This window comes from Polyodon spathula, chromosome 9, assembly GCF_017654505.1.
Source record: "Polyodon spathula isolate WHYD16114869_AA chromosome 9, ASM1765450v1, whole genome shotgun sequence".
Taxonomy (NCBI): Eukaryota; Metazoa; Chordata; class Actinopteri; order Acipenseriformes; family Polyodontidae; genus Polyodon; species Polyodon spathula.
In genome coordinates this window covers 48730707-48867134 of record NC_054542.1, presented here as the reverse complement: position 1 = coordinate 48867134, position 136428 = coordinate 48730707, and the positions used below count along the sequence as shown (strand labels likewise).

The following is a 136428-nucleotide window of genomic DNA, read 5'->3' as shown; positions in this document are numbered from 1 at the left end:
TTCTCTGGGCAGTGACTCGTTTACTATACCTAATTCTAAACCTACTCCTGTTTCTCTGGGCAGTGACTCGTTTACTATACCTAATTCTAAACCTCCTCCTGTTTCTCTGGGCAGTGACTCGTTTACTATACCTAATTCTAAACCTCCTCCTGTTTCTCTGGGCATGGATTCGTTTACTATACCTAATTCTAAACCTCGTCCTGTTTCTCTGGGCAGTGACTCGTTTACTATACCTAATTCTAAACCTCCTCCTGTTTCTCTGGACAGTGACTCGTTTACTATACCTAATTCTAAACCTCCCCCTGTTTCTCTGGAGAGTGACTCGTTTACTATACCTAATTCTAAACCTACTCCTGTTTCTCTGGGCAGTGACTCGTTTACTATACCTAATTCTAAACCTCCTCCTGTTTCTCTGGGCAGTGACTCGTTTACTATACCTAATTCTAAACCTCCTCCTGTTTCTCTGGGCAGTGACTCGTTTACTATACCTAATTCTAAACCTCCTCCTGTTTCTCTGGGCAGTGACTCGTTTACTATACCTAATTCTAAACCTCCTCCTGTTTCTCTGGCAGTAACTTGTTTACTATACCTAATTCTAAACCTCCTCCTGTTTCTCTGGGCAGTGACTCGTTTACTATACCTAATTCTAAACCTCCTCCTGTTTCTCTGGGCAGTGACTCGTTTACTATACCTAATTCTAAACCTCCTCCTGTTTCTCTGGACAGTGACTCGTTTACTATACCTAATTCTAAACCTCCTCCTGTTTCTCTGGGCAGTGACTCGTTTACTATACCTAATTCTAAACCTCCTCCTGTTTCTCTGGACAGTGACTCGTTTGCTATACCTAATTCTAAACCTCCTCCTGTTTCTCTGGACAGTGACTCGTTTACTATACCTAATTCTAAACCTCCTCCTGTTTCTCTGGGCAGTGACTCGTTTACTATACCTAATTCTAAACCTCCTCCTGTTTCTCTGGACAGTGACTCGTTTGCTATACCTAATTCTAAACCTCTTCCAGTTTCTCTGGGCAGGGACTCGTTTACTATACCTAATTCTAAACCTCCTCCTGTTTCTCTGGGCAGTGACTCGTTTACTATACCTAATTCTAAACCTCTCCTGTTTCTCTGGACTCGTTTACTATACCTAATTCTAAACCTCCTCCTGTTTCTCTGGGCAGTGACTCGTTTACTATACCTAATTCTAAACCTCGTCCTGTTTCTCTGGACAGTGACTCGTTTAATATACCTAATTCTAAACCTCCTCCTGTTTCTCTGGGCAGTGACTCGTTTACTATACCTAATTCTAAACCTCCTCCTGTTACTCTGGGCAGTGACTCGTTTACTATACATAATTCTAAACCTACTCCTGTTTCTCTGGAGAGTGACTCGTTTACTATACCTAATTCTAAACCTACTCCTGTTTCTCTGGAGAGTGACTCGTTTACTATACCTAATTCTAAACCTCCTCCTGTTTCTCTGGGCAGTGACTCGTTTACTATACATAATTCTAAACCTACTCCTGTTTCTCTGGAGAGTGACTCGTTTACTATACCTAATTCTAAACCTCCTTCTGTTTCTCTGGGCAGTGACTCGTTTACTATACATAATTCTAAACCTACTCCTGTTTCTCTGGAGAGTGACTCGTTTACTATACCTAATTCTAAACCTCCTCCTGTTTCTCTGGGCAGTGACTCGTTTACTATACCTAATTCTAAACCTACTCCTGTTTCTCTGGGCAGTGACTCGTTTACTATACCTAATTCTAAACCTCCTCCTGTTTCTCTGGGCAGTGACTCGTTTACTATACATAATTCTAAACCTCCTCCTGTTTCTCTGGGCAGTGACTTGTTTACTATACCTAATTCTAAAGCTCTTCCTGTTTCTCTGGACAGTGACTCGTTTACTATACCTAATTCTAACCCTCCTCCTGTTTCTCTGGACAGTGTCTTGTTTACTATACCTAATTCTAAACCTCCTCCAGTTTCTCTGGGCAGGGACTCGTTTACTATACCTAATTCTAAACCTCGTCCTGTTTCTCTGGACAGTGACTCGTTTACTATACCTAATTCTAAACCTCCTCCTGTTTCTCTGGCAGTGACTCGTTTACTATACCTAATTCTAAACCTCCTCCTGTTTCTCTGGGCAGTGACTCGTTTACTATATCTAATTCTAAACTTCCTCCTTTTTTTTTCATGAAAGTCACATTACCTTGTTGATAAATGATAGGATACGAACACTCAATCATTAGTTATTCAATAGTACTGTCCTTAATTTAATCAAGGTTTATGGGACCACCATAGAAATCCAAATGGTATTTATATACAGTACTGTAGTATATTGTTGTTCTATTTTCACCAAGGCAATCTAATATATACACACATTTTTTAGTTTTCTAATAACAAATATCCTAAAAATACAGAAAAAACCCTTTCACTTACCTTCAAATTAACTGCTATTTTTTTTAGCCAGCTGTTAATATTGTGCAAAGTACAGCTGTTGCTTTGGTTACAAAACATGTCAGATAATTACAATGGCTGTTGCCTGGAGTCACTGCAAGTAATCTTATTCAAATCTGTTTCCCAGAGATACCAGGCAACTTAATTATGAACCTTTTGCACAGTAGTGCGTATAGATCTATACACACTGCTGTGCAAAAGTCTTAGACATGTTGCATTTTTCTACTCTGATGCATTATGAGCATCAACAGTTTACTCAAAGCCTCCACTAGTGTTTTCAACTATTATAACAACCTTGAATTGCATAAAGAAGCAAAAACATTGAGTGAAATAGCTTGCATCACTCAATTTTCAAGTTGTGGTATCTGAAGCATAATCTGCAAGTACAGAGAAACATCATACCAAAACGTAAAGTTTTTTTTTTTTCTACCCCTGCTCAAAAAATAAATAAAGAAGCACGCAACTCTGGCTATGTACATGTGACACCCCGAAGAGACTGCTGCCTCAATCCAGCATGTACTACAAACTAAGGTACATACACTTTAGTAAGCATATTGTACTTTACGGTACAGTCCTGACAGACAACCCAAGATTAACTCTTACAGCACAGCAGTCCTGAAATTTACTTCATTTTTATCCCACAGAGTTCAGTTCCAAAACAGCAGAGGATAAAACAAGAGCTGTCTGTTTGTCCGCAGCTTGGATGGTGGAAACTTAAGCGCTATCCGAAAACTGGCCGAAGATATCTTCTTGTAGGGGGATTAGTTGTTTTGTTTTTTATTCAGTTGAAATTTCTCTGTCCTGTACAATTATATAACTTGCTTACTTACTATGAGAAGTTTTAGTTTTGGTTTTTCTTACAGAGAAATTACAGTGAGAAAAAAATATAGGATATGTTTTAGTTTTAACAGAATTCAAACCAATAATCATAGGTTATATTTTTGTTAAGAAAAAGAACTGCATCACACTCAACTACCGTTCTCTCTCCTCTTCTTGTCCCGCCCCATAGCAACCAATACACGCTCCTGATACGCTAGTACTACTCCTCTGTCCTCCCAACTCCCACCTAATAGGCTCTCGTTAACTGTCAGTAAATGTACTGTATACAAGCCCCAAAACAGACAGGAGTATAGAGTGCTGCAGATCGGAAACTTTCACAGCATTGCTTCTAAAATTCCTTTAAATTCCATGTAAAGAAATCCAATGTTTTCAGTTAGGCCATTGCAATACAGCTATATTAAGCTATACATTCTTAAGATTTATTAAGTGAGATTGAGAGAACATGTGGTTTTAAAGGTTTGTGTGGACTGCATCATACAGAGTCCTCTAGAAAAATATAAGGAACTAGGATCTTAGCAACAAAGCAGCTGAGGGAGGCAGCAGGCACACAACTGCACTTCAGTAATGGTGTTGCAGAGAGAGACCCTGAGACTGCATTATCTTTTACACTAGATTGTCTCTATGATTTAAAGGTGGCATTTATTTACAAAGTAAAGCTCCCCTCCTTGCCTGTGCCAACACAGAGTGCAAAAAAAAAAACCACTCCATAAAATATCCAAACATAAATGTATATATTTCTTTTCTGACAGTTAATACATGAGGTCCCTAATATTTGATATTAGCTGTAAAGTGACAGAGGCTTCAGTTTAGTACAATGTAATCTATTACTTCTACAAAACCTTATTTTTAAGTGCAGACATTTCTCTATAGAACTGCCATGCTTTGGAGAGATGCGGCCTCCTAGCAATTCAAAATTGCACTTGGATTAATGAGACACATTTTCACATGTCTCCACTACCTGATTAACCTTTCCTCAGCCATCATGTCCACACTGGTTGTTGTGGCTGTGAACAAAGTCAGCCACTGTCAAAACATATTACATGAGAGGTTTTCAAAATGTTTACAGTGTAAGGCAAAGTCAGAATGGACAGGGCCACATATATAATACTACTACTACTACTACTACTACTACTAATAATAATAATAATAATAATAATAATAATAATAATAATAATAATAATAATAATAATAATAATAATAATAAACTTTATTTTATATTGCGCCCCTCAAAGCAATTGTATCAGAGCGCTTCACCGAACATAGATAAATTCAACAAGAACAATAACATGTAGAAACAAAAACAGAAACAATCAAAAGGAATCATAAATATGCCTTTATTAAAAAGTACATTTTTAAGCTAGATTTAAAAACAATCAAAGTTACTGAATCCCTAATCTTTAACGGGATAGAGTTCCACAGTTTTGGGGCATAGCAACAGAAGGCCCTATCGCCCAGAGAGCGCAGGCGAGCAGAAGGGACACACAACAGTCTAAGATTGGTGGAGCGGAGGTTGTGAGTGGGTGTGTAAAAGATTAGAAGATCTGACAAATAAAGCAGAACCAGCCCATGGAGAGCCTTGTAGGTCAGGAGAAGGTTTTTAAAATCTACTCGAAACCTAACAGGCAGCTAAGGCAAGGCCTCCAACACAGGTGTAATGTGAACCCTAGACTGTGACCTAGATAAAATTCTAGCAGCAGAATTTTGAAATTTGTTGAGAATGCTATTAGAGACACCAACGAGCAGCGCGTTACAATAATCAATCCTAGAGAAAACAAATGCATGAATCAATTTTTCAGCCCCAGGTACAGAGAGCCTATCTATATTTCTGAGGTGAAAAAAATGAAAGCTTGACAGTATTCAACACATGCAGTTCAATGGTTAACCCAGGATCAAAAATCACACACAGGTTTTTCTCAGATTTCTCAACTCAAGCATGGTTCCCATCAACTGACTAATTTACGGCATTGGTTTTATGTAGCTGACAGGAAGTACCTAACAGCATAACTTCAGTCTTATTACAGTTTAGTTGGAAAACATTTTGCGACATCCTTTTATTATCCCCACATTGAAGTGTCCGGGTCAGACTTTAAAGGGTGTCAGTGAGGATGAGCTCCTGTGAATATTACTTTGGTTATTGTCACACTGTGATTCATTTCTCGCACAACTGGGACAACTGTAAAACAGTAAATTAATATGAATGTTGCAGTATCATAAATTAATGTCACAACATTTTATGGGCTGTGTGTATAGTATATTACGGGCTGTGTGTATAGTATACTATGGGATGTGTGTATAGTATACTATGGGATGTGTGTATAGTATATTAGTGGACTGTGTGTATAGTACACTATGGGCTGTGTGTATAGTATACTATGGACTGTGTGTGTAGTATACTATGGACTGTGTGTGTAGCATTTTCTCTTCCAAATGTAATATACAATACATACCATATGTTCCAAATGTATTTCTAATTTAAATTGTCAGCTGTCTCACTTATACTGATTAAAAAGCTTGCAAGGGTTTCTTCCCCACCTCCAACTAAGGCACATAAGTCTCTAAGAGTTTAGTGTAAAGGCATCTTGTCAAATGTTTCACCAGGAGCATAAACCAAAGATGTTTCCCATCCGCTGAGGACATAACTCATCTGTCTAATAAGCAGTACTGGCAGGTTGGGGCACAGCCAAGAGATCTCCCTCATGGTTGCTGAAGAAACTGGACATGGTAAAAGATGCAAAGAGTGTGGGGTGGATATATCTGGACCAAGATCCAACGGGAATGTATTTTTTATCGCTATGTGTGTGGATATAAAATATTCTACATTTAGGGTCAGTATAACGTCAATGCCAGTATGATAGCAATACATTTGGGCCTACAGTTCATTTTGTAGATATCTGCTCAATGACTTTATGAGGAAAGACTAAGATAAACTGCAACCTCCAGTAAGAAAAATTAGAAAAACACACCTGTTACTAACATGACATACTGTAAGCACACCAGTGTATTTAAAATAGCATAATATAGAAGCACACAAGGTTTTGAAAATGTCCTCTTTCTTTTTTGGATATTTGAATATGCAGGCAGGATGGAATTAGAACTGATATTTTCCCCCCTGTGTAGCTCAGTTAAAGGCCAGACTGTTTTAAATGTGGATAACAATAACAGATTAAATCTAAACACTCGTTCATATTTAATTATCATCCAGCATTTCCATAAGTGAAAGTGACCTAGAAAGAGAAGTTTAGTGGCAGGGCTCTTCTGCAGACGAAAGGCGCTTGCTTATTCAATCCCGATCCTACTCAACCCCCTAACAAACCAATGTTACATTTGCTAAAGATTACCCAAATGTGCAATTATACAAACCTTGAACTGTGAAAAAAGATGAGTTTTTAAATGCTTTAATTACAAACCGGTTATGTGGTGGAGTGATATAAGTTGCTTCTCTTGCCTTTTAGTTCTGGAGGCCAAAGTATGAATCCAGCTGAACAGAAATGGAGATCTTTATTTCTTAATTTTATTTAATTTTCTTAAGTCAATTAAAAACAATATCTGGCTACAATATTATGTGATACAGTTAGGGGTTACAATGCTTTCCTAATCACAGACAGCGTTTCTTGTAAAACTTAAAGCATCATAAATGAATGCAAGCACTTTTAAAGTAATGTCAAATCCGTCAAATGCTGTACCTGTTCTACCAAATAACCAAAGAATATTTCCGATGGGTTATATTACTGCTGTTTTATTCATACTGCTTTTAAAACTGTCCATACTGTCATCTCAGAGGCTGAAGAAGGGACCTTCTTTATTATGTTTTCATTTCAATGAATGATTTGTTCTGTAGTCTCGTAGTTCTATAATCATGATTTATTACTAGATTTTAAACTGCGTATGGAAATGTTGTTGTAACCTGATAATAATGCACAGGTTATTTTTTTGTGTGTATAATCACATTATTATTGAGGGGGGTGACACTGTGTTATGCTTGAAATATAGAAGCAAGCCCTTTTGCAGACATTAAATCCATGTACAAAACAACCAATGGAAATGAATGCTGTCCAATACATTTCTTGAAAGACTACACTGCCCTGGCTGTGTCATTCTACACAGTGAACATAAAGTAGAACAAATTAGGTTCTACTAAGAGAAGCAGGTGATTTAAAATGCTTCATAGTCTTTAAGGTCACATTCTCTTAAAATGCCATTGCTCACTTGGTGACCACAAGCACTGAAGCAGATGGATCATAGTGAACAAGTAGAGAATAGTTTTTTTAATCAGTGTTGACAAGGATGTTTCAGGTCAGTAATGCCAAGGGTTAGGATTAATGTTGGGGTTGGGGGAGGGGTGTGGGGGTGGTGGAGTGTGTGAATAAAAACAAAACATCCCCGGGTGCATAATGTAAGGGAATGGAAACTCAGCTGGAATAATTTGTAAATTGGAATTGTGATTTGTGTTATTGATATGACCAGAGGTTAAAACAATATGGCAGTGAGCATATGCGGGTTACAGTCATTTCACATAATACCATTTTCTGTTATCAGATAAAAGCACTCTCGTCCTAGACTTCTAAAAGGAGAGCTTGGTGCATTAAAGTAACACAATGCAATTAATCAATGATGCCATTGTTGTAAGTGGTATTACTAACAATAACATCCCTGTTGGAAGTCACAACCAGATATAAATGGAAACAATCTTCAGTTTGAACCGAGCACAAACAACCCCTATACAGTTTGGGTGATTCTTCCGCAGAGGAGGACATATGAAACAATACTCACAGGTTCACACAGGTCTAGTCATAAGAGTTCTGGGTAACACTGTAAGTTAAGTGTCTTTAATTACTGTGTATTTACATAGTATTTACTTAGTAAATACATGTGTACTTGCGCATAATTACAATGTCATTATTAATATGTACATATTTTTGCACAACATGTGTAGGTACGTAATAGCGTCAGAAAAGGGTTAGTGTTAGTGTCAGCATTAGAGTTAGGGTAATTATGTGTAAGTACATATGCATTTACTAAGTAACTACTATGTAAATACATAGTAATTAGAGACACTTAAAAAGATTGTATGTCAGTTGCTTCTGCACTTTGTTGTCACCCAGAACACCTTTCTAAAGGAGCTGGCATCATCTCAAAGGGTTCGACCAGGGAACAAATTCATGACATAAATAAATACATACATGAATAATAATCATGTGTACCAAAACATACCTCTTCTTTAACCAGGACTGGAGAAATACAACATTGACAACAGCTGACTCTGGAGGGAGCAGCAGTTTATTAGGTTTGGGTTTAATTTAGAGTGGAACACCTGAATGTCACACTGCATAAGCCCAGCCTGACTGGTGTGGACAGCAATCTGTGTACCTAGTGATGTGCAAAATGCAGAGGCAGAACATCCCTATCACTGGCACACAGTACAGTACAGACGGCCAGATAAACAGTGCTTTCTTTCTTTCTTTCTTTCTTTCTTTCTTTCTTTCTTTCTTTCTTTCTTTCTTTCTTTCTTTTTTTTCTTTCTTTCTTTCTTTTTCTTTCTTTCTTTCTTTTTTAATACATACTAAAGTAGTATTTGCTACTGGTTTGCATAGCTTTTATGTTTTTCTCCTTAAATATAATCAGTAGGGAAGGTTAGTGTAATAATTAAAATTATGAAAAAAAACAAACAAAGATTTCTCTATGAGTTGCCATGTTTTCCAGACATGGCAATGCATACTGGAGTCTTCTTGCAAATATATGAATGTTCCATTACAGATAACACTATGTAACACAATTTTTGTTCCTGGGTAGTAAGTGTTATTTCCTAATTGCTTATGCTTATTTACGATTATACTGTAAATACAGTATAATCTTAAATCTCGAAAAACTACTCGCTTCTAAATCTTTTGTAGTCATTTTTGTATTACTTTAGTATAAATACATGTTAATTTGGATTCATATGTTGTTTTTTTCTGACTTTATGTGAAAGAAAAGACACACATTTGCCCGTTTTCCCATTTGAAATAGTGATATTTTAAAATATCACTGTCCTGGTCACAAAAGCAAAGTTTGTAGGGAATAATAGCCATTTTCTATACTTTTGAGGCATAAGCAATTAGAAAATAACACTTACTACCCAGAACAAAAAAAAAAAAAAATAATAATAATTTGTTACACGGTGATCACTGGTTAGGAAACTCTATGTGTGTGTGTGTCTGTTCTCTTAAACACATCTTATTCCATATGATTCCTAAAACATGGGCTAACCAAAGAACCCCTATATAAAGGCTGGACTATCAGCTGTTATGCAATTTCTGGTTGAGTCAACTGCATAAAGTAATAAAAACCAATACATTTACTTGAGAATGTCTCCCAGTGTATATTACAGTGTAAATGTGAACATGCATTATATCAATTAGCACTATTGTAATTACTATATTAGAATGAAATAAGTATTGATGCTAGTCAATAATGACTTTTAATTAATTATTTTTATTTTATTAAAACTTCTTTTCTTCTGAAATGTCAGGCAGTTTGGTCTGAAGGCAAAAAAGTAGCTTTCTGATGCCTTTTCCAATCAACACCATAGTAATTTCCCCAAGCTGGTAATTAACTTCCTGCCTAATTTGTCACACTTAATTTGAAATTGGACTCGGGTTGCCGATGAGAGGGGTAGTGGTGGCAGCTGTGGCAGAGTGTGCTAGTGGCTGCTGGCAGGACCAATTCATCACTTTTGATTTAAATTCCCTTGTCAGCCATTCAACCCTTTATGAGCTGTGACTGCCATTTATCGATTTCAAAATAAGTGTGAAAATAAGGCAGAGTTTTGAATTTTTCAACCACAATCAATAACAATTTGTTATATAATTGAGTAGTCCAGATCTGACAGCTCCCTTGCAAGTCGAAATATACAGGTTACACCTAAAGCAAATCCTGCATTATTACAATTACAGTAAGAAAATACTGTGTTATAATTTAAAAGGGGTTCCACTAAAAAGTACTATTAGTGTAATCATTTTACTACACTGGAGATTTGCATTTAGAGTTTCTTAAAGATTGTTCAAACGTTAACTGCAATGTGCAATGCCTTGATAACACAAAAGACACTTCTTTCTATCAAAATATATCTAACTACATATTAGTTAGAAGTTTATGTTTAAGAACTACTGTACAAATAGTCAGGACTTGGAAAGAACACAGCTTATACATCCATTGGCAGGACAAGTGTGGAAACATTTCCATACACAGATTCACAGATGTTATATGTGGTTCTGTCCCACATATAACATGAAGACCCCGAATGAAGATTCATGGCTCGGATTCAGGTGTACATTTATAAACCTGATTTTATGAAAACCTTGTTCCTCTATATTTCTGTTTTGTGTAGCCAGCACTAGCAGAATCAGTATAGAGTTACAGAGACCCCATAGCTTCTTGTGAGGTCCTTCACAAACAGTTAAAATGTAACAATACACAGTATGCCATAGATAGGAGGCACAAGGTGCTTATCAATGCTTTCAAACAAATGCTGCAAACTCTGCATTGGAAAGTAACAGTCTGTGCCTGTGATTCTAAAAGAGCTCTAGAATCTATCTCTTCAAAGGAAACACATAAAATAGAACCTGCAATAACAGAATAAGGAACACAGACAAAGGGAGACTAATCAAAAGAAATAGATACGATTGAGAATATTTACATAACACAAGGTGAACCTTTCAGGTCATCCAACTGTGTCTCAAATTTAGAAATAAGGACAATATTTGTTTTGATGACTTCAAACTCATAAAATCTTACTAGAACTGCAGGAGATTTGCCCAGCAGACAAAAACTTTTTTTTTTTTTTTTTTTTTTCCCAGCAATTTTTTTTTAATTCAAACTGCCATCATTTATTCCATTTAAATGGCAACCTTCCTGGTTCCTATAATTTTTTTTAGAGATTTAAACACACTGTAGAGACTCACATTCCCTGTTAGCACTTTAACCCTGTTTATAAAAACACAAGATCATACTAATCCTCTTCCTGTACCTTCCTCCAGCCCTTACAGCCACACTCCCAATGTAAAACAGGAGTCTGCTATTCATGCCCTTGGTACACAAAGGACCCTTTCGACTGTCTTAGCAGGGGCAGTATTTATATCCACCTCTGCTTAGATCAACTGAACAGACTCAAGGATCTGTGCTGTCGAAGATGCGTTACAAATACTTTGCCATCAAATATATTAATACAAGTGTCCAAGAACATTATTAATTTACTCCTAAAAACACTGTTTTAATACTATGTGGTCTGTGTGTTTTGTATCTAATACTATGTGGTGTGTGTGTGTGTGTGTGTGTGTGTGTGTTTGTGTATCTAACACTATGTGGTGTGTGTGTTTTAGTATCTAATACTATGTGGTGTGTGTGTGTGTGTGTGTGTGTGTGTGTTTGTGTATCTAATACTATGTGGTGTGTGTGTTGTGTATCTAATACTATTGTGGTGTGTGTGTGTGTGTGTGTGTGTGTGTGTGTGTGTGTGTGTGTGTGTGTATGTGTGTGTGTGTGTGTGTGTGTGTGTGTGTGTGTGTTTATTTATCTAATACTATGTGGTGTGCGTGTACTTTTGTATCTAATACTATGTGGTGTGTTTTTTTTTTTTATCACTCTCCCTTTGCCTTGAAGGGTTTCATTAGCATGGCTCTCTTCAGGAGTTTTTCTTCATGTATTCAATTAAAAAACGCCTCAGGCATGTCAATCAAACTGATCAGGAGAAACGACAGCCAGCATTTCTGCTGTTCACATGCACAAGCCTTCTGAGTGCTGTCAACCACAAACATGTTACCTGGAGCATGTTCACAACACCTAACCGAGCAACAAGTGACACGTTAGACTTCCATTTACTCAGCCTGTTTGTGTCCGTAATGATAACAAACAATAATAATAAACCCTTGTTAGTAGAGACAGGGTCCCGTTCAGTATCAGTACCCAAGCATAATAATAACACACACACACACACACACACACACACACACACCACACACACACACACACACACACACACACACACATATATATATATATATATATATATATATATATATATATATATATATATATATATATATATATATATATATATATATATATATATATATATATATATATATATATATATATGCTATTGTAATCTTATATAGTACTGAAATCAGGATCTATCAGCTATTGCTGGAACATACTTTGTAGTCTGTTCCAGCACCACAAATGCTAGATATCTTAATCTGCCTCTGAAATGAGATGTGATGCGGCCCATCTTTCTTTAAAGAATTGAAACAGCAGTGGAACGCAATGCTAATAAATAGGCATGTAACTCCATTTGACACATGTGTTCCTGTACCTTCCCCAAAGCTTCTAAAGCAATTCCTAGAGTAAATAAAAAAAAATAATAATAAAATAAAAAAAAAAAAAAAAAAAAAAAAAAAAAAAAAAAAAAAAAAAAAAAAAAAAAAAAAAAAAAAAATTAAACCCAAACATTCCTGTCACCTGCCTGAACACGCTGGTATAACCCACCCTCCCCCGAGCCTCTCTTGAATATGGAGAAAGACATTTCTATTACGGAGGAACGTGATCAACTGTCTTGTTTATTTATTTATTTATTTTCCATTTGCATGCCTTGCTAGCCAGATAATTATTTTGAAAAGCCCATGTTTCTCAAACAGAAGTTATCATAATGCATATATATCCTTCCACCTGCTGCCAACTGAAACTCTATCTATCTATGTATCCATGTGTCTAACTATGTATTTACAATATCTATCTTATTGGACATACGTAAACACTGAAACTGTCAGGTTATTTTTACAGAACAGTAGAGAGTGGGGGTAGAGGTTAAGTCCTAGATTTATCCATTTTAAGTTTTTAAATGCACATTTGAAAGTCGCTCAGCATAGAATGACTATAAAGGTCCTAAAAAATATTATTAAACAAATACAGAATAGCGTTTTAATGATTCAGACCATTTATTTATATACTCTACCTTCTCTGAAGGAAACTGGATGAATTAAATTAAGGGCATTACTGGAAATCAATGGAAGTCACTACAGACACATGGGCACTGTAGCACTGAGACGCCATGAAGTCCTTACCTAGCAGCTATTTTTGTTGGCACAATTGCAACCTTATAATCCCCATAGTGATCAGCTGAAAAAACACCCTAGTTAAACAGGATATCGCTTGTACATTACTTATTTTATAATAAAAATATGTGCTGTAATCTACCATTACCTATTGAGTGCTCTTTTGAGATCTGTGTGCGATGAGTTTATTTGGGAAAAAGAAAAGACAACTGATTGCCACCCATCAATCTCTGCTCTGATTTATTTTAGTGACACACTCACACATATTAAGTGTAGTTACCACTGTAACATACTCCTGTTTCTCAGTGAAATGGAAATGTAACAAAATGTACATGGCAAGTATATTGACATGAATTTTTCTTACAGTGCGTTACCTGTGTGTTTTCCTGAAAAAGTATTGATAAATGGTCACATTCATTATAAAGAAACACCTGTATGATGCTCCTTGATAGTTTCTAAGGCAGCAAACAATTGTATGGGACTTGCTTTGAGACAGCAATACAACAGCTCTAGTCATTTTCTCCCAGGTGTTTCTCACATTCTACAAGGTGGTAGGGTTTACAGGCCAGTGTATTCAGCTGTTAATCATAAGAACAGAAGAACAGAAGAAAGTTTACAAACGAGAGGAAGCCATTCGGTCTATCTTGCTCGTTTGGTTGTTAGTAGCTTATGGATTCCAAAATCTCATCAAGCAGCTTCTTGAAGGATCCCAGGGTGTCAGCTTCAACAACATTACTAGGGAGTTGATTCCAGACCCTCACAATTCTCTGTGTAAAAATGTGCCTCCTATTTGCTGTTCTGAATGCCCCTTTGTCTAATCTCCATGTGTGACCCCTGGTCCTTGTTTCTTTTTTCAGGCTGAAAAAACCCCTTGGGTCGACACTGTCAATACCTTTTAGAATTTTGAATGCTTGAATTAGGTCGCCGCGTAGTCTTCTTTGTTCAAGACTGAACAGATTCAATTATTTTAGCCTGTCTGCATATGACATGCCTTTTAAGCCCGGAATAATTCTGGTCGCTCTTCTTTGCACTCTTTCTAGAGCAGCAATATCTTTTTTATAGCGAGGTGACCAGAACTGCACACAATATTCAAGATGAGGTTTTACTAGTGCATTGTACAGTTTTAATATTACTTCCCTTGATTTAAATTCAATGTAGCTGAGCGCCTTGTTAGCATTTTTTATAGCTTCCCCACACATTGTCTAGATGAAGACATTTGCAACCTTATAATCCCCATGGTGATCAGTTGTATCTGCTGACACAGCTGATTCTTTTCTCTTATTCTTTGATAGTTATAGCACTAATCTGCCTTGGCATCATAGCATAGCTTTGCAGTGTTTATAGGCTGTGTATCAGTTACCAAACTGATGCAACGTCTCTAATTCCAGCGGATCTCATTCCAGCAGATACAAAAAATGTGTTCCAACATTTTTGCGACTAAACAGATTTTACAGTTACATATAAAAGTTCATTCAACTAGGACAAAAATCCTAGTCTTGTAAATCTCCAGTTAGTAAATCTTAATACATATAATATTACAGTTTGTTGTGTTACAACCTGAAATCTTGATGAATTTAAATTGGATTTTTTTTTTTTTATTTACACAACCTACTCAATACTTTGACGAGGCAAGAGAATTTTTATTGTGAAAAAACAGTTAAGGAAAAAAAAAAAACAAAAAAAAAAAAAAAATGAAATGTCTTGGTTAGATAAGTATTCACCTCCCTGAGTCAATACTTGGTAGAACCACCTTTGTCAGCAATTACAGCTGTGAGTCTTTTGGGGTAAGTCTACCAGGTTTGCACATCTGGATTAGGCAATATTCACACATTCTTCTTGGCAAAATTGTTCTAGCTCTGTCAAGTTGGATGGGGATCGGTGGTAGACAGCAATCTTCAAGTCTTGCCACAGATTCTCAATTGGATTCAAGTCCGGAATTTGACTGGGCCACTCTTGGACATTCACTTTCTTGTTTTTAAGCCACTCCAGTGTCGCTTTGGCTGTGTGCTTGGGGTCATTGTCCTGCTGAAAGGTGAATCTCTGCCCCAGTCTTAGGTCTTTTGCAGACAAGATTTGCCTGTATTTAGCTCCATCCATTTTGCCTTCTACCCCGACGAGCTTCCCAGTCCCTGCCGATGAAAAGCATCCCTATAGCGTGATGCTGCTAACACCATGCTTCACAGTAGGGATGGTGTTACCTAGGTGATGTGCTATGTTTGGTTTGCACCAGACAATGCTTTGCATTTAGGCCAAATAGTTCAATTTTTGTTTCATCGAACCACAGTATCTTTTGCCACATCTTTTCAGAGTCTTCCACATACCTTTTTGCAAATTCCAAGCAAGATTTTACATGGGCTATTTTCAGAAATGGTTTCCTTCTTTCACACTTTTCCATACAGGCCAGATTTGTGGAGTACCTCAGCTATTGTTGACACATGGACAGTTTATCCCATATCAGCCATGAAAGCTGTAGGTCTTTCATAAGAACATAAGAACATAAGAAAGTTTACAAACGAGAGGAGGCCATTCGGCCCATCTTGCTCGTTTGGTTGTTAGTAGCTTATTGATCCCAAAATCTCATCAAGCAGCTTCTTGAAGGATCCCAGGGTGTCAGCTTCAACAACATTACTGGGGAGTTGATTCCAGACCCTCACAATTCTCTGTGTAAAAAAGTGTCTCCTATTTTCTGTTCTGAATGCCCCTTTTTCTAAACTCCATTTGTGACCCCTGGTCCTTGTTTCTTTTTTCAGGCTGAAAAAGTCCCTTGGGTCGACACTGTCAATACCTTTTAGAGTTGTCATTGGCTTATTGATGGCTTCTCTGACCAATGCCCTTCTTACCTGGATGCTCAGTTTGGGAAGACAGCCTGCTCTAAGAAGATTCTATGTGTTGCCATATACCTTCCACTTCTTAATGATCAACTTAGCTGTGCTCCAAGGGATATTCAGTGCCTTTGAAATCTTTTTATATCCCTCCCCTGATCTCTGGCTTTCCACAACTTTATCCCGGAGTTGTTTTGAAAGCTCCTTGTTCTTCATGGTTGTATCTTTGCTTTAAATGCACTACCCAACTGTGGGACGTTACAGAGACAGGTGTATTTAACCTGAAATCATGTGAACCACTTGTATTGCACACAGGTGGACTCCATTTAACTTATTGTATAAATTCTGAAGGCAACTGGTTGCACCTGAGCTTTTTTAGGAGTGTCACAGCACATTTAAGGTTTTCATTTTGAATTGGTTTGTTTTTTCACACCGCCCCACCCCCACCCCTTTTTCACACACTAAAAGTGTTGAGTAGGTTGTATAAATCAAAAGGAAAAAAACACCCCTCCTACCTTGCCCCTGTTTAACATTTTTTACTCCAATTTGCACCATTCCTGTGAACCAAACTCAGCAAGTAAATGTAAGAAGGTTTCTTGATCATTCCTAACATGCTGCTGTGTGTTCATTTGACCACAAATGATGCAACTTGCTCTCATAAAAGAATATTGCCTTTAGTATCTCATAAGAAGATGGTTAATGATGATGATTAAAGCTGACAGAGATACAACCTGAGAAGTCCATGAACAGCCCCACTTACTCACCAGCTTGGTCAGTAGTAATGGTGATGGCTGTCACAGGCCTAGGGAATGAGCTGAACTCGGAGACAGCGTTCAACGACTCAATCTCGAAGGTGTAGTTGGCATGAGCTACGAAGTCCAGTACAGTCACCGAGGAGTTGGTCAGGCCCACATGTCGGGGGATGAAGCGCATGCCTTCTCCACACAGCTCACAGTCCCTGGGCTCAGCCCCACACTTCTTACAAATCACATTGTAGGTAAGATCCTTCCTGCCTCCCATGTCACTGGGAGGGCTCCACTCTAGAAACAGTGAGCTCTCGTTGATGTTGAAAATGACATTCTGGGGAGGAGAAGGTGGCCCTGGCAACAATAAAAAAAAAAAAAAAAGTACAGTGAAATAATTAGATTTTTAAGACAAGCCAAGGTATACCTTTATCCTTGATTAAGCAAATGTAGGATTTACAAACAGATTTGGAAATGGGCAAATCGAAAGGGAAAATGTTAAGAAAAATACATTTAATGACATCTGATGCCACTCTTTTATGACATCATTTTTATGTCAGTTAAACAAGCATTGTATTAAAGGCTAATGTCTTTGATGTAATAATGCACATACATTACTAACTTACAAACATAATACAAGTTGTTTTGGTCTGGATGAAACAAAAACTTGTTCCGGTACCAGCTGGTTTCAAAAGGCTTTCTATTTCAATAGAACTAAATATGGTGATACACCACATGGTAGCAAGAGTGGACTGCAATTGTATCCTTTGCCCTAAGTGAGCAAAGCCTTTGGGGTGGTGGGGGGGTAGGGGGTACAGTGACTCTCTGCAAGCCCCAAGGTTGCAGGTTTACACCTAGGTTATTTGATACCATTTCTAAGGCTAAGTTTCATATCCACTATTATGCACATTCTCTTTTGATAAACATGTATAACATTTCTGCCAGAGCATTTAGTTTGAAGCAAATAACATGGCATTGTCAGCAATTTTACAGACAATTACGGTACTAAAGCTGACTTCCCAGCTTAGCTCAAGCAATCTCTTGCACTGTTTTTATGATAAATCTTGGGTTCTTTAAAGTAGAGTTTGTCTAAGTAACAGTAGTGGGTGGATAATGATATCCACCAGTTTGCAGATAGTGTGGATAATTTGTTGTGCACTGACTGTTTGGCTGTATGACACATTGTTGTATTTTGATAAAGACGGTTGCTGACTGGCTAATTAACCCGGATGCTGCCTGGAGTCAGAGTTTATTTCCTTTCTAGTCTCATATTTTATGTGCTAACCATTAAAAAAGCATAATATTTGAGTTCCATTCAAGGCCCCAGTCTTTTCATTTATTGACTGGCACGGTAACTCCTGTACAGCAGTAGCACTAGAATATTTATAAAGGTGCTGAGGCTCTAGCAAAAAGTCAACATTTTTTTTACTCTTCCTATTCTAACACCAGTACTGGAAGCTGTAACCATTCTACAGCAAATGAGTACATTTGCAGGTTTTTTTAGGACCATGACGTCCTTTTTCTTATGATAACGACCAGCAAAGAGTTAAGTTCTGGAAAATATGGAGGCCAGACTTGAATGATGGCTAAGGGCAATGCAGGGGAAAAAAAGCAATTTATATTCATTAAGGGCACTTGGTGTCGTAAGGGTTAAAATTGCTGCAAGCTGCCAGTCACACTTGAGAACCGCGTTAAACCCCCTCCATCACCTTTCTGCATTGAACAACGCAGCTGCCAATCATGGGATCCATGGTGGTGGAAAGACTTTTTAAACAATGGTCCTTGCATTCGTTTTGCCTTGAAGCATCCAAATCACAGTCTCTCTAACTGGAAGTGGCATTTCATCTATAAATAAACTTTTCTTTTTTTTTTCTTTAGATCACAGACAAGAAATCAATGAGCTATCCTACATGGCTGCCCACATCTGTTTGTCTTTCTCTCTCTCACCATACTAATGCCTTTTAAGGTTTAGCATATGTTTTGTACTAGCAGCCTGTCTTTAAAAATGGAAGAGACTCACACATTGGAATCTGTCATTTCCTTTGCAGTGGGTTCCCATTAACAGTAACCAACCATTAATAATAAAGAACCTGATTTTGATAGGATAGCGATATACAACATCACTTGTGTCTTTTATTGCTTTCCTTATTCTTGAACCATGACATTACATTCCCATGCACACTAATGGCATTATAGCAGGTGGAGGCTAGGGGCGAGCACGGGACCTTGCACTGTTCTGCAGAACTTACCCCTATACGAAAGAGCCAGCCTCCCCTGTGAAAGCTGTTAATTTAGGGTCTGAGCCATTTTGATCTGTTTTTTATTGTTGTTAGATTTATGCCTATAACCCTTTAACTATAAAGGTTACATGTACTTGTCATACATGAAATGAATGTGCACACACTAGGCTTTCATTAAAAAAAGTTAAATAGTCTGAGATTCACCCTGTTTAGTATAGACAACAAAAACCACAGAAAAAAGATATGGTTTTTAGAAAAAAAAAAAGAAACTTGACTTATCTTTTGTAAAAATATTTTAGCATGGCCAGCTCAAATCTGAAAGTGTACAATAAAACTTCAAGGGAATTAGGGCCATATATACAAAAGGGACCAAAAGCAACCAAAAGAAAAAAAAGAAACAAAAAACCATTCAAATTATTCATCCCAGGCACCCTGGTCATAGGTAGGTCTATTATCAGAGCACAGCAACGTTCCAAAACAGTTGCATTCAAGCCTATCTCCTAATATGGTCATCTACCGGAAATACACAAGTAGGATCGCATTTGAAAGCTTAGCTCCTCTCTTTCCAAGCAGGGCTGTCTCTCACAGTGCCTGAGTAAAAAGAGTTACAGATCTTTGTGTTGCATGCCCACTGTGATGTCTTTGTCATTAAAACTCACACCACGACTCTTTACTTTCTCTTTCAGGACTTGTATAACAGTAAATCCAAAGCCGCCTGAATGGAAGCTCAATCAATTACGGTAGTATAGTCTGAAGAACGCCACTGTCTGCCTCAAGATATCGAGAAGCAGACAATTTCTTACTCAAGGGCCTTCGTGGTAATTTGCATGACGATTAAAATAGCTTTTTAATTGCCGATAAATGATTCTAGCTAAACTGTGATTTCATGCAAATATTAAGCTGTAATGACATGCAGTGAATCATTTATGAAGATTTAAAACTGAGAACAATGAGAGACAATTCATTCTAATCCTAAAACTCCACTAAAGTATATGTCACCCGGCTTTTGTGAATATGGGCTGATTGCTTTGTTATCTTTTGTTATCTTTTCTAAATTATACAGAGATTGTGTGGAACACTGGGGGACTTGGCAGCTGCTCCTGCAGATCAATGCATTTAACCCGTTCTTGTTTCACTGGCAACTACACTGCTTCTTTCTCTCAATCCAGCCCTTCCACAGGAAAACATAATTTTCCCTGGCTCTGCTAACTCTGCAGATAATTCAAACGTACATATGTACCAGCTGTGGCTTTCTAACACCCCAATTCATAAAGCATGTATTTAAGATTGCTGTCAGTTATGTATTAAAATACCTCAGCTTACTTAAAGCAAATAAAAAAAGAATGTGCTTTGAATAGGCCTCAAGCTAAATAATCTCTTTAATTCCACATTTAGTCAAGACTGAGTTAACTGACTTAATTTATATAATTGGATTATAAATCATTTTTTACTTAAATTAAATTCAAACACAATATTTACCACTAGATTACATGCATTGTTTTTAAATTCTGAACAGTTTTACCTTACTGTTGGGTTTATATTAACTGAAAATACAATTTAAAAACAGCACTACTAAGAGCGTAGCCCTAGGAGTGTGCCAGCAGACACTACTCACCTCATGAGAAATGTCTCCACTTTATCTGTGGAGGAGGACAACACTAAGATGAGCTATTTCCTAAATCAACAGTGACAACTTCATGTCCTCATATCTCATTTTAATTACATAGTTAGCATTATGATTCTTTTTTACATTATTATCTGAGGCTGTTTTCATGGTTGTGCAAACCTTCTTCTGCCCGAAACTTGATCCAGGAAAAGTTCTCGGAAATGCAAACTAGTTCGACCCTACTACTATTAATTCAATGTAATGTTTTGTATTGCGAATAGGACAGAAACCCTGTATTTGTCATATAAGTGATTCATATCAAATTTGATGGTAACCCTTTCAATTATGACATAGCTCAAGATGCATCAAGATGTAACCTTTTGTTGTCCCGATGGAAAAGCATAAAATCATTAAACACAGTATTGTACGAATGTTTGACACTGCAAGTAATTTATCAGGAAATAAAGTAAAGTATCACCACAGCCATTTAATTTCTTCAAATAAACCTTTTGAAATAATTTGCATTGTTATTGGATTAAAAACAATTTTTTAACAATCAAGAACATACAAACACAAATGTTTGTAAGAATTGCATGAACGTCTACATCAATTTCACTCTCAGTATCTGACCCAAAATCAATAAGGAGTGGCATCATTTAGCTCAGGGGAACTTTTGCATGAGAACTGACATTTACCAGGGTGCGCCATGTTGCTGCCTGCCCAGAAAGAGGGAAGCCGCTAATTCTGGGATGGAAACAGGACTGTAAACACTGCTGCCATGCTTCAGGTGCTGTTCATAATACTGAAAAAGTACTGAATGTTATTTCAAATGTTATTTCAAATCTTTAACCCTTTAATCAGTCTCCCTATTTAAACCCTGCTACCTCAGTGGGGTGGGGTCCCATCCTTCCAGCTCTCACCAGGATGGCTCCATTGGGACCGGGCAAGACCAGCAGGCCTAAAACCTCAACCTCATTCACCTCGGAACCACCTAGTGAAACTATACGTGTCAATAAAGGTTGCTACTACTTGTCATGCTGGTATGCTGGATTGAGGCTATATTGGTCTGGACTCTGCATGCACAGAGATGAATTACTTTGAGATGATCCCTTACTTGTGCATGACATGGTAGGCGGGTCCTTCTCTGCCCTGAAGTACCCATTTTCACAGTTGCAGATCGGAGAGCCTGCATCGTAGGTGAAGCTGTGAGGAGGGCATTTGGAACACCTGATGTTTCCTGCAAATGCTTTGAAGAATCCATGTCGACAAGCTGTTAAAAAAAAAAAAAAAAGAAAACAAGATAGTCAGAGATACAGTGCATACTGGCAGCTCTTCTTAAGACTACAATAAGTAATCAGCTGAGATCCAAGCCCTATCAAAACTCAATTAATATAGCATAATTCCCTTCAACCCTAAGCATTGGGTGTTGAGTACTGTTAACCTCAATCACCTGGCTTTTCTTTTACGTTTAAAGGAAAAATTGTAAGTGGGGCAAGGTGGCACAGCAGGCTAATTCACAAGCCTTTTGTGCCCTTTACCTCTGGAAACCACTATCACAAAGGGCACTTTTTATTTTGTATTTGTTTTTTACTGTAACATTTTACACCATGTCTCTAGTTACCGTGCATTTACATAGTAGTTACTTAGTAAATGCATGTGTACTTACACATAGTTACAGTGTTATAATGTAGTTACAGTGCACGTAATGTGTACATTATTTAAAAATAAACCTGCAGGACTTTGCACTTAATTTTGGTACAGTATCTGCATTTATTTATGATTGCTTCTTTGTAATTCTTGTGAACAACAAGATTAATGTCATTTAATTTTGGTAATGTATTTTTTATTAATTCCTTCAAAAAGAGAAAAAAGGTTAAACAACAGCTCTATTTTCAGTCATTTACTCCACTCATTTAAGGGATTTTCTAATAAAGGATGAATGCTTGTTTTGGTATCCTTTAATGGCAACTGCCTTGAGGTCTGACAGGGAAGGGGGTGGAAATTGACCTTGTCTTTCCCGTTTTGAATGAAACTGACTTGCAACTGGTAGGTTCAAGTTTTATATAATTTAAACATACAGTCAGGGATTACATTCATAAAATAAATCACTTAATCATGTGAGCAGCACTTACACAACATGGTGTGCTATGTATCTAAGGTGCTTGTGTTTGTTTTGTTTTGTTTAACCCCTGCATATGCTTGTGTTTCTACATGTTGATAATCTGGGAATATACAAGTGGGTCAATATAAATGAATATTGCTATTCTGAATGTGTATGCCTGAAACCATGTGTAAGTAAAAAACAATTATTCCGTTACTTTGTTCTGAAGCTCAGATATCTCTCGTTGACATAAATCATCAACCCCTAGACCCTTTGGGCCGTGCTCCTGCTGAGCTGGTTTGTAGCCAATTCCGAAATACATGCATCATTTACCATTGTGTGAACAAAGACCATGCTCACTCCAGCAACCTGACACATCCACTTAAACAAATCTGCACACTTGTGCTTGCTTTATTTATTGTGTTTGGGCCATTACCTGTTTCATTTGGATGTTAAAATTGAAATAAATGCAGTATTATCTAAAGTAGAAAGGTTCTCCAATCTCTGTGTTCTCTTTTGTGAATGTCACTGAAATAAATGTAATCGTGAAGCCTTGCCTTGCCTGGCTGAGCATTTCAAATGGTTCCTAGACAAAGGCACTGGCGCTTGTGAACATTTAGCAAACTGCACTTCTTACAGCTGTCAAAATACACATTGATTTAACACAGTAAAACAGGCAGAACACTTTGAGGGCTTCATCTTGAAACACTGAAGGGTTTTGTGTCTTGCATTTTTTCTCTCCTAATAAACAAACCCTTGATTGCTTATAGAGACTGCAGACACAGCTATAATTAGGAAAGCCTATATCCTGAAATATTATTTATATTGTGCACAACAGGTTCCCTGAATGAAGGTTAGAACAAGTTACACATTATTAACTCCCTGCTGTTCTTTGAAATCCATCACATGTTTTAAAGGCTCAACACTAACATCTCAGGGAGGAGCTACGTCTGCAGCATTTCATGTTATACAACAAGTGTTGAGAGTCCTAGCATTAAAGATTTTCATATTGGCTTTACTGCACTCTGTTTTGGAATCTACCTAGCATTCTTTCAAATTCAGGGCAAAGACTGAGCAGGAGAATCACACTGTTTCAAATGATACTGCATTGCAAAACAGATGTAGAGCATAATCTCATGAAAGTTATTCTCTAAATTCATCTCTTTAATTTAGGGTTAAATATACTTTCTTTTCCAAGCATTGTACTTGTTATATAAAAAGAATACTGTGTTTATTTCAATCGTGAGGATTCCTTACGACAACCAACTCATAATTAGGCCATCCTGATTCATACAATACTCCTCTATGTAAAGCACAAGCATACAGCTGTCTCCTATCTGTGTCTAGAAATTCTGTTTACATGTCAGTGGACCAAATGTACTACAAAACTTCAGGAAAGGCTAGTCTTTGACAGCAGAATACAGGGTGTCTCCTGTTCCAAGAGAGTCAGGTTTCGCTCTTTATAAACTGCAAGGACCATGTTTAGGAGTTTAGAAATTCATTATATTTAAAAATAAGTAAATAAATAAACTAGAAAGATCACTCTGACCCACAATGGCTTTTAATGGAAGCCTGTGTACTTTTCCCAATCCTTGCTTTCTCGGTTTGGAGTATTTGATGATGACTGATTTGAAGAGAAGCACAATTCTGCAGCATTTATTAACTGAACCACATGAACAAATGCTGCAGAATAGAGCCACTCTTTAAATCAAATAATTCCTGTTGAGAGGATTGGGAATAGTTGGTTTTTGTACAAAACATAAAAACATACATTTATTGAAAAGCAATAAACTGGAAACTATTTATTTATTGAATTTCTAACAACCACATCGATGAGCAGGCCAATGAAGATTAAAACAAAGATGAACACGTTAAATCAGAAAGTCATATTTTCTGTTTCTATATTGTCATCTTGTCCAGGAAGCAGAAATAATACATATTTTTTTATACAGAATATTTGAGAGTTCCATAAGGAACCAACTTGCTTCCAGTCATAGGGTTCCTGTATAATGTTGTGCTCCTCTTCAACACATGAAGGTCAGATACTTGTTTCTAATTGTTTGCAATAGTGACCATAATGAAGCAATGAGCTCTCCCTGCTCATGCTGTTTTTGATATTGTGTTTAAAGAGGAAGGAGCGGAAATCGTAGTTGTGCTATCATTTCTTCCAGCTCTCTTACTCTTCAATGATGCTGGCAATCATTTTGATCCTGGATGTTGTTGCTGTAGAATTGAACTGTTACCGTTGTTCTCTCTCTCTGTCTCTACGAGGCGTGACTCTGAACAGACTTCCTCATTCTGTTAAAATCATGTGACAATGTGACCTTTGAACATCAGAGCTTCTTTAAATAAGAAATGGAAACAATTAAATTGCTATGTACTCTTTAAACAGTTACAGAGCGTTTGTACCATTTCATTATTCAACCCCAATAACACAAAAGACTGGATTGCTAAATCACAGCCTGAGTTCAGACTTATCCAACAGTTATACAACATGCAATTGAAGTACAAATTATTGATCCCCTCAATAAATATATCATGGATATGATTGTTTATGTCCCCTTTGGTCAGTTTTTTTTTTTTAATTACGTTTTTGGAAATATTAAAACAGTTTGTGTGGACTTATGGAGTTCGAGAAACTGTTCTGCCAAAACAAGAAAAAAAAAAAAAAAAAACATTATGTATTATAAATTAGATACATAGATAGAAACTTAACATGGTACAGTTATACACACAGTGACTGAAGATATATATATATATATATATATATATATATATATATATATATATATATATATATATATATATATATATATTCAATTATGTGTGTGTGTGTGTGTGTGTGTGTGTGTGTATACACACACACACACACACACATAATTGAATAAATAACACCTGTTATTAGGATTCCTCCAAAGCCTACTAACTGGTAATGATACAAGCATGCAGTTTTTGTCTTTGGAAATCCTACTTCTGCAAGGTCTACTCTGAATGTGAAGATACTGTGTGTGCAAACTGGCCACACTTTGTAGTCTTGACTGCAGGCTGCGGGGTGCTGTACAGATTAATCCATAAGGTCCAGTAGAGAATCTCACTGCCACTATTCACAAACCATTTTACCAATGACTTGTTCCAGAATATGTCCCCCCAACGAGGGGAGATATTTCTTGATGTGCAGGAACACTATAACCGATGTCTGGCCACCCACCAATATTATAATAATAATAATAATAATAATAATAATAATATAATAATAATAATAATAATAATAATAACAATTGTGCTCAAAATGTTACTTGCTTCCATTTGTCATGGGGGGACAGGGGATGGGGGACTGGGACAGAGGACAGGGGGACAATACTAATCTATATGAGTGATCTATTGTACTCACACCCCTTTTGTTCCAGCCCAGACTTTGAGTTCAGCAAACAATGGTCTCAAGAACCCAATTTATAAGCAATGGTTCCAGAGTTTTATTCTCTTATAAAGCAGTATGGTATCTGCTTAAATTGATCCTGAATATATTACAGTAAAGGACTATTCTTCTGAAGAACAGATCCGGGGCATTTCCTGTCAAGCCACTTTTCAATTCTACAATTCTCTCAAGGGTTGCAAGGTAACATTGTTATGATAGGTGGAAGGGGCTGGCACCGAGGGTAATCATTTCTGCTTTGCTGGTTTACTTGCTTTAGAAACCCAGACAATTTTATGGCATGGTTCATTTCTCTTTCTTTTCAGCCTATACTCTATGCTCTCTGAAATACTGTATAATACTTTATAATATCTGTTTATATGTTTACTCACTGGTGATGCTTTAGATTTAATGCAGGTTTACTGTGGTAAAAGTACATTTTGCAGTGTTTTTCCTGTCCCGATTCTATACATTAACATTGCTTTGCAGAATGCATAGTGCAAAGGTGTATTATATTGATGTTGTAGGATGCTGCTACAGTTAACAAAGAGTGTGTATGTAGGCTATTTTACAAGCAGTTCTATATCTCCCCTGTCTCTAAACAGTGGACAGTGTCAGCAAGCAATCTCACTTGATATATAAAGGGCAACTTTCACCTGATGATGGCAGCCTGCAGTGCAGAATTATTTATCTGGACTATACAATGTGGCATGTTTACTGTCAGAGAAGGACAAAAGCACTTCACTACAAGGGCTTTATCAAGGCCCCAGAGGCCTGCTATCAGAAGACAACTCTGCATTGCTGTAAAGCTTGCCAGCTCAACTCTGTAGATCCACTCAGTCTAACTCTCCCAGAGATAAGTAAAGCACTGTGCAATCCATTCATTAATCATAGCTGATTGTCAGCATATCCCTTGTTTGCTCAGCTTGGCAATGTGCTGGTGAATATTCATACCCTGATTATGCACAATTGCTGCATTTAAACAGAAAGGCAGCAACCTGATTTAAAGCTCCATGCTAGTAACTAAATACCCAACACATTTCAATATGTGGTCAACCAGTGAAAGATACAGTATGCTTCCTATTAAAGTGATTGCAGCTCATGAAATAATTTCACACAACTTACCAGTTATGCACTTACATGCATAATAAAGATCACAAATGTGCTGCTGGAAAGCAACACATGTTATAGTAAAGATTAATTTTTATTTGAGAACATTATGGTCCTACACACTGTTAAAGAAATGTCTGTTTGCAAGCCATGCTTTCATTTAGTGGTGCACCTTCTTGGTCAATTCACCTAGGGAGTGAAGTTCTCCCCACCCACATGTATTTCTGTTATAAAGAAACCATCTGCTTCCCCTATTGACTGCCATGCTTTCAGCCAGTAAAATGCTTTGACCCAAAAGACATTCCTTAAGATGAAATGTGCAACAAGTGCAAGTGTAACAGGTGATCTGAAAGTCATTGAAACTGTAATATCAGATATCAAGTCTAAACAAATTATACATGGGTACTATGTACTTTAAAAACTGCACCGTTCACATTAATGTAGCCAATGGAAGTAGGTCCAATTTATAGGCATATGTTGTTGGCTACAATCGTTTTAAACATGCCATTCGAGTTTAATATAACGGGGGAGATGCGCTGCCATGCAGGGATCTTTCTTCTAAATACACAGTACATGTACCGGCAGCAGTTAACTAGACAGCTAGTGAGATGTTTACCCAGAGTGCTCCAAAGAGTCCAGGGATTGACATTACTCTTAGTTACCAGAAATGCATAGTAGAGACAGAATAACTGTCCTCCTTAAACACACTGGATACAAAGCAGCATCCTTGGCAATCTGTGTCTCCTGCTCCTGTCATTGTGTAAGTGCTAGAGGTATCACCCTGTAACCAGGGAAACAGAGACCTCGATTCCACAGCCAAGGGTGTAGCTATGTGTGCTGTGTGTCATGTAAGCTTGCAAAATAAGGTTTCAAAAGATTGTACTTTTAGTGGTGTCAGCCGTATAGCACTGGCATAGCCTTTATGTGGTGCTAATTACAACTCTTAGTTGTAACTACCTGACATCCCACAATCCAAGGTTGCGATGATCATCACTTTCTATAAAATTAGTTTTCAGTTTTAATTAAAAAAAACTTTACTATTACTGCTTGGTACAACTTTACGTTGCCTTTCTAATTACCATGTATTTACATGCTAGTTACTTGGTAAATTCATGTGTACTTATACATAATTACAATATTATTATGCATAGTTACCCTGTACTTAATGTGTATTATTTCTTTGCATGCTATAACCCTAACCCTAACTCTATTGATAACCCTAACTCTTTTCTGATACAATTGTGTACTTACATATATTGTGCAAAACTATTTGCCCATTAAGTACACTGTACCTATGCATAACACCATTGTAAGTATGTGCAAGTACACATAATGTACATAGTAATTGGAGACATTTAGTGTAAAGTGTTACCAATACTTGTCTGTATTGAATGAAGACTAGTACTGACAATTTACTTGAGCTTACAAAATGATATACTGTGCTCTCTATTCTATTAGTTAAATACCCTATTATATCTGTAACTCATAAGTGCTCCCCTTTGTAATGTAATTGAAATGCTGAATGGTCTCATCTGTGTGTCATATTTGCAGCCAGTATTTGTAGTTGACAGGTTGACCATGGCACTCAAACCCAGGAGATCCATAGTTAAAAAACAAGCTCAGACACTGAGAGCCTGTGTGACCCTGGACAAGCATGTAAGCATTACACCATTCCCTGCAGCTGTACAGTCTGCACCCACAATACAAGCAGTACCCAAAATAACAATGCAATGCTGCATCTACAGCAAACTGGAGTATCCTGTTTGTAAGTATTTAGTCTAAAATGCATAATGAGTCTCTTTATCTGGAACCATTCTGCTATTTGGAATCATTTATCTCTACAGACATTTATTTGTATTTTGTGATACATTTGTCTGACTACTTGGGTGTTTTTTTTGTTTGTTTTTTTTTTAATTTGTAAGTCTGCAACAGATTCTGTAACTGTGAACTCTGATATTAGGTAATGTTCCAGTCACATTTCAAAAAGGACCACAAACATATCTGGCATAGTTAAAGACTGCCAAAGCAACCTGCTGTGCACACAATTCTGCACAGGAGTGTACTATATAAAGCTTGCCATGCACTAACAGACACAGCTGCCTATGAACTACATTAGTGCATGCCCGTATGCTTCTGCCATTACATTTTCATTTCCTTCCAAGCAGATCGTAACAAGAAATAGCTTTTTTTTTTTTTTTTTTGACAGTACAGAAGCCATCCTGTTTTTCTATTCATGGTTTGAACCAATTCAACATCTGAATGTATCGCACACCTGAGATGCAGTACAGTAAACAAAACAGCAAGACAAAAAGCAAAGGGACCAAATGAAACTATGAACCATCACTTAGAAACCTAACAATAACAGTCCATGCTAAATACATGCAACCAAAGGCTGTGAATAGCACATTGAATGTGTAATACAAACAGACAAAGCCCCACTTCTCCACTATGCTTCTTCACGGCACAAGTGTTCTGTTGCAATATGCCGGTGATCAGACAACAGCAGGGAATCAAGATAGATTCAATTATTATAACATTTTGAGACTGTTAAACATATAGAGGCTGGAAAATAAAATAAACAGTTCTGCCTGTATTATAATATAAATGATTCTTTTTTTTTTTTTTTTTTAACCTTGCGGCACATGTTAACTTTAAAGATTAGTGTTCTGTTTTGTTTTACCTAGGATTACAGAATACACAATACACTTTATAACATGTACAGTATCAACTGTAGAGCTGTTTTGCAATTATCTGTATAAACTGGTGTTTATTATCAATTAGCAAAAATGTAATCAGTACAACACATTGTAGTTCAGTAGTTTTTTCTCCTTGCTTAGTAAGCACTAAAGACAGTTCCCTTTCAAGTCGAAAATAACCATCAAGGTATGGGATATTGTCGTCAGGCAGTAGGATTGGCTGAGCTTATATATATATATATATATATATATATGTGTGTATATATATAATTCTTTTCACTTTTACTTTCATGCTTTGCTTCGGCATAGCGTTTTTTCCGTGTTGGCGCTCCGTCTTCCTTCATATTAATAATTTTCATATTATAATATATATATATAGAGAGTTCATATGAGTTACTCTTGTGATATCCTTACTTAACCAGCGTTATACTGCATAATACTCCAGGACTAGAGAGTTCATATGAGTTACTCTTGTGATATCCTTACTTAACCAGCGTTATACTGCATAATACTCCAGGACTAGAGAGTTCATGGCAGACTAGCTGGCATAATAAATGCAAGCACTTTCATTTAAACGAATTAATTCAAGTAAAACTTTATTGACCACCAAGCCACTGACCAAGTAAGATTTCCTCAGAAAGACAGCTACAGTAATTATAATAAAATATTCTGAGTTAGATTGTCAAAGCCATTTACTCCAAGGCATCATTAGCATGCAATGCCTAATCAGACATCCCTGTTGGTTGCATTCACATGAATTGGTTGCAAATTGACCACTGATGGGGATGTATGCTGGTTACAAGTCACCCCTCATCTAGAGTACTGATTCCTGCAAAATTTTTCACTGTCATATTCCAGGTGCTTTCAGTTTTTCACACTGTGTTACAGTGGGGCCTGTACTGGTTAGGTTTTAAACATCTTGTTATACAACTTTACCCAGAGCTAATTTGTCACCAGAGTAGACCAGTGACCCTCAAGATCCATATTTAGAGTCACACATTTCAATTTCCCACAGCATACTCTGAGCTGCCCTTCGCAAACCTATGAGGGGTGCCTTAAATCAATCATAAATAAAGAGACGGAAATTATGAGAATAGTAATCTGAAGAGCTGATGTGCCGGCACTTCATTCTGGGAACAGATTAACCCCGCTCGCTCAGAGATGACCTACCGAGCTTCTCCCATTTCCAGTCTGGGCTTATCTGCTATTCCATACTGCTGATGGAGGTCTGACTGGCGCCTTAATTACACAGAAGAACTTTCCGGTAACATCGTGGATATTATTCATCTGTTAAATCTCTATTATTAGAGTTAGCTGCTTACCCAGATACCAACAAAGCACCATATCCAATATTCATTTTTTTTTAACCTATATGGCAATAAAAATAAACTGCCTGCATAGGCACTTTGCTATTGTTCTGCTCATATTGTTTTTATAACACTGTATTCCAGACCCAATTCTTTTAATCTCTCTCTTTTTAAATCGTTATTAGGTCATTGTGGCAAAGCGTAAGCCTTGCACAATGAAATATGTAGTTTATTGTATGTTTTTGTGTTAATTGTTACAATTGATTTAATTGTTTAGCTGCTGTGGCTCTCCGCTGAGGACGATTACCCGTCTGCGTGGAGCAGCAGCTGAAAGCAATCAGCTGTTCCAGCAGGCAGGTGGGCGTGTCTCAACAGAGCGTCAATATAAAAGCATGGCGATCACTGTGATCGGGGTTGCTGCAAGGCCTGTCGTTTTCACGGCACCTTTTGAGTTATAGTTTGGGGCATTGTGTTTTATTTTGCACTTTTTGTACAGTTTGCTGTATTTGTCCTCTGTGCGTTACCATCGCTGGTAACGTCACATGACTGCCTTTATTTTGCTTTCGTTTTCTGTTTTTGTTAATAAATCCTGCGCGCCTGTGCCGGCATTTCAACACCACCTCAGTCTCTCTGTATGCTTGAACAGCAGCGACCCACACGCGTGACCCGAGGAAGACCCTGTCACAGTCATATATAGTTAATCGAATGTGACTGACACTCTTGTGGCTAAGGAGCACTGCTATACAGCTAATACAATGAATAGCACCACGAAAGACACAGTATGTGAGAATGAATGCATGGCTGGTTCTTTCCTAACAAGACATGTTTCAGATGATACCTGCATATTACAGTCATTGTGGTTAATTATTATTATTATTACCATTATTATTATTATTTTCAGTTTAAAACAATTATTTAAACTCTGTTTCAGTTATGGCCCCTTGTTTTGGATTCACTTCTGTGGCGATGCCATTGTCCCTTTCATGTTCACACTCCTTCCACTCTTTTCATTAGCAATTCTATAAAGAAAACATGTATCATTATAAACGTTCTGACCTGAAACTTTATTGTATGTTTGGTTCAATGACCTTAAAAGCCACTTAACACACACCTACCTTTCCCTGTTATACAGGTGGTTAATGGACACAGAAATAGCCCATTATTAAATGAGAGTTTGGATCTAGACACACAGGTAATGGGTATCAACTAACTGCTTGCAAGACTGAAAGTCTCCACTCAGACCTAATACATGGTAATTTACTGAAGGTGTCTTCAAAGTGGAGCATCTATATATCACAGATGAGGAAGGTCAACTGTTTATCTATGAACACTGCTATAAATTATCCCCTGTTGCTTCTCGTTACTGCAGGTGAATCCTAAACATTTTTTCCCCCAGAGATTGATATCTGTGGATGTTTTTAATACTAGGAAGAAATCTAAACATCTAGAATGAAGCAGGCTTTTTTTAGAAAGTGCTACACTCAACATAAAACTGTCAAAAAAAAAAAAAAAAAAAAGAAATCTCAAGGTTCTTTTTATCTTGTGCTAGATAACCATACTTTTTAAATGGTATTTATTTATTTTATTTAGTGTGCCAAATTATTTTAACCCCAATTTTCTCCCCGATTTGGAATGTTTGATTATTTTCTCTCCTCATCGCAGCTCAGGAGATTGGAAAGTTCAATGTGCATCCTCTCATCACACGGCAGAGCCGGCTTCCTTGTTTACACCCAGGAACTCGAGAGCTGATATTAGCGAGCTACCTGCCTCTGGAGGACAAAGGCTAGCCCTGCAGCACCAGAGCCAATGCGACGGTCCCTTCAGAATCCCCAGCAGAGAACAAGTGAGCCACTCAAGGACCCCACAATACTTTTTAATACAGCAATTGACATATTTTGTTCGAAATATATTTCTGGAAAATCCAAACTTTGAAAATTTGAGATTCCATCACTTGCTTCAAAATACTGTATGGGCTAGTTATTAATATTGACCAGGGCAGTTTATTCAGGTCAAATGTATTATTATTATTATTATTATTATTATTATTATTATTATTATTATTATTATTATTATTATTATTATTATGCTAGAATATAATGATACAAAAGGGTATGATAAACTTGTGCCTTTCACCTGTGGAAACTGGGCTTGAACCCAACTCAGATCAAAAGTGAAGTCCCCAGCGGATTTCAGTGCATATTACAAACTCAAAACATAAGTCAGGCATTGACAGAGGCCCAGGGTTGGATGCTGATGTCAGAACTGAGATGCACTCACAGAGCTGCAGGAATAAGCTCTCATGCTGAGTCATTAGATCTCATCTGTCATGGGTTTTTATCACTAAAAATATGTCAGTGATATTCATGAAACTGTTCTAGTTTCCTGTTAAAGAAGCCATCAGAATTATAGAACAAACTGTGCTCCCTCATTAGAAGCAGCCCTTTGTACCAAATAATAGGATATTAGATAGGAAGATCATGGCGCGCATTTGCCTCATAATGCCTTTCCATTAACACGTGCATCCACAGTCTTTTATCGATTACTCCAGACTCATAGTATTTTCTATTTGTGGTATCTCAATCTTCAAATTAATATTTTATATCTGCCAAATAAAAGAGGGGAAAATCTGGCCAAAAAACAACTAAAAATTACCAGTAATATGACCATGGAGCGCCCGAGATTTTTATTGATGACAACAGCCAGAAAATGCAAAGCTCAATGGGCAAACAGTGAGGAAAGGCTCCCCATCAGTGAAGAACTTCATGGGGGAAAGATGATCTGGCACTGCCAGAATCCTTAAAAAAAAAAAAACTAAAAATACCAGTAATATGACCATGGAGGCTCGCATTTTGTAGTTGATGACAGAGACCGCTCCAGTATATGGAGAACATAAATATGCAACAAAATCAGATAGCTCAATTGGGACTAGGCATGCATTTAGTGCAATACTGGTTTGTAGTGAAGTTTTTTATAGATGTTTTTGGATGGCACCAAGCATTTTCCCCCCTCATTTCTATTGTCACGCTGCTTATTTCTTAATCCCCCCCTTCCGCTTAACCGCTCGTGTCGCCCACCCACCGTCATATCCCACCCTGTCATGTGTGGGTGTATTACCTGATCGATATGGCCATTATGCCATTCAGAACTATTTGAGAGGTATTAATTCCGATATTCGACTGATGATTTGATCTGCTATTGGAAGCACCTAAAATAAGCTTGGTGTTTGCTTCATTTCTGCAATATTGTGTTATTGGTACATCTGCTTACAATGCAGAAGAGGAATGGGAAGACAGGTTTTCCATAATATGAAATTCCATGATATGAAAATGTCACTACAAGCATACCGGACGTTCAGAATTAACTGAGCCGCATTCCTTTTAAAATGGAATTGAACAGCTTTATAATTATCAAGCAATCACATCCATTTAGCTGCTCAAAATGAAAGAGCTTTAGGTCTTTATTTTTTATTCATAATAAAAAAAATCATTTACAAATAATTAGTGATTGTGGTAAATGTTTTACTGTAAATGAATTTGTAACGAAATGTCTTAGAGATGGGTATGTAAGATCTAACTAAGTAATCATGGGTTTAACAATATATTGGAATATTGGTTTTATATACAAATCCATAATACAACATATCATGTAATTTGTTTTATATCAAATCCATTAATATCAGACATGGTTCTGCATGCAATATGCAGGTTTTAAAAAAGGATATTATTATTTAGAGGCTAGTTATATTATTATTATTATTATTATTATTATTATTATTATATTATTATTATTATTATTATTATTATTATTATTTCTTCACATAAACATAGTGGCAAGTCAGGGAACGTATTTCTTAAGCAAAGCACTCATAATTGTCCCCAAAATAACTTCTCATAAAATGCATCAGAACACATTTTCATTTTTGTTTTACTGCCACATCATGCCATGATAGAGAAGACCATGCAACGACTGCTGACTGTACATATGCAGAACAGTAAGAATGCGTGTAATTTAGTTCAGAATTGTAATTAGTAATTTTTAGTGGTGGTGACTCTCTCTCTCTCTCTCTCTCTCTCTCTCTCTCTCTCTCTCTCTCTCTCTCTCTCTCTCTCTCACACACAACTTTTGTGACCTTGCTAACAAATCATTTGCAACTGAGCTGATTTAGGGCTGCAGTAGCAAAGGGGTTGAATCCTTATGCAACTGAGATGACTGTACTTCTCTGTAAATCTTATTTATATTTATATGCATTTTTTGCTTTATCAAAGTGGAGTAGTTTGTGTAGATTCTACATGTAAAGTCTAATTTGAAAGAGTCATGGAGTATGCTCAGGTGCCAACAAAATGTGAAAATTTGCAGGGGGGTGAATACTTCTGCAAACCGCCTCTGCAAACCACTGTGCTTCAATCTGTGCTAGGTGATAGGTGGAATGTGTTAGTCATCACTGTGCTTCAATCTGTGCTAGGTGATAGGTGGAATGTGTTAGTCATCACTGTGCTTCAATCTGTGCTAGGTGATAGGTGGAATGTGTTAGTCATCACTGTGCTTCAATCTGTGCTAGGTGATAGTTGGAATGTGTTAGTCATCACTGTGCTTCAATCTGTGCTAGGTGATAGTTGGAATGTGTTAGTTATCACTGTGCTTCAATCTGTGCTGGGTGATAGGTGGAATGTGTTAGTTATCACTGTGCTTCAATCTGTGCTAGGTGATAGGTGGAATGTGTTAGTTATCACTGTGCTTCAATCTGTGCTAGGTGATAGGTGGAATGTGTTAGTCATCACTGTGCTTCAATCTGTGCTAGGTGATAGTTGGAATGTGTTAGTTATCACTGTGCTTCAATCTGTGCTGGGTGATAGGTGGAATGTGTTAGTCATCACTGTGCTTCAATCTGTGCTAGGTGATAGTTGGAATGTGTTAGTCATCACTGTGCTTCAATCTGTGCTGGGTGATAGGTGGAATGTGTTAGTTATCACTGTGCTTCAATCTGTGCTAGGTGATAGTTGGAATGTGTTAGTCATCACTGTGCTTCAATCTGTGCTAGGTGATAGGTGGAATGTGTTAGTCATCACTGTGCTTCAATCTGTGCTAGGTGATAGGTGGAATGTGTTAGTTATCACTGTGCTTCAATCTGTGCTGGGTGATAGGTGGAATGTGTTAGTTATCACTGTGCTTCAATCTGTGCTGGGTGATAGGTGGAATGTGTTAGTTATCACTGTGCTTCAATCTGTGCTAGGTGATAGGTGGAATGTGTTAGTTATCACTGTGCTTCAATCTGTGCTGGGTGATAGGTGGAATGTGTTAGTCATCACTGTGCTTCAATCTGTGCTAGGTGATAGGTGGAATGTGTTAGTTATCACTGTGCTTCAATCTGTGCTAGGTGATAGGTGGAATGTGTTAGTCATCACTGTGCTTCAATCTGTGCTAGGTGATAGTTGGAATGTGTTAGTTATCACTGTGCTTCAATCTGTGCTAGGTGATAGGTGGAATGTGTTAGTCATCACTGTGCTTCAATCTGTGCTAGGTGATAGGTGGAATGTGTTAGTTATCACTGTGCTTCAATCTGTGCTAGGTGATAGGTGGAATGTGTTAGTCATCACTGTGCTTCAATCTGTGCTAGGTGATAGTTGGAATGTGTTAGTTATCACTGTGCTTCAATCTGTGCTAGGTGATAGGTGGAATGTGTTAGTTATCACTGTGCTTCAATCTGTGCTAGGTGATAGTTGGAATGTGTTAGTCATCACTGTGCTTCAATCTGTGCTAGGTGATAGGTGGAATGTGTTAGTTATCACTGTGTTTCAATCTGTGCTAGGTGATAGGTGGAATGTGTTAGTCATCACTGTGCTTCAATCTGTGCTAGGTGATAGGTGGAATGTGTTAGTTATCACTGTGCTTCAATCTGTGCTAGGTGATAGGTGGAATGTGTTAGTCATCACTGTGCTTCAATCTGTGCTAGGTGATAGGTGGAATGTGTTAGTCATCACTGTGCTTCAATCTGTGCTAGGTGATAGGTGGAATGTGTTAGTTATCACTGTGCTTCAATCTGTGCTAGGTGATAGGTGGAATGTGTTAGTCATCACTGTGCTTCAATCTGTGCTAGGTGATAGGTGGAATGTGTTAGTTATCACTGTGCTTCAATCTGTGCTGGGTGATAGGTGGAATGTGTTAGTCATCACTGTGCTTCAATCTGTGCTAGGTGATAGGTGGAATGTGTTAGTTATCACTGTGCTTCAATCTGTGCTAGGTGATAGGTGGAATGTGTTAGTCATCACTGTGCTTCAATCTGTGCTAGGTGATAGTTGGAATGTGTTAGTTATCACTGTGCTTCAATCTGTGCTAGGTGATAGGTGGAATGTGTTAGTCATCACTGTGCTTCAATCTGTGCTAGGTGATAGTTGGAATGTGTTAGTTATCACTGTGCTTCAATCTGTGCTGGGTGATAGGTGGAATGTGTTAGTTATCACTGTGCTTCAATCTGTGCTAGGTGATAGGTGGAATGTGTTAGTTATCACTGTGCTTCAATCTGTGCTAGGTGATAGGTGGAATGTGTTAGTCATCACTGTGCTTCAATCTGTGCTAGGTGATAGTTGGAATGTGTTAGTCATCACTGTGCTTCAATCTGTGCTAGGTGATAGGTGGAATGTGTTAGTCATCACTGTGCTTCAATCTGTGCTAGGTGATAGTTGGAATGTGTTAGTTATCACTGTGCTTCAATCTGTGCTAGGTGATAGGTGGAATGTGTTAGTTATCACTGTGCTTCAATCTGTGCTAGGTGATAGGTGGAATGTGTTAGTTATCACTGTGCTTCAATCTGTGCTGGGTGATAGGTGGAATGTGTTAGTTATCACTGTGCTTCAATCTGTGCTGGGTGATAGGTGGAATGTGTTAGTTATCACTGTGCTTCAATCTGTGCTAGGTGATAGGTGGAATGTGTTAGTCATCACTGTGCTTCAATCTGTGCTAGGTGATAGGTGGAATGTGTTAGTTATCACTGTGCTTCAATCTGTGCTAGGTGATAGGTGGAATGTGTTAGTTATCACTGTGCTTCAATCTGTGCTGGGTGATAGGTGGAATGTGTTAGTCATCACTGTGCTTCAATCTGTGCTAGGTGATAGGTGGAATGTGTTAGTCATCACTGTGCTTCAATCTGTGCTAGGTGATAGGTGGAATGTGTTAGTTATCACTGTGCTTCAATCTGTGCTAGGTGATAGGTGGAATGTGTTAGTTATCACTGTGCTTCAATCTGTGCTAGGTGATAGGTGGAATGTGTTAGTCATCACTGTGCTTCAATCTGTGCTAGGTGATAGGTGGAATGTGTTAGTCATCACTGTGCTTCAATCTGTGCTAGGTGATAGTTGGAATGTGTTAGTTATCACTGTGCTTCAATCTGTGCTAGGTGATAGTTGGAATGTGTTAGTCATCACTGTGCTTCAATCTGTGCTGGGTGATAGGTGGAATGTGTTAGTCATCACTGTGCTTCAATCTGTGCTAGGTGATAGGTGGAATGTGTTAGTTATCACTGTGCTTCAATCTGTGCTGGGTGATAGGTGGAATGTGTTAGTTATCACTGTGCTTCAATCTGTGCTAGGTGATAGGTGGAATGTGTTAGTCATCACTGTGCTTCAATCTGTGCTGGGTGATAGGTGGAATGTGTTAGTCATCACTGTGCTTCAATCTGTGCTAGGTGATAGGTGGAATGTGTTAGTTATCACTGTGCTTCAATCTGTGCTAGGTGATAGGTGGAATGTGTTAGTCATCACTGTGCTTCAATCTGTGCTAGGTGATAGGTGGAATGTGTTAGTTATCACTGTGCTTCAATCTGTGCTAGGTGATAGGTGGAATGTGTTAGTCATCACTGTGTTTCAATCTGTGCTAGGTGATAGGTGGAATGTGTTAGTCATCACTGTGCTTCAATCTGTGCTAGGTGATAGGTGGAATGTGTTAGTCATCACTGTGCTTCAATCTGTGCTAGGTGATAGTTGGAATGTGTTAGTCATCACTGTGCTTCAATCTGTGCTAGGTGATAGGTGGAATGTGTTAGTCATCACTGTGCTTCAATCTGTGCTGGGTGATAGGTGGAATGTGTTAGTCATCACTGTGCTTCAATCTGTGCTAGGTGATAGGTGGAATGTGTTAGTTATCACTGTGCTTCAATCTGTGCTAGGTGATAGGTGGAATGTGTTAGTTATCACTGTGCTTCAATCTGTGCTAGGTGATAGGTGGAATGTGTTAGTTATCACTGTGCTTCAATCTGTGCTAGGTGATAGGTGGAATGTGTTAGTTATCACTGTGCTTCAATCTGTGCTAGGTGATAGGTGGAATGTGTTAGTCATCACTGTGCTTCAATCTGTGCTAGGTGATAGGTGGAATGTGTTAGTCATCACTGTGCTTCAATCTGTGCTAGGTGATAGGTGGAATGTGTTAGTCATCACTGTGCTTCAATCTGTGCTAGGTGATAGGTGGAATGTGTTAGTCATCACTGTGCTTCAATCTGTGCTGGGTGATAGGTGGAATGTGTTAGTTATCACTGTGCTTCAATCTGTGCTGGGTGATAGGTGGAATGTGTTAGTTATCACTGTGCTTCAATCTGTGCTAGGTGATAGGTGGAATGTGTTAGTCATCACTGTGCTTCAATCTGTGCTGGGTGATAGGTGGAATGTGTTAGTCATCACTGTGCTTCAATCTGTGCTGGGTGATAGGTGGAATGTGTTAGTCATCACTGTGCTTCAATCTGTGCTAGGTGATAGGTGGAATGTGTTAGTTATCACTGTGCTTCAATCTGTGCTGGGTGATAGGTGGAATGTGTTAGTTATCACTGTGCTTCAATCTGTGCTAGGTGATAGGTGGAATGTGTTAGTCATCACTGTGCTTCAATCTGTGCTAGGTGATAGGTGGAATGTGTTAGTCATCACTGTGCTTCAATCTGTGCTGGGTGATAGGTGGAATGTGTTAGTCATCACTGTGCTTCAATCTGTGCTAGGTGATAGGTGGAATGTGTTAGTTATCACTGTGCTTCAATCTGTGCTAGGTGATAGGTGGAATGTGTTAGTCATCACTGTGCTTCAATCTGTGCTGGGTGATAGGTGGAATGTGTTAGTCATCACTGTGCTTCAATCTGTGCTGGGTGATAGGTGGAATGTGTTAGTCATCACTGTGCTTCAATCTGTGCTAGGTGATAGGTGGAATGTGTTAGTCATCACTGTGCTTCAATCTGTGCTGGGTGATAGGTGGAATGTGTTAGTTATCACTGTGCTTCAATCTGTGCTGGGTGATAGGTGGAATGTGTTAGTCATCACTGTGCTTCAATCTGTGCTAGGTGATAGGTGGAATGTGTTAGTCATCACTGTGCTTCAATCTGTGCTAGGTGATAGGTGGAATGTGTTAGTTATCACTGTGCTTCAATCTGTGCTGGGTGATAGGTGGAATGTGTTAGTTATCACTGTGCTTCAATCTGTGCTAGGTGATAGGTGGAATGTGTTAGTTATCACTGTGCTTCAATCTGTGCTAGGTGATAGGTGGAATGTGTTAGTTATCACTGTTTCAATCTGTGCTAGGTGATAGGTGGAATGTGTTAGTTATCACTGTTTCAATTTGTGCTAGGTGATAGGTGGAATGTGTTTGTTATCACTGCTTCAATTTGTGCTAGGTGATAGGTGGAATGTGTTAGTTATCACACCTCGTGTGACAGCATTACGCACCTGACACCCTGAACCAGCTATTCATTACGCAAGAGTGTGTTTGTGTACAGAGTATCAACCCACAGATATCTTTATATACTGTTGATTTATAGTCTAGATATGGGATCATGCACTCAATACAGTGGGAAAGGTAACTGATCTGGTGTCAGACACAGGAGTGCAAAGATGAGTTTAATACAGCCTGCAATGAGAACAGTAATCAGTCTGGGGGCAGAAGCGCTGGAATCAATTCCTGATATTGTCTGACCGCTCATCAATGAGTAGATATGTTCTGTGTTTCTATGAATTTGTTAGGCTGACTGGATGTATTTTCGACTCACTGTAATCCTATGGCTATTGTACTGGACTGTTACACCTGGGTTAACCTCATTGCTTGTGGAGACGGGTAGGCAGTGGGCAGCTTTCAAGTTAGACATGGTTGTGAGGAAGACCCTCGGAGGAGGCTGGTAGGATGCTAACCTTTACCCTCATCAGCATTCCCATGCTGGCCTTCAGGAAGCGACAGTGCTGCAGTGAGCAGGTGACAGCAACGCTGGGCTGCAGAGAGCTGCTGCTGCTTATCATACAGGACAGAGTGAAGACACTCATTTCACATCATAGACCTAAACTCAGGTGTCTAATTACACAGCTCTAAATTATTCATTTGGAAATGAATGATATTGCTTACCCAAGAAATTTCCATGTCAATGACAATATCAAGTCTGTATAATTTAGTTGAGATATATACAGTAACCTATCTATAATATGTGATAGAACCTGATATTGATGTGATGCAGGTCATATGGAATTTTTTTGCATAAGATGGTTTGAATCAGAAATCAAAATATAGTGAAGGCTGCCGACAGATACAGTGCAAGCAGATTTTCATGCTAGGTCAGAAAGCAAACTCAGCGTAATGATAATGACCTCTTCAGTAGAGGGGACATTCACATTGGCAGCGAGTGCCCAGAATCAGTACTAACAGTATAGGGAGGAGGTCTGTTTGGCTTGCAGGGCTCCTGATGGGAATAGCTGCCAGTAAGTGGTGGTGTCTCATGACTGTGATGTAGCTTTGAATAAACCCCATTTTGCTTGATAACTTGAAATAAATTATATTTCTTGTGTAAAATGTATAAATGAGAAGAAACATGTTTCTTTTAAATGTGATGGATTTTAAATAACAGCGTTTATTTGTCTTTTAAAGCATTCCAGGTGCACGTGTTAATTGAATAATTAATCCTGTTGGGAGCAGGATGGGCTGGGGGTTAAGATTTCCAAATGCAGGTCATGAAGATGACAACAACATATAAAAAAAAAAAAAAAAACACCGTAAACAGAAGAGAAGGCTGTTGTTGATTGGGACAAAAATAAAACACGACAGAAATTGCAAGCACATGGAAATGTGCCTCTTCAGGACATATTGCCAAGAGGCAGGAAAGATTGCAGCAATGTAACAATGCACTGACCGAGCAGAAGGTAGGTCATAAATTACCATAGCTCGGCAAGATAGGGAGATTACATGATTTATCAAGAACCACGGTATGATGCCTTCAGAAGGTGTCGCTGCAGCCTTGAAAGATGAAGAAAGGCTCAAAGTGTCACCTGTGACAAGTTAGAAACCGATTGCATTCTACTGATTGAGCTGGTAGAAAACTCCAGTCCCCATATCTGAGTGTGAAAGCCCTCTTCACAAAGCAGTGTCTGGTCTTTTATGATTTCAGAAAGCACAGCTTCTTACACTGAAACAGAGCTTCAATTTGTGAAGCTTGTACATTCAATTCATTATTTTTCCACCTAAAGGTAAGAATGTAAGTCGCCCTACTGATTTTGTTTTCATTGAAATTTTGGCCAAATTATAAACTTCCACACATTAGCATAAGTCAAATGACAGTGGCTAATAATATCAGCTACAGGGGCTATGAAGAAAGATAACCCAAGTATGATGTGAAGACTGAATCCTGTTTAAAATACAACTGACACCCTGTACCTTTAAGCTCCCTCAACGGGAGAGTGTACTTTGTTGCATAATTCATAGGAAAGGGACAGACATTGAGAGTTGTACACATATGCTTTCGAAATAATGTAGGTTTCTTTAGAGTTTAGATTTACCTTGAGAGGCAGAGACCACCAACGTTTACCACTATCCCCAAAACCTGTGAAATCTTGATGTCCTGTGTTTATGCATATGATTGCTGGAGAATGTAGTCTGATGAATGTAATGTATGACTGATGAACTCCTGTTAAAGTAATCAGTTTGGGGGATCCAGAGTGGCACATCCAGTAAAGGCGCTCCACGTGGAGTGCAGGATATGCCCTATAGCCTGGGGATCGCAGGTTCGAGTCCAGGCTATGTCACAGCCAACCATGACCGGGAGCTCCTAGGGGGTGGCGCACAACTGGCCGAGCACTGCCCAGGTAGGGAGGGCTTAGGTCGGCAGGGGAATCCACAGCTCACCGCGCATCAGCGACCCCTGTGGCCCGATAGGGAGCCTGTGGTTCTGCAGTGGAGCCACCAGATCTGTGTTGTCCTCCGGCACTATATTTACTCACTATAGGTCTGGTGGCCTCGCTGTGACGGATTGGCAGGAGCACATTTCAGAGTACATGTGCTCCAGCCTCCGTTCCTCAAGTCTTGCTCTAAAATTGTGATATTTGACAGTGAAGCTACATATTTAATAACCTTGCATCTGAATCCAGTAATGTTTTATATTACCTTTTCTCCTTGGAGAAGTGGAGCCCTTTTAGAGATCGATTATACAATATAATTTATCATTTTACTCAATATTATTTATTAAATCAAATACTGTAGGAATGGATAGTCTGGTATACAAAACTCTAAGTCTAAGCAAGTGTCTTCCAGTAATGGAAAGGAACAAATATACAGGAGGGATTCTTTAAGTGGTGATGGGAAATCCCAATAGCACGATGATCCATGTGCATCTTTTTTGTATTGACAGGTTTCTTTTATTTATTTAATCTGAGGGATCAGAAGCACTTTGTCTGAATGTGTGAAATCAACCAATAGGTAAGCATGCATACTTACAAACATGACCATTAAATCCTAACTGTCTTTTGGCCTCTATATCTTTTAACCTGAAGCTATGGTTTAACTGATTGTTTCCATACTTCATTTCTTTAAAGGGATAGACCACAACTGAGCAGGTCATCACCCCTTGCATTGGCAGCCTGCTGTGTGTTTCATGTCATCAAATGAATAATCCTCCATGTGTATATGTCTCCTTATCAAGTGGAACCTACCCCTACATACAATAGGCCAAAGTGCAGTTTTCATGCCATATAAGCTTACAACATTGTAACAGGGAGAGATCTGTGCTGACTCTGCTGGCGTGTTCACGGGCTGCAGGAAGAGGGCGGCAGTCGCCCAACAGCCGCCTGTGAGTCATGGCAATGACACGGGGAGGTGGGAAAGGGTGTGTGTGGACTTTCCCCCTCTCTGAATGGCTGGGAGGCGGGTCTTGGGTGATTGCTGGTCCTATAAAATAACGCTCTGTTGTTTCCTCAGGTCTGCCCACTTAGACGCGCTAAGGGTGCGGACGCTTTGATTCGGGACCGGGAATCAACGAGACAGAGAGAGAGAGAGCGGGGAACCCTTGGGCAGACCCCGGCGTATTGTGAAAGAGCAGGCTAGATAGCCGAGAGAGTAGGACGGTGATCCGGGTCGTGCGGGTAGCGGCGACCGGGATAACGCTGCCGAGTGCAGCACCTTTTATTTGTAGTTTTATTACTGTTTTATTTTCCCTTGTTCTTTTCGCCTTCTGTTTTCATTATTATTTCTTTGAGCACCTGCGAGTGCATTTGTGGTTCGTGTACCAGCTGTGGTATTTCCGTGGTGCTGTCTATCATCGTTGATAGGCAGCCCACGGTCAACAGTGCCCTCTGCCGGAGAGAAAAAAGAACCGGTCTAAAATAAAACTGGGCACCTGTGTGGTGTTTCCCGAATACACCTGTCTGTCTCCTGGTCAGTGAATTACTCACACCCCTTCCACAAACATATATTCCTGTTTCAAGTAATCATTACACTGAAGCACTGGGCCGTTTTCCCTGCGAAATATAATATTTCCACAGAGCACATAGATTTAATGAAATTTCATAAGAAGCAATAAATAATCGACATCCGTAAAGTAGAAATGAACACAAAACGGCCTTACTGCTATAAAAGATTCTTGTTTTTTTATAGTGTCATTTGCTTTTGAGATTCTGTTTTCAGCCCTTTTAGTTATAATGTGGGGTTTGATGCCTCTTGGCAGTGCTGAACTGTGCAGGATTATGAGAATCAAAGAGGTACACTGATGCTCCTGTTATTGACAGATCAAACAATGCTAAAGCAATCTGGTGGCCGTGTTGTTCTAGCATGGCCTCCTCTTTAGCAGCTTTCTTTGATCAAACAGTTTGCCAGGTACTTTAATTGAAGTTAGCAACTACCGTCACTGACAGATTCTATACCTGCAGCTCTCCAGTGAGAATGTCTTTATAAATTAATCTGAAGCATTCATAATTCTTTAATAAATAATGATGGGTAATTTGTGGGTACATTCCACCTAGTTAAGATCAGGATGCATCGTTAATAACTGTCACTGATAACAAGCTATGTGTGGCAATGTACCGGAGTACCATGTTATTTAGCTGTTTAATCATGGCATATATTACAGAAATATGTGGTCAAAATGTTGTGGTCAAGGCAAGTGATCTAAATGGGGTAACGTTGTTTCATTTTTATAATGTATTGATTGAAACTAAACACACCAGCGTAATTATTGTTGTTGTTGTTATTGTTGTTGTTTTTTTTTCTAGGTGCTATGATGTGGAATAACGTCAAGTCTTGGTCGAGACACTACAACTCAATTAATTGTATCAGAGGTGAAGGGCAGCATGCTGTGTAAACACATTCCACCCCTCACACGCTTCAAAGGCTTATGTGTAGAAATGCTCCAGTATAGAAGTGGAACAGAAAGAAATAAGCGTGCATGTGAAAGTGCTATCTCATTTTTCTGTTCAATCACAATTAATTAGTTTCCATTAGGAGTCCCCTTTTATCCCTCAGCCTCCAGTCCAGAACTCCACTTGCATTCCTTTAGCAGATGGAAGAAATTAAGGAAATGAAGGAAATGACACAATGCTGCCACTTGTCAAAGGAATTTTGACATTTCCTATTAACAGAAGGCCAGGCTAAATAGCCTTAAGTTGTGTATGTGCATACAGTGGCTGGGGCAGGTCCCCTCGGAGTCCAGTTCTAATATGACTCTCACGGATAAGCAACTCTGCCACTCATTTGTTTGTAAAGCACTTGTGCAGCTAAGAGACCGTGGCACTAATATGACCTCTTTGTGGTGACCGAGATGATAGATTACAGAGAATCTTTTTTTGTTTGTTTTATTAATCTATGGTGCTTCTAATTCAACTAAGCTGCATTTACATCTCAGAAGATGTTCAAAATATACAGAGAAAAATGTTCAAGAAAGCAAAATGAAAATGATCTGAAACTGGAGAAGACAAAAATGTACTTTGAGTTTGGGAGAATCGATCCAATACTTTTGTTTCTGTCCACTAAAGCTTTTGGGTAAAACTGGAATTATGCTATTCCTAAAGATCTTCTCATTAAGGTGGGATACAAATCCAAGGCACTTCTGCAACATGACAGAGTTAAATAGCACATGCTAACTAGGGTATTTGGGGGGTTTATATGCACAGAAGAAATTTTACGAAGGACAGGAGACCATTCGGCCCCTCTAAGTTCATCCGGTTCCAAATTGCTGATGGTTTTGAGTAGAATTGGACAGTCTCTAATTGCTCTGTCACCAGTGCAAAAAAAAAAAAATCAGGCATGCCAAGGACACCCATACAGTACGACCCCTGTTCTGTGGCAAGGAGCAAAGATAGGAGCACAGTTTATCCAAAAGAGTTATTTAGATCTGTCAGTGGAGGCATTAAAACTCTATTACAAGAAAACCAGCACCTCTGTGTTGTTTGCATTTGTACTAGTGACAGATATTAAATTGTAATGTTATTGATCAGAAATAATAGCTGGCTGGCTATTAAACCTAATGCTTTCTATATATATATATATATATATATATATATATATATATATATATATATATATATATATATATATATATATATATATATATATATATATATATATAATTCATTTATTTTAATTGGGGACCTGAATCAGTACCACTGCATAATTAATTAGTCTTGATATTAACCTTCTAAATCTATTTCTAACTCTAAATTACAGTAATCAATCATTGAAAAGCAAGGATTTGCAATGACATAGACTAATATGTTTAAATTAGGGGTTTTAATCTTGACATTTTCTATTGATTAATCATCCCATCTGATCACACCTGCTTGCTAGTGATATGAAATTGTACTGAAATTTACAAAATTACAAGTAATCACTTTTAGTGATGTAATCTGAGATTTTCTTTTGAGCTGTACTGCCTGTTTGCATTTTCTTCAGCCAAATGCCATGGCTAAAAGAGAAAGATTGAATATACATCAATAGTGCATACTGTAAATTACCAGCCTAGAACACTGCATTTAACATATCCATTTGTGATATACTGTAAGTTTTCAGGTTTCGCACTAACAAAGGTAACTTACTGAGTGTGTTTTATTTAGGTTAACTTTTATTTTATTTAACTGAAGAGAAAGTATGATATACAGTAGCTATTAATTCTGTGATACTGTTTGAAAGAAATATGTTGAATGAAAAGAAAAATCTACTTACTTGTGACTAAGATTATACAATAAACAAATGTTGCAAGTTACAATCTTTTTTTTCTTACTTCATTCTGAGGTATTTTGAAATATTAGGCATACCTTCTAGTTGCCCTTTTGTCAAGGTTTTTAGAAGTACCCTCTGCCATTTTTCAAGACGAGGCTTTTTTTATATATATATATATATATATATATATATATATATATATATATATATATATATATATATATATATACAGTACTCTCAGGTACACAAAATTATTCTGTCAATTATGTTGTAATCGATCAAAGCCTACCGTTGTGATTAACCGATTAATCATTATTTGATTAAGACTCCATTGCTTAAATTCATTCATGGTTTTAATGGGGGAAACAAAATTGAAAATTCAATGGACTTTTGGTTAGTTAGCAATTGCCTTCCTCGTCATCCACAGTGAATCACATCTACCCTTGCTGTACCAGAGCAACTTCCATTGTGAGAGCTCTGATAAACTGTCAGTGAATCACACCTACCCTTGCTGTACCAGAGCAGCTTCCACTGTGAGAGCTCTGATAAACTGTCAGTGATCACACCTACCCTTGCTGTACCAGAGCAGCTTCCACTGTGAGAGCTCTGATAAACTGTCAGTGATCACACCTACCCTTGCTGTACCAGAGCAGCTTCCATTGTGAGAGCTCTGATAAACTGTCTGTCAGTGATCACACCTACCCTTGCTGTACCAGAGCAGCTTCCACTGTGAGAGCTCTGATAAACTGTCAGTGATCACACCTACCCTTGCTGTACCAGAGCAGCTTCCATTGTGAGAGCTCTGATAAACTGTCAGTGATCACACCTACCCTTGCTGTACCAGAGCAGCTTCCACTGTGAGAGCTCTGATAAACTGTCAGTGAATCACACCTACCCTTGCTGTACCAGAGCAGCTTCCACTGTGAGAGCTCTGATAAACTGTCAGTGATCACACCTACCCTTGCTGTACCAGAGCAGCTTCCATTGTGAGAGCTCTGATAAACTGTCAGTGATCACACCTACCCTTGCTGTACCAGAGCAGCTTCCATTGTGAGAGCTCTGATAAACAGTCAGTGATCACACCTACCCTTGCTGTACCAGAGCAGCTTCCATTGTGAGAGCTCTGATAAACAGTCAGTGATCACACCTACCCTTGCTGTACCAGAGCAGCTTCCATTGTGAGAGCTCTGATAAACTATCAGTGATCACACCTACCCTTGCTGTACCAGAGCAGCTTCCATTGTGAGAGCTCTGATAAACAGTCAGTGATCACACCTACCCTTGCTGTACCAGAGCAGCTTCCACTGTGAGAGCTCTGATAAACAGTCAGTGATCACACCTACCCTTACCGTACCAGAGCAGCTTCCATTGTGAGAGCTGTGATAAACTGCCAGTGATCACACCTAACCTTGCTGTACCAGAGCAGCTTCCATTGTGAGAGCTCTGATAAACTGTCAGTGAATGCACACAGGAGACATTCCAATTCCAGAAATCACAACCCTTTACAGAGTTAGCACTTATTCACCAGGCTCAGCCATTGTGTGTATAGAGTGGGTGCAGAGAATACATTTCATCGGCAAAGAAGAGGTCTTTAACAGGCTGTATCAGTGGTGCCATTTCCATACTTGTGGTTGTCAGAATCCAACCAACGTGTCACAGTAGGGATTCACTGTTAGAATGCATTGAACACTGTAAAGAAGATGTTATCAATTCACTACTAATTAGCATGAACAGTATTATCACAAAGGCTGTCACCTTTCAACGTGTAAACATTTAATGTACTGCTGATAAGTCTGTGTCATTTATTTCTGTCTGCCAGCTTGAAACTTCAATAACCCAAAAGTAGGTGCTCTACTATCGCGTCCAATTGTACCTTTAGAAAAATATTAAAGTACAATGCCAGCAAACTCACCTGGTTTCTATCCGAAGCCCCTTTCACACTGGCATACCCAGGCCAGGACCAGGGTCGGCTACATGATTTCACACTTTTGATAAAGCAGGGTTGAGCTGGGTGACAGACCCAAGTGCACAATACACGTATCAATGCCCCGGAAGCAACGTGTTACGGATGCTTCCACCCAAGCTTCTCTGGATTGAATACAAATGTTGATAAGAGCAAATAATTCTTGATCCCTGTTGCTATTTGTCTTATGATGTGTCTCAATCAACAAAAATATGGCCAAACAGAATAAACAGAAATGTTCCTTGAGGAAGTGAAATCTTCACGCAGACGTGGCTGTTTGTTATTTCGTCGGCTTACAAACGGTCGTCATGCGGGTCAAAGTGTGTTGACCCACATCCTGAGGTGGGTCGCTACGACCCTGGTCAACCCAGGTACAACCCAGGTATGTGGTTTCACACTATGCAGGATTGTGAGCCAGGTGCCAGTGTGAAAGGGGTTTAAAACTGCGACCTAACCCTGCATTCACCTGGTACACTGCACCCCAGTAAAATTATTAGAACTAACGCATAGTACTTACCTCATAGATACACTAATCACTGCAGTAGGTTCACCACAGTGCAAGCACACAAATGTAGGTTTTGAAAAGAGAGATATAATATCTACCAGTCATTAAAATGAAACCCCTTCTGAAATTTAAAAATCCTGTATTTTTTTAACATAAATATCACTGGACTGTTTGTTTTATGTGAATTGACACACTCACAATACAGAAGTGTGTGTGTGTGTGGTGTGGACACAGAAGTTCCAAACTCCCTTATTCGATCAAGATAAAATCCCATTTAAATATCATCAGATACAAACAAAAAATACAAATAAAACAATAGTTTTTTTTTTTTTTTTTTTTTTTTTTTTTATCTATATAACTGACCTTGGCCACAATTAAAGGACACCTAACCATCACCATTTAAACTAGCTTTTAAAACCTTGTGACTGTTTTGTACTGTACATTTCTAATGGTTATACTTGCTGTTAAGAAACTTGACTTGATATTTTTCATCTAATTTATGTTACATTTTTTTACACACTGTTACAGCCTTCATTTTGAAACAATATATTTATGACAAGGTTAATAAGGGAATATATATAAACATCATGAATTGGTGACAATAAAAATAATGCACATGCTAATGCACTGGAACAAGCCTGTTTTAAGACCACCTTGCTGCTTCATGAATATTTAGAAGTCAATTTGTACATTGGTTATTCAAAGAGAAATAATGTGCAGAGATTCATCCATTCCCTTAAATAGCTAGTCTCAAAGGCCTTATGTTTAATATGATAATAAAAAAGTAAAACCACAAAGTGTGGCTGTGTCAGGCATGTCTAACCATTTACTGCAGGCTTGGGCAGTTATCGGTTTTCTATTTTAACAGTGCCTCAATGTGGCTAAATGTTGTAATTGCTCTGCGGATATGAAGGTCAAACAGCGGTTTTGAAAGACAAAACAAATGTTTTATTCATGTTGAGTCATAAGCAAGAAAATGCTTCATATTTAGGTTAGATGTGATTTAAGAAATAAACAGTGCCACAAATGAAGGGTGATTAGGATACTTTATTTCAGTTGTTGGAAGCTATTCCGGCGTAACTAAAAATGAAAAAATGTATTAAATAAAAAATATCCTACTGAATTTTTTGCAGCTGTTTATGAAAAAGCTCATACTGAATGGGTTGGTGTCAAATCAGTCTGTTTGAGCAGCTATTAGTCTAGCCAGAAACACGTGCTGCTGCATACACATTTTGACCAGCTGCTGATATTGCCCACCCACCAAAAGGCTGTGGCTGTGCTCATGTTTCCTAACAGGCTGTGCCAGGCTTTAGATGATGGGGATTTATGTTGGCTGGTAAGCTTTACCTCCTGCCCCTGGAACCTGTAAGCAGATGTGTGTAACCCCACCACCACCCTGGGTTTAATGATTTGCTTTTTAGTTTGTAACAGAAATATGGTTTCCAGCTGTCTATGAATATAAATCACATTTACCACTAGACACTATCTCCCTGCAGTCTGTTGTTGTATGGAAGGATAGTAACCCATCATAACATTCCTTGACAAACACCTCAGCTAGAAGTCTTCAATGAGTAAAACTGTTGTCATAGAATCATGTACCTTTCTTTTAGTATTACTAAATATACCAGCATGAATAAAAGCCTCAGTATCGTTATACATATTGTGTAGATGCCAGCACATTGTGATAGCATATCATAACTTTAGAGAATGCTTCACCAGTACACATTTGGTCTTTAGAATACTGTACTGCAATGTGTGTTGCAAGGTGAAGTAAGCACACAATGGCAATACATTCCATACATTTAATCAAACGAATAGACCACCCATCCTACATAGTTACATGCTGCTTACATTAATAAGCACAAATAAAGTACATATGTGCACTGAATTAACATGCCATTAGTTCCAGTGAAACTACCTCTTCCTGAAATGAACAGTTTTTCACTGATCTATGCACACTACAAGCCTACCAGCATGTGAGAACACTGAACATACGTTTCTTAGCTACGTCACACTAACATGGAATTGTCTCTTTCCACAGAGAGATTCAAAATTTAGATTCAAACCTACAACCAGTTAAACAATTCAGGGAAACGCCTGTACCACAACAAGATACGACATTTGTAATTCAGAACTCCAAAGTAGTTTATTGAAATCGATCTTAAATGGGTACAATAGCCAACAGAAAATATGCAGAAGGGAGCTGTTTTCTTAAAGTCAGTAAAGTAAAGTAGTGTGGTAGTTTGACAAATTCTCAAACTGAACGCAGTTGGGATTCAAGGAAACACATGTACATGGATTAGGGAGTGGTTAACATGTAGAAAACAGAAAGTACTGATTAGAGAAAAAACCTCAGAATGGAGCGTGGTACCAGCAGTGTACCACAGGGATCAGTATTAGGTCCTCTGCTATTCCTAATCTACATTAATGATTTAGATTCTGGTATAGTAAGCAAACTTGTTAAATTTGCAGACGACACAAAAGTGTGGCAAACACTGTTGTAGCAGCAAAGGTCATTCAAAATGATCTAGACAAGATTCAGAACTGGGCAGACACATGGCAAATGACATTTAATAGAGAAAAGTGTAAGGTACTGCATGCAGGAAATAAAAATGTACATTATAAATATCATATGGGAGATACTGCAATTGGAGAGGGAATCTATGAAAAAGACCTAGGAGTTTTTGTTGACTCAGAAATGTCTTCATCTATACAATGTGGGGAAGCTATAAAAAAGGCTAACAAGATGCTCGGATACATTGTGAAAAGTGTTGAATTTAAATCAAGGGAAGTAATGTTAAAACTATACAATGCACTAGTAAGACCTCATCTTGAATATTGTGTGCAGTTCTGGTCACCTCGCTATAAAAAAGATATTGCTGCTCTAGAAAGAGTGCAAAGAAGAGCGACCAGAATTATTCCAGGCTTAAAAGGCATGTCATATGCAGACAGGCTAAAAGAATTGAATCTGTTCAGTCTTGAACAAAGAAGACTACGTGGCGACCTAATTCAAACAGTCAAAACTCTAAAAGGTATTGACAGTGTCGACCCAAGGGACTTTTCAGCCCGAAAAAAGAAACAAAATTTCCTCTTTTTCAAAGATAGATATGTTTACTCCAAGGCAAACATGGTTATGATTTAGAAGCAAAATCAGGGAATTTTCTTACTTTAAAGAAAAAAAATATTTATTGGCTGTTTTTGGTGGATAATACAATATATTTGGACCAGTTGTGTCTTTGTTTAGTAGTTGCTGGCCAATGAAATTTAATTAAAGCACTGGTCAAAATGATAAAGCCGGCATTTGCATGGATTGATTTTAACTCTTTACACTCAACCCTATTTTTGCCTGTGTTGCACTGTTTTTATTTATTTATTTATAACTTCTTCCTTGAGTGTAGTACTAGCAAGTGCTGAGTAAAAAATGAAAAGTCACAAAATTAACTTTCATATGACAAAAGGAACAACAGGGTAAGACATATTATATATGGTACAGACCAAAACAAATGTATAAAAAATTGATAGCTTTCCAAGAAAAAATATGTTTGATCACTATTATATTTTTATAATCATAGGTTGCTTGAAAAACACTGTACCATACTACTAAAATTCAATATGAAATGAACCTGGGAAAAATAAATAAATAAATACATCGGATAAAAGCAACTGCTTTATTAACATTTTTACCAAACGAGTACGATAACAACTCAGCTGCTGTCTCCTTGCAGGTGTTTGCGTGGGCTTTGTAGTTTTTTTGCTAGGAACATATGATCCTATCAAGTGAGACAGCACTGGACCCCAAGTATTCTTTCTGAAAAAATGCATGCTGGGTATTGTAGTGCCTGAGTGTCTGAGTTATATGCACTTAAACACACCTACAGACTTGACGCCTCTCCCAGGGCTGAAACATTGCATTCTGGTCATTATAGTTCTCTGTAAGAACTTGTAATACAGGCAAGTGTGATATCATTAAAAGCCCCCACGCCTGCACTTTTAAAAGAGACTGAACTCTCAAGTTTTTTGAAGGAATTGAGTTAAAGGCACAAAACGGAACTTGCAGAGCAGAGACCTGTCGTGTGACTGAACCTTTGACTTCAGTGAATTGACTGAACCTTTGACTTCAGTGAATTGACTGAACCTTTGACTTCATTGAATTGACTGAACCTTTGACTTCAGTGAATTGACTGAACCTTTGACTTAAGTGAATTGACTGAACTTTTGAATTCAGTGAATTGACTGAACCTTTGACTTCAGTGAATTGACTGAACCTTTGACTTCAGTGAATTGACTGAACCTTTGACTTCAGTGAATTGACTGAACCTTTGACTTCAGTGAATTGACTGAACCTTTGACTTCAGTGAATTGACTGAACCTTTGACTTCAGTGAATTGACTGAACCTTTGACTTAAGTGAATTGACTGAACTTTTGAATTCAGTGAATTGACTGAACCTTTGACTTCAGTGAATTGACTGAACCTTTGACTTCAGTGAATTGTAGTTTTGTCTAGGGAACAGCTGATCCGGACTAATATGTCTTTGGAAAGCCTAAAGCCTGTTCTTTCAAACAAGGCCTAAAACAAAAGTTTTTCTATTACGGTGCATGACAAACACACAGAAAATGAATAGGACTGAACCTAAAGAGTTAAGTTTGATTCACAGTTGATGCTGTGACGTTCCAGCTGGCATTTACTGTCAGATAGAAGCTTGCTAGAGCTGGAAGCTGGTTGGCTGATGGTAATGTAATAACACAGTAAAATAGAATGAAAATATCCCTTTCTGTCATTGCAAATAATGCACCAGTGTATGAAATGCGTTTGCCACAGACAAAAAAGAATTGCTTTAGTACATACAAAAGTGAACTGATTAAGGCATATTTATGATCCTTGTTGAGGTCTATTTCTTTACTTATCACACACTTTCATGCTGACAATAATCAGAAAAGGAATCAATCGTCCGGAATTCTTCCATTAAAAACACAATAGCAACACAAGCACATGAGGCAAAAGATAGTGTGGCAAGCACTATGAGCTGGTAGAACATAGCAAGGGAATTCGGATCCATTCATCTAGATCTCATGTAAGCTTGTTGCAGTTCAGCAATCTCAATATTAACTTTCCATTTCCTTCTAAGTAAATACAGACTTGATAAATATTGCTCTTTCCCCAGCAAGACGTGTACATCTGTCTGCAGAATATACATAAGCACACAATTGCATTAGAAAAGAGTTAGGGTTAGAGTTAGAGTTAAGGTTAATGGGGTTTGGGTTAGGTTGAATGTTAGGTATAGAGTCAGGGTTAGGGATAGGATTAAGGTTAGGGTTGTATCATGCAAAAATGTGTTTAGATTAAGTGCTTTGTAACTATGCATAATAGAATTGTAATTATGTGATTAGTTACACCATGTAAAGTGCTACCCATTAGACAAACTGTATTTAACAAAACAAAAGTACAGTACAGTGAGGCAATGTATTTTTCTTTTCTTTGTAATGTATTATTCCAACAGATTGAATTGGTAGGTCTCCATCACAGCTGATCTTCTGTTGCTGACTCCCAATATTGTCTGACAAGGTCTGACCATAGCTTTCTGCCCATACCATTTACAGTCTGCAAACAATCTCTTGTTCTCTTCCATTTCAATTCCATTTCTCAGGGTAACAACTTTGCTGACAGGAAGGTGGAAGCTAATGATCCTTGTAGGAGTTTTCCGTAAACAAAGCAGCTCAGCTTGTGCATCCTAATGAATGTAAAACGGTCAGGCTAAAGCTACAATGGGTTGCAGAAATGAAGAAAGCTGCAAAATGCTTACTGATAACTGCACTTCAATATGTTACCTGTCATTGGAGGTGTGACGAGCACTGGAATGCAACTTTTTTTTTTATACCGGTGACCATAAAAAGCAATGATATAGTGTGCACACCACAGACCTTTCAGATTATTTTCACAATGTACTTTGGAAACAGCTATTCAAATGTGCACCTAGCCATAAACTAACCATGGTTTATATAAAGGACACTGATTTTACTAACAAACTTTAGAGAGATAAATGTTTTAATACACTGAAGTAAACCAACCACCCTTTCACCAGTTCTGTAAAAAGAGGACACTTGCATCTTTTAGCACTGATGAGACACTTCAATGCAATGCTTCTTCCTTTTTTTTCTGCAGCAGTCGCTTGGGTTAATCATGTAAACAAATCTATTTAGAATGTATGAAATCAAAGGGCACCATCTGTCAAAAGACATAGGGTCCGATCTTCAATCTTCGCACAATCCCCTCGCTAAATTTGTGCCTTGCAAAAAAATTGTGCTTTGGCACAAAATGAGAGATACTCCAAAACAGCACAAAGCAGTTGGGAGACATTGGAATATAGCAGTTTTTTGAGCAATTCGCAAAACCGTCTTCGCATTCACTACCAACATAGCAACTGCACACAACAGCCAACCGAGAATGCAGAATGATGGACAGTCACTATTATTAATGCGATAATGCTATCATTGGTGTTGCTATCATCAATTGACGGAGTTCCAGCCCAAACTAAAGCTGCAGACCCAGATATCTTTATTGCAATTTAAGAGTAAACTGCATGATTTTGTGACTGAGAGTTGTAATTGTTTTAAATAGTTGACTACTTTTTACTGTTTTATTGTTTTAAATGTGATTTGTTTGTGGCTTAATTGTATTTTATTGTGTACTTGTTCTTGTTGTCCGATTGACTTGCTGCTATCTGCTTGGCTAGGTCTCACTCGTAAAAGAGGTTTTAATCTCAATGTGACTACAAGGATAATAAAATAAATAAATTATATAGCCAATGTTACATATTAGTAGACTGTAGCATGCATCGGATAGGGGTCAGGACTGGTAGGTGACTCAACACAACAATATTGATACATTCATAGGGTCACGGCTTTCTTGTATAGCGGATCGGCGCTGTAGCCGCTGTCCTGGAGGTACCGGGTTCAATCTCTGCCTGTGCAATGTATTTATTTTGCAACGCGGTTATGAACCGGTTGAGGTGGCAGGACACGGCTGACTGGTTGATCCCCACTGTATCACCTGCTACATTCTGGAAGGTCCCGGCAGCCAGGATACACATACAGATAGACACTGCCAATTGCTCAGACAAGCATGACTCCGCAGGTTTGTTCTGTCCAGGTCATCATACAGCATGTGGCATAGATGGGTCGAGACGATACCTGGACACGATTTGCTCATTGCTGAGCTCCTCATATGTGTGACGAGGCCGGTGCACTCTATCTTCACCTATGTCGGGGTTGCTGTTGCTGGGTGTGCTTTGCATCATTCACATCCACATGCCGACGGACATGCTGCATGCTACCCACGTTTCCCATTGTTCCCATTCTGCGTGTCACAAACCTGGTTTTGTGCTTGGATCATACCTTTGAATATACCAGGATCATGCATATTTTTGTCCATTCCCCCCATATTGCACGATGCTTACAGTTTATTTCTGCACAGTGCAGAATGGATTGTGATGCGCAAAAGAATGTTTTGAATATGGCAACTTGGCACAATTTTGGCACAACAGCCATTTGCGACGCGCCTACCCATCTGCGCAGTGCGCAAACCTTTTGGATATCTGGCCCATAATGCACTGCTCTTAGGACAGTAGTGCGCGCCACTCAATAGTTTCTGTCATGAGAAATAAAGGATTGCATCAACTTTTCCACTATTAGGTCTGAAGACAAACAACAATATTGACACTGTTGGATGCGATACACCCAATTAAAATAATCTTTTTCTCCAGCAGGTGGCAGTTCCAGAGAGACCAATCTCACAGCTAGATCAGCTGAGACAGGCAGAATCAATGAGAATCGATCAGAGACGGACAATTTTACTGGAGGAGTGTCAGAACAGGTTATACTCTGTCCTCTTTTATTGTTCTTAAAAAGGAAAGAACAAGAAAAGTTATGGACAAACTGTAAAAATAAAAAATAAAATCGAATTTGCACAAAGCCAGTTTCATTATAACCTGCATTCATTTTAGTGGTGTCTCACTGTACAGTGGTAAAGGGTTAATTGAATATGCAACCGTTAATCTGCTAATACAGAAGCCAATCTTTATGGAGGCTCGTAGAAGACAACCAGATATGATCAGGAGAAATAAAAAAGCAGAATAAAAAAGGCTTGATTTAAATCATTTTAGTTTCAGAAAGAATTTCAGAACTGATCCCACTGATGCTGTGCTGTAAGGCTATATTCATTGTACTATGTATATATATATATATATATATAAAAAAAATAAAAAAAAATCTACTATATATATATATATATATATATATATATATATATATATATATATATATATATATATATATATATATATATATATATATATATATAGTAGACCACAGAAGATTTTTTTTTTCTCAATACTTATCAGATTTTAGGTTATAAACAGCCTTTGGCTCTAGGTTAGTGTAATTTACTATATTTTTGCCAGGTATTGTAGGGTTTAACTTTTTAATAGTTTTCCCATTGGAATAAGCATGACTCTAGATTACAGATCTAGGCACCATGCTGCAGTGCTGATAAATGGAGTAGTATGGAACAGTTTATCCCTCAGCAGGACTAAGAACTATAACCCTCTGCCATGTGAGTGTTAGAATTGGAAGTAGCATTTAGGATTAGAGGGCATACAGTATATAGGTTCTTTTACACGTTACGTGCTGTGTAACTGCATGGGAGTTGTATAACTGTACCAACTGTAATAACATGAAACCATGATAGCACAGCTAATGTCCATGTGTGGCAGGCTGGCAAGTGGATAGAGGCCCAGAGACAGACTGCAGTTCAAAAAAATAACTATTTTATTATAAATAAACACAAAAATGAAAGGGCACAAGGGCCAAAACAAAACAATTTAAACACAAAGAAAGACAAAAAGCAAAATTTACAAAAATAACAATCTCCAGGCTGGGCAATGCCTTCACTGGATTCAAGCTTTCCAAACAACCAAAAAAAACCAACCTGCTTCCTCAGCTCCCTCTCCCCAAATGAGAAGCAGAGACCTCCTTTTATATCAGGTGGCTGGGCGCTCATTGATCGTTAATCAACCTAATCAACTAATCAACCCCAGCCACCTGAACATAATAAACCCAGGCAGGTAGGGGAAGTTAACCCCATCAGGTAGGAAGTTAAGCTTTGCTCTGCCACACCATGTTATTACATGCTTATTCCTCCAGTAGTCAGAATGTAAGAGCAAAAACGTTGCCCAGTGATTACACGGTTAAGCATGACCCGTAATATAATAAAAAGCTGCCAAGTTAGAATAGTTCAAATATTATGCAGTGACATGGGCAACACACCTGACAATCGCTTATTAAACTATTAATATTGCTCTGCATCTACACTGACAAACACAGTATCGCTATTAGACAATAGCTCAACTTCTGCAGCTACAGTAGCCTGCATATGCTGGGCTTTGAAGCCAATGCTATGATGAATGGTCTAACGCCAAAAAGACTATGCAGTGCTGTAGCAATAGGTGCACTCATACAGCAATTAGATTGAACAGGACTTCGCCTAATGCATTATGGCATGAAATTACCAGAAGCATCATGGCAAGGTGACCTGTATTCAGTTTGTGAGTGAAGTTGTAAATAGGGGTTAAGAAGAGGTTATTTTAAGCTACATGTGAGCTTGTCCAATAAAACATTGCACAGCTGTCATTATGGGCTACCACCTGGCAATCAACAGGGAGAAGGTTTATCACATATTGCCATTTAAACTCAGAGCACTGTGGATCCATGCTGGGCTCCCAATCTGTAAAGCTCATGCACCTCCCTTGAAGTTGTTCAAAAGCACAATTTCCGCAACCAGGACTAGAGATGGATCACCTACAGAGAAGACTTTAAACACAACGATTGAGACTGACAAAGTGCAGACCCACAGTCAAGCCATATATGAAATCTCAATAAGAACTGACAAGGAAATGGTAAGGGTGACTATTCCCAGACTTGTCAGATATCGTATTCACTTTGTTCCTGCAGTTTTAGTTTGTAAACTATGAAATGATAGCGAGTCAAAGGGATCAGATTCAAAGGAAGAAAGGGACTCTATTTCTGTGTCTGTAACAGATAACCCTAACCTTAAAGGGCTCCATGGTATGTGCAGGAAATATGCAGTAACAGTTATCTTAACTAATACATTCTTGATGTAGAATCACTGTATATGTTACTTTATATTTCAGTCATCATAACCCGGTTGCATTATAAAACTCAGAAATGCTTGTAACAGGAGCATTCTGTTGCGGTGTGGGTATCCACTGAGAGACAAGAGACACAGAGGGTTTGTATTTGAAAACGACATTCAGGTTTTATTATTTACAAGTATTGTAGGCAGTTGCAGTGCTTGGAGGCCACCAATTGGGCAATGGTAGCCCTAGTGAGGAAAGATATACTCAAAACACAGTGTACATTACAAAAACACAAAATAAAACACAGTGTACATTACAACAATACTAAACAAAACACAGTGTACTTTACAACAGTACTAAACAAAACACAGTGTAAATTACAACAATACAAAACAAAACACAGTTTAAAACCAGTCAAGAAATAAAATATGACCACACTCAGGCAGTCAGGCAGTGCGCTACTCCCACTACACAGGGAGGTCCTGCAGCAGGAACCTCCTTCCTAACATAAACCAGTGGAATTCAAATTCCCAGGAAAGCCCCATGCTTTAGTGCTCCTTCTCAGTAACCAGTCAATGTTTCCAATGACTTCAATGTTTCTAATGCCTCGGAATTCCTTCATGTAACCTCCTGAAGAGGAAACAATGTGATTTGATAAAGCAGCTTTAAAATAGGTGCAAAAAGCACCCCAGACATTGCATTGACAAACTGATATATACAGGCTGACTTCACTATAACAAACCCATTACTCAAAAAGCCTCATCTTAAAGCATGAAAGGAGTTTGCAAAAAAGCATGTAGATGATACTGCAGACATGTGGAAAACGGGTTTGTGGTCAGACGAGACAAAAAATTGAACTTTTTGGTCTAAATTCCAAGCGTTACATTTAGCGCAATCCCAACACTGCACATCCCAACTGTCAAGCATGGTGGTAGCAGCATCATGTTATGGGGATACTCCTCTTTAGCAGGGACTCGGAATCTTGTCGGGATAGAGGAGAGAACTGATGGTGCAAAGTACAGGCGAATCCTTGAGGAAAACCTATTTGAGTTAGCCAAGACTGAAACTGGGGAGAAAATGTACATTTTAGTAGGACAATGACCCAAAGCACAAAGCCAAAGCCACACTGGAGTGGTGGAACAAGAAGAGAATTAATGTTCTTTAGTGGCCCAGTCAAAGTCCTGACTTGAATCCAATCGAAAATTTATGCCAAGACTTGAACATTGCAGTCCATCAACAATCCCCAACAAACTTATCAGAACTGGAGCAATTTTCCCATGAAGAGTGGGTAAAAATGTCACCATCCTACTGTGCAAAGCTAGTAGAGACCTATCCAAAAAGACTCATAGTAGTAATTGCTCCAAAAGGTGCTTCTACCAAGTACTGACTTAAGGGGCTGAATATTTATGCAATCAGTAAATTTCACTTTGTTCATTTTCTTTTTGCTGACATTTAACCTCCTGATATAAGTGTCCAGTTTAACCACTACAGCTTTGAATAAAAAAAGTTTGTTTGAAAAACTGTGCATAAATTATTTGTAATTCAACAAAATGTGAAAACTTTGGGGGGGGGGGGGGGGGGTGAATACTTCTGCAAAACACTGTGTGTGTGTGTGTGTGTGTGTGTGTGTGTGTGTGTGTGTGTGTGTGTGTGTGTGTGTGTGTGTGTCTATATAATATATATATATATATATATATATATATATATATATATATATATATATATATATATATATATATATGTGATGGAGTGTACATTCCAGAGCAAACTTGGTCAGCTGTGAGGCCATGGCTGTAAAGAATGCACACACCATTTGGGTAAAGGTTGTGGTGATGGTTTCAAAGAAAACTAAAATAATAAAATGTGAAGACAACATAAACCAACTGGGTAGTAAACAAAGTGTGAAATAATGTAATGTGTTTAAAAGTAAAATTATAGTTAATAAATTAATGTAAATTGGTTCTCACAGATTGATGTATTAGCTTAAATCACAGACGGGGGTTTATGTTATGTTTTGTTGAGAAAAAGGTATTATGTCAGAAAAGATATTGAAGGCTTTAAGACTCTGGGGAGCATACTGATGTCAGGAGTGATCATCAATTTATCATAATTGTTTAACTGTCTAATTGTCTATCAGTTAAAGCTGGCAAAGTTGAGATGGTAAAGGAAGGGAAATATGAGGAGGACTTGCTGTGAGCCTGAGTGGAAGCAGCGAAATACGAAGAAACGAAAGTAAGAAAGAAAATAAATAAGTTTTGCTGTATGTAATTCGGGGTAAACAGGAGTAGCCTGTCTCTGTTTAGAGAAGGACACCTTTAGTGTTTAGTTAGACCCAAAATGGGTTTAGGCCTTTCTTTTGTTTTGTTTGCACCATCAGTGTAGTTGTTTTGTTTTCAAATAAAGCCACACCCCGGTGTGTTTCATTGTAAGTACGGCTTTTGCTTGGCTTTTATTCTACATCACACAACGTCATTAACCTGGTAGACGGCAGCAAATTCGTCACTATATATATATATATATATATATATATATATATATATATATATATATATATATATATATATATATATATATATATATATATATACACACACACACACACACACATACTGTATATATATATATATATATATATATATATATATATATATATATATATATATATATATATATATATATATATATATATATAGACACACACACAGAGTGATTAGAAAGTAAGTTCACCACATCAACACACCATATCATTTCTAATCACCCTGTATATATAATGTACCATATAGGACATTTGACATTGAAATCCTTTTGTTAAGCTTGGGAACCCCAACTCTCCCCCTTGACAATTGTCTAGCAGATAGAACATGCTTTATCTGGTCTCATTGCAGACTCTAGCAATGTCCAACATAATCATGTTTTAAAGAAAACAGAGACCAAAAATGCATTCTGTTTTAATGAAATACATTATCAGCAACTGGAAGAATTTTAAAAAGCGTATTTATATTCTCTTTAGGAGCAGCACATTTCCTCATTGGTTAGTTGTTTGAAATAAAGTATTCTAACTTTTAACAATGCAGACGCTAAATGTAAAGCAATAGGTGTGCAATTCCAGGGCTAGTATCTTCCACTTCGCATTAATCAACTCTGAAAGGCACAGAAAATCTCTTTGGGCTACAGGAAGAAAGTGCAAAGGATGACAAAAAGAACAGTGTCTGTTTAATTTAGAGGGTTCAATAGCCACACAACATTTCCTCTACACGCTTTGACTACAAATGCATTGGCTTTAACAGGTTCACAAATAAATCCCCCTTGGAAATCCCCCTCTATTCCATTACTTTCCTTGAGACCTCAGGAGTAAGGATTTCTTTTATTGCCAGTCCCCCTTCTTGCACTGTGATTACTTCTCCATGCTGCACACACTTCATTTCTGCAGTAACGATCAGTTTCTATTACTTGTCTTGCTCCCCCCAAAAATAAAAGTACACCTGCTAAATTAGAAATTCTCAATCCGCAGTCCCCTTCAGCGTCAAGCCAGATCAATAAAGTAATAGATGTAGTCCCTGCAGTCTGTCTACTCTTCTGACACCACAATCAGGCAAACAAATCTGATTCGCTTGAGTGTGACTCTTGTTAAACCGGCTTCCATAACACTATTGACCTCTCCTCAACTCGCTTCCCGCCGCTATTCTACGGATCCCCCAAATAAACCTGGGGTGAACACCTTCAAATGAGATCATTTCAAATATGATCAGCAGCCTGCGTCCCTTCCTGTGTGTATCTTGATTACAGGGCAGGGCAGGGCAGCATTCTGAAAGTCCTGCAGTTGTGATATATATTTTTGTCGCACTTTAGTTTAAGGGATCCATTTCTACTAAATCTATAAGTGTTTATTACATCACTTTTTACCTTTATCAACAGCATATTATATGTTAATGACACATTACCAATGCTTTGTGTCATGTTATAAAGTAAACACACAGTTGGCATTAGGTCTTCTTTGTTTCACAATCCTGCAGAGGCATTTACAGTTCCTGTTGTACCATCCTGACCATGTGACAAGTTGGTGGCACCACTTATGGTCACATGGACTACCCAATGGGATTTCACATCCCAAGTTGCCCTTATTCTATACTGTAAATTGTACAGGAATTTGCTTTTATGCCATGCTAAAGCAACCTACTTTAAATGGCCCTGTAAATAAGTTGCAGAAATATAGTTATTTTACAGTGCATTAGTGTTAATATGAATACAAGATATTGCAATGCAATTGAAGTATTATTTCTAGCTGACAGCACTGTACGAAATCACAGCAATGAGCTTTGATTGGGGTGAATTAGAGCACCAAACGACAGTATATAAAGACATCACAGACAGCCACTTGACATGCATTCAAACTTTCCTTATTCCCTAAGTACTCTATAGAATATTTTAATAAACTTGAAGGAGGAACATTCCTGAATGATACCAACATTTTTTTTTTTTTTCCGTGTCTCAACGGGGACCTAACAGATGGAACCATAAAGAATGTTTACTCATATCTTGACACTTTGATATGCAAATACATGTTCTGAAAGAATTATAAATGCACTGACCACTAGTTAGTGAAGACAGTTGTTCCAACCAGGGGGGGGGGTAAAAACTGAGATAAAGGCTTGTCTAGTAGATAGCTTGAGCATATGCAATAAGCCTGTCTGACAAATGCTAGCTTTTCAGTTTGTAGAAGGGTGCTTAAACAGATCAATATATGATGCAGGTGACACTGCAGATTATGCTTACTTCTGGGTAAAAATGTGTTTGGTTTGTTGCCTTTGATTGGGTTCATTTAAAACTGATTTAAATGTTGATGCTTGTGAATGTAGTGCTCATGGGGCTAAAGGGGTGGGGGGGTATAATGTATGGCATGTGGCAGATGACCCAAAAAAACCCCTCAATTCAAGCAGCACCTGTAATGCTGGATTTCTGATCTTGTCTATCACAGGTTTGCTGGCTGTTCCAGACCCCTCAGTGCCTTTGTTTGCTTTGCTGCAGGTTGATATTAATTAATGCCAGATCAGTAGATAGCTTTAAGCAGGGCTTTTATGGTTTTATATTTAATAGAAGAGGCATTTGACTAAAATGGTGGGTTTCCTAACAAGTGTGGAAGAATTGACCCGACCACCGTAGAAAGATCACAGCCTCTGTATGAAGATATGATATATGTGCATGTTTGTGTTAGCTGCATGCACTGTTAAACAAAGACTCTACTTTGGCTTTGAGTTTTCAGCTTTTTTGGTGCTCACAGGCAGGAAAAAAAAAAGTGTATGTGTTGGAAATGTGCCGCAATTAAATTTGCTTAATCTCTATGCCTCTTAAATGTGAATTCAGCAGTAATTTCAAAGAGGCTGATTGTCATGTAATCTTTCTGGCTGAGATTCTGTAGCACAGTCCACTCAAAGTGAACATGTAAAGCTTTGATCCACTCACTAATGCCCCTGTCACTTAGGAGTACCTGGCTTGACCCTGGGCCAAAAACAAAACCTTCAAAATGCCAGACTCTTGTAGAGCTAATTAGAGTCCTTAAGCAATGCATCATTTATGTTTGTATGTCAGAAAAACAGTGCAAGCTACATTTCTAAAACCCTTGCAAAGACTTGGCACAAACCATGAAGGGGCACTCCTTTGCAACATTGTTCTTTAATGGAAACCTCTCTCGTGTACCATAGATAGCAAAGGATAATTTTCAAAATGTTACTGCCATTTATGGATTTATTTACTATATCTCATTCACAGTCTATATTGGTAACCTATTGACACTATCAATATGGGAAATACTTGTACAACTGACTGATAGACACGTATAAAAATCAGTAACTATAATGCTAAGCAAACCTTTCAGGTGTGTTTATACAAACTATCACTTAGAAAGTGCTTTTTAAATATAGTGTATATATCAGTTAGTCAGTGGTTAGAAATTCTGGCCTGTGATTGGTTAAAACCTCATCATAGGAGAACAAATAGATTGAACTATTGCCCTAGCATCCTTACACCACTGGGTGAGAGTCTCCATCTGTCTTGTGATTGGTTCAAATCACTGTCAGTCCCGCCCCTTTTCAAAGGAATGCCTTATTTTCGATATTTATTTTTCAATTGAAGCAGAGAATAGGTGAAATCAACCATTATGCATTGAGAATGTCTCATTTACAAAACCATGGCTACTAACATTCAAGTAGAAATGACGTTTGGTCACAGTGGAGCTATCTTGTATAGATAAAGACCCTACACAAATTAAAAAATGCTATCAAATAAGCCGTAGAAAATGCAATATAAAAGTATATTATACAGACTATTATAGCACAGATTTACATGTAGAAATAATATGCACAGAACCCTAACCCTAACCCTATGCAAAGATCCAGTAAGGATGCAGCAGAGCTGCCTCCGGGGAACAGAGATCTGGTAAGAACACAGTGGAGCCCCCTTCCGGGACACAGAGATCTGATAAGAACACAGTGGAGCCCCCTCCGGGGCACAGAGATCTGATAAGAACACAGTGGAGCCCCCTCCAGGGCACAGAGATCAGATAAGAACACAGTGGAGCCCCCTCTGGGGCACAGAGATCCGATAAGAACACAGTGGAGCCCTGTGATAGAGAGAGAAAGGATTGATGCTGTAAATCTCCCTCCCAATTAGAAAGGGTGCTGTGTAAGGGGGAAGATAAGCTGCCTCCTAGAGCTGCCACCTTGGTTGGGTCCATTGTAATCCCTCTTCTTCACATCAAGTGTGGTCACCTTACGGTTTCCACCTACCACCGAGGTGACAGCTCTTGGAGGCAGCTTACCTTCCCCTTACACAGCGCCCTTTCTAATCGGGAGGGAGATTTACAGCATCAATCCTTTCTCTCTCTATCACAAGCCCCCTCCGGGGTGCAGAGATCTGATAAGAACACAGTGGAGACCCCTCCGGGGTGCAGAGATCTGATAAGAACACAGTGGAGCCCCCTCTGGGGCGCAGAGATCTGATAAGAACACAGTGGAGCCCCCTCCGGGGCATAGAGATCTGATAAGGATGCAGCAGTAGGAAGGAACTAACTATGGCTGTAATTTGTTCAGTTTACTGATGGCACAGTTCTAGGTGAGATTATTCTAACAAATGCAATTTTCAAGCTTCTTGTCTAACTACATTTAATGACAATTGATTGCTCCAGCTCATAGAAATGTATTTCAAGCTGTCTGCACCGTGTAGTTGCTGCTCATCCATTTTATGTCATTATCCAGAAAAGTATTAACTTATTAAATTGAATTTCACTGCTTAGATGATTTCAAATATACTGTACCATGTCTTTCTTTGAAATACAATAGCCCAAATGCATCGGGGTCTTCCACTGCGTGGTACATATAAGTAGCATCTTTTTTAACCCCTGTCACAGTATGTTCCAAAACAGGCAACAGCAACTCTAACAGGGATCATTCCACATCAAGTGATACCATAGAGGTGTCTTAACTCAAGATAGGGCACCTCATAGTTTGCGTGTTGTGAGGCAACCGCTCTTGGGACACTCTTCATCTTTTTAACTGTCAGGCTAGAGTTGGTCAAAACATTTATTTTTCATCCTGAAAGAAGATCCAGTTTAGATGTTCACAGTTTTCTTCCTGTGACAGTTGTAGTAGGAAGATATTGTAGGAGCCTTTTGGTGAGCTCTGGAAATGCTCCAGGTTCCAACCTGATGCCATGATTTCAAATGGGGAGCTTCATGGTCAAACTTCTTGAGTAAAAAAGCTTCACATGATACATCATTACAGGCTGTTTCATATGGCCGTGGAGAAGATGACTATTCTGTTCAGCTCTGGGAAGTTACTTTTCAAGGTTGCAGCTGAAGTAAGCACAAAAGCATATTCATATCTCACGATAACACACACTCTGTTGTGCAATATTGCTTAAATAATCACAGTGGAATGAATGGCTTGCGGAAAACCCCAGTCAGAAAATGTGGGTGATGGGTTTAGAAGTTTGTCCTCATCCTTCATATTCAACAGAACCAACTGACCATTTCTTTAGTAATGCCATGAGTAATCTTCTCAGTAGGTATGTTTGAAGCAAGCACCACACTGAACCATGTGCACTTTACAGAACATGCAAGAGAGGTTATGTTAAGAAGGGTATTTCCCAAGTGAAAAAAACAGCCTAACCCCACACACACATTGCAGCATCAATGTAAGACCTCTACATTGGGTTAATAACACTAGTCTGCAGAACACAGGCAAAGGGCTGGTTTCAGACTCCAGGCTCCAGAATCTTAAATAAGACAGCCCAAGATTAGACTAGCAGGGTCAGTAAAACTCGTCACTTTTATTTCTACAGTATGTTCAAGGGAATTTCATTATAATGTTGTTCTGCAAACTTTCAAAGTTCAGCTTCCAGTCTCATAGTCTCTGACCACCTTCTGGTGCCTCCTCAAGACACATCTGTTCAGACAGCTATTTACCACTATACTGGACTATATGGCACCCAATTGTACCAGTAATTGCATCAGCTTGTACTTGCTCTGAACTGCTCCATACCTTGCCGTATTCTTCTACTGCTCTTAACTACTTCCTGTATCTTGTATTTGACTTTACTCTTATAGGTATCCATATTTACATTTTTTGTAATTGCATTGAAATCATTCTCATCCATTCATCATAATTGATCATAAAATGTGATATTTTGTAATGTGATTCTTTCTACTGTGATATTTTGTAACAATTGTAGGTCGCACTGGATAAGGGTGGCTGCTAAGAAATAATAATAATAATAATAATATAATAATAATAATAATAATAATAATAAAATAATAATAATAATAATAATAATAATAATAATAATAATGACAGTCATTTTGCTTCAATACCTTATTGAAATAAATCTATCTTGTGACATTTCTTCCCAGGGTGAATCATGATGCATGCACATGGATATGCTTTGCTTCCACTCATAGGTGCACTAACCCTGTTTGGTGCTCTCTGTGTCCTTGAATGCCAGGCAGTTTGCATATGAGCATGCACCCTGAGAAAGGTGTTTTATTAGGATTAATTTAATAGAACTCTGCGTCAAAAGTTTGTTGAAGCATAAACAATGCAATCAAAAACTAAATTATACATACTTATATACATAAATAAATCAATAGATAAATAAACACTGAAATCCCCTTCATATACTGTGTGCTTTGATAATATCCCCTTGAAATTAAACTGAAGACTTAATATTCAAATTTTTGCCTGAAGCAGCAAGGTTAATGTGAAAAGGAAACTTTTTATTTTGTTGTGCAAAGTACCTTTGCTCTATTTTTATGTTCGTCTGCGGGAGGTAATATATGTGATTTTTGTGAACGTCACACAATTGTATAACGTTTTATGTTTGTTTAATTTACATTGATAAACACGATACATTGGATTGCTCAGAGCAACGTCTAATAAACAAGAATTTCCCAACAGCTGCCATGGAGATGCCTTGTGAACTACAAAGCATGTTAACTGTGGAGACCATCAGCAAGGACTTTGAGTATTTCAGGCAAATTCAGAATCGTTTGCAGGGTTAATAGCATTTAATTGAAACCGGAAGCACTCAAATGCAGAAATCAGCAGCAGTAATGCATCTTTTACAGTCTTCATCTCTATTAAAAACCATGGCAAAAAAAAACAAAAAAAAAAAAAACACACACACACTATGCGTACATATTTCGTACCATGTAACGTCTTAATGGTATCAAAGTTAAAATTTGTATTAGGGTAACACCATCTGTGGTTCGAACTACTTACACAGACCGATGAATGAGTATGTGTTACAGGGGCGCACATCATTAAAACAATGTCCCACTGCTGGTCTATGGTAAACCTAGCTGTTATTCAATTTATTTTGGGATAAACATCAATAATTTCATATCGTCAATCTTTTACATAGCTCAGCAAGGAAAATGTCCCTTAGAAGGCCTTTTAGGATGAGAAGTGTTCTTGTCACATATATATATATATATATATATATATATATATATATATATATATATATATATATATATATATATATATATATATATATCAATTTGAATCTGTGGGGTTGAATCCTTTCTGTTTACTTTCTTGGCCCCATCATGGGTGGATGGGTTGGTGCTGAAATTCCTGACAGGATATGAGAAAGTATGTAAGATGATTATGTTCTCTCTCTCTCGTGGTAGATATTTCAACGCTGTGGTGTGTTTACTGTACCTTAGAGACCAACACAATGAATTGCTCTAGTCTAATTTAGAGTTGATGTATAATGTATGCCTCACCACAGGTAAGCCTGTGGCATGCTACTATTCATTTGTATAGAAGGGGCACCTCAAGTTTAATAATGTCATTTTTTTTTTTGCATGGAATTTGTTATTACTAGTTTTACAGCATGGAGCCTGAGTCTTTTTCATTGAGAAGGATTATTTCCAGAATCATAAAGAATGTAATTATACATCTGCATGTGCAAAGATACAGTAAAGGTTATTCTAAAAATACATTATTTGTGGTGTCTCATTGAAAATCTATCTATCTATTTAGCTATCTATCTATATTCAAACTAGTTCAGAATGACCTCTTAAAGTCTCATTCAGATTGTATTTATCTTACCTACACTTTCTTCTCTTGGCTGACTATGCTCTTTTTTCTGTCTTGGTATCCCCCAGGTTTCTAGTTTGTGGAAACATATGACAGCCCTAAATTAATACTGCTTTGCTGCAATGAATAAAAGATGTTTGCTTCTTTTCCCCTGAAACCTACTGGAAAATGACGCTGTAGTGCGTAATACATTAAGTATGGCAGGTGGTCTTAAATAAAGCTATGTCCTGGTATAGAAACATTGTTCCAACAGCCCAGTAAGGGCCAACAGCTGAATCTCCATAAACAGAAGGGATGCACCTTGTACTACATATAACCTTAAGCAATAGTTCACGCTGAATTTCAATTCATGATAAATTCAGACTGTATCATATGGCCTTATGTAAAACTGTTTTGCATTCATTAACATACTGCAGTCTGTATTACAAGTCAGCTTTTGTGCTCTAAATATATGAAGGTATTAAATTAATTGGCATTTTACATCTATTGATTCATCAGAACGTTACCAAAGTAATTTCATCTAAAAACATAAAATATTCATGTTTCTATTTGCAGTTCAAAGTGAAAACAACGTGTTTTTTTATCATCATAATAAACCCACTTTGGTGTTTCCAGGTGTTTTGGAACAAGGGAACTGATTGAAATTATTTTGGTATTGTTGTATTTTATTTTGTTTGTTTTGACGTTTGCTCAAGGGCTGTTTACACATGACTGTGTTATGTTGTTTGTCTGCAAGCTTGTCCCGTGTGAGTCTGAAGAAAACTTTTTGTGGCTTTTAACATCTTATTATGTGTGTTAATGATCTTAGCTAGCTGCCATCTGGGGGACATTCTACTAAACGTCTAGTCCCATGTGGATCATTCCTAGGCCTGTTCATACTTTTTATATATCCTAATGATCTAACACTCCCCAGACACAGTGGGGAAACCAGGCAGGAGTGTATGTTTATAGCACCCCTCTACAGTATCTGACACGGGTACTCATCCCATTGGGGCATTAACCTTGTCTATGGTTGTTTAACAACAATGATTGGTTCATCTGAGACTGAAAATTGCCAAAACCAAATGCCACAGAAAAACAAGACTAATTGAAGTTGCAACATTGCTTCTGACCTCTCACTGCTGTTCTGAAGTACTATGTGTGTGATGTTTACTGGTGCACTGTAGTGCATCTCTTACAGAAAAACACGCCGCTAATTGAAGTTTTTACATTGTTTCTGACCTCTTACTACTGTTCTGAAGTACTATGTGTTTGATGTTTACTGGTGCACTGTAGTGCATCTCTTACAACACAGAAGGCGTCACAGAAGTGATGCCCTTGATCAGGGTGCTTGACTATGTGATTGCTTGAGAAAGTTTTGCTGTGCTTTTAGAAGTTATTTTTCACAGTCCAGGTTGTGTCATGATTGTTTTTTGGCAGAATATTTTCAGCTCTGAGATGCATTGCTGGTGCCATTGTGTCTTTGTCAAGTCCCGGAAGATGTAAGGCTTTTAGTCAGTATCTGAATATTTAACACAACCATGCTGAAGGTTATTATCTGAATAGCTTTATTATTTAAAATTTAGAGAACTGCTGTTTAATCTTGTTTTTTTCAGCGCTACTGTAATGGATCCTCTCTGATAAATGATTAAGTTGAGTAAAACAAAGTCAAGTGTGTGACTGGAGCCTGGCTCTTGTGGCACAGCAAAATACACAATGATGACTGAACCTGGAGACTGAGGTTCGACACTTGGTCACCACCTCATGGCACGGACATACCTTCCCAGCAGTTGTTTAAATTATAGCAAACAAAACACACCCTGATGCCAAGGTTTAAAAATAAAACACTTGTTTCTGTTACAGTCTGTGTTTAAACATTTGGTAAACAAACAACATAACCTAGTTATATGCTCTAAAGTGTTGTATAGTGAAATATGACAGGGTAGAGTAGAAACACTAGCATGCACATATTCTGTTGCATTTTCAGTTTCAAAAGCAGTGAAATGTGAAATCCCATTGTATGGATCTGTAGGAAGATATATCAATGTCTTTAAAATAGTACAGAAAAATGTAACTGAAGATCAAACTCTGATGTAGAAACCAGCTCACTGTCTCATAATTCTGAATATGCAAACCTTATATTTCAAGTCACCGCTACCAGAAAGAGCAATTTCACAGATGACTCTTACAAATTAAGACATCACTGTAGCATGTCCTGTTTAACCAGATATTTAGTAAATCATGGGACCATTGATGATTGTTTTATGGTTACCTGTGGCATGGCAATGGCTGGTTGTCATGTTCTGAAACTCAACATTTTGTAGTTGAGAAGTAGGAATAATTAAATAATAATAAAATAAATAAATAAAAACTTTCCACATTGTTACTGATAACCTGAGGCTGAACATTGTTTGAACAATGGCTTGGTTAAAGTGATTTGTGTATTAAGAAGTAACATGCCAGCACATTCCTGCCGGTAGCTGGGAATCTAATGAGGGGTGTAGCACCTGATGTAGAAAATAAAAAGGCATTACACATTCATGAAAGTAACACCATTAAAAGGCTCATTGATTACATTGATAACAAGATAGATGTATGCATCTGGACCACTTAGACATGTTCAAAGCTAACTATTAACATTCAAACAGTTTTGCAACACATTATTTTTTTAATTTTTTAACCAGTACACAGTTCAGGTATCATTCAGAGTACAATTAGATCCCAAGTTTAACACATACGGCTGTTTTTTTAAAACATGTATTTATGTATTTATTTATCTCATTGGACTCTACTTTTACCTACTGGTAACCCTGAATAGCTAATCATTAGCACTTGAAAAGCAGACGATTGATTTTAATAAAAATAACGTTTGGGTGAATGATGCCAATGATATCCATTTACCTTAAATGCAGAATGACAGGCTGAGGCATGTGTTCTCACTATATTGTCATTATATTGAATGGTATAAAATGAAATGATTTAAATTGTGGCAGTCACCACTGCAGAAACCCACTTCTTTAATGGGGTGCCAGTAAGTATGTAGTAAAGTTGTGAAATCTATGAAATTGTATTTACAACAAAACAAATTTAACATTTCAGTAGATAAATAAAAATAGATGGGAGAATCACTTGACAGAAATCTAAATTCTATATTTTATATCATGATTAAAAAAAAAAAAAAAAAAAAAAAAAACTAAAATTGACACAGTTTTTTTTTTCCTATAGACAAAAGTCTTGTTTTTTATAACAAAGAAGAAGAAAGCAGATTCTGAGCACACTGGCCAATTGGTTGTTAAGGGTGAGATTATTACAGATTACAGATTACAGATTACAGATTGTCATGTATTACTGTCTTGAGAAAACTAGATGAATGTTTTATGAGTGTGTTTTTACTATATGAAAGCATCACCTTTTTTGTACTCAGAAAAAAAAAAAAAGTTATAAAATACAAACCCAAAAGTCAACTGATTTGTTCAATGACAAACAGAACAGGAAGTGAATATAGCACTGAACTAATTTAAAAGCTGTAACCTTAATTCAGATCTGGAAGACAACTTATTTTTCATTGTCAGCTAATAATAACTATAGTGCCTACAAGAACTGCCATTGATCTAGTAGATGCAAAATTAATTTGAAAAAAAAACTCTGCAACTTAGAGCTAAAGGGGAAAGCACATATTGTGCTGGACACATACTGAATGCTTTCATCGAATGAAATAGAGTATTAAGATGATCCATTTCTGCTCATCAAAGCATAGAGTTGTTAGAATTAAAAAAAAAAAAAAAACATTATGTAGTGGTACAGGAATTTAACAGAAATCAAGAAATAATGCAGCCATAGTTTGTGAAATGAACACACTCTGATAAGCAATGATGTGCTCCCAGTACAAAGCTGAGCATTGCACTGAATGGACCCCAGTGGCCTTTATTGTATCTAGCTTGAACCATGGTGGGTGGGATAATAAAGATTACTACACAATAAGTAATTGAAGAAAAAAAAAAATAATAAACTCACCAGATCCTATTATTGGTACAATCAATTTCAGGAGTAGCAGTAATCCTTATTTCTAACAGCAGGTTGTTTACAATTGAATCTGCTATGTTCTCAGTAAACAGCATGGTAGAGCTCCCAGGTATGGGCTGCTTTGGTAAGTATTGTGTTTTGAGGAGGGTAAAGACAATGACGTTGCTAGAAAGTATGTATACTTCACATAGATATCAACCTTACTAGTTAAATCACTCATATTTAATTTCCTTATATTAAAAAAGTCTTACTTAGCTTAATAAATAATGTAATATTTTACTGGGTTCATATCTTATATTTGTGTTGATATTTTTATTTGAAATGTTACATATAATATTATCTGCCTTGTTTACTTCCAATGCTGTGACAGAAGAAAAATGTAAATATGTTCACACAACATTAATTCTTAAGAGAACAATAACAAAAGCATTGTTGCTGACATAAGTATGTATGATCCTCAGATAGTTAAAACTGAATACTCTCTAATGCCTTGGGGTCATGTCAATGCTCCTCAAAACTAATGCAATTACTGTATGCAGGTTTTCAAGTGTGATATGTCTTCTTGTTTCAGACTTAACTTTCCAAGATCCCAATAACAAGGTGTTGAGCGTCCGTTGAGATTTTAAATCGTACCCTGTTTTATGTTTTCTTTTCAAAATAACAAATAAACAGCATTTTAACCCTCTCTTGCATGACCAAAATGTCAACATCCTGTAGGCTAAATAAAAAGCAGAAAGAGAAAAAGATAGTGTTGACAAAAATGAAAATAATTCCAATCATAAGTGAAGGCTTACAATATTGTTTTACATATCAAAGTTTGAAAAAATAAAGTAGTGCAGTGGATGACTAAATAAACATATGATCCACTGATGCAGCACTTTCCCTTGCATCATTGACAAGGAGAATGATTTCCATAATGCCTTGCATCATTGACAAGAAGAGCGATTTCCATAATGCCTTGCATCATTGACAAGGAGAGCGATTCCCATAATGCCTTGCATCATTGACAAGGAGAGCAATTCTTATAATGCCTTGCCTCATTGACAAGGACAGCAATTCCCATAATGCCTTGATTCATTAACAAGGAGAGCGATTCCCGTAATGCCTTGCCTCATTGACAAGGAGAGCGATTCCCATAATGCCTTGCATCATTGACAAGGACAGCAATTTCCATTATGCCTTGCATCATTGGACAAGGAGAGCGATTCCCATACTGCCCTTGGGAGGCAGATTCAACTCTGACCTTTAGACCTTTTACATAGATGCTTGACTTGACTGGCTTTAAATCAATGGTGAGTTTGACAGGTGTACACCTGCACCAATGATCCTGTCCCACAAAGAGTCAGCTCAGAGCTGGGGTACTGTTTTGTGATATCAGAGTCACTGAAAGAACATTCTAGAATACAAATATGAATTTCTGTTTGTTTATCTTTAGCAGAAAAACATTGTTAAATATATCTCTGAAAAATGCAAATGGTTATATAAATGTTGGCTTGGGAAAACACAGTTGAATAGTTGAATATATTTAATGTTCTTCCTTAAAGTGGAAATTGAACATTCAGTACACAGTTCTCTGGTACAGGCATATGCGGTGTTCCCTCTTGTTTCCACTTCAACAAAATAAACAAATATCATAGCAGATTTTCATAATTGCGTACTAGCAAAGGGTTTAAAATCTTCTCCATGAATTAGCTGTCAGACATACTCACTGAGTGCAACACTATATGGAGCTCCCACTTCCATGCTGGTGCTCATGTATTCGAGTCCCCCAATTCTCTTTATCCTTTAGTGTCCCTTTTAGAGACGATAAGTTGTTCCCTATACATTTAAATGCATCAAAGGATGATCTCAGTACTTCACTAGCAATAAAGCAAGTAACAATCTTCAAATATACTCTGTGATAAACATATGACTTAGGGGCACACTGTCTTAAGGTCCCTTTAGACTCTCTGAGGTTTGTGCACTATTTAAAGATTCACTTCACAGCTCCATAACAGAGACGCAGCTTGGGGAGTGCTTGTAACCTGTATCTGCTTAGCAGGCTGATAGTACCTGGGGCTGGGCAGACCGTTCAGAAGCTGATGTCACGCAAGCACATTTTCTTTGGCTATTTCTGCGAAGAGACTGTTGATTATTTATAATCAGATCCAGAGTCATCTTCAGATGTGTAATAATCAAAGCTTGTTTTGCTGTTCATTTTGATAATCTCACAGATTGTATTTTTTCTTATAATATTTACTCAGCTTACTGTGGTGAAAGCAAAGCAGAGAAAAGAATACTAAAACATAGTAAAATAAAAAGTAAGGTAAAAAACATGGTTAACCTTTGTACAGATAATAAAATACTACCTGCAAATTCACACAATGAAAAAATACGAGAGCAGCAACGATGCTTACTGGAGCATGTATGTATAAACCTAATACTAACCTTGAATCGCAATTTCACCTCCAAAATGTAAAGACATTGTCAGATTAATTGTGGCTATTCTTTATAATGCTCCTGTGCAGTAGTCAGCTGGAAATTGACTATTGTAAATGTTCTAAGTGCTCTTTGGTGATGCCCAATGATCCCTGTGTCACTTCCTGTTTAGCAATATAGAATGCTGTATTGGTGGGGTCCTATTACCAGAGATTTACTGCAGACGGAATTCACAAAGCGGTCATTAGCTCCATTTAGAAGTCTCTGACCTGCATTTCCCCCATAGTAAAAATAAAGGGTAACACTTTACATTGTGCCTCCAATTACTGTGTATTTACATTGCAGTTGCATAGTAAATACATGTGTACTTACACATACTTGCAATGTTATTATGCATAGTTACAATGTACTTAACATATAAATATTTTTACACAATATATTTAAGTACACAATTGTATCAGGAAAGGGTTAGGGTTACATCATCCAAAAAAAGTACACATTAAGTAGTACATTGTAACTATAGATAATAACATTGTTATTATGTGTAAGTACACACGTATTCACTATGTAACTACTATGTACACAAACAGTAATTAGAGACACAATGTAAAGTGTTACCAAATAAAGTCCTCATGTTATCTTACTGCCAAAGCAGCATATACAGCTATACACACACGCCATTCAAGTAAGAAATACCCCTTTAAACTTCACAGTACATGCTCTTAAAGTCTTACCGTGACAAGAGCCATCCACCTCCTCGAATCCAATACTGCAGACACAGCGGCCAAGCGGAACAAGCCAGTCTCCATCTGCCCCACAGTACAGCTTAGGGATGTCCCTCTCTTCAGCATTCTTCACGCAAGCACCCCGCACTTCCACCAGCGAGGAGGAATCTACCCTGGGAATTGTATCAGGAAACACGGCCAGGTTTCGGAAGGTGAAAGGGCACTTTTTGTAGTAAACGCGAACTGACACCAGGGCTATGCAGGCACCGATATCCTGGAAGGCCAGGTAGAACCCTTTCTTAGTGATGGGCCCCACCTCACGCACCTCAGTGTTGAGCTTGAGGATGCGGTCGCCCAGGTCCATCTGAGTGAAGCTCTCATCGGCTGCGATAGTGTCTATCTTTGTGTACTGGGCAGGTTTAAACTTGATACCGTGGGACTCATTGGTCTCCATGTAGTAGAGGTTGAATGTCTCCTTGCAAGTGCCCAGGACCCAGGGGATACTGTTGCAGTCCCGCAAGGTGAACCGCATCTCCACATAGATCTTCTGGGCCGCCTCACGGGAGATCCAGTTGGACCGCAGCCAGTTGTTCTGGTTGGGCTCCATTACATGACACACCTGGAAGGTGTGGATGGGCCGGTTGTGTTCGTCCATTTCAGTGATGGCATCCCACTGCAGAGCAAAGAAAGCAATATTTGGTTATTGGGCTATCATAAGCCTGATGGTGAATCCTAACACAACCAGCCTGATCTGTATGTGCCACTGCATATGGCCATTGAATCCTAAACAAGCAAAGAACATTTTCATTCAGCTGTAGCTAACTCTGAAGAGTGTATGCTAGCAGGGTCTCATTGGAAACAAAATCTTACGTCATTTGGGCTGGGTATATACTTTCCCCCAGATTTAGGGTCCTATAAAAAAAAAAATATGTTGATCATATCACTGACAGGCCTTATAACACAGCTTTTTAATAACAAGGATTGCTTTTTGGATTAGATTTTGAATTTTTTTTTTTTTTTCACAAGCCACGATCCCATGAGACCAAGTTCTAGTCAAGCAACATCAGGTTTAACGTTTAAAAAATATATGAGCATGAGAAACATTAAAAAGTATGAAAACAAAAGTTGGTAATTCTGAGCACAAGAAACACTCAACTTCAGAGAAAAGCAAGTTAACCTTTACTGCAGATCTTGTATTGTATAGTTTTACCAATACTATGAAATGTAAACTCAACATTAAAACCTCATTACAATGATCGCAGCAGTCTTTCATTACAGGTGATTTAACAAACGAAGTGTGTAAAGTATATGGGGCTTTCTTCATAGCCACTGTTGACAGGTGGCTGGTCTCGTCATGTGGTCTTTCATGTCTGTTTTTACCTATCTATGTCTATCGTTCTGTATCTCTGGATTTCTATTATACATGATTAGCAGGCTTCTAATCCTCTTTCTGAAAAAGATATGTACAGTGTTTAAAAACAACATGTGTAGTCACAGCACACGCATCACTGCTGGCTGTTGCATGTATGTAGTGTCCTTGCCAGTACAGTGAAAAATAATAACAGTGTTCATTCCTGGCCACAGAAAGCTGCTTCAGAATATTTTAAATCTAACAGATGGGCAGCGAACCTGAGGCAGCTGGGACAGAAAATTAAACATTTAATGACTTACCATCGAAAATAATTTTCAGGTGCCAAAAAAGAAAAGTTATACCAACATAAAAACAGTATATCATATGAAATGTGACATCCTGAATGCTAAAACACTGTCTACTCATGTCAGTGCACGCATTGTGTATTGTGTGTATTGGGTTCACATTCAGACAAAGAATTCAATCAGACCTACTTGAATGATCTAAGCACTGCCACTCTGTAAAGGTGCAATATCCCACAATCAAATCACAATGTGGGTCCCGGGTAAATATTTACCACTTCTCTCCAGTTTAGCCTTTGGTTTGTATATGAGTAGTTTTAGACACACCCGTGAATATGAGTGCCATATGGAAGATCCCCTTTACTATTAGGATTACAAGAATCTCCAAAAAGGTCATATTTTCATTATATACACATTTTTTCAATATTTAAATGAATAAATGAATCTTTAACTCTACATGAATCCTAACAGTGTTTCCCCAGGGTGATTCACTGAATAGCAAGAGGAAGACCGTTACTGGAATAGTTTATTGAACTATTCCAGTAACTAGTTTATTGTCTCGTCTGAGAGAAAAGGACAAACTAGTCTTTCAGTCAATTTTACAAATTACTGTATAGGCTAGACACTGTCAAGCAGAATCCTTAAACAAATACTTGGGGCAGTCTGGACAGATTAATCAATGTGGTGTGCTGATTTGTATTACAATGACCATTAAGGACTCATCATTATGATACATACTAACAATTAGAAATTTAAATTTAAGCTGCAAGCAGAATTGAGGTCTTGAATGTCTCTACACATGTGTGAGAATAACTGTGGTAATTAAGCATTGATTTTATGCAGGTTCACGTCCTGGTTTAGCAAAGTCGCTGGTCTTCACTGGGGATTTCGAAAGGGAGCTTCGTTTTGGCTCTGGCGCTCCAGTGGGTTAGGAAAGCAAAACCAGCAGGGACTGTTTCTCCTCAGTGCGGCACAGCGAACCCTGCTGGGCAGGTGCCATGTGACCTCAGGACAAAATAATTGGACATTCCAAATTCCATACTTTTACAGTTTAAGATGTATATGTATTTGTGCTGTGTACTATTAGACCATTGTAAACTCCTGAGGTGTGGATGTGGAATGTTTGAATATTATGCAGTTCAGGTATCTGACAAAATGTGGCGATACTGAAAGTCCTCTGGTAAAGTTAATGGTTATAGACTATGGTTCCAGAGAGGATTAGCCAATTTGGACCACATTATGAGCTTGCACTTCTTTGTTGGTAAATGTCACATGAATTTAATAAGCTAGTAAAGTGATAAGCATACTCCATGATTCCCAACCATGAGCAACTGCAAGGATGCACCGCACTTAACGGATAGCCGAGCTTATTTCATTTTCCATTTAATGTCTGATAGCTGACAGAAACAGTTCCATTAAAACTATTTCTAAATCTTTCTTTTTTTTTTCATGCAGCCTGTCGCCCCTTAATACTCCAAACTCCACCAGTAATTATAGGAAGCTGCCACTTGTGAAAAGCAAAACCGTCAGAAGAAAAATAGTATGGTTTACATAATATCCCAAGCCCGGTTAGCAGATCTTGCCTGGGAGTGTGGGCTCTTAACTGCCAGACAGTGCCCTCTAATCTCAGGGCTGTATTGCTAAAAGAACAGTTTGACGAGTTCGGGCACTTTAAACGGATTACCCTGGAGCCACTGGTCTCTAATATCAGGTCAAGTAGTATTTCCTACATTACCACTCAACCTGCACACCACAAATGCATAATGATACAAATTTATTTTGCCTTTGAAATGTTCGAGCATTACACAGTTTCTGCGTTAAGGTTTGTATTATAATACTGAACATCTGCTCCTCACTGTTTAAATCTTAAAATGCCTGTTACAGGGCTGCCATACACTTGACATTGAATAAACATTGCCTTTATTATCAACCTCTGCCACATGCATTATACTTAAAATGTACAGGAGCACCTTCAATGCCTTTCACCGTCTTCCTTGTTGTAAAACCTTAGCTTCTGGCTGCCAGCATGTCACTATGAAACTGTGACCTTCAACCTTTAGTTAATTTCAGAGGACTATGTGAACGATATGCAGCTTGCAGATAGGCTGAACTGTGGGAGAACTCCTTCTCTTTGAGGAGGTCAGGGATTTGAGGGTTGGACAGGCAGGCAGGCAGGCAGGCAGGCAGGAAGGCAGGCAGGCAGACTCTTAACAGTTAGAACAGTGCCATTGGCACTCAAGCCCTGTTGTTGAGTTGTTGAAATCCGTACTGTCTGGAATCTCTCCCAGCAACACAACACCCCTCTCAACATCCACCATATGCCTCGTAGAGTTTATGTGAAGTTCTAATAGATGAATTCCAAGATTAAGCTATCATAAGAACATATCAACATAAGAAATTCAAGAATGAGAAAAGGCCATTTGGTCCACCTGTGCTGGCTCGCTGTGGTGCCAGCGTGGTCCGTTTGCCTAACCAGGTTATTGTATGGATGCTGCTTTCGCTGCTGTAGAGCCCATTCAAGACTGAACAGTGTGTTGGCAACATGCTAGGTTGTCTAGGAATTTGAAACGTAGTTATTTTTATGAAAGGAGAATCCGTCCCCTATTAAATACATAATCATCAAACCATATATATATATATATATATATATATATATATATATATATATATATATATATATATATATATATATATATATATATATACAGTAGTCTCTGTGTATAGGAACACCTCCTAAGAAAACACCCTTGTGGTGAAACTGATTTTTCCCATTATAAATGCTCAGTAACAGGAACACATAAAAGAACACATTTTTGGCATCGCTGGCATTCAGTACTGATACTGTACTGCTTTTTAACCTGATAACTCATCATCATCAAACTTAAATTCAAATGGTTTATTCAATCTTTTGAAAAGTGTCACTGCAAGAGTGTCTTGAGGCACACTGATTGGTTTATTAAATCTTTTCAAACATGTCATTGCGAATGTCTTGAGGCACACTGATTGGTTTATTCAATCTTTTCAAACATGTCATCATATCATTTTGATTTCCACAAGTGCACCTCATCGCTACAAAATAGCATGTAAACAATCAGCAAAACACCCTGCTGTTTCTCTTGCTACAAAAACTTAGAAATTGTTCTATCTAGTGTTTTCTGTTCTGGTAAGTTGCTTCACCATTCATTTAAATAATGTGTGTGCATGTCTTGAATATTGCACCTGTTCAGGTTTTCATAATTAATATAGAGCTACTGTTGCATTTTTTAACGTGTGTAGGGTTGTTGTATTAATTTAGTTTGACAGTTAGTTTATTTACGTTAGTTTGTCTGTTACTTTATTATTATAGTTTATTAACAAACACTTGATTATTGCTTTTCTCTTTCATATATTTAATAAATATGAATTCATATATTTATTCATTTTATTGTGTCTCGTGGTCAGCTCCGTCTTAGGGGTGTTCTCTTTGCCGGAGACTACTGTGTATACCATCTTTATCTATGGCCCTTACTGTTTGTCGTTTGTTTGGTCCCCCTCCTCTCCTGCCTCCACCTTGCAGTATGCCTTGTCTTGAGGGAAGGTGGCCTCAAGTGCCACCTGTCCTGCCCATTGGCATTAGCTTTCATTTATTTCATATAGTTAGTTGATTATAGTTTGCTAGTCTGTGGGGCAGCTATCGAGCTCCAACGGGCAAGGCCATGGGTCATTCAAACAACAGGCATATTCATCTGCCAATTCATAAAATCATTCATTGCATTCCATTGGTGTATGTCTCTTTTCTGAATATTAAGAAGACTATCTATGATCCAGTATTAATCACTACATGGATTCATAAGAAAGGGGGTAGGACTTATTGCTGTGTTGCTAGTGAAAAGTACATTTTAAGGATTCTAAGTGATTATCTACATTTAGTACATCACATCAATGATTTTTGAGTATGAAAAGTCAAATTACAGACACAAATCTTTCTTCCATGTACTCATACACCATGTACTAAGTCTGGCAGTGTGCCGTTTCCCCAGTGCTTTAATGGGCTAACTGTTCTGCTGTATTACTGCAGCTACTGCAGCTCTGAGAACCGAGACAGGGTCCAGATCTGTGCCAAACCTCCAGCATGATGCCCTACCATGAATATTTTAAAAGCAATGAGGTGGCAGAAACATGGATTTTATTGAAAGATGAATCTAATTCACAGCAGCTGCACTACAAGGGAAAGAGGGAGAGCGAGAGACAACCAGTGATTCAGTGCTGGCTGCAGAATGTATTTGATGTCTATTAACTTCCTCCAGACTTTAATTGCACATTACCCTGTGCCTCGGCCATAGCAACATGAAATAATATAAGATTTAAGCCTGACTGCATTTGCATAATAATTACATTTTATTTGTCATTAAAACCTTGAATTTCCTGTCAGACTAAATTAAGTAGTGTTATGACTGCAAGCTAGAATCATTGCAGCAGCAAATAGAACAAGTGTTGATTAAAGAAGAAAGGTGAACTCCAAATTGTATTTTTTTAATCCAGTAACAAATCAAATTGGAATTCACAGGAATCAGCCTTTGTTCCAAGGCTATGTTCCTTGCAGCTCAAAACAAAAAGATTCAGGGATTTACCACTGGGCTACACATTAAATGAGGTGCAGCATTGTAATGTGCTAACTCAGCTAAAACAGACAGACTGTGTCTCAGCAAAATACTGCAGCCCAAAGGAGAGCTTAACAACATGAAGAAGCATATCAGAAGCCATGAGAAAAAAAAAAAAAGAAAAAAAATATATTTACCCCAATCTTATTTTATCTATACAATAATTTAATTATAATGATTTCTTGAAAAAGTGTTTGTTAACAAAAAAAGAAAATAGTTTCTACCTTTACTTTTCCAATTTTGCTTCTAAATATGCCTCATTTTGTATTGTGTGAATTAACATTATATATTATATATTATATACTAATGATAGGCAGGGTTTCCTTAATTTCATTTTTCATTTTTAAGTTATTGCATTGCATAAATAATAAACAAATTAAGGATTTTAAAAGGGCAATGCCCCACGTGTTTGTGTATATTTACTTTTCTATAATGTAATTTAGAATACTACTTTAAATATCAGTTCAACACGCAGGTTTTTTTTTTTTTTTTTTTGTGAAATGACTTCAGTAAAACAGAAACTTCAAATAGATATCCTCTTGTATTAATTTCTTTATCTCTTTGTTTTATTTCCCTTTTATATCCCAGCGCGACAGCACAGCTTGCTGATAATCTTCAAATGCACACTGGACCAGGAGCCCTATTGTCACGTTCACAAAGTTACAAGAAGGCTTGATGATGGGAGGACGTTTGCTTGGATGGACTGCAGCTGCACCACCTTCAGGGAATGCAAACAAACTGGAGAGTCAACAAGTACTGCTTCTAATGAGGCCACAAAAGCCACCTGTGAATGGAGTGACACAGGATTGTGTCATTTTATACCTTTAGTACCTTTAAGTGTAGTGATTTCAGCTCTGATTATCTCTCCTCTATTGCTCACCTTATGCACACAGACAGCACAGAGATAATTGAACTGTTTCTAATCTCTCTCAGAATTAGATTTAATCATGAAAAACAAAAATGCAGAAGGGATCAAAGGCTAGCCTTCCTATTTTTGAGGTTGTTACCTTTAATTTTTTTGTAATGTATTTTGAATAGACCTTGAAGTAACCATGACACTTGTCAAAAGCATGGAGACACTTTCGTAAATACAGTTGACATAATCCAGAAGGCATAAGCAGCTGTTCAGGACTAGAAAAGGACAACACCTGCACTCTACACAGCATGGAAGGGCCTGTGTCAGACGTTGGTTCTGATTTGGTAAGATATTCAGGAAAACACATTCATGCAGATTGCTGGTTTCCTGAGACATGCTTTTTCAATATGATACATTAAATATTATTTGTCTGTAATCATACATAGACCGCTTATGAAGCATGAACCAAGCTTGTGCTCCTTAACAATTGGATAATGTAGCCATTCCTACTTCCTGTGACCTGGCTGTGCTTGGGTAAAGGCAAAACCAGATCAGCCAATGAATACGACTTCGCAGTCATCATTGCAAAAACATTTTTTTTTTTTTTCCAGGTGTAAAATAACAAACAAAAGCCCAATCCAGTCATTCCGCATGTGTAGCAAATCCATACCATTTTGGGGTACCACTGCTCCTTTGAGATGGTTTTCAAAATTGAAAGATATGTGCATGAATTTCATATCTATTCAGGGATACCAAGTTATTTAGTAAGTAAGAGGTCCAACTGGGGCTAAAACAGGAGACACATGTTGCATGCCCAAGCACCACAAACAAACAGGAGTGGTTTAATGCTTTTATGATCACTGTACGGTTTTATATTTAGGGTGTAAAGCACTAGGATTTCCCATCTGGGGGTGGCTGGTTTTGAACAGCATTGTTACAGTGTTTTAATTGCATGTGTGGTTACAATCCCAATAAATTATCTTTACTTAACTGTAAAGTAGGTAGAGTGTAATGTTACTCACATAAGGGTCCTGTAATTGATTTAATAAAAAGTAGAAGGAAAAAAAAAAAAAAAACATTGCACTGTTTCACAGTCATTTGAAGTTCTGCATGTATCATTTCTCATTCCATTTATTGGAAACATTGCCCTCTCAAAATGCAGTCAAGCAGTTCTGCCACACACAACACACAACCAAAATGTTCCCACTGTGAGCACAGAGCCTCGCTGCAATCAAAAGCAGCTTTACTTCACGTCAAAAAAACTTTGATTTATTAATCGACCTACAGAACATTCAAAACATTTGTATTACAATTGTCACTGACAGTCACTGACAAGGGATAATGCAGCTAGTTAGATTCCTAAACATAACATGCTACAAATATAAAGCTTTATGCTGTACATTTGTTTGTGACATATACAAATTCTGTATTGTTTAACTTCACAGTATTCTCATCTAGAAGATGCAGGAGAAGATATGGCAGATAATTATAGGGGTTTACTTGATTACTTCAGCTGAAAGAAGAAATTTATTATTCTGTTTTCTGAATCTGATCTACAGTAAAGTGTGATCCAGGAATATATGTAGTAATGTAATTATAAACATCCCTAGAAATCTGCTGAAATTCTGAAGCTGGTTTCACTAATGTAATGTAGCATCCTAGTCCCAATTGTGTGTTACAGTAAACATGTATTTTTATATAATAATAATAATAATAATAATAATAATAATAATAATAATAATAATAATAATATATATAATAATAATAATAATAATCTGGTACTGTATTAACTTCTCAGTTTGTTTGCCTTTCCTTCAGGCAGCTTCTGCTGTTTCACCTCAACAGTGTCTTTTGGCTCAAAGTGAGTCAACAGCTACCTTCTTCTGAGATAAAATGTTGAGATAAAACTTTCCTCTCATTGACTAATTTTGAACTGCCCACGTAACACCTCCCCAGTTTTAAAGCAAGGCTTGTATCACCAATCAATATGTATGGGCGTGCAGTTATTTCCGAGTAGTTGCAGTGCAGATCAAGTTTTTACTTATATAGTCCCATATACAATATAAAAACTGGGTTAGGTAGTACTAGGATGCACAGTACTGTGAAACTGTCCTCCACCCATTCAATCTGCCTGGACATTTTATCAGTAATTGAAATTATTAGGCATAACGAAACCATAATGTTGGCACAGAAAGTTTATTTGCAGCCATGTGTAAGAGATGTTATGTAATCTGCACTGATCTCCTGTCTGATCAAGCAAGAAAATCTATATCAATATGAACATTCACTTTTTATTGAGCAAATCTATTTAGATACTCTTCAGACAGCCAAGAACACCATTGTCTACTGCTTGTTTAGTACAATGCATACCAAGTACAAAGCTGCAAATTCACTTTAGTGACATGCATGCAAAACAAATGCATTAAAAAATGTAAGTTATTAAAAGGTATTCCTATATTTTAAGTATGCACACCTAATTAACTTGAATGCACTGCAGCATGTAAAACAAAAACAGACAAATTGATATGTAAAGTGTGGTATGGCTCCTGTATTTCTGAATAATAATCACCAGATTGGAAATATTTGCATAATAATGCAAAGTATTGAAAATTAAGTAATGTGGCAAAATAAATAAATAAATAAATAAATAATGCATTTACTTTTCAGTCAAATGACTTGGTGTAAGGAGATCAAACGGCTTTCATGTCAGTGAGTGCATGAACTCTGCCAATCAACTAAAATTCTCTCACTCTTCCATTAATGTCTAAAATCCTCAGGGATCTACAGTTCTTCATGAAAACTTCAAGGAGATTTCAGTCTGCCATCCACATTGATATTTTCTAAACAGTCTTAAAAAAGAAACCTTTGAGTCTAACGTTATTGAAATCTCAAGTCCCAAGAGAGAGAGAGAGTTGCCCGGGCAGAATGTGTTTCATTGAAAAAGCCAGATAGACGAGTCTTCACAAAAAAAACAGTGCTGAATATGTTCTTCTCCTTTAGATCCTTTGATTTGATTAACCTTCAAACTGTGACTGAGACATATTTATTTGAAAGTTATTGAAACATAAGATTTAAAAGGAGGCATGGTTATGGTAATGTTGTTTCTTTACCATTTAAAGAAAAATAAGCTATCTTTACTATGTATGATTCACAACACCTTCCTTAAGGCTATTTAACACTATACAGCTGTATAAAAGTGATTCTATAAAGCTGCCAAATCATTTTATGTAAGAGGCAGACAGATTTATTTTGGTAATAAAAAGTTTAAAAGTTAATATATGCTCCATCATCACCTTTATGCATATCTGCAGCCTTTTCTAAGGTTACTATGGTAACAGCATATTAAAGTGTACAGTACAGTAGAGAGACATACACTTTTCCAACAATAGCTACTATTGAATCAACATCCTTCTACATCATGTGCTAATGCAGAAATACAGCCACTGCATATCACACCTGTGAACATGCCATCTGCATATGCTGTCTTGGACTGGAGATACATCCTCTTTGCTCCTGAAGACATATACAGCAAAAATCTGGAAAGCGGACATTTTTGTTTTCCCAATGGGAAGATTATCTGTGAACTTGGATTAAGCTGCTGATAAAGCTGTCTGTGATCAGTGGGAGCAAGTGAATGGGTCAATTAAAGAGCAACCTCGTTCCCATCCTTAAGAATACCAGGGTGTCTGGGCTGTGTCCTATATTTTGTTTCATCAGTCGCTACCACAATATGGTTGAGTTTTGATCCTATGGCCCTTTCCTTTGATGTTGTTTCTGCATGTGCATGGTCCAGTGATCATGCATGCATACACAGTAAATCATTTAGAAAGCTTGAGGGATAACCACATAATCGAAAAAGAGGTTCAAAGTAGAACTGGGCAGATTACCACCACTTTGAGTGGTCTTCAGTTTTCAACAGTTAACCAAGACAGTGCACCATGCACCAAAGCCTCTGCACTGATGTGCTTGCCCAACAAAATCAACCATGAGGAGTCTTTTTAGATAAATTTTTTGCTAGAATTGTTAGTAAAAATAGCAATAGAAAATTATACAGAACAAACAAAAATATATGAGTCCCTGATAATAAGAAATGTAGATTATATAAAATAAACTGAAAGAACTTTTGCACCCTTTCTCTGCATTGTCAAACCAAGTGATAACTTTCATGTTCTATAGCCTTTTCCACAGTAATTGTATCAATGAATTCCATCAAAAGATGCCAGATATCAAAAACCACTTTCTGTACAACTTCAACATCCTTGTTCATTTTTTTTAAAATAGACTATGTGGGGCCATAACAGTGATAAAGGGTTGAACATCTTTTTAATGGCACCAGCACATCTAACTTCTAAGAAAAGGTAATAAATAAAAACAGGCAACCAAGTGATAAACCTGAGACCCACTGCTCACTAGTTGACCCAGGTACTGGCATCCCAATCTTTTCTTGTTTTTGAAGCATTGAGATACTAACATGTGTGTAACTTGTAAACACCCTCAAGGTCACAGAAAAGAGCTTTTATTATTTTAGTGAAGTTGACTCACTAGATAACAATAGCAATAACAAACAGACACCAGCTCCAATTTAATCCAGAAAAACCCCAATAAGTCAATAAACTTGGAGGAAAAATGTAATATTGTTTAAAGGACTTTAAAAAAAGGAACTATATTAACATTGAAGAAATAACTGATGGACTGAAATGGCCTAGCGGAATAGTCAGTTCTGTGTAAGGGAATGCTTTAATTGAACAAAGATCCGAACTATGGGACAGCTTCCAAGCCATCGCCCTACTGAATCAGCTCTGTGAAATAAATTGAATATTCTCCATTTAACTGACACATATTAAGATTTATAGTATCTTTATATTAGGGAATATAACACATTGAATTGCAGGAAGGTTGATATGTATGTGCAATGTAAAAGACTGTTGTTATAAGGGGTTTCATAACAAGAAGGGGGTCAGTTTAATATATCATGATAAAGATAACAAGCATACAGAGGGATAATAAAATAGCGATCTGAGAAACTGAGTAAAGGTGCTGGAATAAATAAGAATACATGAAATATTTGTAAATATTGCACTAATTAGAACTCACTGAATTTATATTCTAATATTTTATATTCTACTATGACACTGAATAGGTTTTGGAAATATATTTGGCAAAAAATAAGCTTTCATCTGGGGATTTTCTCTTCCTCCCTAAGATTATAACCTTGAATAGTATTCTAGATCATACAATGCAATGTTCAAATAGTGTATATATAAATATTTGTTTCACTTCTAGGACTGCACAGACAATAATATAAATAACCTCATTTTTTAATTAACAATCAATGAAATGAAAGCACTCAGTGTGAAAATAATATGACAGAGAGTTAAGTGGAGCAGTCATCCACAGCCTCTTTGTATTGCGTTACAGTCATTGAGGATTGCTAAATGTTTTCGTTCAGAGAATCAACAGGGAAAAAACAAACATACAAAACCCCCATAGATTCCTGTTTCACTCCAGCCTTGCTGGTTTCCTTTGCAATCCTGTTAGTTTCTGTAATTTGGGCCCCATGAGTTTAGAGTTGTGTTATTTTGTTCAGGTATTAAAAGCTAGTTCGATGCGGTAGGGTGCTCTTCAGTTAATGGTTGGTAATGCATTAATAAATCAGTAAATGTGCTTCAGGGATTTAAGCTGCAGAATACACCCATACTAGGGTTTATCTACTTGCACATGAAATGAGTGACAGGTGAGGTGATTTCACCATTTCAACACAGAGAAGTGCACTTTGACAGGAATAAAAGCATCACGTTGTGATAGTTTTGATTACATAAACCATGTATCATGGCAGAATAGCTGTTGCTGAAGGAATACCCCTACCAGCTCATAACCCTGCTAGCATGTTATTACATTGGGATAAGTCCCTCGGTCATGCTGGCATGTTATTACATTGAGATGAGTCCCTTGGTCATGCTGGCATGATATTACATTGAGATGAGTCCCTTGGTAAAACAGTCCTTGTTTGCCAGTGTAGCATGTAGGCAGGGTCTTAGAAATACCATTGGAGTGGTTGGAGCAATGGCAGCAGTGCATCAGAGCTAATAGGCTAGGGAAAGTTAGGCCCAGGTCGACCCTTCAAAGTAAGAGCAATAACCCTACAGCAAGTACCTGTGACGGTGATGGACACTGCAACACTACACAGGTGTTGTCTAATATTTGAGGTTACCCCTGGACATTGTACTGTACTTGGCATTTCATAAAAAAAATATGAATGCCTTTTTATTTCCAATTGTTTCACTAATGCAATAAAATAATGCAATGCAGTTGGTGCCTATAATGCCATTTCATGCAGCAGTAATCAGTGCCCAGATAAATAAAAAATGGCATTTATCACATTTATACTATTCTGAAGAAAACTATTTTAGGGCATGTGTGATTTACAAAAAGATCTACTAGTTGTATTACTGTTTAGTCAACTGTGGCATTTCCTATTACTTTCATAAAGGGTTAGAGTTTACAATCATGCTATTAAATGCAAAAGGCCAGATTACGTTTGCTTCGGTGAATTCAATTTTACATTTTGTATTATAGGCATTTTTACTTCTAAGAACTTTTTGTTTTTGCAAGACCTGCAATTCGATCTATAATTATACAAACTTATATAATAATAATGTGCTCAAAACAATGTCTACTTATTTTCATTAAGGTTTATTGTAATACAATTTAATAAAAAAGGATCAGGTTTAAAATGCCCCAAAGAAAATATTCTGAACAAAATTTCATACAAATGTATTATAATGACAACCACCCTTCCGTGTCGTAAAGAGCCTATTAAATGCCTTCATTTTAATTTGTTAACGTAAATGGAATTTGAGAAATGAATTATTGAATGTTCCTGTATATTACAATCCATACTCTAATTCTGTAGCTGCAAGGAGATTACTGTAAGGGAAAAAAAATAATAATAATTTAGATTAGAACTCAGCTGAGTACAAAGTACAAGATTGTGCCCTGAGCAATTTATTGTGCGAGAACCTAGACCCTGTTCACACAGCACACGAGTTACTAAAATAATATTAGGTTTTATGAAGAAAACATTGTTTTATATGAACAATACATTCTTAGAATGTTGTTAATTAAATGTGAAACAGTGTGGAGCAGTTAAATAAAGATCACTTTGAAAAATGTCCTATTAAAATGACTGCTAATAAGGCATTTATAATACAGGGTGATTACTGTGTCCTTGTAAATGTGGGATTCTCTACTGTTTGATTTTCAGGATTCTTTGTAGGTTATGTTCACTTGATCATCAGTTTACAGAATGTGTATGGAGTTTTAAAATATAATTACCTAATCAAACCTTAATGCTACTTTACTTCCAATTTACAGGAGACACTATATAATCAGCATAATACTACTTATTTAAATTCCCTCTTACATGTCTGTTAATGTGTGTCCTGCATGACTCTCTATTGTTTCCGCTTAGATCATCATGCACACTAAAGGCAATAGTTAGTGCCACCCATCAGACAGGATAGACATGAACAATCAGGTTTGTTGAGCCATTCCCCCTTCCTTTACTGGAACACAATCCTCTTGTTCAGCTGTAAAGCCTGGTCTGGTCTATATGATATTCCAAACACCTGCTTACGTCAAACAACTGGAGCATGCCCGGGTCTGTGCATCTTATGGAATGACATCTTAACTATTCCAGAAAAAAAAAAAAAAAAAAAAAAGCTTCTGAAAAGAATTTGATTTCGCTACTTGCCAGCTAGTGCTTTTCGATGTCAGTAGTTGCATGGTATGTGCACTTGCATCCACGAAGCTGCTATAAACACAATGTCAAAACGCAAAGACTGACCTGGGTGGAGAGATTTCAAATGGAAATGTAGAATACACAGTGGCACAGTACATCCAGCACTCAGACAATGAAGAATATAGTATAACTGCTTCACTGTGATGAATCTCTCCCAGGAAAGGACTGATAAGATAAAGTGGTGAGCAAAGCAGAGCTGTGCTGGAGAAAGCACAGGCACCTCAGGATGTAGATCTGATCAATACTGGGGCGTTATTGTAAAGCTATACAAAACGAAAATATGCTTTTCTTTGTGTTTTGTTTCCTTTCAAACTGAGATGTCTGGGCATGCCATGAAACAGGCTAATATTTATTTTTACACAGCAACTCTCCCCAGCTAATGCACACAGAAGCAGTTTTTGTGATGACTTTTGTTTCTGCTATCGACTAATTTCAAGTTACTGATGATAACCACAATAGTGCAAATCAAGAGCTCACTTTTATTATAAAACAGAAAATAGCACATGTATAGTCAATAACTATAGCAGATACACACATTATTGATGTAATCAAATTTATGAATTAAGGTTCGGAAGGAAGGACAGTCCCCTACATACATTACGTCATCCAATTCTGGCCAATCAGAGCTCTATAAATAGACTAGGCACTTACCCTTCTATTGTGTTTGCTTCATTCACATCCCTCTGCTTCCCCCAGCTCCACCCTTGCAGCTCCACCCCCCTGGTACTCTCAGTTATGGGAGGTCTACTGCCTCGTCCAGCAGGCCAGGTGATGGACCCTCAAACCAGGCGATTATTCATTTTGTACATCACATACTCATTAATAAAATATGAATGATTCAAATTTCTGTGTGGTGGGGGTTGTTCCTGATCTACTGAATTCAGCATTGTTTTATAGTTATACAGCTCGTCATGTCCAATAAGGTCAAATCTTTTCAAGGTCCTATTGTTGGCCGGTAGCAACAATATAACAGGAAATAATGACACAAATTAAAGAATATATATATATATATATATATATATATATATATATATATATATATATATATATATATATATATATATATACACGACATGGATTTCAAAGTAGATTAAACAAATTGTTGTTATTAATGTGGTAGTGAACCATAAACTGAAACGAGTGGTTTAATCAGCATTTACAAGCAGAAGGAAAGAACACTCTGTATTCTATCATCTAAAAAACAAAAGGTGCTTGAGCTATATTGAGTGTGGCCTGGACATTTGCCTGCATTTTGTAAGATGAGAGGGATAGTGTAATTAGTCTGGGAGACTAGAAGCTCCTGTATTGTGTATGGCTTCCTGAATTTACTCAACCAGAGAACTTTCATCAGCCAATCAGGATTTTCCATTAGCAGGCACGAATCCAAAGCAGATTACCACAGATCGCTTACATAGAAGGTCTAGCTTTAAAGGATACAGTACACATAATATGTTGTAATTCATATTATTGGATTTCAAGAAAAAAGATATGATGAGACAGAACCACTCAAGGAGCCTCGCTAATACCTTGAGTAAATGAGTAACGCTATTCACCATGCTACACTACACTTAACACTAATAATGTGTTCAGTCAGGATTGTCTTGTGTTAAATATCCACCATTATTATAATACAAAATCTTACAGCTTTCCAAAAGCATTGAACCCAAACAATGGGTGAAAAGAAACAAGTAGAGCAAAAATAATTGGAGCACAGCCTCATCCTTCGGAGCATCCCGCTGGTGCCTGCTAAAAACAAACACTCAAATAATAAATCCCGGTGAACAAAACATATCAGGCAGCGGTGTGGAGCTGGTGGTGGTTGGGGAAGAGGCGGTAATTCGAAAGCACGGCAAGACTGAGTTTGTGAAGTAGGGTTATATACCGTATGGGTTGATGGGAACTTAATTGGCTTGTAGCTTGACCAATGTATGTACTAGGCACTTGTATTAATGGTACTATAGATTTCCTGCCTGAAAACCCTGCAAGCTATGACAGTTAAAATTAACAAAGTTTACAATAGAACAATACAGTAGAAAATCACAAGGAAAAGGCTATTTTATCAAAATATCTGTAGTTTCTTCACCACCCAAATGTTTCGTTTTTTTTTTAATTCTAGGGTTTACAGCCAGAATACAGCATATTTTCTAGTCTTAAACAGGTAGTAAAAGGCACTGGACCACTGCATTTTTCTCAGTATATTCTGTTGTCTGTGCATGGTTTTTTTAAACTCCATGCCAACTGAATTTTGCTTCAACATAATAACCAACATCCTGCATGCAGTTTAAAACATTAAGTTAAAAACAAGTTAATTATACTGTTAAAAAAAAAAAAAAAATGACGGGTACCATAAAACATTGGTTAGTTGCAGATATATGAAACTTAAAAGGGAAACTCAACAAAAGTTGTACGTCAACTTAATCATGCACCAGGCACCAAATAAATATATGCTGTGCAGTACTTAACTCAACACTACTGGGGCAACTTATGTGTTTTCAGTTTTTTTTCTTTAGTACAGAAAAGAAAAATCATTGGTAGTAGAAACGAACCCTGGGTGTTGAATGCAAGGATGGTCTGTTTACATGCAATCCAGTAATTAGACGGTATGTAGAAAATTCTGAGAGAGTAAAACACTACAAGTAGTAATGTGGTCACCGAGGCTAGAGGGAGCATTCTCTGCACTGAACCCCTCACAAAACTTAAATGAAGTATGGAATGCATTTTAAGCAGGTGAACGGTGTAAGTTTTTGGTAGATCCAGTACAGAGGGTGAGAGTAGCAATCCTTTGGCTTGCCATCACCTCTCCTTGTGGAGTGTCTCTGTTTAATGAAGCAGCAATATGTTGTTTTACAATCCAACATGGGAAAACAGACGATGTTGATGATGAAAAAATAGTTTCAATTAGGTTCACTTCTCATGTGCAAGTATATGTTCTTCTAAGATATGAATCATGCAGTTATTACCTGCCAACAGAAAAGCAGATCGAATGATGCCAAAACTAGACCTACAGAATTGCTCACAATGCAATAACAATCTGTTTGTGAAAGGAACATTGTGTGTAACAGCAGACAAACACCCCCCCACCCCATGGGGAAATGTCCTGTAACAGTGATTTGTGGGTGCTAATGCTCCATTGAAATAGTCATGCAGTTGTCATTGTGTCAGAACGCAACTAAGGCTAAATCCTTCTGTATCGATCCTCTCGTTTATTTTTGTTGGGGTCATAATACGGAATGTTTGCATTTTTCATTTTGTAGTTGGACAGGCAGGTAAAATGTGAGTTGAAACCCATAGCTATGGTATGTTTGTGGTATACAGATTGATGGATTACCAGCCCGACAGTCTGAAGGGCTTTTACTTTTCTCTTACCCAGTAGGTATTGATCTGGTAGTGATTAACTGGTTCCCCACTGCTACACTCACTTGGTAAAAACATTGCTAATTTCATAGCATTCCCCATCAGTGAATTACCAAACAAAATAACAAAAAATACAAATAAAAATAACAGAAACATGAAATGTCCCCTTCTTGTCATGGACAGAGCTATCCTTAGCCGAAATATTTCTCATCTTTGATGCAGCTGGTGTCTTTTTCATTGAAGACATTTTAAAGACACTGTGCTGCTCAATGTGTTCAATCATTTAACGGAAACAAACTAAGCCGACTGCCAGTTTCCTAAACGCAGTGGAACAGGTAGCGTGTCAATAAGGCAAACTTTTGATTTGTTCATTTCTAGGTAATAAAAAACATATACATATATATTTACAATATTGTTTCAGAAATATGAATTTTCATAGGGAACTACATTTTACACAAAAATTGTGAAATCCGTGATAACCGTGAAAAACAGCCTTAACTATATACATTCACAAAGCATAGCAGCATGCTAAAACAGCCAGTGTAACACTGAAACTTCTCGTTAATACAACAAGGCTAATCAATGTTCAAGGATGACCAATTTAACAAGCAGTTATGGGTTTTGTGATCTCTGTTTTCTCAGTATACAATCTTGCATCCATTTCTCTGAAAACCGGTTGGGACATGGTAGAGTACACAATGTTAGCATAGTCAATAAACTGCAAAAAAAAATAAAAAAATAAAAAAACAGAGCAGCAATCCCTTTGCCTGTTCTTTGTCATAAATTACTAAACAGATCAATTCCCTGGATGGATCATACAAGAACATTGAAATAAACACACTTCATCATTGTGAGAAATAAGCATTAAACATAAATCAGCCAGCTCTTCAATTTTGGGAAATGTTGTGGCTACAATATTCTTGCTCTCAGCCAATGATTTACGAGCAAGAGCTGGAATAAACGTATTCTGAAAAGGGCATGCTGATTCATTTGAAGCCATTAGCTCAGCAAACACATAATTGCACCCCAGTGTTAAACTTTCCAGATTAGCTCAGCCAATCTAATAGGAGCAGTTATTACACTACAGTAACACTTTATAATCTATAAAACCTCTCCCTGACAAGCAAACACAATCCAGTAAAAAACTAAAACTATTTTAAAATGGATTCATGCACAAAACATAAAATGGTCATTTGTTGGATGCCTCGCTAAATTCTAGTCACCCACAGCTGTTTTTACTTGACCAATGGCTTCAGAAACAATCGTACAAGAAAATGAAACTTGTGTAAATACACTTTACATCCTTTTCAAAGGCACTTTACGTTCTGTTCAGCAGCCGTGTACTGTACAAGCACTACAAAACAGTGTGGCTAAAAGGTGCAGAATCAACACATATGCTATTGATTAATTCCTAACATGTACCTCTTACTGAAGGCCAATGGTGTTTAAGAACTCTGGTGAGCCTTTGTAGATGTAATAGGACAGCTTAGTTATGATCTTCAATGTCAAGCTGTGTTTAATGGTTTGTTTATTCCCTGTCGCTACTGTTAGTTGTAAAGTCCCATGGACCTACAGTTTTTAGAGGCTATGCTTATATTGACTTAAGTGATATGACTGATGTTAACAACAGGATTCCAAAACAGGCTCTGGTTGTGTTGGATAAGCAGTCTTCATCCGTTTAAGATGTTTGTATTACATAGGGTGTCAGTGGGTTGCATTGATTTGCATTGGTGTTTCCTACTAAAACAATTTGTCTAGGCTTCATAAAAAGAGCTCCACTGATGTTGTTTTCTGCCATTCCATTGTGACCTACAGCCAGACTTCCTGCAGATTTCGCAGATTTCAGGAGGGATATCAGTTCAATCTTGACCTATCATGGATTTCAAAATGTATGACTGATTTATGACTCAGTTGCAGATGCATTAAATATAAATATAACTTGAGCCACATTTTTGTGTTTCACGGAGCTATTCAACCTAATGTTAATATCTAAGAGGACAGCCCCAGAATACACCGCTGTTCATATTTTACATTTTAACACATACAGTATATTACAGACCTCTGGGAAGTTTGCCTGATTTGTGTCAACACAGAACAGATAAAACTAATGTTTTCTAGAGTCATCCATTTACAACTTGCACTGTTTTGCACAACGTAATGTATTTCAGCACAGGCTTCCAATAAATACAATGCATAACCATCCTACACCAGTGTCAATGAAAGCTGCATCGCATACACCACTGAATAGTACTCATATTAGAAACTGATGAAGCTCATAGCACACAACCTGCTAATCAATTGCTGATGAAACACAGTCTTTCTTGTTAGCTATATACCTTTTTTCTTGTTAGCTACATACCTTGTTTCTTGTTAGCTAAATACCTTGTTTTTTGTTAGCCATATACCTTGAAAGATGTGTTTGCCCTTTGCACTGGAATCAGATGTTTAACAAAGAACAGGCACAAAGACAATATTGTGAATAATGTCCCAGTAATGTTTCAGCATCACTTGATGACCTTCATCAATATGTAACACGTTTCATTAATACCAGCTGGAGAGCCAGTCCAGCTTATAAAATATACAATACATACCTGCAGCATGTACAGTACAAATGTGTCCTATTGTGTTAGTGAAATCAACATCAACTACTGTCTACAGGCAATATCTTGTTGAAAACAGAGTGGGGTTGCAATAAGTGACAATGTAGGCTTTGAGGCCCCTGTGAGACATTATATTTAATTATCTGAAAAAAGAGACTGAAAACACACAGCCTTCAACAAACTGCAAGGACAAATCCCTGTGTGTGCTACACACTACATTATTTCTGGCCAAGAAACATAATTTAGAATAAAAGATGCCTTAACATACTGTGGCTGGCTCCTGTGTAAAAAATAAATAAATAAATAAGTCCAGAAATGTGGGATACAAAATTATTGAAACATTCAAAGCACTCCCTGAAGAGTGGTATATTTGATTAACAATATTAGGGGATCCTTAATGATCTAAAAGAGGAGATTCCTGAAGGTATCCTACTTGGATCCCTTCATGGGTGAAGTGGTTAATATATAACTGTTGATGTACAGTACAGTTCCATTAATCACTATATTGAGGCCAAAAGGGTATGTCCAGCATCAATGACTAATAATAGCAATTGAAACAATATAGATCAAAGCTCTCCGACCTCCGTGGCTAAAAGAGCCATTAGGATTACAAGGAAGTCCTTACAGAGCCATAAGAGAAACAATATATCTATGTTTACTTTACTTAAAACCTGACTGCAGAAGCATCTGCACAGACGATTTGACTGAAAGTGCTTCAGCCTTCAAACACAGGCTGTCCTTGTTGTCTTTTCAAACCAGTTAAAACCCTTCAATGAGACACGTCAAGAAAGCTGTGTTGTGGAGCTCAATGAGTCTATGCTCAAGAGTCATGTATTGGACAGCTCTGATGTAGCCCAGCAAACGCCCCTGTACCACATGATGTCTTCTAAAATGCAATGATAGAATGGCACACTCGTAGCCATGGAAACATTCTCCAATAACATTTAGAAAAAAAAAACGTAGAACGCATAATGTTTTCCACAGCAGCGTGGCTGCCACTCAGCTGTCCTCTTAACATTGCATTTCAATGTTCTTTTCATTTCCACTATTGTGGTCAGTTTCTGCTTACAGAATTGAAATGTTTTGGAGCAATGTAATTAAGCAATTAATAGGTGGTTGGTCTAATAGCTGGGGTCTCTGAAACAAATCAGTCTATGGCATTAAAAGAATGCCTTTGAATTGAGAGGCTAGTGGGGAAAGCCAGCGTTTCAATATCAGTCTCACTTTAAAAGCACTCATTCCCACACATCTATGGTAAGTCTGTTGAAAGTTATCTTTTTGAGAGCCTGGCTTGAGAGTCCATGTCAAGTGTTTCATCAGTAAGCAGTGGTTTTAAGACAGGTGTAGTTCATTTGCCATCTTTTCTGTTACTGTCTAATAACAGAACAGCTGACCTCCATAGAAAACAATGAGGGAGCATTGTGCACTTGTTGTACAATCCTTAATAGATTATGAATGGCAGCTTGAGAAACCAGGATGTATATATTATTAAAAGACATGTGAGTAGAGGAGTCTGTGAGTTAGTAGCTGTGACAGAATGTTTCTGAATGGAATAAAGTAGAATTATACACATGTTGTTATTTTTTCCTAATTTCTCACATTGAGCTCATGTAATGTTCAGTACATCTTCAGCCCTTTTGCCATTACTCTCTCATCCTGTCCCTCGAGACCAGCTTTACCTGATCACCTGCATTTGAAATAAAAAATGAAATCCATTTACCTCAAGCCTGTATTGGTTAATATGTGATTGCTGAAAATGAATTGCACAGTAATAGAATGACCTGCCCCAAGACAGGAGCAGGAATCAATTGATCCGATGTCACAGGCGACTAGAGAAGATAGGAGAAGAAGTGCCCAGAATAATGTCACCTTGTAGTGAGAATACAAAGTCTCTCCTCTATAGCTCCAAGATGGCAGTATAATCTAGTACTGTCCATTTAAACCATAAAAGTCACTTGTGTACTAGCATGTGCATCCATATATCTCGACTGTAAAAGAAAATCTATACTGTTATCACACACAAAATGAGCACGTTGAAAGATACCGCTGTTATTAAAACAAAACAAAAAAAAAAAAAACATTTGTATGGGAAATGGGTCACAGGAAAGCATGTGTACCTTTGGTAGCATTTGGCTATTAAATGTGTGTGGGAGTCAACAGAACATCTCATTTTAGACATTAAAAGGGCCAATCTTCATCTAAATGAATTAAAATCTAATGCAGTGCCTTTCAGTGGTATTAACTGTATCTGTGTCAGTGCCTGTATGGTTGTCACTTGGCACATTACACCAGAAGGAATCACTGGCAGCTGATATCATTTAAAGCTCTGCTGGTTTGACTTTCTCACTTGAGATACCCATCACCTCTCTTCAAAGTGTTCATCAAAAATGCCATGTGTCTCTGAGATGCTTGGCTTGTTCTTAGTAACAAAAGCACTGTCACCCCCCTGCTATGGTCAGTCTGGGTACCCAGATTTAGGTCTTCATCAGGTCAGTTTTCAAAGCTCACAGATCAAACTAAATGCTTGCTTGCTGAGAGCTGTCTCTTAAAGTGAGTCGCACTTTCTACTTGTTCATGCATCTCAATTGTGAGGCTCTGTCTGCTCAAGTGACTGAGCTCGCTGGGGGATTTCTCTCAGAGAGTGAGAGAGAACAAAATAAGGAATCTCATTGGAAATTCTACAGAGGAACATATTCATCATTCACATTCCGCTGATCAACTTCTTTTGAAGCTGAAACAGCACAGACAGGGTAATAGCCTGAGTTTGAAACATGAAACCTGTAACCTCAATTGAAGTCCAAATCTTCTGGTTTAAAGAATATAGTCAAAAACAGTTAAGATTCACTACTCATTAGGGGTATGCAATGGATCTCTGTATTATGGCTCAAATCACTTCATCTTAAACATTGTTATTTCATTGCTGCAGCTTATTTTAAAGGGATTGTATATAATGACATAATGAATACATAATGACATAACAAATAACCATTTAAAAGTCTGAAATACCCAAATCAACCTGATATGAACTAAACAAAAACATCTCATCTCTAGCCCATACATATTCTAGAGCAATCTGTTATTCACCTATAAGTAAGACAACTACAATAACAAAGGTTGGCATGAAAAAATGACTTGAGATTGTGAGCAAAAGGATAGAAAATGTGACATTTGATCATTGAAGCTGCCAAGGCCACCATGCTTGCTCAGCAGTAAAGTTTAAATAAACCAAAGTATCATTTTTCAAAACTTTTTACCCACTAATATATAGTCATTTTCACTCAAGTTGTTCTTCAATCAACACGTGTGCTCTCAGCAGAAGCTATAAATGTGATATATTCAGCTGTCAGATTTGAGAATGTTTTGTGGGTTTTATTTATTATTTGAAGTGTGTTTCTTATTGCCAAGAAACAAACTTCAATATTTTATTTTTACCTCCAAACCAAGTGTTATTTTTGTAATGCACCTTGTTAATAAGCTATCAATGTCACTCAAAATCAATGTGACAGCTTTGATTATTATAAAAAAAAAATGCCTTTCATGTTTTAGATTAAGATAAAACGCTGACAGCAGGCTCTTTTTCATCCAATGCCTCTTCAAAAGCACACATCCTTTCTGTTGCTTCAGAGCAGAGTCAAATTGAATCACAACCCGTTAGGTTATATTTAATCTCTTCAATCTGACATTCAGCTGAGACAGTCTTATTTCAACAGAAAAAAAGAATGTGTCACATGGCTCATAATACAACAATTATAATACAAATGTTTTTAGCTTTACCTTCAGGAGGGCCAACTATTGTAACTAGAAACTGGAAAACAGAGTGCATTGTTATTTGAAATCTTTACATTTCTGTTTTTCTTATTACCTTTTCAAAGCGTGGAACTGTGTGGCAGTGCCCTCAGATTAGCCTTCTGATTTTGCAATAGAGGAATCAAATAGCAAGAAGAAAAAATGACAAGGCGATCCAGAACAGCAGGAGAAAAAAGGAGCTCCCTGAAGCCAAACAGTATCTCTATGTTACAATAGCCACATGTTTTAGTTAGTTGAATCAAAAGGAAAGGGAAGCAAGCTGAAGTTATCATTCTGCAAGATTCCACTGGTAACACATCTCATGTGAGATATTAATCTCCATTAGACCTGTCCCGGTGATTCACAGTGTGCATTTCAAATCAAATAGAAAACACATACAGCATGATTACTGGGTCGCAAAGTGATTTCTAAAAGCTGATTTGGGTGACTAAGTGTATGGCTTTCAAAGGGTTTAGATTAAATGAGTTGTGTATTCACCTGCTGATGCTTTAACAATATAAATCAAGTGATGTGGTTACATTCACCAGGCTTTAAACATCATGTTGCGACCTCGTTCTTATTTTACTCCTTTTGAAAATCTTTCATCCCACACACACACACAAACTTCATTTAAAATGACAAGGACATGTCTTTGATGCAAAATACGCCAGTTGGTTTTGTGAATTTTTGTTTATCTTTTTTTACTACCCTAGTATTATTTGGAAATAACAATTCATTCATTACACTTAGTAAATATTGCAATGAATCATTAGTGGCTGTCAATATATACCTGAACCCTGAGATGCCCAATTAATTTGCTTAGCAGCCCATATGTTATGTATTACTTTACATGGTGTTTGTTTAAGTACGGTGAATGAAAGCTTCAAGGTCATCATGGTGAGCCGGGCGTTGAAATTGTGACAGTAATGTTTTTCGCTGGCTCAAAAGTATTACAAGTACCGTGGGCTGTGTTTAAGAAAGATTCACAGTTTGGAATAGATATGTTGCACATTTCTATCATTTAAAGCTACAGGCAGTTCTAGGAATTTTTATTGGGGGACTAAGAATTATTAGCCAACTAGATTGCTTTGCATCAGCAAAACTGTTATATCTCAGAATTATAATAAGCATTTCTGTTAGTGTGATGGAAGGACTACACAAACAACAGTATCAAATATATTGCCTTGCACTTCAAAACTAGCTTTTCTAGATGGCAACCTAAGATTTTACACAAAATACGGAAACAAATGTAAATGAGGGTACAGCGAATCCATGTACCGATATGTAACTTGTATTCAAGCAAAAAAAATACTATATATGAGAAATACTTAAAAAAAAAAACCTGAAATATTTAAGAATGGCAACAACAAATAATCATACATAACACACATAAAGGGATAGTAAAGAGGTAAGAAATTAAATGATACGAAATGTAGACAATGCTGTCCCCGAGTGGCACACCTGGTAAAAACACGTCCGTGTGGTGCACAGTCAGGGAAGCACAGGTTTGTATCCTGGCTGTGCAAAGTCATCGGTCTTCGCTGGAGATTCCGGCAGGAGCGGTACATTGGCCTTGGTGATCCTGTCGGTTTGTACTGTTTCTCCTCATCATGCTACAGCTGACCCTACTGGCCAGGCGCCTAGTGCGCTCACACGGACACCTGCAGGGCTGGGCTTTGTCCTCCAGCGGCCGGATTTGTACAAGCTGAACAAATGTAGCCATTCATTGGAAAACAGATGAAATCAAAGTGAAGGAATTAGCAAATACTCATAAAGAACGCATATTCCTTTTTGTCACACTATGGGCGAGAGACCAATACGCCATACAAACTTGATATGGTGAGTGTTTATAATATCTTCAGTTATGCTGTGCCCACTCCTACTTGCGCTGCTCATTCAGGTTAATGTAATATAATATACTTTTTGATTGTTTGCTTTGTTTGTTACAGGATACAATAAATGCTAAAAATGATTTATCATATACAGCTATTGCCAAAAGTTTACCATCACCTTATAGAATGAACTAATCTTGTTTCAAAATGTCAGATGAAGCCTGCTGAATAGGGTTATGTAAACATATTGAATTACACACTGCTTTGTAGGTTTCCATATATGTAACGAAAAACTGAAAATTGAAAAAATTTTCAACAATTGAAAAATGTGGCATTTCGAAATCTAACATGAAATACTGTGCTACTGTTATGGCTTCCGGTAGATATCATTTTGTAGTTTCTTTTATTACATGATGCTAAATAAAACATAACAAATATGTTCATATAGTTTTCTTTTTGAATGGTGTCTCAGTCCTAAAATTCTAAGTGATGCAAAACTTTTGGCAACAGCTGTAGCTTAAAATAAGCATTTCACATCAAAGAAATGCATGCATGTTGTTTTCTTTTTTAAACTACTAAATAATTCAATAAAAGCAGGTGCCTGTACCTTAACCCAGGTGCTTCTTATTCTAAATCTGTTTGTAAAAGTACTTGTGCTTATTCAGAGCTTTACAATACATGTCAAACACTCTTAACCATTTCAAAAGCATATCATCAATCGTTACTGATACTGCACAAGACGTTATTACATCACACGCAAAAATCTGTGACACACTTGAAACTTGTTTTATAACATCTAGAGGCACTGCCAACTGCTGTTTGATGTTGTGTTTTCTTTAGTGATATAAATGTAAATAATTTAGGAATCAAATCTTTGCAAAGTATAATTATACCTACCCATTCTTGCACCAATCTACCTATTTATGCAAAAGTACAAAATTCACAATACCAACCCCTTGTACTAGGCAGCCATACTCTTATCTTACCCGCTATACTTTTATTTTTAATGTTCTTTTAAAAAGAGCTACCAAGTCTTTGTTTTACCTACCTATTGTACCTTGTACAGTAAGGAGGCCTGTGTTCATATCCAGAGTGTAAAACTGGCACACTCTTCTAAACTCTCAATTACAATATGATGTGAAAGCAGCAAACCGATCGATCACATATCCGTGGGCCCACCTTAAGAGCTACTGTTGTACGTGCTGGGATATGTATTTCTTTGTTGAATTTAATCAGAGGTTACATTTTATATTTTACATTGATGTTATATAATATGATAAAAGAAAGGTAAGGTACATGAATTTGTTTTTTGTAAACACTGCCTGGTGTTCTGTTATACTTAAAGTGCTGTTGAATCAGACGTACCAGAGATATATTTTATATTGCATTTCCCCTGGTTATGTAGTGGTGATTTTTGTTCATTGGCATTCTGTGAGAGAAATTCTGTTGAGAATTCGTATTATGCTGAAATCCTAATCAATTTGTTCACCTTAAACCCCCCCCACACACACACACCATGAATAGAAATGTTTGCCTGGAGAAGTTTTGAACTGTCTCCTACATGTTTCTTAATTGTTTGATTTTATCCAACATCTCCTTCTAAAATAGAAACCTGCAACACAGCTTGCCTGGTCTGGAAAGAGCAGCCTGGTTCGACAGTTTAATCAGTCAGACACCCTGCCAGCTCTTCTGCTAGGCACGTCTCTGAAGCTGTTGAATGACCTACACGACACAATCATGTTCTCTGGGTTTTCATGGTGTAAAGACACATGAAGACATAGTTCAACCACATCACCACTGGGTCTCTCAGCTGCTTAACTCATCCCCTGTGTAAAGGGCTAGGCTTTGTCTTACAAAAAGTACTGCTGTTTCCAGTTTCATATCAGCATTCCCCATGCTCTATATGTGGGGCAGCCTATAATTCATAGCTGATTCCAAGGGACACTTTTTTGGCCTTGTAATGCAGGGAAAAGGTTAATGATGATGTGTGGCGCTATACCCTCCACAAATATGGGATCACGTAATGAGCGCTGTTATCAAGTGTGCCAGAAAAGTGCCGAGTGTCCGAACATAAGTCATAAAAAGGTATTTCATACTGCTGCTGTTTACTACTTCACATTTTCACAGCTTGCCGGTGTTTTTTTCAGTGCTGTTAAAAATGTTATATGCGGCACATACAGTAAGTTAGATATTGAGACTTATATACTCTGACATCTTTTTTTATTTTTATTTTTACTGTTTGAGATTTCCATTGAAAGGAAAATATAATACTCTTTTATTTCCTCCATTATATTTAGGTCTTCTGTTTTTCAGGTTTTATTAATTGTATTTTTTGGTGCTTATTTTTAGCTGTTTTCGAGTTTTATGTAAATCTTTCTTTTTTGGGGGGGGGGGGGGGGGGGGCTTTCGTTTTTTATAAACTGAATAAACTGAATGAATCAAACAAATCAAGTCAGTAAAAAGAGGTTTAAACAACATGTTTATCAGTGGTTAAAGCCTAGTTTCCATACGCACTAAGAAATGATCACTTTAATGCAACCATTGAAATTAACGTCCTTTAGTAAATACCATATGAATACAGCTCATCTCATTATTCTGAAAGAAGACATCCACTTAGTAGTAAAAATAACAGTTTATTGGTTGCAAATGGCACATGAACAATTGGCAAACACTTATGCCTGACATGATCATGATAACCAAAAGATACATGATACATTCACATTACAATCTGGTCCATGGCCTTATCCATTGGAGCTCGATAGCCGCCCCTATGTTGGCCAAGCTGAGATGAATGCAATACAGTGATTAAGAATGGCTCGGCCAGCGGGCAGCACAAGTGGCACTTGGGGCCACCTTCCCCCTAGAGAAGGCACGCTGCAGGGTGGAGGCAGGGAGGAGGAGGACCAAACAAAGAAATGACTGGGGTTTGTGGGCAGAGGGACCTATTTAACTGGTCAAACTGGTAACATATGAGATTGATGGGTGGAGCCTCCTTTCGGAAAGACAACAAGTTTCCATTACCATTGTGTGAAGCACTAAATTTAGTGCACGCCACAATATGCCAAGTATCACATGCTATAATAAATACAGAATCATTAACGTGCACATTAATTGCAATTATCACGCAACATAACATTTAGCGCCCCTTCGTAAATGAGGCCCATAGTCCCTTTTTGAAGCAGCTATTGGTATCTTTAGTATCATTTATATGTAATTATGTTAGAACTTGATATTAACACATACCCATTATTTTATTGCCATAAAAGTTTTACTGTATTTTTTAGATTTTACTTGGTTTGGATGTGTCATAATATTATAGGGTACAATGCTTGCGTATTATGGTTACAAAGTTACCCTGCGAGAAGCGCACTCTGATACAGAATAAAAAATAAAAATAATAAAAACCTCCGCACAATACTGTTTTCACTCCAGGGTTTACAGAAGCCTGAAGCCATCTAGGCGGGACTGAAAAACAATCTGCCAGCATTTGTGAGCGGTGTGCATTCCATCTGTTAATGCCTGCAGTGATATTTACTGAGATGTCCTTGGAGACCCTATAAAGACCTCAAAGTGGTTCTTTTGGAATTTTAGACATGACAAATGGATAAAACGAGGCCAATGGGCTCCGTTAGCAATGGCTGCCCTTGTATAGCTTTGAGTGAAAAGACACTCACACATCCCCACCTTCATATTTTATATTGGTAAGAAGACAATACAGTGGTGCCTAAAGGTATGTTTTAATCCACCTTGATATTATTACAACTGTGGAAATGTATGTACAGTATTGTATAGGAAAATTACTTCTGACACTTGTAGTTTGTATTATGCTAATAACTACTGTGCTAAACATCTGCCTTTAAATTATAAATAAATATGTCAAATGTCAAAAAATAATGAAAAGCTAATTATGTTGTTTAATTTTCACTGTAAAAGGCTGCAAACTAAAAATGTATATAATTTCAAATTCAGAAGCTTTAAACAATACTTCTTAGCTTAATTGTTGAGAAGAATATTCATATATAAGTGGTTATGTAAACTCAAATTGGAGCTTTTTGCATTAAAAAGATAAAGGCGTCTATACTTTTTGGCACTACCGCTTATCAAAGTCTGTTACACTGTTTACTCATAGTAAAGCTTAGCACATCTCTTTTAAAGTGTGTGGTTGAAATGGGCTCTGCTTGCACTTCAAAGTGTTATTTACAGGATTATTTATTAAATGTGTAAAGGAAAAGGTTACAAGTTTTATAACCTTATATTGCTGTAGTCTTGTTAATACAGTACAGGGAGCTAAAGATAGTCCTACAGAAATGGTAATTGGAGCTGACAGTTTTCTGCAATCAGAGTGCAATTTGAGTGCTTCTAGTTATAGAATTAATCCTGCTTTTTAAAATGGCTTAGCAGGCCTTTTTTCAAAAGCTTGAAATAATACCGAAAACACTGATTAAGCCTATATGCTAGACACCATAATGATGATTGATTTTTCTGAATTACAGGCCTGACAGGGTTAACGTGCTGCACTCTGATCTCTAACGAGTCATGAACTTCTGATGAGGCTCATCTAGATTAAAATCCAACATCAATTGCAAGTCATTTTGGTACTGTATTATTAAAGCAAATGTGAAACAAAGTGAAGGGTGGTTTACCTTGGGGCATTGCAATATTAGTCATCTATCCTAATGCATTCTGCATACCTCAGGGACACAATTAATAAAATATTTGTCTTTAAGTCTTTAAAATGGCTGCACAGTTGCAATTGAACAGATGAAATCACAGGTTTAATTGAATGCATTGAGTCCAGTGATAGATCTAAAGTTATGCTTTTTATTTGATGATTAAACGGTAGCCATATTAGTCCATTGATGACAAACAGAGAGATGTGGTATCATTTATTGGAGTAGTTAAACAAAACATGAATCAACAGGGACCTTGTAGGGCTAGGGCATTGCTTTGAACTGCTGGCAGAATTCTGTTTATATTAAGAAAGACGAGTTAACTAATTGCAATAAAGCAGTAGTAATTAATTTGCATTTCTTTATAGTTACAAAGAAAGCTTTGATCTCGTTATTGTGTGTTATTCATACGTAAAGATCTAAAGGGTTCAGCTTTTCTTCCAATAACGCTGGCCCAAGTCCGCAATCCTTAAGGGAACTGTCCTGGTAAACACACACAAACATGAGTCAAGTCATTAGGTCCAGCATCTTCTACAGTGATAGAATGAGACAGATTCTCCATAGTGATAAAATAAGATACATTAAACACACCTGCACAACCTTAATATTTCTTAAAGATCACTCAAACATTTGAAGATACATGGTTAGAAGAATCATAATGTTTGCTGACAAAACGTCTCTTTTTAAAGCTGAACTTAGTAAATGACTACTTGGGATGTGCAGCTTTGCTTTCTGTCTCCACTGAAGATGAGTTTTTGAGATTTTCAAATGCACTAACTCACAGTTGGTACAGGTGTACAGAGCGTGTACAAACCAGTTTTTTTGTTTTTTATTGGCATAGTTAATAAGAAAAGCAAATGATTCTGCTAAATAAAGAGTTGTCTTTCTGTGAGAAGAGCGTGTATGGTATTCTTCACAGAACGAATGAGAATGTAGAACAGCTTGGGTCTTTAACAATGTTTAATTAGGAGGGGAATGCACCTTTCCAATGATTTCCCTCTACTATATTTGATAAATTACTTTTCACTAACTAAATATGCAAATCACATGCACCCATAGCTCTAAAGTCTGATCACCTTTGCTCAATAGTTTTCCCCACCTTGCAAAATGCAAATCCTTACATTCACATAGCAATGGCACTGCTTAATTTATATTAATATAGTTCTGCCCATCTGTGATTTTTGACAGGTTGCTAGGTGTAGACGCAAAGAAAATGACAGGTATCTTTGTATCTTACCCCATTTAATGGGTATGTTTTCCATCCAAGCTCTCCCAGCACAGACGTGGTATCAAGCAGCACAACTGGAAGCAAAAGAAATAGCATTAATATGTTATAAAACCAGAGTAAAAAGCCATTTAAAGATCTACCCTGGGCTCAATTTGGTTTCTCAGATTACATTTTAAAGAAGGCATTTTTAGCAGCACCCGCAAGGTGTCCTTGGTGTTTGAGTTATGTGTCCTTGCAAATAATCATGATACCAAAGAAGGCTTGGGTCTTAAGAAACATTTTATTCCAGAATAATTGTGTTACCCAAAATTGTCTTTTTAAATCTGCACTGGGAGAATGATATCCTTTTTTATTTTATATTTATTGTCATGAAAATATTTTAAGAATGCTTAATGTACATGGTCATTTACTGAAGTAAAAAGTATAATATTACTATGTGTTAAATATTCTTAAAGTGACACTATCCCAGGACAAACAAAAGTATGGCATGATTTCACATTGAAGGAGTTAAGCACATGGGCTTTTGTATGGGGGATCTTTCTAGAAAATATGTGAAGAGTATGTTCAAATCTATTAGAAATATGGGGCAAAACTCTGCCAAAAGCATTTGTAATATTTTGATTGATTAATTTACCCCTGATTTGGTATTCGCAGTAGATTGTTATAGGCATTAGTAAAACACCATATGAGTAGACCCTCTAAAATGCATCTAATGAATGGTTTATTAGCATAATTTTGAGGCCCATGCAGAGCAACAACTACAAACGAGTATTCTTAACGAATATGACAATATCACAAGTCAATTTGCTATTAATTGTTATTTGGGATTTTTTTGGGAAGTATATAAAAAATATGCATTATATCAGCTCCTGGCTCCAGTACAGCAGTGACAACTGCCAATTTCAAGTCCAGAGATCAAAAACTCATAATTTCATAATAAGCAGAGGAAATTTTGCAAATAAAATGGAACAGGCCTCTTCAAGATGTGTAAATGAGCAGACATTAGGTAATAAAAAATGCAAGCTAAATGATTAGAAAGTATTAATATGGTCTGCAAAATCTGTGTTGCAATCCATGGAACCAACTGGCAGCATAGGGTACTAATGCTTACGTATAGTGCTTATCCATATTCTGTGTGGCATCCTAGCGAACCCGCTGGGAGAATAGGGTACTAATGCTCACGTATCAGGCTGTGATGGGGTACACCCGGCCCCTGTGTTTATTTTGGATTATTGTTATTGAAATGTACTGTGTTGTGTTTGTTGTAAAACAATGTTTTGTTGTTGTTGTTTTACAGCATGGATGGAGTTTCAATTCCCAATACAGATAAACTTGTGAGAATGCATGATCAGCAGCCAATGGTGTATTGACTGTCTATTGGCCATGAATATGAGAAACCCTGTGCAGAATGTGTCGAGGGTTAAACTAAGTATCAGATAGCCTGTTAATCCCTCGACCACAATATAAAAAACAGCAGCTTTTGCTGACCGGGCTTGGGTTGTTCTTTCTTCTCCTTCCTATATCCAGACCATCATTTCTCCCTACACCCCCTCTTGCCCCCTCTGCTCCTCCACCACCAGCAGATTAGCTGTCCCCCCCCCCTCTGCTCCCCTGCTTCCAGAGCCCACTCCTTCTCCACCCCCCACCCCCCACTTACTCTTACCTCTATATCTAACCCATGATGAAAATAAACTGTGCATTGATATTTTGTTTAGTTCTGTTGCTATAGCGTTGTCAGAAAGTATTTAAGTAATTTAAATATACATTACAATGGGTGGCTTGGTGGTGCTTAAAGGCAACAAAGGTAATTCACTCTGTATTTGTATTATACTGTATCTGTTAAAAATCTTTCCTTGCCCGGGTGGCTGTCAGCTGACCAGCCAGGGTAGATGTCGAAATGACATACAATTCAAAGCTAATTTGGCATCTGCCTCCCGCAGCTGGGCACTTCGCCAACTGCCTGGGCATTACAGCAAATAAACATATGTTTATTATAAGTTAAACAGTCCAAATAGTTGAACCAATAGGTGAAGTGGGTTTTGAACAGTTTATGTAATTACAGAACTATGGAACTCTGTGCCTTGTTCGGATTCGCTGTGACTGTTATGAGTTCTACATACCGTTCCTCAAGGCATATTGACAGTAAGTGTGGTCAGCATTTCTTTAATTTTTGCTGACTATAAATAAGTCATATCTGGTCCACCTGGGCTGATTTATATAAATAAATAAAAAAACTGCCCATCAGCACTTGAAGGCTGACCACAAAATCAATGCTCATTGGACGTGATAATGCTTGAAATATGTCTGGGGAATTTGGGAATGGAACATATGCAGGGTCTGAATAATTGAAGAATCGAAGAGAACTCCTTGGGGTATCAATTATATTTTACAGGTGTTATATAAATCATTTAAATAAAAAGTTTGGGAGAGCGTCCAGGACCTTTTGCTGAACTTAATAAGATCGTTAATACACATGCCTTACGGGATCTAAAAATGTTTTGACATTCTGGAAAGCAAAAAATCTTTACAAATTGTTAACATCTTTGAACTAGAAAGCTTAGTTCAGTGCACACATCTCAACATATTATTGATGATCTACTAGAGTTCAACAAAAATGGTCTTCTTAGTGCATTTTGATGATTTAAGTGATAATGATAGGGCACATTGGGTGTAAAAGGAGATCATATCAGAGACAGAATCAAGATTTCTATTACAGGAAGGAGACAGTTGTCTGTTAGTACACTACAAGTACCAGTTAGTTATGGCTGTTATATGACAAGTGTCTCGGTCTTTCCTTGTTTAATGGTCCAAGATTTTAATTTTTTTTTTAAAGACTGTTCTGAGCCTGACAGTTAAAGATTGTTACTCACTGGCTTCACAACAGAGATCTATGCTGGTCTTCTGTACTGACCATACTAGTCTTCTGGGTATTAACCCTAGGACCACTGGACCTTATTTCCAATAGGTCCCTACAAATGAGTTTTTGCCACCGTCATTTAGTGCCACTCTCCCCAGTAGATTGCATGCATTTGTAAAAGTAAATGGTGTGAGCAACATTGATAAACTCTGATCATACGTAAGTTTGGAAACGGCCATTTATGATCTTTTGGTCTCTGTCTAACCCAGTCATGGATGATAAATGTGTTATTTCCTGGGTCTTGTGGGATTCATCTATTTTTTATCTTTATCAATAAAAAATGTCAAATTCATGAGGCCACTCATTTTTTAAGTCTAAGTTAAGCAACATTACTCATTTTGTTCTTAGTTAGGTCCTCAATTCCACAAGTCATTTCATGTTTCATTACAAGTTTAATGAATGATTCTGCCAAAAGCTTTGGTTTCTATTCTTTACTGGAGAAATGATAATAGATGTCTCAACTACAGGTACCATGTGTCATCTTTGTTTCCACATTCTTACTGTCCACTGGAACATTAACTCAGGCATGAACATTCAAGTAATATCTATTTTGCATTATAGTATACCTGTTATAAACATTATGATTTTAAACATTTTCTAGAATCATTATATTGTGCATGTCACGTACTTTAAGATCTGTCATACTAATTAAAAGTACCATAAAAATCATTGTATAGGTCACACTGGCGTAAAAGCCGCTCCCCCCTTTTTGACCCCGCCCCTCTGCGTATTTTATGTTTTATGTGGTGTTTTATTGTTTAGATGTATGTATATAGTGGTGCACGGTGTGTGGGTTATGTAGCACAGGTGATTTAAAATGTTTATTTGTATTTAGGCACAGGGATTGCACGATCAATTCACATGCAGAGTAAAGTGTGTGTTTGTATGTGGGCACAGGGATTGCACAAATGAGTTCACGTGCAGACTGTGCCAGGATTCAAGTGAATGATTAATTAGCCAGCGAGCCCCGGCACAGCTGTAGATAAAAGGATCATGAATCACTCACTCAGGGTTGGGTATTCGGTGAGGTGAGAATGAGAGTTGAGAGGTATAGAAAGAATTACAATTGTATTCGTGCTGACTTTAAATCAGCACTTTACTTGTTTTGGGTTTGTCGCATTGTGTTTGTTTAGTGTCTGTCTGTTTTGGCCAACATGACATTTATTATGGTGTCTGAGTGTTTTTTCTTTTTGTTTAAATCTTTTATTTATAATAAAACTTGTGCACCAGCGCATTCAATACCAGCACTGTTGTCTGTCTTACTTCCTGGTCTGATGTCACCACCAGCCATCCCGGTCACAGTGTTTAAAATACTTTTTAATTAATTTATTTATTTTTTCCTACATGCTCAACACTGATACATAAAGAAGAATGTGCAGGTTTAGTTTCAAAATAACCCATGTTTGCAATATTTTATTCCATTAACCCTTTGCAGTCCACTTACTGAGAGCTTGTCAGGCGCGTCAGGTCCAATTTATTTTCACACGCGCTGTTTATTTTACACACGTTATTTATTTTACACAAGATGTTTAATTTTTTTTTTTTCCAGAGTAAAACAGGTTTAAAAGGCATTGAATTGCAAAAGGACATCCAGTACTGTATCTTCAGCCAAGCACCATCCCTTTTTTGCTGTATTTTTCACATACCTCTTTATAGACATGCATATAGATAAATGCTCTTCTGATCACTTGTTTTATTCGGCTCCTATCTGTCTCACTCAGCCATTGAAAAGTTTTCTCAGCTTCTTACAGAGAAAAATGACTTGAGACCTGTGCTTTATCTGTTTTTGATGATGTCGGGCAGGGTCCGACACTGGACTGGAAAGGGAAAATTGTAATGTCGGACCTGGTCCCACATAGGACCGCAAAGGGTTAATATGTTTACAGTGTTGTTTTTTGTTTTTAGTTAAATTGCTAGAAAATATTCTGTTTTTCAAATTTGTAAATAATTGTTTCAAGTAAATTTAAGTGCAATGTCAAAATAAATCAAAATCAAAATCTAAAATTTATAATACAGAGGTACAGATGAATGGTACTTGAATGGATTTATAGTAATAATTAGCAGAGCGTAAAATCAAATTATACATCCTGCATCACATCTGTACTAACCTATTTTATTTTAGCTTATCAAGTACATATTTTCTTTGCTTTAGTGAACAGTTGCAGCTGCATTGGCTTTTACAAATTTGCTGTATTATTTCAAATTTAAAAGAAAATATTAAACAGGGCTGCTTGCATCAATTAAAAAGCAACATAAATAAATAAATAAACTAATAACCAGTAAACAAAACATCTTAGTGTTGCATACGATGCATTGCATTAAACTTCCAGCTGTAGAAATACATTCTTTATGTTTTGGTAATCAGAAGCATACCCATACTTTACAAGAGCACTGCTGTGTTGCACTGATGTAGAACATGCTACAATATGTATTAAAGTCATTCAAAGTACTCCATTCAAACAAAATGTTTTCTACTTCAGGCTATAAACACTCTCCTCCTCCAGCAGCTCATTCTTCTTTTGCCATGTTTAAGTTTGTCACATACTATTTTATCAGCTGTACGATTTCCATGCATTCAGCAAATTGAACAACATGCAATTTCAAACCTGTTGTGTAGCATTTTCGTTTTTTTGTCTGACTGTCCTACTTTATCCAGTCTCAAAAACACCTACATTATATAATATTGCATTGCAGTTACAACGAATGGAAGACTTGATAAGTTTACTTGGCTTTCTAATTAATAGCTGTTTACTACTGATCTCAGGGGTGACCTTTTTTTTTTTTTTTAAGTGCCCTCCAAAAATGCTGAGAAGGCGACTTCACAACTTTTTTTTTTATTGTTTTTTTTTTTTTTAAGTATTTCAATTTTCATTAAACTCCAGTAGAAAAATGTATAGTCCCATTTATATATGTAGTTCTTAAATATTCTCTATGTGGTATTGATCACTAAATATTTCAAATACAGTGAGTTGCAGGATGGCAAACTTCTGTGTAAGAGGGAATATTAGCACAGATACTGATGCTTGCCATTCAATAACAAACAAAATCTTATTTAGTCCACTGCCATTTCCACAGAAAAGAGGGAAAAGGATGATGGAGGGGCTGATGTATGCTGTCAAATGTCGTGTCACTTGAATCTGATGTGTGAATATCAATGGCTGCAACAATAACACTCCTGTGAGTTATTGCAATAACATCTTACCTCTGAAGACCTCATCTAAAATCCATTTTGTAGTATTTCTTTTGACATTTATTATTTTCATATTAGTACAGGTACAAAGCCACGGTAAGTCTTGAGTTTTTTTGTCAAGTCTCTTCATGCAACTGAAGCACGGCAGGTCATGTGTGCAGATACAGCATCCTTAATGCAGTAGTATGGACATGTGGTGTAACTCTGTAGCCTACACCCCAGTTAAGAGCCCTCTGTTGGACAACATGTGTATGCTCACAAAGAATCAAGGCAACAGATATGTTAAAGACAATTGTAAGAGAGCCACCCTCAATTGAAAAGGTGGCTTTGTCTTAATTCCGGGAGGAAGAAAAATCATTGGATACCTTCAGTATGGAAAATAGATATTTTGCACATATGTGTCATAAAAAAGCCATGCTTTGTTCTGCGCTAGACTCTGCAACATCCCTACGAGATGGACTGAAAAACTACACTTCTGAAATACAGCATACAGCTGCAAAGGAGGTGGGGAGCTGGATGAAGCAAAATACTGAGAGGCAACACATACTATGCAGGAAAGTGCTGCGCTTATAATTCTTACTTTTTTAGCTAGACTGAACTAGATTGGTGACTGACTTTTTCTTGCAGCAGTAGCATTTTCATGTTTAACAGAAATGAGGAAAGTATTGTCTGCGTTTATTCTTGAGTCTTAAACGCACAAATTACTGTAATGAACAATTGAACAGTACAAGCACTGATCCTGAACTACACAGATTCTTTAAAGATAACAGGCAATTCTATCATAAACAAAGCAACGCTACTGTTCAGTGTTAATGAAAAGAAGTTCAAACTCAATGCTGGTATTTTGCAATACCATGCACAAATTATGAAAATAACTGCAGTGACTGCACTATGTTACTAATGGTGCAATGTACACTATGGTTTTAAAAAATTATACAAATATATAGATATTGAATATAAGGTTGCAAATCTCTGTGGACACACCCCACTAAACAAACCTAAATTAATCCTTCTGCACAGGTTCTGACTTAAGTTGCAGAAGAGAAAGGGATCTCTTTGTATTGTAAAAATGTTGAATATGTGGAGTGTATTGCTTAATCAGATCATGAAAAAAGTAAAGTCATTACATTTAAGTCCTGCCCAGTTACAAAGACCACGATACAAACAGCACCACCCATCTTTTCATTATGGCAACAGCAGTGAGAAAGCAGTGTCTTGATTGACATAAATACAGAGAAATGTGCAGGCTTGTTGAAAACCCTTGTCTAGTTGTAAGATAAGTAACACATTTAGAGAATTAAAACAGAAGACCACCGTTGAGATATAGGGGCATGTAGTGCAAACTCAATACACCCTGCTCTCTTCCAGACACAAAGGGTGTCATTTTGATTCTAATACTTTTGTACTGAAAGTCTAGCAAATGGAGTTTAAAAGTAACCACCCAAACATCAGATGGGAAATCCCAGTACTGGTATCTGTGTTGCTTGCACAATATTTTGCTTTGCACGGGCTCATAGTTGCAGAGTATTGATATTACTGGATTCAAATTAAGAAGTACATATAAATCATTGGGGTGAGTATCCTTCAAATATTATATTACTCAATACAAAATGCTACCCATCATCATCATTGCAACCCTAACCCCATCGGCTGGTGGGTAAATATATTTTTGATGCAAAAATTCAACTTTTAAAAAAAGTGATTTCAGTTGCCTGGTTTTCCAAAGTAGTATGCTTGATGAGCTCTTATAAAGACGATTGACTGATCAAGAATCAAACAGAATTTATTTTGCATAAATATGTGTATGGCTTTAGATCTTGATATATAAGTCTAAAGAACAAATATGATTCAAGATTTTTAAAAACAGCAATGGATTAGCTGTAAGCCTGATTAACAGTGTTACAAAACGGCAAACCTCACCACATGCATTTGAACATCGTGGATCGAGTTAATGCATTTCAGTGTTACAAAACGGCAAACCTCACCACATGCATTTGAACATCGTGGATCGAGTTAATGCATTTCAGTGTTACAAAACGGCAAACCTCACCACATGCATTTGAACATCGTGGATCGAGCTAATGCATTTCAGTGTTACAAAACGGCAAACCTCACCACATGCATTTGAACATCGTGGATCGAGCTAATGCATTTCAGTGTTACAAAACGGCAAACCTCACCACATGCATTTGAACATCGTGGATCGAGCTAATGCATTTCAGTGTTACAAAACGGCAAACCTCACCACATGCATTTGAACATCGTGGATCGAGCTAATGCATTTCAGTGTTACAAAACGGCAAACCTCACCACATGCATTTGAACATCGTGGATCGAGCTAATGCATTTCAGTGTTACAAAACGGCAAACCTCACCACATGCATTTGAACATCGTGGATCGAGCTAATGCATTTCAGTGTTACAAAACGGCAAACCTCACCACATGCATTTGAACATCGTGGATCGAGCTAATGCATTTCAGTGTTACAAAACGGCAAACCTCACCACATGCATTTGAACATCGTGGATCGAGCTAATGCATTTCAGTGTTACAAAACGGCAAACCTCACCACATGCATTTGAACATCGTGGATCGAGCTAATGCATTTCAGTGTTACAAAACGGCAAACCTCACCACATGCATTTGAACATCGTGGATCGAGCTAATGCATTTCAGTGTTACAAAACGGCAAACCTCACCACATGCATTTGAACATCGTGGATCGAGCTAATGCATTTCAGTGTTACAAAACGGCAAACCTCACCACATGCATTTGAACATCGTGGATCGAGTTAATGCATTTCAGTGTTACAAAACGGCAAACCTCACCACATGCATTTGAACATCGTGGATCGAGCTAATGCATTTCAGTGTTACATAACGGCAAACCTCACCACATGCATTTGAACATCGTGGATCGAGCTAATGCATTTCAGTGTTGCAAAACGGCAAACCTCACCACATGCATTTGAACATCGTGGATCGAGTTAATGCATTTCATCACACAGCTTCAACTCTAGCAGATAGGATATCCAAATGACTTCGTGAAAAAAATCATTTTGAGCCATGTGCATCCATGAAATGAAAAATGCACTTAGTACTGCTGTGCATATGTGATACATTCACATGGACTGTGCTGAAAAGGAAAGAGTTTCTCAGCTTCTCCACTGAGCATCAATAGCCAGTCATCATGCTGCAAAGTAGACGGGTCTATTCAACAGGAAAAATATACACTACAAGAAAGACTACACCTCCTGGGTAGCTTTTCATATGACCACTTGTCGATTTCAAGCACGCCCAGAGCAATCACTACAAACTCACCCCAGGAACGTCTGGCATCACTGAAAATAATGCAGTACAAGATTAGGGCTTGTCTGAGTTCTGAACTCAGGTATAGTCATTAAAGACAAAAAGAAGCCTTTAGCATTAAAAAGACAGGGTAGGTCACTACTCTGTACTATTTTGTCAGTCTCTCACTGACATCTTAAATGCTTGGGGAAAGATGAAGAGATAGCAAAGCAATAATCACACAAGTGTCTCTAGCACAGCTCTTTCAAGTGTTTTAAAATTATTTAATGGGATAAGTGCAAAATTCAAGTTTTTGTACACACATACACAACTAAAACAGTAAGTATAGCAAAATGCACAAGCATTGTGCAAGGTTTGCACATTATGTTACGCTTTAGATCCTCTTAGCTTATGTTTATTTGAATGGTAATGTTTACAAGTTAGAAGAATAAAAATAAGAACAATTAATTTAATTTGTGAATATGTGTTTATTTGATACTGTTCTCAAAGAGCACTATTACCTTTTTTTAATTAACTACACTAAATAACTCACTGGATCAACCATTCCCTGGGGAATTCAATGATAATGGAAATGCAGCACCCTCCATCTTCATAAGCACCTAAAAGTGACATTATTTTATTCTAAAGTACCTTTCTAGAAGTACTGTATGTGCTGGTCTGTTTATACTGGCAAGAAAGCTGCGGTTAATGAGAATACATTAATATACAGAAGAAGAGCTTTCAATAGGCTGTGCTCCATAAAAGCATAGGCTAGCTAGAGCATGCTTTAGTTAATTAAATATACATACAAAAAGAGATACAAACAGAATGTCACAGCTTTGTTTCCATGGTAATGAATGAATGCCAGTTGGACATATTTTCAGTAGATTTTGTACAAGAAATTGTATTACCTTTTAATTTCTAATGCATTTTCCCAACTTTGAAAAGTCTCTGATGGCAACTCTATCCTCCATGTTATATTAATAGCAAACATCTATTCAAAATAATGTCCTTGTTTCTGCTACTAAAATCCTATTCACACTACCTACAGTATATAATGAGCAATCATGACTTTGAAAACATGATTTTGGATGGCAATCGCATATATTCACTGCAAACTGATTGTGCAGAAGGTAGATTGGGTAGGGAAAAGTGGTTATTTGCTTGTATCAATCCCATTTAAAATGGTTCTATTCCTGTAGACCAACATGGAAAATGTGTTTCTGAAAATGTATTAGATCATCATAATTAAAATGGAACATTCTCAAGCTAAAAGTGTGACTTCATTAATCACTGAAGGGAGGGCTCACACTTTATTTACTTATTTTTAAGTGTTGTATTTATTTATATTTAAATAATTTCAATTATCATCATTTTTGTTAGGTAAATATTTTTATCATGTCATATGGTTAGTATATTGGATCTACATCTATCTGCTGTCGATCAATCTAGCAGTCTCTCTAATGTTTTCCATTAAATATAGATGGTTCATCTGCTAATGTTCAGTCTAAAGCTGAGGGAACACTAAGCCACTTTTTCAGTAACAGCAGCTTGAAACCTGGTTCCAGAAACCAGGAGACGTAGTTTGAGACAACTTTGCTGTAGCAAACCCCAAGTCTCTCCTGGTTGGCCATGCAGTGACCCGAAACCAAGTCTCCTGAAACCAAGTCCCAAGCCCAAAAGTAGCCTTGCGTTCCCTCCCCGAGCCCCACCCCATTTAACGGACTAAAGAGCTCACAAGGCAGCTGCTGTATGAGTGATTGCAATCAGCTGCCATTCACCTTGATAGGCACACATGGAACTAGTTAACGTCCTGGAACCTTTAATGGGAGCTGGGATGAAGCAGAAAAATGGACAAGGAGATCTGCGGGGGGAAAGCTTTCAAACAGCTGCAACTGTTTAGGTTTGTTCTCGGGAGCTGAATGAAAGCAATCCTAGAGGGTTATATAGGCCTCTGAACTGTATACATGCACCAGCCTTGCTGCTGCCCTTTTGCTCTTTTGGGTGGTCTTGTAATTAACTTAAAGTTACAGACTCAGTTAAAGAAGAACTAAAATGAAACTCTGTATAAATATTTTCTAATATTACTAGGTTTCTTTTTTATAGCACTATATGTCTCATGATTGAGTGTTGAAAGTTATGAACAAGCCATCGACCCAGTTGATTTGCATGTGTGTCTACTTAAGTATAAATTGAATATCTAGATATATAAGACTGTTCATAAAGGTTCATTGCGCCCTGCAAAGATTCACTATTCCTGTTACGACTCATTTGGACAAATGTCAAAATGCCAATATAATGATTTCCAAAGTGTATAAAGATTGTAATGCTCAACCCCTGAACATGCATTCAGCATTCATATTAACCTTTAACAGCCGAACACATTTTAATAGCATCTCAAATTGCATAATTTAATCTAATTCTGTGCTCTGTTATTGATGGAAAAAGCATAGAAATTGTTATTTTCTATGTTATGAAAATGATATGCAGTTGCACATGCAAACAACAACTGCTTCAAAGTATTATGCCAACCTGATCTTCACAGTGATTATGTTAAAGTTAATTTTTATTTTTGTGGAAATATCATTGGCCATTGCTACAAGGAACTAATCTGTGTTCGTTTCTTTCCAAATTCTCCAAGTGTAGCCAATTTCCTAATCACCAAATGTTTACTAGGAAAGATATGCAAATTGTTTGGCAAATGAAGATTGTATAAAACATCTTAAACAAAACAAAAAAACAGTGGACATTTCAGGAAAAGGGAAAGTAAGAGACACAAGAAAATCTAAGTGCTGACCACAGGGTTCCTTCGTATCTTTTAATCTCAACATCCCAACACCTGCAACAGGTGAACACCACGTTTATGGAAGATTTTACAGCAGCACACAGAGCATGACCAGTCTCCCAGTGGAAAGAGGAACCACAGTAACACACAGAGCGTGACCAATCTCCCATTGCCCTATAAGGGTTTCACATTACGCTGTGTGACTTGTTGCTAACTGGCTTGCTGATTACCGTTATTATTTTAATATAATTTAAGCTTTCTTGGAGACCTTTTCCCCGAATAGTTTCCTATAACTATAATTTGAAATCTATTTTGAGTTGGCTTTACTTGGTCAAATAAATGATCTGATTGATTGATTTACTGATTGTCTGAATATAGAACACAACATACTGTACGGAAGGTCAATTGTGGCTTATATAAGATTACATGAAGCCACCACCAACAACAACACCAAATGCTTAATGTCATGTGTGCACTGAACTTTAAACACTGTGCTGAAAACATGCAATAAAAGACTAGGCATGCACAGTAATAGATATTCTATCGCTATACTGAGAATGTCTTCAGGCAAGCACCAAATGGCAGTCTTCTATCTGCTGTATGGCAATATTAATAGCAAAAATGCGACAACATTGCTTTGTGTTGACAGAATCAAAAGTGTATGAAAGATTTGTTCAATAGGTAAGTGCTTTCAACCAGGAGGTCGGACTTCAGTACAGCTTGGTGTGTGGAGGCACAGAGCTATTACAGGTACCATCCATCAGATGAGATCTAAGATTGAAGTTTTATCTGTCTTGTGGGCATCAAACCCTCCCCAAGGTATCTGTTGAATAATAGCAGGCATACTGACCCCAGATGCGTTTGCCAAATAGGTAAACAGCAAAGGTCCTTTTGATCAGAGGAATGAGTGATCAAATCCTGATTATACACTCCTTATAAAGACAACAAAATACAAAATAAAAGAAATCGTCAAGGAATAGCGTTCTTAACTTCCCTTAGATACAAATGAATAAACTCTCCAGTGTATGCTCTGCAAGAGAGCTGCACTATCTTGAATACCCAGCCAGCATTGTCATGCCACTGGGAATTTTACTCTGTGATAAAAATAGACAAGACTGTTTGATTGTTGAGGCTTATAAATATGCCTGAGAGCCCAGACATAAAGATAACTACATCACGATTGATCAGTTAACCCCAGAAAAGCCAGTGGCTGCACTGCTGCCTTGGAAAGCCAGGCTTATTGACTGAGACGTTCAGAATAAAATCTGTTGAGATGTGACAGACACTGTACTCGGATGACAGACTGAGGAAGCATGTCAAACATTCTACCTAACGCATGCAGTGTATTTAAAGTGTCTGCAGATTAACTGCAGTGAGATTATGTTACATGGGGTCAATTTAAAACAACTGAAAGAATGACACAATTTTAGCTGTGCTGGTACTGCAGTTTAACATACTAAAGCTACAGTACATTTACAGTACAAACTCTAACCCTAACCCTAACCCTAACCCTAACCCTGACAATGCAACATTCCAAATGGTTCTGAAAGGCCATTTTTATAGTTACAATAATGCCTGCTTACTAATTTAAGCATTCTGTGTTAAATTAATAACTTATTGAAATCAGACTGTAGTTAACAAAGAGCTGAATTATTCTCACAAACTCGCAATCAACACAACAGATCACTGTTGCACAATTTGATGTTTGAGCCTTCTTATAAACCATCATGGACTGACTAGGAGACAAATAACCCTGTGTGAGATTTAGTTAATAGATTATCACGACAACGAGAATAGAAAACAAAGCATGTGAGGTGTTTACATGGTTACAGGAGCTTTAACCACAGTATGAAGCTCTACATTATTGTAGCAGTAACATATGTGTACTGGATTTAAAAAGAGGCACAACTAAACTATTTCAGAGCTGCATTTGTTTTTTATTTGCTTGATCATCAGATATATTTTATTTCTAAAATAAATGTCTTTTCTGCATTTCCTCAGTTAATTACATGAACTTATTATTTCACAAAATGCTTTTTTCCCTGAAGCAAAAACGTTGATTGAATGAATTCACTGTGGCGAAGGCCAGCATCTTATCCAAGGACATTTCCACTGTGTTACTACAGTACATTATATGCCTTTGGCAGACAAAACCAAATGCATTGAAGAAAATCTTATCTGGCAATATAGACTGAAGAAAATTATTTAAAATCGATGTAAAAAATAATAATAATTTTGATTTCACTCTTTTTCACAGTGACATTTACCAGCACAGGAAACACATATCTGTTAAGCAGTTGTTTTCTTTGTGTATGCTTTGATCAGCTGGTAGCAACACCTTTTTAAATGTAATTTGGACACATCAGTCAATTTGGGGTCCTGCTGGATGAAATTAAAGTAAGTCACATGTGAATTTTTAATGTCAGGGTTTTAAGGAATTAAACAGCAGACCTGAGGAATTGTCCTTCAAACACTATCAGAGTTTAAGAGACACATGAATGCAATGTCCATGCCTTTAAATCCAAATGTCCAGCTAGTATTAAACAACTGCTATTAATCTGTGAACAAGAAAACCTTTTTTGACAAAGGTGCCTATCCATTACCAAACAACAGAATTAATTCAATCTACAAAGTCTCCAGGCTTGGTATAGATTACTAATGTTATGGATTACTTACAGTGATCGATTACAGTATTCTGCATAGTAAACTCCATGGTGGTTTAGTGTGGTACAGCACAATAAATGCATTGTATTGACATATGAAAAGCTTTAACCTGTAAAACTGTGCACATTTTAAGAAAAACTTTTTTTTTTTTTTTAAAGGTTTAACAGCAATTTTCAAAATAGACAAAAAAGGCTTCTCATTACAACATTATGGCAGCCTAGCAGAATAAATTCCCACCCCTTCACACAGTTTATGGATGTGTTTACCATACACTCTACAGTATACCTGATTAATTCAAATCAAACACTGCAGAATAAAAAGTAACAATTAAACTGCCTCTGTTCAAGGTTAAAACAACCCCTGGTGTGATGAGCGTTCTTCCATTAGAAAACGTCCCGTTAGACACGTGGCAGAAATGCTCTCACTCCTCCTTTACTTCCCTTCAGAAACGGCTTTGCTTGCTCTGAAAACAGTTGTATAACAGCAGGAGCCTTCACAAGCTGTTTTATTTCCAGGGCTGCCATGATTCATCATCATTGCTGTATGATTATGAAGCTGTACTTTGCATCTGCATGGCAGTGCTGAAATATGTCCGCGATAGTAAAAGGGTTTCAACGATTTGGAAGCTTGTGGTCACTGTCAAACAAGTTGCCGCTCAGGTTGTAAGGTTTAGATACAGGTTTCTGGATCCTGGTCCAAATCCAGTTTGAAATCACAGGAGACTGGACATATACAATATTAACCCAAACTGTCTTTCATAAAAGTATACACTAAAAACCTACAAAATTGGCTCAATGTAATGGTGAAGCTTATCAGATCGAATGGTTTGTAAACAAGAAATAAAATGAATACATGAAAACATTCTGTACCACTCTCTCTGTCCAGAGTTTGAAATAATATGACAGTGAATTTTACTGGACAACACAAACAACAGAACTGAGAACATCGAAGGATGCTGCTATGCACCAAAGATTAGACGTTTAAAAACTTAAATGACCTCATTATGCTAGCCATATTAGGCACAACAACACATTGAGTGTGCAAGGGTTATATAACCCTGCAAATCTGAAGTAACTACTTCAAATGGTTTCTGAGACATGAGCCTTTGTCACTGTGGTGGTGGCAGATTTGTGAAATAATTGGTAAAAAGGGGTACTTTTTTGTACAATACCCATGATTGAATTTCACTAGATTATAGTTGTACAAGCACTCTTTACCATCTGGAAACCAAACATTTAGTAATAATTTAGTGTAGTAATGTGTGTCATGTTTCCCAGTGATGCTTAATTAATTAATTTCTATAAGCCTCATTGGTTGTCTCAGACAGCAGGTTCCTGGTAGAGGCAGAGTCAATACCCTACGCTAAAGGCCCTCTAAAGCTATTGAGTTTTTAGAATCCTGGAACTGGATTTTTAACATTTGAAGCAGACTTGCCTCAGCTCGGAATACCTAACTGTTGCCATGGTGAACTATCTAGCAGGTAATGGCTGCTGCATTGCAGATTAATGCTCAGGTAGTAGTAGTTTAGTAGAACACCAATCGCAAGTCAATAATAACTATCCTGAAGAAGGATGGAAACCGCTAACACGACTGGGCACTTTGAGTGTGGAGCCACTCCATAACTGCAGGCTACAAAATAAAGTTTAGGTTAAACACTGAAAACAATACAAACATTTAAATGATAACCTACTGTACTGTAGCAATAGAGTACAGTAGTTTTTAAACCCATCCCTAGAAAGTGGAACACAAAAGGTTTTAAAACGACCTATAGCCTGTATTTCTATACACTCCAATCCTTTACTTTTCAGTTTTGATGACATGTTTTTCAATGGGCAAAGAGATTTCCTGGCACTACAGGGAACAAACGTTGGAACATTGCAGGGAGTTACAATGTGTAGATAGGCGTGTATGTGTTTCATAAATGAGAATACAAGTAAAGAGGCTATAGATCCCATATTGGGTTGTTTTCATGTCACTGGGCTGAGCATGTGTAGTAAGCGTGGGGGCGGCGGGCAGTGATTTGGCTGGAATCCTGTCCATCAGTGACGATTAGCGGTAGGCGGGTTCATTTATTAATACCTGCAGAATGGTTGGGGAGGGCTAAAAAGGTTCCATCAGGCACTGACAAAGGATAGACCTGCACTGTGCCTTAGTGTCTAAAGTAAAGAGGGCCCTTCCTGCCTCACATTGTAGTAGCGCTTCACTGTCAATATTAACTAATAAACACAGGATTTTCATGCTCGGATATTCACTCATAATTTAAATATTCATTTGTTTTTCAAAAAGTAATAAAAGCCATATATTGCTCTGTACGCAGACAGAGACAGCATAGCAGCAAGGGCATGGGGTGTGGTGTGGCCCTTGTGTGTGTGTGCTTTATTTTACAGCAAGACCTTACAATATGTAACACATTAAAATAGAAAAATTTCCCAGGAGTAAAAAATAAATTGTGTAGGACTTACTTTACCCCAGTGAATTAACTACAAAACAAAGGATGCCAAATAGCAGTCAAGTTAAAGATTGTATATATAATGTACTGGTTTATAGAGCAGTAGAGAAATAGAGCCTCAAGAGCTGATGTTTTGTTTTATATATATATATATATATATATATATATATATATATATATATATATATATATATATATATATATATATATATATATATATATATATATATATATCTCACATATCACACAGAGTTCTTTTTCATTCACCACTTTTACGACCCATTCCATCAATCAAGCCATTTGTTTTTATTCATTAATATGTCTCTAATTGTCACTTGATTAACAGTATATGCCTCACTTAGGCGAGAAAACATTTGCAATGTCTTGCTGTCTTGCTTTCTTATTTTCAGATTCATACCTGCAGATTTGTTTCTTTTGCTCTGGTGTTAAATGTAGGGTTGACTCGTCATGCTGTACTTTCTGTTTTGCTTTGGGAGCGGGAGTGTTGATCACATTGGGATGAACGTTTAGTTAACAACGGATTAGGAAAGCGAGTCAAAGGTTTACTGCATAACTTTGTTGTTTTGATTGCCAATGATTATTTCGCTGGCACTATAATGAAGGAAACTACAATGCTTATATTTACATTTGCTTGGCTGGGGAAGTTGGCGGGTGGCGGACAGTGAGGTGGTTATATAATGGGTACAAATAGCACTGTTTTTATATTGGTGACATTTCTTCAGAGAGAATAGCTGGCGGTATGCGAGGGTGGCATTTTAAAGGGGGGTGGTGTAGCGCAGGGTAACTGTACTTAGTAAATACATCTGTACTTACACATAATTATAATGTTATTATGCATCATTACAATGTACTTAATCTGTATATTTTGTTGCATGATATAACCCAAACCTTGAACCTAACTCTAAACCTAAACCCCTAATCCTCACTCTAAACCTAACCCTAACACTTTCCTGATACAATTGTGCACTTACATACATCGTGCAACAAGATGTGCACTTTAAGTACATTACAACTGTGCATATAACTAATTGAGTAATTATGTGTCAGTACACATGTATGTACTAAGTAACTATTATGTAAATACACAGTAATTAGAGACCCTTAATGTAAAGTGTTACTGTTTTATCTTGCTTCTGTTTAAAGCTAGGCATTATATCTGAGTGTTCTGCAGTCATTTACTGGTACTGCCCTGCAATGGAGTATTCTGGTTGGCGGATTAAAATTCGAAACTATAGTACGAGGTAAAAAGAATCTCTTTTGTCTTTAGCGGTCTATGCTGGGCCGCACAGTAGAGAGTTATGTAGGCAGGGAGCACCATCTCCTAACTCCTATCGCTAACTATTGCGAAAAAAAGAAAAGAACTACAGCAAGATTTGCTTCACAGCTTCTCTCAGTTAACTCTTTGTGACTACAAGGTGCAAATCCAAAAACCAGACATTCAAGGAGAACCCAGTATGCAATACCTTATCAGAACAACACTAACTAAATAAAGCAAACTGCTGTGCCACTGCAGACCAATTAGCTTACTGGGGAGGCCAAGCATCCCCTTATCTGATCTGTAATCAAGCTTCCATTTTTGTAAAATTCTGTTGTGTGTTGTTCACAGGACATTCCATTACAGCAGGTGGTCCATACAGTGTGCATTTTACTTTTAGAGTGTATTTATAATATGTTTTTTTTTTTTTAAATCCTCCAGAATTTGTTACTGTGCATCTTGTCCCATAAAGTTTAGCTGTTCTGAGGAAATTCTGGACTGTGATTGGTTAAAACCTCATCATAGGAGCAAAAAATAGATTGAACTATTACCCTGACATCCTTTCATCAAGAGAAAATGGCTGAATGTGAAAAAACTGCTGAACAGCGATTCTGTGACTTACCAAAAAATTAATTACAAAACATACTACAAGAGAAAGATGCTCCAAGCACTAAAATGGTGATTAGGACATCACGAGCTCTGTTTTCTGACTTTCTGAAATTCAATCAAATTCAACTCGACGATGTAAACAAATATGACTGCGGGGATCTAAACTGCATTACGCAGCAGTCAGCAAGCCAGACGGACAGCTGTACGCCAAAAAGACTTTGATAGCTATGCGGTATGAACTTCAAAAATATTGTTGTTTATTTATGTTATTTGTGTATTTATTTCCGTATGCTGTATCAGCTATGTTTAACAAAATATATGAAGTCATATTTACTATCCAACCTTGCCTCAATTATTTTCTTGATTGATTAATATATTAAATATATAGTGCAGACTCAGCTCATAGTGGAAAATTGAATGTCCCTCCAGGGTGCAATGCCCTCAACCTGCGGCTTCAAGCATTATAGCCCCCTTCGGTATCAATAGTCTTCCCTCAGGACAATTATTTTCCACTATGGCCCTCCTCTTCAGTCCATATTTACTATACTATCAGGAAAAGATGCCATATACAAGCATTTAATGAACACTAGCCACTAATTAAATGACATAGACTAAAATACACAATTGTTGGTAATTTAACAAACAATCTTTATTTAAAAAAAAGAACATAAGCAATTTCAAATATTTTTTCATGACAAAAGTATTGGCCCCCTGATTTAGTATTGTCCGTTTGCTTTTATTACAGCTTTCAGATGTTTATAATAATTCTTAACCAGTATGTTACATCTTTTTAGTGAAATAAGGGTGCATTCTCTCTTGCATGATTCCTTCAGATCTGTCCAAAACATTTCTGTTGGATTGAGATCTGGTGATTGTGAAGGCCATTTCAGAACTTTTATCTTTGTTTTCTTCAAGAATTCCATTGTCACGATAGAAGATAAACTGTCTGTCAATCAGCCTACGAACAGATTGTATCATTGTACTTTGTCAAATATTTTGATACATGGCTGCATTAATTTGATTGAAGATCAAATTAATATTTCTAGTCCCTGAACTGCTAACACCCCCAGATCATGATTGAACCACCTCCATGTTAACTGTATGTAAGAGGTTTTCTTCATTGAAGGCTTTCCCTTTTTTCTCCAAACAGACTATGGTCTGTTTTTTGAAGAAAAATTCTATTTTAGACTCACCGGACTTGAGAGTCTTGTTTAAGAATATTTCAGATTCTTGTTCACACTTCTTGAATTGTTTAATATGGATTGTTTTATGAATTTTCTTTAAAAGGGATTTGCAGTGAGATCCAACTCTTCTGTGTTCTGTGTCCTTTGTTCAGTTCTTGACTTTATACTGGAGCTTACTTCCTGTGTAATGGTTTTCAATCAATTAATATATGTTTTAATTAGTTCTATTATATTTTTTTATAGACTTTTAATGTAATGGTGCAAATACTTTTGTCATAAACAAATATTTGAACTTGCTTAAGTGCTTTAGTTTTTTCTAAAGATGTTTCATTAAATGCTTGTATTTAATGTTTTCTTAAATTTTCTTATATTAAGTGTAGGGTGCCAATACTTGTGTCTGTCGGTCTACTATATCTACTAGTTACCTTGCATTGTGTCTTTCCTGTTCTATTCAATTACGCACACAGCATTACAGCATAGCTCTAGTAGTATCAGTGTCCATTGAACTATAATTTGATATATTGAGCAACACTACAAGAAACTGAATTAAGATATCTAAACACAATGCATTTGGGGTTTAGACCAGTCAACATTTATTCTCAACACTTGATGAAAAGGAGAAAAAACAAGTACAACATCACAAGTAAGACAAATTGTATCAGCCCAACATTATTTTATTTTGTAAAACTGTAATTGCAAATAAAGTCTATGTGCCAAAAAACATCAGTATTTAGTTATTCCGCAATCGTTGCCTTGTTTACTATTATTATTATTATTATTATTATTATTATTATTATTATTATTATTATTATTATTATTATTATGCTAAATTGTGTTGTTATTAGGCTAAATCTTGTTATATTTTCTGTTATATCTCATTAAGATTATACACGTTAACTGTAATTGCAATTTAGGAGTACATTACTAATGTATTGAAGGGATTTACAGCAGGCTGTTGACAAAATCATTTTACATAAACATGAACTATTAACCACAAAGCTAACTATGGCTGCATGATGCACTCTGCATCTTTAATTCCACAACACCACGACAACCTGGAACAAGTTCACCACTGAAGAGATGCTTTCTGTCAATGCCTTATCCAGCAGTGGAATGCATTGTTAAACAACATAGTTATACTTGTGTTCGTATAGGGATAGATCATGCTCTTTCCAAGCGCAAAATCGCCAGTCGCACATTGGGACTTGTAATGAGAGGGCAAAGTTAAAAGGAATCGAAACTGTCAAAACCACACAGTGTATTACAGGAATGTTCAATCATAATAATAATAATAATAATAATAATAATAATAATAATAATAATAATAATAATAATAATAATAATAAATTAAAATCTGAAGCTACAATTCAAGCCGGTACAATGTTTTAACCCTACCATAGCCTAAAGAACAGTAATAAAAGTATTTCGATCAAGCATAACATTTTCTTTTGAAATGTTTTTTTTTTTTTTTTTTTTTTTTTATTATTTTTTTTTTTATTATTATCATTTTTTTATTTTTTTATTATTTATGTATGTATTTATTTGTTTTTAACAAGTTAGAAATATTAACACCGATTGTAAAATGGTAAAAACACATATATAATTGATAGCCCTTCTGGTCCACGGAGTGAATCGAGAATTCAGAAGTTACCCGATACGTGCGCAGTTTACCCGTGCCTGCATTAATAAGTATTATAACGGAACACATTATTTAAATCACATGGGTGAATAACATAATTATACTCAAGATGATTTTATAAATCTGAAGAATCAGATTTTACAGAAGTTTATCTGCCATTGTATTCTGCTTAGCTGCGGTACTGACTTACCTTGGTTTGTGTGGCTAGAGGTGGTGAAGAGAGCCCTGAGAAGCAGGAAGACCACACAGGATTGAACTCCAAACCCCATTTCCAAAACATCCACAGAGGTTCCCAAAAATCCACCGGCCATCAACAGTACAAAAAAAAAAAAAAAACAAAAACAAAAAAAAAAAAACCACCACCAGAACCTCCTTCAAAATGTTCTCAATCCCTTTGAAATCAGAACACAGATTGTTGCATCCCCGCCTACTCACTAGCTCTCCACGAGAACACACTGACAGCACAGTAGCTGATCAGTAGGACGCGCTGTAGTTTATGTGCAATAGAAAACGTCTTTTAAAAAAAGCGTTTCAGTTAAAACTTGCAAATGACCAACCTAATTTATCCAAATGTTGCTCGCTTCTACTGTATCATTTGGGAACAGTGGTAGACCACTGCGTGGTGCAACTTCCTTCCATACGAGCTGCACGCTCCCAGTATTGGTACAGTACAGTGTGTTATCGTGTTGCTCTTTTCTAATCCAGTGTTTCAGATTGTCATAAAAAGAAAAATAAATAAACACATTCACAAAAGCCTACGCTACACTGTCTGACAGTATATTCGCGGTTTCCAATTCCAATCGCACATTTACACGCGGAACAGTAGGGCAGCCTCTGCTTCAAAGAAAAACAGATTTGATGTTAAAACCTGCCCGTGCTGTAATAGCAGTGGCATCCCAAGCAGAACCTGCTAGGGCAACGCAAGAGGGAGAGTGTTCTATACAGGAGACTCGGCGCTAGAGGGTGTTAGCTAACAACATAAAGAAGGATAAAAGGCTACAGTATGTGTCATTATGTACTTAGCTGAAAAGTTAAGGCAGGTCAGCGACATGCACATTTTTTTTGTATTGTCTCTGCCGTTTACAGCTCCTACTTTTGAAACGCAGTTGCCTTTATTATTTTACTATATCTTCTTAGTATTCGGGAGGGGAGGCGTTCAATACAACAAAACTCCACACAGTTTGCTTTAAGGAGAGAAATACTGTATTGTACTCGCTGTGACTGAGGTCCTATATACAGTAATATTAATTAATGATTACCAAACAGTATTTTGTGTTACGCGGTGCAGAGGTCTAAGAAAAATAATGTTAGGCAACTGAATTGATTCCAGCAAAACGATGTCTGCTTATTGCAGAAGAAGAAGAAGAAGAAGAAGAAGAAGAAAGAAGAGAAAAGAGAAGAAAGAAGAAGACGAAAGAAGAAAGAAGATGAAGAAGAGAAAAATAGAACGAAGAAGAAGGATTGAGTGAAGAAGAAGAAGAAAAGAAAGAAGAAGAGAAGAGTAAGAAGAAAGAAGAGAAAGTAAGAAGAAGAAGAAGAAGAAGAAGAAGAAGAAGAAGAAGAAGAAGAAGAAGAAGAAGAAGAAGAAGAAGTGTATATGTATTCTGCAGATATAACAGTGATTTTTGATTGGCTGCCATAATTCCTATCAAAAGATCAGAGTGACAGGTTTATCTTTGCAATGAGTTTACGGTCATCTAAAGAATATGAATATAAGAACATAAGAACATAAGAAAGTTTACAAACGAGAGGAGGCCATTCGGCCCATCTTGCTCGTATGGTTGTTAGTAGCTTATTGATCCCAAAATCTCATCAAGCAGCTTCTTGAAGGATCCCAGGGTGGCAGCTTCAACAACATTACTGGGGAGTTGATTCCAGACCCTCACAATTCTCTATGTAAAAAAGTGACTCCTATTTTCTGTTCTGAATGCCCCTTTGTCTAATCTCCATTTGTGACCCCTGGTCCTTGTTTCTTTTTTCAGGCTGAAAAAGTCCCTTGGGTCGACACTGTCAATACCTTTTAGAATTTTGAATGCTTGAATTAGGTCGCCACGTAGTCTTCTTTGTTCAAGACTGAACAGATTCAATTCTTTTAGCCTGTCTGCATATGACATGCCTTTTAAGCCCGGAATAATTCTGGTCGCTCTTCTTTGCACTCTTTCTAGAGCAGCAATATCTTTTTTATAGTGAGGTGACCAGAACTGCACACAATATTCAAGATGAGGTCTTACTAGTGCATTGTACAGTTTAAGATTGCTTCCCTTGATTTAAATTCAACACTTTTCATAATGTATCCGAGCATCTTGTTGGCCTTTTTTTATAGCTTCCCCACATTGTCTAGATGAAGACATTTCTGAGTCAACAAAAACTTCTAGGCCTTTTTCATAGATTCCTTCTCCAATTTCAGTATCTTCCATATGATAGTTATAATGTACATTTTTATTTCCTGTGTGCAGTACCTTACACTTGTCATAGTGCAGAATCTAATACAAATGTCAATCTTGGAGGTTACTGCTTCCTATTGACCGAAATCTAGCCTGCTTGTATTATATTATCATATTTTAGAAACTGTACAATAGCTATAGTACCGTATATTGCAATTTTGTGTTACCAAAATGTATATATTGTAGCAGCTGCGGTTCGGAGGGCGAGGCAATCCACACACAGACGGAGGACGGGCACAAACCCGGGACCTCTCGCACTAAAGCATAGCGCCAACACCGTTGTACAGAAGAGCTGTCTATCGGGCTCATCTCTTTGTATTTGATTACGTCACCTACCAGTCCTGCTGCTGCCTTCCCCCATGCATGCTACATATATTACGTTGATATATTCTTTACCTTTACCTGCAAATGTGTGTATATAAATCTAAATTGTTTCAAAATGTGAACTTCCACTGACTGTCAATATACAATACACATATTATTCCAACAGAAATAAAGCATTGTACCCTCAGAGACAATGGTTTTGAAGAGAGATTGTCCATTGATCAAATGGTCATTTCTACTTTTATTAGTACTGTAATCTGTTGCATATCCAACTGCGGTGGGACCAGAGTAAGGGTGAATATGTAAAAATTCGGATCAATGAATCCTGTTTTAAAAACCGCTATACACAGCTGTAACAGTTACTATATTCACACAATGATTGTTTTGAGATTTAGCTTTTGTTAGGGATCTCCCGTTAATCCTGTGTTTAAAAAGGTACAGGGTGTTTGTGCTTGTGACAGAGTAGCCGCCTGCCATGTGGGTGCGTGCATTCACTGCTGAGTGACAGGCAGGATATTGAGACGGAGGTTGAAGTTGCTACGCCCCCTGCAGGTGAACAGGATTTATTTACACATCAACACATTGAATAGCTCACATGACACTACCAGCAATAGCAGCGCACAGAGCCCATACATCACAGTGTATGAAAATGTTGGTGATCTCCAATCTCTGAACTAATCTTCTCTGTTCAATAATAAACTTTAGCAATGATGGAGGTTGATGATTGGCAGGGACCTTCTGTCAAATTCATGGGGCTGCAACTTCCTGCTTCCTGGAGGCCATGGGGGCAGGCAGTAAAACCAGAACCAATGCAGGAAGTACTGCTATAGTAATAACTATGTCCGCCTAATTGGTTGGTGTTACATGATTTACATAGTGTAAAATATCTCCACTGTGATATCATAGTCACACAGTGTTTCAGCTGTTCAGAAATAAAGTGTATATTGAAATGTATCATATTCAATTAATCACAAAGCCTCTGAAACCACTTGCAGTTAACGTGCTATGATCTCGCTCTAGTCGAAAACAGAAC

The 136428-nt window shown here is 37.3% G+C and overlaps 1 protein-coding gene across 1 annotated transcript; it reads right to left on the bottom strand.

Moving 5' to 3' along the window:
* Nucleotides 1-16961: 16961 nt before the first annotated feature.
* Nucleotides 16962-132938, bottom strand: LOC121321110 (ephrin type-A receptor 6-like). Its single transcript, XM_041260013.1, has 5 exons — nt 132818-132938; nt 110635-110699; nt 78215-78878; nt 21909-22064; nt 16962-17305 (listed from the first exon to the last, which is right to left on the bottom strand). Exons 1-5 carry the CDS (start codon nt 132936-132938, stop codon nt 16962-16964), a joined length of 1350 nt encoding a protein of 449 aa, XP_041115947.1.
* Nucleotides 132939-136428: the final 3490 nt, after the last annotated feature.

What these genes read in the sequence shown, in the direction of transcription:
- LOC121321110 (XM_041260013.1), bottom strand. Translation starts at nt 132,938, where the DNA reads ATGGCCGGTGGATTTTTGGGAACCTCTGTGGATGTTTTGGAAATGGGG. An exon ending in AAACATACCCATTAAATGGG is followed by an intron (nt 78,879 to 110,634) that starts GTAAGATACAAA and finishes TTTGCTCTGCAG; the next exon opens with TGGGATGCCATCACTGAAAT. An exon ending in GCCTACCATGTCATGCACAA is followed by an intron (nt 17,306 to 21,908) that starts GTAAGGGATCAT and finishes TATTGTTGCCAG; the next exon opens with GGCCACCTTCTCCTCCCCAG.